At 36.5% G+C, this 111459-nt stretch overlaps 10 protein-coding genes across 23 annotated transcripts; 5 read left to right on the top strand and 5 right to left on the bottom strand.

Moving 5' to 3' along the window:
* Window positions 1-7530: 7530 nt before the first annotated feature.
* On the bottom strand, window positions 7531-47446 carry LOC143354088 (BTB/POZ domain-containing protein 7). Of its 3 annotated transcripts, none has more exons than XM_076787834.1 (12): window positions 46545-47446; window positions 44750-44844; window positions 43914-44171; window positions 43352-43716; window positions 42454-43004; window positions 41973-42136; window positions 41244-41628; window positions 40919-41071; window positions 40448-40604; window positions 40196-40368; window positions 13543-13755; window positions 7531-10790 (listed from the first exon to the last, which is right to left on the bottom strand). In XM_076787834.1, exons 3-12 carry the CDS (start codon window positions 44150-44152, stop codon window positions 10503-10505), a joined length of 2688 nt encoding a protein of 895 aa, XP_076643949.1. In that variant the 5' UTR covers window positions 44153-44171; window positions 44750-44844; window positions 46545-47446; the 3' UTR covers window positions 7531-10502. The 3 variants fall into 3 exon arrangements, with proteins under 3 accessions (XP_076643949.1, XP_076643947.1, XP_076643948.1); XM_076787832.1 differs by having other exon boundaries at window positions 40196-40374; window positions 46545-47443; XM_076787833.1 differs by lacking the exon at window positions 44750-44844 and having other exon boundaries at window positions 40196-40374; window positions 46545-47443.
* LOC143354089 (uncharacterized) lies at window positions 17903-40110 on the top strand. 4 transcript variants are annotated; one of them, XM_076787836.1, is made up of 2 exons: window positions 17903-18058; window positions 37674-40110. In XM_076787836.1, exon 2 carries the CDS (start codon window positions 37681-37683, stop codon window positions 38914-38916), a length of 1236 nt encoding a protein of 411 aa, XP_076643951.1. In that variant the 5' UTR covers window positions 17903-18058; window positions 37674-37680; the 3' UTR covers window positions 38917-40110. The 4 variants fall into 4 exon arrangements, with proteins under 4 accessions (XP_076643951.1, XP_076643950.1, XP_076643952.1 ...); XM_076787835.1 differs by having other exon boundaries at window positions 17944-18182; XM_076787837.1 differs by lacking the exon at window positions 17903-18058 and adding an exon at window positions 27845-28006.
* Window positions 47447-48839: 1393 nt separating the features above from the next.
* LOC143354087 (GTP-binding protein 2) lies at window positions 48840-54904 on the top strand. Of its 3 annotated transcripts, none has more exons than XM_076787831.1 (7): window positions 48840-48967; window positions 50812-51090; window positions 51175-51471; window positions 51604-51864; window positions 52102-52492; window positions 52573-52858; window positions 53021-54904. In XM_076787831.1, the coding sequence occupies exons 2-7, from the start codon at window positions 50814-50816 to the stop codon at window positions 53303-53305; spliced, it is 1797 nt and encodes a 598-aa protein (XP_076643946.1). In that variant the 5' UTR covers window positions 48840-48967; window positions 50812-50813; the 3' UTR covers window positions 53306-54904. The 3 variants fall into 3 exon arrangements, with proteins under 3 accessions (XP_076643946.1, XP_076643944.1, XP_076643945.1); XM_076787829.1 differs by having other exon boundaries at window positions 48852-49065; XM_076787830.1 differs by lacking the exon at window positions 48840-48967 and adding an exon at window positions 49858-50251.
* Window positions 54905-55134: 230 nt separating this feature from the next.
* Window positions 55135-69971, bottom strand: LOC143354086 (serine protease inhibitor 28Dc). Its single transcript, XM_076787828.1, has 6 exons — window positions 69462-69971; window positions 60182-60645; window positions 59099-59434; window positions 58242-58498; window positions 57821-57950; window positions 55135-57201 (listed from the first exon to the last, which is right to left on the bottom strand). Exons 2-6 carry the CDS (start codon window positions 60641-60643, stop codon window positions 56290-56292), a joined length of 2097 nt encoding a protein of 698 aa, XP_076643943.1. The 5' UTR covers window positions 60644-60645; window positions 69462-69971; the 3' UTR covers window positions 55135-56289.
* Window positions 69972-74385: 4414 nt separating this feature from the next.
* Window positions 74386-75729, top strand: LOC143354085 (NADH dehydrogenase [ubiquinone] 1 alpha subcomplex subunit 7). Its single transcript, XM_076787827.1, has 3 exons — window positions 74386-74560; window positions 75203-75381; window positions 75530-75729. The coding sequence occupies exons 1-3, from the start codon at window positions 74492-74494 to the stop codon at window positions 75588-75590; spliced, it is 309 nt and encodes a 102-aa protein (XP_076643942.1). The 5' UTR covers window positions 74386-74491; the 3' UTR covers window positions 75591-75729.
* A 151-nt stretch (window positions 75730-75880) lies between these two features.
* Pi4kiiialpha (phosphatidylinositol 4-kinase III alpha) lies at window positions 75881-86475 on the bottom strand. Of its 2 annotated transcripts, XM_076787825.1 has the most exons (23): window positions 86332-86475; window positions 84985-85378; window positions 84383-84897; window positions 83967-84282; window positions 83756-83818; window positions 83227-83451; window positions 82924-83110; window positions 82504-82714; window positions 82144-82398; window positions 81715-82067; window positions 80863-81283; window positions 80616-80723; window positions 80344-80550; window positions 79997-80273; window positions 79348-79840; window positions 79149-79284; window positions 78603-78932; window positions 78010-78297; window positions 77701-77928; window positions 77280-77626; window positions 76921-77194; window positions 76436-76842; window positions 75881-76296 (listed from the first exon to the last, which is right to left on the bottom strand). In XM_076787825.1, exons 1-23 carry the CDS (start codon window positions 86419-86421, stop codon window positions 76071-76073), a joined length of 6351 nt encoding a protein of 2116 aa, XP_076643940.1. In that variant the 5' UTR covers window positions 86422-86475; the 3' UTR covers window positions 75881-76070. The 2 variants fall into 2 exon arrangements, with proteins under 2 accessions (XP_076643940.1, XP_076643941.1); XM_076787826.1 differs by lacking the exon at window positions 83756-83818.
* A 488-nt stretch (window positions 86476-86963) lies between these two features.
* On the bottom strand, window positions 86964-89477 carry LOC143354082 (zinc finger HIT domain-containing protein 2). 4 transcript variants are annotated; one of them, XM_076787823.1, is made up of 6 exons: window positions 89300-89477; window positions 89042-89123; window positions 88017-88317; window positions 87679-87939; window positions 87396-87599; window positions 86964-87309 (listed from the first exon to the last, which is right to left on the bottom strand). In XM_076787823.1, the coding sequence occupies exons 3-6, from the start codon at window positions 88272-88274 to the stop codon at window positions 86986-86988; spliced, it is 1047 nt and encodes a 348-aa protein (XP_076643938.1). In that variant the 5' UTR covers window positions 88275-88317; window positions 89042-89123; window positions 89300-89477; the 3' UTR covers window positions 86964-86985. The 4 variants fall into 4 exon arrangements, with proteins under 4 accessions (XP_076643938.1, XP_076643937.1, XP_076643939.1 ...); XM_076787822.1 differs by lacking the exon at window positions 89300-89477 and having other exon boundaries at window positions 89042-89181; XM_076787824.1 differs by lacking the exons at window positions 89042-89123; window positions 89300-89477 and adding an exon at window positions 88814-88976.
* Window positions 89172-94551, top strand: LOC143354081 (uncharacterized). Of its 2 annotated transcripts, XM_076787820.1 has the most exons (11): window positions 89172-89354; window positions 89475-89945; window positions 90080-90269; window positions 90561-90716; window positions 90800-90944; window positions 91676-91780; window positions 91850-91932; window positions 91993-92057; window positions 92125-92174; window positions 92253-92373; window positions 92480-94551. In XM_076787820.1, the coding sequence occupies exons 1-11, from the start codon at window positions 89172-89174 to the stop codon at window positions 92552-92554; spliced, it is 1644 nt and encodes a 547-aa protein (XP_076643935.1). In that variant the 3' UTR covers window positions 92555-94551. The 2 variants fall into 2 exon arrangements, with proteins under 2 accessions (XP_076643935.1, XP_076643934.1); XM_076787819.1 differs by lacking the exons at window positions 91676-91780; window positions 91850-91932; window positions 91993-92057; ... (1 more) ...; window positions 92253-92373; window positions 92480-94551 and having other exon boundaries at window positions 90800-91618.
* Oga (O-GlcNAcase) lies at window positions 94420-102478 on the bottom strand. 2 transcript variants are annotated; one of them, XM_076787817.1, is made up of 13 exons: window positions 102105-102478; window positions 101912-101963; window positions 101325-101658; window positions 100812-101250; window positions 100062-100642; window positions 99433-99753; window positions 99172-99346; window positions 97161-97214; window positions 95638-95723; window positions 95383-95552; window positions 95102-95297; window positions 94871-95030; window positions 94420-94800 (listed from the first exon to the last, which is right to left on the bottom strand). In XM_076787817.1, the coding sequence occupies exons 1-13, from the start codon at window positions 102172-102174 to the stop codon at window positions 94664-94666; spliced, it is 2775 nt and encodes a 924-aa protein (XP_076643932.1). In that variant the 5' UTR covers window positions 102175-102478; the 3' UTR covers window positions 94420-94663. The 2 variants fall into 2 exon arrangements, with proteins under 2 accessions (XP_076643932.1, XP_076643933.1); XM_076787818.1 differs by lacking the exon at window positions 97161-97214 and having other exon boundaries at window positions 102105-102477.
* An 871-nt stretch (window positions 102479-103349) lies between these two features.
* On the top strand, window positions 103350-111136 carry LOC143354078 (uncharacterized). The gene is made up of 3 exons (XM_076787816.1): window positions 103350-103667; window positions 103929-107584; window positions 107925-111136. Exons 1-3 carry the CDS (start codon window positions 103536-103538, stop codon window positions 108025-108027), a joined length of 3891 nt encoding a protein of 1296 aa, XP_076643931.1. The 5' UTR covers window positions 103350-103535; the 3' UTR covers window positions 108028-111136.
* The last annotated feature ends 323 nt before the right edge of the window (window positions 111137-111459 follow it).

Genomic DNA, 111459 nt, shown 5'->3' with positions numbered 1-111459 from the left:
GTGTGTTGTCGTATTTAACAACTAGCACTGTTTTATCTCATAGAAATTTTGGGGTCCCATAATCTTCATTGAAATGAGTAAAAATGTTTGATATAGGTTTCTTTTTATATAACTATTTACATTTATCATTGTTCTGTGTCTTGAGAAATAAACAAAATACATATATAAGCTTTGTTTTATCTCGTAGAAATTTCAAGAACATTTTCAACATAAAAAATTATCTAAATGCAAGCCTAACGTGCAGCATTATTTTAGCTTACAGTGATAAATTTTCTATAATTGCTTTTTATACATTTCAATGCATTTATAGATGCCTTCGGTGATTTATTCTTAATGTAGACATAGTTTTATAGGGAGAATATAAATGTGACTACTACGGGTCGAACAGACTATGAAATTTAAATTATAATGGAAATATTAGAATAGAAAATCCAATAAATTTTCTCATGAATAGAAAATGCACAGGAATCGGAAGAAATGTTTGAAAATATGAGTCGATCTATGACTCTGCCGTATGAAAAAGAATGTCTACAAAAAAAAAAGAAATTCTATCTAGTATACCAAAATAAAAGTATAAATTATTATAAAATATGACAGTTACTGATATTTTGAATGGTAAACGGACTTTTGGGGCACTCTGTATTAAATAAATTGAAACATTGAAAAAACAAGCTCTAATATTTGTCTACTGTTACATTTTTCTTTTTTTTTTTTTTTTTGTAAAAAAGACAGTGTCCATTTATTGGTTTTCATAAAAAAAGAGAAAACACAGACTGCGGACTTCATGCATTTATAACAAAAATGATAAGGTGCCATTTAAAACAGTGAAAACATTAAAAGAATTTAAAAAATATCAAATACTATTTTCAACCTACTAAACACATTAGGAAAGAAAATAAATTTACATAAAACATATGTCACACATTTCGCAAATACGTATAATAAATAATCAATTTCTATTTCATTCCAGTTTGTCCCTAAAATAAAATGAATTTCTGTTTCACTCCAGCCTGTCGCACTTGCGACACAAAATTTTCTGTTTCCCATAAATATTGTGAAACGTGTAACTTGTAAAAATATGTCTTCTAATCACGTCGATATCCATCACTATAAATACCCAAAAGAAGTCTGGATCGGTCTGCAGCCGAGCAATGGCCCGAAATAGTGTAGAAAACGAAAAAGAGTTAATCAGCGTGCGCTAATCAATCTAAGTCGACGACAACGGGATCCCAGGGATGAATAATTGCTCGCTCAGGGTCGGGAAAGCATGGTTGCTCGCGTTTCAACGAAATTCGCCCGGCGAAACGACGTGTCGTTTATCATTGATTTTATCTGCTAAACGTAACCCCTTTTTTTACTGAGGAATATACAATTACCGTCACGCCTTTGGTGCTGCTTGGTTCGTTCTTCGAGCACCGTTTGTTATCTCCTTCTTCCTCGCAAAGGAGACCGTTCGCTTTCCCCTTATTTAGCTCCTCTCTCGCAGTAATCGAGGACTACGGTAGTGCTCGCTTAAAGTTGCTAAATCGCTTACCCTTACATTTACACGCTCCATCCCCACGCTTCCCCCACCACCTAGTGCCTCGAGCTGGGTGGGTCCTGAGTAGATAAGGAAACAGAATAGGAATACTACTACAAGAATACAATATATACTAGAAGGTAACTAAACGGCAATAATACAATAAAAAAAATTTCGTCATTTTTGCCCCACCTTACCAAATGTATTACCAATGAATTATTGAGATTTTTCTGATTGAAACGAGTCTAAACACGACATGAATCGGATTAGTTTTGTAAGTAGCATAATTAAGGATACGCGCATGATTACTATATATGCAGTCTGTAAAAGTAGACCGATTCACGTCGTGTTTGGGCTCGTTTTACTCGGGAGAATCTCAACAATCCAGTGGTGCCACATTCGAAAAGGTAAGACAAAAATTACTGAATTTGAAATTTTCTTTTTTGCGCGTTTACTTTTTTCTACTCTCTCGGCATCCTTTTGGCATGTGTTTATCTCGCTTTCGATCACTATATCTACCCCCTTACTTCGTGGAGCTGTGTTCCAGTCGATTCCTAGAATAGAAACTCTGTCCTGTAAAGAAAGAATTTGACTTCCGGATGCCACAGTTTGCAAATTCGACCGGCCACTGGTGTACCTTCACGATCAAGGCTCGATTGGTCGGACAAGGCGTGGTTCGACGATTCTTTTTTAACCGCATTTGCTCACGTGATCGAAGTGTTTTTTTTAAGCATCTCCCCATCGCGATGACGTTAATGCTACGCTAACGTTACGTCGGTCGCGTTAGTGAAGTTTGCATGCACACCGTTTACGCTTGCCAACGCGGTGTATCTGCGGCTCGAATCGAAATTCCTTGCCAGGTTAATGAAGGAGGTTCATCTGATAGCGGGACGCTTATTTTTAAAATGTTTGCCTTCATTATCTCGCAGCTATTCTATCGCTTGCAGCGACGACGATTTCGGACATTTACAAAATATTTGTTTACAAAAGCTTTACCGAAGTGGATTACACGAAGAAATGGTGAAACGAAGTTTCCAGACCAATTGCAATTTTCTCAAAATTTTTTCCAGGTCTTTTAACTTCTCAAAAATGCCCTTTGGTATAATATTTATATAACCAATGAAATAAATGAATTGAATAGTTTCTCATGAATACATTTTTACTAGCATAAAAAAGTTGTCTTTTGCGAACCTTCGTGCAAAAAAATTTTTGGTAGAGCGAACGTGTCTTGATATTTTCACTTGCTATGTCACGCAACAATGTCTTCGATGAAAACGAATGATGAAATTATAGGTAATTGTAAAATGTGAAATCTGCGAGCTCAGGAGTATTGAATCGTGAACAGAAAGCATCAGATTGAAATTTTATCGACGTGAAGAGTTCGTCCACAATGCACGATAAGGCGTATCAGTGAAAATAAGAATTAAATTTGAGAATTGGAGCGTAGCCGCTCTGAGAAATTCAATGCAAGAAACCTTACATTCTGTCGGCTAGGGTAAATTCAATTATTTTCATTTCTTCATTGCATTTTTGCTCAACTGTACCGACCTTTTCATCGAAACTCGTGTATCAAAAAATTAATTCATTATTGGCATTATTACTTACTCCTCATACGGTCCAGGGGAATGAAAATTCGCCCATTTTACGTTTCAGATAGTGTAAAATTTGTTGCTCGTCCATTTTTGAGTTGCAATTAGACGTATTTGTTTAAAATGCGAATAAATGAAACAAAATTGGTGGAATAAAATTAGGAAACAAAAATGGATGAAAATTATACAACTATTTTTTAAATACATATCTAAACATTTGACGAAACTTGTAAATGCAATTTAGTTTTCCCTCGTGAGGGTATCGGTGCAAAATTAATTTCAAAAGCGTTAACTACACGAAAAGCAAGATAAAAATCATCGATTAGTAAAATAAAAATTGTGCAATATACAAGTTCAGTTGAGTTGACTTCCCTCGTTAAAAGTTTAAATGCCTGCAACAATTAAAGGCAATATCCACGAATGGCGCAATCGCAAAAACTTCGCACCAGTTACTACAGAGAATTAGGATGCTTGGTGGGAGCTTCTAGACGAAGCAATTGAAACACTTGGCTACTATTGTCTGCATAATCTGAGGCAGACGGATCTACTTGACTACTCTACTTGACTGACCTACTTGGCTGATGCGAAACTACTTAACCCCTCGGCGATCACTTCTCTCCGTCTTGTGCACAATAAGCGTGTCGCACGTGTCGATGATTTCAATAATAACCAGGTGTACGAGCTCGAAATCATTAATCGCAAGAATTCTCGTCTGGGATAAATTTATAATTACGCTGGGCTTTGAACACGTTTCAAACAAAATTAGAAACGACAGCTTAAAATAATAGATTACATCAACCAATTTATTCGTGGAAAAATAAACTTTACCTCGTATGAAATGCTAATAAACCATTTTTACACAATTTCTTATTTCAGTGAATTAAATCGTTCGAATAAAACAAACAATCTGAGCTTTATTATGATGCACTTAATTTTTTAAATAACGTACATTGTTTAATAGAATTATTAATACAAATTCCATTTTGGAATAAGTATTAGTAAAATCATTTGATATTAGTGAGTCGAATTAAAATTAGTAAAGTTATGTAATAAACGTCTCAAAAATATTACTGTGTCAATATTAAGTTAAATTGTGAGAAACATATTAGTAAAATTATTTAGTCAACGTGTAAAAAATATTGCTGTACCAAAGAGTATAAAAATGTTATTAAAAATCTGTTAAGAAATTCTCTGTAAATCAGAGATCTTTTAATGTTAATGCCATTAACATACTCAAGGAAAACTCGTGAATGTTGTTCGCAAGTTCTCGTAAAATTCTCGTTAAAATTAAAACGGTTCGACACTCTTGCAGAACTATGTGCTCCAAGTTTGCGAAGAAGAAATCCTGGCCAGTCCACCGAACAATGAAACAATTTGTCGTAAAAGGGACCGGCTTTCCAACTATTTTTAACGTCCACTCTTTAGCAACAGTAATTTCCTATCCCATCGTAAAAGTAAATAGAGGGAACTGCAGAGGACTGCGAAGTGTTTGATTGGTTATCAAGATATTCAACTTTGCGTCAACTTTACAGAAGCGAAGAAAGTTCAAGGCGGAGTTCTATCACACCAATTTCATAAAAACTTTCCCGGCAAGCCGGTAATAAACTCCGCGGAGTAATGAGGAAATGTTATTTTTTTTTTTTTCATATTATTATCGTCTATGACGAAATTGGAGCACCTCGTAGCAATAATTGCATAAGTAAATACAGTTATCGCTTTGTGAAACGAAATACAATGATTTCTCTATATATGTCGCCGAGGCTTGAATGATAAATGTCGCGGAATTATCCCCACTACCGCGAAGCTCGAGAGGCCTCGGACGCCGAGGAGTGTAAACATAGCACGGCTCGGGTATGTCTCCTGCACGATGAACGACACTGGCACGACCCGTGTTGTCGACATATATCGACAATTTACTGTAAAGTGTATTCAGTTGCAAAATTTTACCTTCCAAATTTCAAACTTTAAACAAAAATCAATGATATTGCACATTCCATGCACATTGAGTATATTTATTGCTAAAGCTATCTTCACGAAACGAAACAACGTACTTTCACAACAATAAGCTTTCACTTTTCTTTTATTCATTCGTCCAAACAGTTCGTCTTTCACTTTTATATCGGAATATTACTCGTGGCAAAAAGTTAAACGAACTCGTGCATGAATAGTTGATAATACACGAAGAAATAGTGACCAAATAAAATGCATTCAGTGAAGTAGGTATAAACTCCATAGGCAATTTCACCGACGAACATAAATCCTTGGTCTTACAAAGAACGTTTTATTGTCCTTCTTTCGCTGTTTTACGTGTATTACGACTCGTTTTCTTGCGTTTCATTCTTCTGCATGGTCTTCGACACTTTCCCAGTGACACGATCTTACGTAAATTAAGATTTCCCTTTTAAAGCTAAGCGCTCAAGCCATTTACGAGTCGCGCCATATCGAGTAATGGTTTACAAAATTACAAGAAACGTATTCCATTAGCTGAAACTGAAAGCAAATGATTTATATCTTATTGTACAATAAGGAAACAATACTTTGCAAAAACTCATGTAATTGGCGAATTAAATTTATTTATAACTTAGGCGTGGTTAGTCGTACGCAGTAAAATACACCACTCAAAATTCTTATCCTTTGGAAGTAAATTTTGAAACATTTTCTTTTAATTGATAGGTACATGTGATTTCAGAACATGTGTTATTTTTATTTACAATTCTAATAGATTTTTAAATGTTTCTTTTTTCAATTTATAATTCTAGTAGATTCTGAAATGTTTCTTTACTCAATTCATAATTATATTTGATTGTAAAATGTTTCTTTCTTCAATTTCTAATTATATTTGATTTTAAAATATCCCTTTTTTCAATTTATAATTATATTTGATTTAAAAATATATTAGAGTACAGTCTCACTATTTTCAATACTCCTCAAATAAAATATTTTTTAAAACTGCCCCAAGATCTTCTTGCGTCAAATATTTTAATTTTAAATGGGTTTTTAACACGGTTAAATTTAACATCATGAATTTGTTCTGTAGTGTTCGAAATAGTATTTTACTTGTCACTGCCATTGCGTTGCACGTCCGCCATGTTCCATCTTCGGGCTGCTTCTCGGAAGAAATGGGACAGGAAATTTATCACTCTGTCAAGTGACGTTTTGAATCATACAGATGTAAATCTTTCTTAATAAACGTAAGTTTATTTCAACCGTGTGACAGAAACTATGAATATCGTTGTACGGCGGAAGAATTATATTTGAATTATTTACTGCCCGCCATTACCTTCAGTTAAACATCAGCGTTTCCCCTATTCAAGGACACTAGTTATACATCGGAAGTCGAACACAAAACGTGTGGCATTCAATTTGCAAAATTAGCAGAAACTAAACGTTTCGATGGGATTGAACGAAAAATTCGTTCCGTTGTTTGTGTAAAGAATTGCAAATAGACTAATCACTTTGTGCATTATTTTCTTTTTCTATTAAAAAACAGTATCTTTATAGAAATAAAGTTCTGAAGACGATAGCGACGATAAATAATTTTTCAAACTGTACTAAACTAAGGGAAGGATATATTTTTGATATTCTAAGTGGAAGAAACCCTGCCCTAATCTTTTATACACTATATACACTCTGGGAAGACTAAGCAGTTCATCTGTGTACCATTTTTACTGTTAGAAAAACGATATCTATACTGAAATAAATTCCCCAACACATAGGCGACAATAAATAATTTTTTAAAATATCCCAGACGAAAAAGCAATACATTTTTAGTATTCGTTGTTGAAGAAGCTCCTTCCTAATCTTTCACACACTATATACACCCCTGAAACACTAAACAGTTTGCCCGTGTACCATTTCTTCTTTTAGAAAAATAATATCTCTACTAAAATAAAATCCTAAAGACACGAGCGACAATAAATAATTTTTTAATATATCCCAGATGAAAAACAATATAATTCTAGTATTCACCGAGTTGAAACAACCCCTTTTTAATCCTTCCAGGATTACTCTCACTTCAATCGTGCTATCCTAGTACCTATACAACAGCTTGCACCCCATTTATATGGACAGTGCAGAGAAAACTTTGAGGAGTTATTAAAAGTAATCTCTTTTACCAACTTCAAACAATCAATATTCTTTCGTTTCAATCAATAGCAACACACGTAGAGAATCTATCCCTAAAGTTTCAAATAGAAATTTCAAGTAGTTACAATTTTTCACAACTGCTTCACAAGACTAAACAAAAAAATATACGTTGTACATTTTCTAATTGACAAAAAATCAACAATATTGACTAAGAAGAAAAAAAAGTTCTTTCTCAATTTTCTTTACCTTCTGATACCACAAAAACGGAACGACCAAATTCCGTTCAGCCTCATCAAACCAAAAGAGGCACACGGATCAAGGTAGAATTGCATGTGCTAATATTTAAATAATTTTTATTGAATATCATAGGTAATATGAATTAGCAAAGATCATACCCACAGCGGCATTTTGTTTTTTAAATAAAGAACAATACTGCTCACAAAACACTGATCATATATACCTGTACACATTCTGTATGGCCTACGGCTCTCATCCTCATCCTCTTTCAACCCCTACCCCACCCCCTTACACACACACGCACACACGCAAGCACACTCTGCCTCAAACTCTCACTCATTAAACGTCGGCAACATCGTCTAATTAACATTTTATATGGTACCTTAGAGAGCACGCGCATTCGTGTACGTACACCGGCCACGCAATATCCACAAGCACACACAAACAGACACATACATACATACAGACACACGCATTACAAACCACAGCTGCACGCGTATGCACCTAGAAGTTACACCTATAACGTGATTGTACCTAATAAGCATGAACTTTCCGCGAGGTGCGCCCTCGATTCCGATTACGATTATAAATACATCCTGGAAACCATGGGTCCTCTACTTTCGTTAAGCTGCTCCAAAAGGTAATTTACAATTGGGGGCCGAAAACCTTTCCGAAAATAACCGTTTCAAACTGTCGTACACGGTAGTGCTCGCTTAAATTTGCTAAATCTCGTACGCTTAAATTTACACGCTCCAACCCCACTCTTCCCCCACCACTTAGTGCCTCGAGCACGGTGAAACCTAATCTCAGTAGACAAGGGAACAGGATGAAACTACTACAGGAAAGGAGGCAGACGTATTTCAAAGCGGTGCCGCTAAACGGCAATAATACAATAAACAAAATTTCATCATTTTTGTCCTACCTTCCCAGACGTGTTACCAATGAATTGTTGAGATTCTCCCGAGTAAAACGAGTCCAAACACGACGTGAATCGGACTAGTTTTGTAAATAGCATAATTAAGGATACACGCATGATTGCTATATATGCAGTCTGTAAAAGTAGACCGATTCACGTCGTGTTTGGGCTCGTTTTACTCGGAAGAATCTCAGCAATCCAATGGTACCACGTTCGAAAAGGTAAGACAGAAATGACTGAATTTGAAATACTCTTTTTTTCGTGTTTATTTTTCTACGCTGGCGGCATCCGTTCGTAGTGACGAACCTCGGCCGTTCATGCTCGACAGACTGCGTTTGAGCTGTGTTCGACACGATTTCCCCAAAGAGAAACACCACCCTGTAACGCAAGAACTTGACTTTCGGATGCCGAACTTCGCAAATTTAATCGAGCACTGACGCTCGCCGAGTGAGCGCAAGATATAACGGTTCGAAACAGTTACTGTCGGAACCTTTCCACTCCCCGTTCAGAACCCAGGCCCGGGGCTGTCCCCGCGACCTTCAACCCGTGGACAGGTTCCGAACCCGCGGACACTGGTTCCGCCTGACACGCAAGAAGACTCCAGTTTTTTTTCAGTACATCCCCGTGTGCCACGGCAGCCTTCGAGAATGGGAAGAATAGCTGATCATCGTAGAGACAGGCATCGTTGTGCTTTGTCGCACAGAGCCGTCGTCGAATGATCAGTGGCAGTGAAACTCTACAGATCCTACGGAGCAAAACGTTGCCTTCGTAAAACTCTCTTTAACAGACGGGAGGCTTCCCCGACATTTATGTACAAAAACGAAACTCGATTAGCATAATAATATCATGGGGGAGGCTGGACCGCGGACGCTTCTGCACAGCTCTGGAATTAATATGTTCATTGCTAAGTTTCGTTAATTGAGCTAATCAAACGATGAAGATCGAGAACGAAAGGCAGTGGATTTAGCTAGATCATTGTTTTCTAAAGGAGTTGCTACAGTTTCAATTTCTAATTTATCATACAAGTTTTGAGGGTGAAAATGTTGTCTAGGTACATCGTGACCTTCGTATATGTTGTCAAGGTCATCTCCGACCGTTGCTTGTTGTTCGTTGAAAAGTTATTACAGCTTGTTGAATTATGAATGAAATTGCTGTTGCCTTTGAACAATTTATTGAGAAACTCTCGATCGAGCCTCAAAAATTTTCCTGTAAGTAAAGTGTTGGCAATAAAATGTCAATGCCAGTGTGTATAGGTGTGTAGAGGACTATTCCTGCAACTAACCAGTCCCTAACTCTGTAACTCCTTCCCTATCAGATTGCATACAAATTCTATTTTCTTGATAACTTTCCAATAGAGCAATGCGCGAGGATTAAAAGATCTCAAGGGTTTCTCAGCGAAGTGTCCTTGAACGCAACACATGTGAAGATCATGCTGACTAAAAGCGGATGCCCGAAACAGCAAATTCCACATTTCAGCGCTGAAAAATCTTACAAACACATTTGGCACAGAAAAAAGAACATTGTAAAACCGAACAGAGTGAAAGCGACAATGAACACAAATAATTTCGTAGCGAACATGGGAAAATCATGAATCGCTCGACGCGCTGAATAAAATGACCCTTGGTCGGCAACGTGCTACGTCAGCAGAAACAAGACGTTCTGCTAAATTCGATTACAGTTTTGAACCGGAAAGATTTTGCACGAGTCCCGATCGTTGCAAAGCTCCGGCGGCCCAGCAACAACTAATACAAGTGTATAGACCGCGGTTGTCGGTCGGTCTGAACGTTAAAGTATCGTCGCTAAGTATGGGAACCCTAACTGCCGGTATGTAATCAGTCGCTGCAGACAAACGTACTCGCACAAAGTGTGCACCTTGCAGGCAAGTTCTCGGGCAAAGTAACCGAAGCCAAACACTTTACGCAATGGATCGATATAAACGCGGCGTTCGTTTAACACTGCTCCAAAAACCGTGAAACAGCGTTCCTAGAAACCGTGTCAAGTGTCCACAGAGCAACCATGGCAGTACACGAAGAGTACACCTTGGGGGGAAGAGGCGGGGAAGGGGGGGGGGCGAGTCTACTTTCATTCAGGGAAGGAACTCCTATTAGGGGTCCAAGTCGGATTACTATACACTTTGCTTATCCCGTTAGAAATCTTAAATATATCTTGGTAAGGCAGTGCCAGCACGGTGGTACATGTACGGTGGTGGGGGCGGTCCAGAGAAGTGCCTCTGATGCTGATGGGGTAGCGAAGACCTGTGAGAGCCCATGGTACCGCTGGATGGTGACACGTGCTGAAGAAGATGGGACGTCCCGTCACCGAGATCCAGCTCCAGCTCCTGTTCCTCGATCAGCTGCAATGCTCCGAATGACGCTGTCGCCATTGCTACATCCGGCATCACGCCTGACAGCTGTCCGTCGCTGCAGGAGTTGCTCTCCTGTTGCTGGAACAAAAGAGAATCGGAGCGATCAGAAAACAGCATTTTAATCTTCTATTTGACTTTCGAGCCGACTTCGAAAAGGAACTTCCGGAAGTGCCGAATTCGATACAACGCAATCAGGATGAAACCTAATGAGTTCGCAACGCGTCGACCTTGAAATGCGTCCCACTTTCGAAGCGCCAAATTTACAACGCTCCGAATTTGAAACGCGTAGAAATTTCGGCGCATTAAATTTGCAAAGCGCCAAAATTACAACGCGTTGAAGTTTCAAAGCCTCGAATTTGCAACGCGTCGAAATTTCGAAGCGCCACATTTACAACGCGTTGAAATTTCAAAGCCTCGAATTTGCAACGCGTGGAAATTTCGAAGCGTCGAATTTGCAAAGCACCGAATTTGCAAAGCGCCACGATTACAACGCGTAGAAATTTCAGCGCATTAAATTTGCATAGCGCCACAATTACAGCGCGTAGAAATTTCGGCGCATTAAATTTGCAAAGCGCCAGAATCACAACGCGTTGAAATTTCAAAGCCTCGAATTTGCAACGCGTGGAAATTTCGAAGCGTCGAAGTTGCAAAGCGCCAAAATTACAATGCGTAGACATTTTAGCGCATCAAATTTGCAACGGGCCGACGTTTCAAAGCGTCAAAATTACAACGCGTTGAAATTTAAAAAAATCATTAACTAAGAAAATGAAATTACGTTCAATATCAGTATTTCTGCACGTGTCTTGTGAAGAATAAATTGGAATAAATATCCGCGGTCTATTTAGAAGATGGTTCACTTAACCAGGAAATTTATTTATCGAAAGCATGTTCGGTGCGCTCCTTTACAAAGTTGCGTATTATCTTGTCATCCACTAAACGAGAAATCTCATAGCTTGCATCTTACACGATCCCAGCGATAAGGAACTTAAGAGCAAGTATTCTTAATAGAGAAGAAAGGGATTTAATTAAAAGTTATTATACTACGAAACATAAAATCCTGTGTTCTTCCTTAATACGAAAATATAATAAGAGGAGCGATGGAAATAAATTCGATCAACCGTGAAGTTTACTTTCACGTTCGGGCTTTATACACTGAAAATTCATTTCTATAGGGGATAAAGTAAGATCAAATTTTCATTTCGGTTTGTTGTCTAAGTCGTATGAAAGTTTTGTCGGTACTTCGGATGTAACTGTCGAAATAAACGGCGACAATAACATGGTTTTATCGATTCGAAGCAAGGAAAGGAAAATAATGCCAAGAGACGTTCTCTCGAATGTGACGATAAAAATGATGTAAAATGGTAAAATCGCTTTTTACTGATTGTGTAAAATTTTTAAAGTATCGGGGAATGTCTGCAAGATGGAGTCCGATCAGTTCATCGAAAAGAGTCCAAATAAATTCGTCACTCCAGTTAACGTGTTTTATAGGAGCAATTTATTTTATTTCAATTGTTTTTTTATAAAAAAATGTTTCCATTAATTGTGATCAAATTCCTCTATTTGATATGAACATTAAAAGGTGAGATTAGGATGGCTAACTATTTTAATCATTCATGTATAGATCGTTTGAAATTAATTCTTTATACTAATTTATACTAATTCTTTTTAATAATAACTAAACTACGAAAACAATGTGTTCATTGAAAATTTGGATGCGTACAAAAGTTGTTCAAAGAATCGACAACATGAAAAATTAAATAAAATTAGCGTGTCAGAATGCTGTGTCATTTTATTTCCATTTTATTTCGGGAGATGAATGGAGGAAATTTGATCGTTTATACAAAATGTAACATAATAAAATCAATAAATACGTAATCATTCTTCATAATGTTGTATTAAGTCGCTTATATACCTCGTCAATGGTCACAGGCAATTGTTCAAGGATAAAATAATTTCTTTTTTAATATTAGATCTAAAATTGGATCACAGGGGTGCACCCCAACACAATTCTATCGTACTTATATAAATTATGTCAGAAGTGGTCGGTGGAATTGAGATTAGGCCAACGTGTGTCCTCACTGTCATTTCTGAGAACGTTTGATCTCATGTAGAACATTGATACTAGAAACTATATTATGTGTCTATTAAATTGACAAAACAGACATAAACACGGTTAATAAAAATTGATAAAAGCTTTAAGCTACCCGTTTTTGCAAATTAAAATCAGTTATATATTATTTACCAGACATAATAATTTTTCTTCCATTAGTAGATGATCTACAGATTAGGAAACAAGTTGATCAAGCTTTTATCTCATTATTGTACTGCAGATTTTATGCATTTATGACAAAAACGGTGTACTTTAAAACAGTGAAAACATTAGAAGAGTTTAAAAACATTATTACACAATTATCGACATGTTAAATATATTAAGAAAGAAGATTAATTTCAATTTCACTCCAGATTGTTGCAGTTGAAATAGAATATTTTTATTTTGCATACAGATCCGCAGTCCACTCGTTATTTGTATTGTATTAAGATATTCTTCGAAATGGGAGTGGTTCTATTGGAAACAACCTTTAATTAACGCCGTAAAACACGAGCCAGAGAATTTCCTTTTGCGAACAATGATCCAGCATTTATATCTCACGGAAGGTTCTCGCAGAAAAAGGCCAGCCAATCTGCTGGCGAGGCGAAAAGATTTCCGCCGCCGATAATGGAAACGAATGGCCCCTCGCAGTTTTCTCGTAATTTCGAATCAGTTAGGTTTCTTCGCAATCCCGAATTATGGTGTCCAATTAACGGGAACGTTTCCCCGGGTGTTTCTTACCTCGGCGAGGAGCCTGCAGCTTTCACCCTCGGTGACTATAGCTGGAAGCTCGTGTCTGTGCGCGCAGGACGACGCTGGTCGCGGGAATGTCATGTTCCTGCCATAACACAATGGCGGTGCTGTCCTCGCGTTGATTCCCATGCCAGGAGAATCCATATCCTCAATGTCAGTCAGTCTCTCGTTCTGCTCCTTCACGTTGTACGCGGCCGTGTTCTGCGAAACAGAATGGAAACCGACTCCCATTATCGTTTTTCCTTCGTGCGAGGCGCGATAATGATCAACGATCGATCACATGCCGATTGATCACATCCACACCGTCGCAAACCGCTTGAGAGGCCCGGCGTCTTCGTCATCGAGAAATCGTTCTATTTCTGTCTTTGAGAACCATTTTGTTTTTCCAATATTTCTTCGCTAGACTATTGTCAGCATATTCGCGACATTTTTCTGATTAAAATAAGTCCAAACATGATACAGTTCGAAGCATATTTGCTCGTTTTATTCACGATTTAATAGAACCTCTACCATCCGAACCGGTGGTATGCAAATTAGCATTATCGTAAATAGTTTAAAGCGGGCCATATACGATAGGACTCGTTGCACAAGTTAGTAAATGTTTAATCTGACTACGTAGCTGTTCTAATATCCGAACACTCGAATCGAGTAGTTCGGACAATCGAGGTTCTGCTATCTCGTGGATTAAACAAAGAAATATGAATCAAATTGTGTCGTGTTTGGACTCATTTTAACCAGAAAAATATCAAAAATATTTTAGCAAAAATTTCATAAAGAAATAATTAAAAACAAAAGGGTTTTAATTGTTCTAGGCGAATGAAAAATCCGCTTCGTCGATGTGCAACTTTTTCGCAGAACGACGCTAGAACTCGCATCACTACGCAAAAACTGCTTGAATTAAAAGGTCATGCTGTCTGGTCAGATTTATTCAATACATGATCGAGCAACATTCTAAAGTCTAAAGCATAAAAATGGAAGTTCGCAGGAACTGAAGACGCGTACTCTGAAGACAAATAAACAACTCGATATGTCATACACATTCTGACTTTAACAAAAACTTATGCGCTGCACTGCGTAGGCCATCGACAAGAGTGTGCCTCCTGTTAACATTTTGTGCGACCTTTAGCATAGTATACGCACAAATAAAAGCATCATTACGACTCTCGCGAAGAAGCGGAGCACACGAGGAGACTCTACTTCGTTTTAGATTAAACCGTATCAAAGTTATAAGGGATCAACGTTTATTTTCCGAACGTAGGCGTCTTTGAAATAAAAAAAAAAGGGAAAACTAAAAATAAATTAAAAATTGCTTTTAGTTGTAAAAATACTAAAAAAAATTACTTCGTTACAAAAGAAACAAAAAAAATTATTTCTGCTGAAAATTACTTTTAATTTAAAAAGAAACTAAAAAAATTACTTTTAGTTTTAAAAAAAAGCTAGAAAAAATTATTTTTACTAAAAATTACATTCAGTTTAAATAAAATTATGTGTACTGAAAATTACTTTTAGTTTAAGAAGAAACTAAAAAACATTATTTGTACTGAAAATTACTTTTAGTTTTAAAAGAATAAAAAAAAATTATTTTAACTAAAAATTACTTTTAGTTAAAAAAGAATGATTTTACTACGAATTGCTTTAAGTTTAGAAAAAAAGTATTTTTATTAAAAATTGCTTTTAGTTAGAAAAAAATGATTTTACTAAAAATTGGTTTTAGTTTAAAAAAAAATTATTTCCACTAAAAATTACTTTGAGTTTAAAAAAGAAATTATTTTTAGTCTACTAGAAATTAGTTCCCACCGTTAAATATGCAAATAAACAAATTTCCTGTAGGATCCAACTAGAGGAATAATTAAATTGTTGAAAATGTTCGCGCGCAAATTTCCATTGAATTCGAAATTCCAATTTCGGCGAATAATTGAATACTCGCGGTAGATGTCAATTTGAAACTACCTCGAGACTGCTCGTTACTGTTTCTCACTAACAATTGACTATAATGCAAGGTTCCTAAACATAGTTAGCCTCTTTCAACGTAAATGCATCCTTCCCTCGCTGTTCTCTTGCGATTACGGAAATCGTCGACGCGTCGATACACGCGGGAACACAACACCTTCGGCAATATGGCTGCTCCACTGGGGACAAAGCTGGACGCGTTCAGGACAGAACACTGCGACAAACTGTAATCCTAACGAGACAACATGACCCAAAACCCTTCGCGCCGGAAGCTAAACTCTTGGTACTTAACAAACTCCGGTAACTGGACGTTTGCGAGCGAGAAAAGCGGACACCCACCACTGATATTCATTAACCCAAAGGTTCAAGGTATTTAGCGAGACTCGGAATTATATCCAGACCGCGTAATTTACGTATTCGTGGCATCTGCAACGTCATACCGAAGGTGAAATATCTGTGTGGTTTTAATGGACTTACTAATTTGACATTATTATATGCCCCGGCTCGAGCGTTGATTTAATATGCAATTTTGTTGATATACAAAGGAAATTTTTTTTCAGATATTTTTGTTTAAACTTTTCTTCTTGTTAAGTGTAATATCGAACGATACGTATACGTGTACGATGTTGCAGCTAATTTTCTGGCGTTCAAAGGGAAATTACGAGAAAATATTATTTTATTATTTTTCAATTGTTTTCGTACGTTTTAATTTTAATTACACGTGAACGTTTAATGTCGAACGATGCGGACACTTGCTCGAAATTCAAGCATAATTTTAACAGAGAGAAAAGTCGTGCATTTCGTATGATTTAAATATCAATTTTCTTTAAACGTGTTTGTTTAATGTCGAACAATACGCATACCTATTCGAAATTCAAGCTTAATTTTTTCGATCGACAAAAAGAATTGTGAAACAATATTACTCTGTTTCCAAATTGTTTGGAATTATAATTTTTAATGAACAAGAATGGTTTCGATGTTAAAGAATGTTATAAAAATTGCTTTTTCGATATATGAAATTATGAAATTTTTTGAGTTTCTCGTTTCCAATTGTTTCAGATTGTTTATTGTGGAACTTCCGTGGGCGTTGGTTTATATATCGCAAGGTGACCTACACGCCCACGGTATAACAAACCGACTGGTTTACGTGAAATCTTATATTTCTGTTCTCTGCCATGGAATTGAATATAGCAGAATTCTAGATTGCCATTAACCGAATATTCAGTTATCGCGCGCTCTTCTATCTTCGTGTACAACCTTTGAACTTTTTTACATCGAATCGAATACGTCACGAGCTGAACTGTGACGTAAAAGCTCCTGATCAGATTGACGTTCTCATCTTCAATGGTTACGACGACACATTCGAATCTCGCGAATACTTTCACAGAAATAGCAAATGACTTGTGGAATTATAACATAACCTCTCTTTTAAATGGAAAATTTTTTAATATTTGTAGAATATTAACAACTAATCTTTTTTAATGTTGGATAATGTACCATACTTTTTGTTTATCTAATAGCTTCTTTTACTATTTTTTAAGTATATTCAGAAATTTAACAACTTTTAGAAACACATTCAGCTTAGTAAATATATTATTCTTCTAAATTTTTGAAAAATCACTCTTTAAATAAAATTTGGTTTTGTGCCTAAAGTGTTTTTAGTCGTCAAAGAATCCCGACGAAGAACCCGAGGACCTATGCACATAGCCGCAAGGACGCGGGTGACTTTAAACAATAATAACTTGTGATATGGGACGAGATTGGAAATAATTCTTGCATGATTGTGTAGAAGAAAGTATGCTGAAAATACTCCATTTTGTAAAATTCTATGATATCGTATGATACAGAAGATATTCCTCGCGAAGTCTTAAGAATTTTGACAATTTTCTACATTGCATTTGACATAACATGTTCAATACATTGTGAATAGTAATTTTTCCTTTAAAAAAAACCTTTCATTTAAAAAAAAAAAATTGTAAGGAAAATATTAAACAGGATCGTCAGGGCATCTCAAAGAAGAAAAGCAATTTTTTCCATGAGAAAGGCTGTCTTCAAAACTTCCAACTTTGACTGTTTAATACAAGGTTCATGGGACTGTTCATTTTCAAGGTTGATGAATATTTAGAAAGCAACAGGCATTCAACATAAGTCAATATGAGACAGTTAATTTTTTGGCAAAATGTCACTAAATTCCGCGTTTTAGACCACTATGCGGCGCAGGTTGCACGGTAGCCTAACTCGCGAGGGTATCGTTCCCATCTCTACGCGGACAGAGTCGAGTTCCCCAGGGCGGCGTGGGAGTGTGCAAGACGCATCCCTTCGAATCGGGGCCCGCGACGCGTATCGCTCGGTCTGAAATCCGTATCGGAGCTGAAAGATGGAGATACCATCAATGAGCGTCGAAAAGAGGGAGAATAGGGGTCAAAGTCAAACGGTAACGAAGCTCCGCTCAGTTGTCACGGCTTCGCTGCGCCAGCCGGCCGCGTCGAGTGCATTCGACTTCTCTTCCGATCACGTTCGCGATTGTCCGAAACGCTTGCAACCGCCGCAACAGGTATTCCTCGAACGATCCGACCAATTAACGCGGCCACCAACCGCCCCCGTAAACGCTCGACTCCGAAATAATACGCTTGACCCTTTAAAGAGCGGGGGGTCGAGTCTCGTAACAGCTAGTAAACGTAAGTGATCTTCACGAATTTTTTCACAGATAACTGTCCGTAATACGGACACGAAATTTTTTGCAATGCGTAGATACGTCTTTCAGCTACGAGAACATATTTTTTTTACTTCCATTTGTTCGTTTGTTCGTTGCACAGCGGGCAATGACGTTCGCCCAGTGCGGCTCTCTTTTTGATCGAGCATGTCATAAGTCAGGCGAATGCAAAAATTTGTAACATTTGCTTGAAAAATTTACTTTATATTATTAAAAAAAAAAGTATGTTATAAATACAAAATAATCGTTGGTACAGTACCTGGTGGAGCTTTGTTCGAAATTGATAGGACAATTATCTGCTAGATTAGCCGTTACGTTTAAAAATAAGAGAATCAAGTTTGAGGTTTCTTTTTGGAAATTGTTTGTAAATTCGTTATTTTTGCGAACTGGACGACGGAATTTTGGGGGTAAGTTCTCGAAACGCTTTCGATTCGCGAGGGAAGAGGAATCGATGTTTCGGACCTGTTGCACGAAGAGTCCTCTTTCGAAGCAGTTATAGTCTTCGTAGCATTCGCGAGACTGACCGTTCGCATACCACGAACACTATTTCGGACAGTTCCGGCCCACTCTGCTTACAAAACGAGGAAACGAACGAGTCACTCGTGTATTTATTTCTTTTATTATCGCCGCTGGAGTTGTGTCGTTTGCTCGACTATTTACTGTTTTTAGAGTGAGGCTTAAATAGAATTACTGGTGGCTCTTGTAGATAATTATCATTCACGAGATAATAGCAATTCCCTCGCACTGTGAATTTTTATGTTCCTACTGCGGTAATTTGTTTCATAAAATGTCGACTGAGAAGAAATAGGGTTTGCTGATAAACAGAACTGTGATAAAAATAAAATAATGCCACTGATAATTGTCATTTTAAATGCGCTCTTACGCGTTTATTTTATTTTATAATAAGTGCGCGCAGGTTCACAGTCTAATGGTTCTGTTAGAGTGTTTTTAACGAATAATTTTTATTTCATTTTTATTTGTTTTTTAAGCCCATATTTGACTCAAATTAATTTTTTTAATGCCTCACGAGGAATACAATTGGTTAAAAGCTTGTTTATAGAAAGATAAAATAAATGCAACAATGTAATTTATCAAAAGCGATTCTTCTAAATTTATTTATAAGGCTATTCATAAGGCTATTTGAATTTTATTCTCTTCTTCCCATTTTACTTAGCAATTAATGTAACTAGTAGCTACACTAACATATTTTGATTCAAATCCTGTTTATATTAGTCAATAAAAGTCCATATCAATAAAATATATCTAAAAGAATGAGATTCGCACCTGAATTTAAAATTATTTAAAACATGGCGCCTCCTTTCGGACATTTTCATTCGAAAATTCGTAACCGGAAGCCCTGTCAGAGATTTCTTTTTCAATTCGAAAAATAATGCAGAATTTCGACCACTGTTGGAAAGTTTGATCAACGTACCCTACACTCGAAAATGTAGATTGGGGCCGATTTGAATTCATGCAAATTCGATTCCGGGTGTCCGAATACCCCGATATTTTCATCACGATTTTATCGACATTCTGAAGTTTTCGCGAGACCTCGTAGGATCTTTGACATTTCCTAATTAGAAATTTTTCGAATGGGAAAAGTCAATCAGAGGCGAGAACCAATCAGGGAAATGTAGAATATTCTTGTTTCCGAATCTCTTAACGCGGGCTCTTTCGTTTCTTAACCATCTGCCCGAACTCATTATTTTAAAAACATTATTTTCATTATTTTTAATAAATAATCGATTATTTTAATATTTTCAATTCCGAAAAAATATACATAATATAGGGTAAGGGACCAAATTACTGTACCTATATTAATTTCATTTATTCTTAAAGCAGAGTGAATATTAAAAAACAAATATTACATTTTTTTTAATATTCATCATGCTTTAAAAATAGGTATAATTAATATAGGCACAGTAACTGGTTCCCTTGGCATCAAAGCTCTCCTATTTGTGAATTTTTTCCTCCCAAAAATTTCTTAAATTTCTATCAATTACTTTATGAAAAATTAAATTTTTTGAGAAGCTATGTAGTTGTCAAAAATTGTATAATAACCATAAGATTGCAGTACTATCAAAGATTATGGCACGTATCTCTATATTTTGCTCTTGGAATTTATGTGAGGAATTCCACTTTGGCAATGAAGTTACTAAAGTTATACTAAGTTTCCAACATGGTTGTGCTTGCTTAAGAATAAACTTTCGTAACTGACACATTAGGTATTGAAGATTGACAGCTGTGGATGAGGAATGTTGCTCTACTATACAGGGCGTATCATAATAACTGGGCAATATTTAAAACCGAGTAAATGAAAAATGACAAAAATTCACATGAAAGAAACTGCACAGAAGATCTATACAGTGGGATCGATAAAATATTAATCAATTTTTAGGCTGAGGTATATGTGCACACTTTAAACCGCTCAGAGGTTAAACATTGTCCAGTTATTATGGTACATCCGGTACAGACAGATTCATTCCCGAGGGTTACAGTACGTGTCCAGTTGAGAATAGTCCTTGATAGTAATTGTCGAATGTAATTCTCGACAGTGATCATGCTCGAGCCAGAGCACAGTAACTAACACGAGAACTGCAGATCTCATCAAACTCTAATTCCCAGATTACGTTATAATTATAGGAGATTTGTTCTGGAGTCTAGATATTCGCTAGAGAGTTCTACTCTCTATTTTTTTAAACAATGAGTCCTCGTAAATCATGCTCTGGACAGCAGGAACTGTGTTCGGTGTCACACAATAATAATTAAATTATGATCTATGGGGCTTGCAAATAATTGGCGAAAGAATATGTCCTTATCCAGAATCTTCATCCTGTGCTTAATTGAAGAAACATTTTAATTGGTGGAAGAGACATTTCCGTTCATTCTGTTCTAATTAAGATTAGATGTATTCTCATCTCGAACCGGTAATCTAACAATCAAAATGTGATCCATTTCGAGTACACATACGTACATGTATATATGTATACAGTGCACATAAAATTTCCATAAAATTTACTATTAATTTTTTGTTCTCAATATTTTTTAATATTCTTACATAAAAATCCTACTAAAATAAACAAAATAAATATAAATTTATATCAGTCTAGAAGTAATCCCAACCAATTGCAATATTTTCAAAATTTGTTCCTCGCGTCGCGTAGTAATTGTCAAAACTTCTGAAAAAAAATCCGGGTCCACAGTTAAAAAGAGTTACGGCCATTTTAAAAGTGTCCGAACATCATTGTGATTGACTGTGTTCGTGACGGTGATACGTTTCTGAATTTATAATGTACTAGTGTAGTATGACGATATGGATAGTCGACGTCGTAAGCGCGCGTTCATTGACGCAGCAGAATCCATGCTCGGTCGCGTAATAGCATGCACGTTCGCGGTCAGCTAATTGCAAAATGAACGAGATTGGCATCTGATCGATTGGAAAACTACCGGCGGGCCGTATTATGTACACAGTTCTCTGTGTACGCATGTTGCCGGAAAGGTTTCCGCATTTTCGTTGGTGACAATGCGACTACTCTCGCGGAACCTTCGTCTTCTCCCGCGGCGCTTTTCCACATGCAAATGATGATTAATGTTAATTTACAACGCGCGAGCTGTTTGCTGTTTACCGTAGAACCGCCTGCGGCAATAACGAGATACTTTTCCTGTTGGCGCACGTGTTACCGTTCACAGAATTCCCACAGAAGAATGTCCCCGAAGAAACATGCACTGTTCTTTCGAATTGGATTAGACTCCCACGCGACGCGATCAAAAGACTGTTTAAAAAATCGATCTATACGCGTTTTATGTGGCAGTAAATGTACAGTATATGTATAACAAATTGCTTAAACACAGTGGATCCAGAAGGGGCGTAATTTCACCTTGGCAACTTAGAAATTTTTAACTTTTTAAGTTAAAAACGCGTAAAATCGCTCGACTTTAAACACGCATAATTTTTGAACCAGTGAATTCCTCGCCTTGGAACTTTGATTTTTGGCATTTTCTCGTCAAGATCTACAGGATCATATAGTAAAAAGTTAATAATATCTGGGTTGCCAAAGTGAAGTTTAACCCCAAAAAGTACTCGAACGCCTACATTTCTGATTCTCGAGAAATTGTCGATATTTGAACCATGATAATTTCGTTATAAATAACAGTACAATAATAAATTTGAACTCATTTTAAAGCTCGAAGCTTCTACTTTCCCTGACCATTACCCGTTTTTTCCTAGAATACTTGTGCATGATACTACAGTTGAAAAACTGAGGTCCAGTTTTTCGTTGATAATGCTACATTTTGAGTCGTCTGTAAAAGCACCAAAAAATTTGTTTCTTAATGGAATGTATTACAGATTTAAAGATTGAATCTTCCCCTTTACAATGACTGTTTAAAATTTCATCTACGTTTTTCTGGGGCTGATTTGTGGAATAAAAATGTGTGTGAATGTTTTGTACGCGAGTCTGCTGTAGCGTAAATCAAACCAAAAATATTATGTTGTAGTTTTTCTTGCCAATACGATTATGTTGTAAATTTAAGAACGCAGTTGTGACTGATTGTAGATGTTCGTAATTGCTCGTAACTGTGATTAACAAAAAGCCAATTTTAGTCGAATTGGAGACATTATATTGCAGAAATTACATAATTGAGTGGACATAATTCTGCACTTTGTTCATAAATCAAACAATATACGACGTTATGTTACGACAGGATAATATCCCTCTGGGTATTTAAAGTTTGTGTAGAATGTTTAATAATTAACATTTGTTCAATTCACATTCTCAGTTAAACTTGATAATTAATATTTCTAGCCATTCTCATCATTGTAGCCAGTTCATAGTTATTGTATTTTAAAATTTTCTTAGGTAGAACCGAAAATATTATGTTTAAGTATTATAATGATTAAGTATCTCAAGTTTACGTCGGTGTAGAATACTTTTTTTTATATTTTTTATTTAAAAGTGTGGAATACTTAATAATTAACATTCGACTGATTCACGTTCCCGATGAGACTTGATAATTGATATTCCAGCTAATCATTCTCATCATTATTGCCAGGTCATACACGTTCAGTCGTTTTTCAATGCCTGCGGTCAAAGTTATTTATGACTGGACAGAGCGCCTTTATGCATTTATGGTACATGCAAATTTCTAAAATCCTAGAAAATCTTTACTGACATTTTCATCTTATTTTTGCTGCAAAGAATGTTGTAGTTAATGGACAAAGTTGTTCTCTTATTTTAATTTTCATGAAATTAATTATGAAAAGAAAATTTGCACAATGAAAGATTTATAAAAAATTTATAAAAATTTAAACAAAAAATATAAAAATGTTGACTATTGTTCAATCCATCGTAGAACACCCTGTATAATGATTAAACAATTATTTGAGCACCCTGTGCAATGGTTATACAATTATTTGAACATCCTGTATAGCATTAAACACTGCTAAAGGTCATCGCGTTAATAAAATTTTTTTATCTCGATCATCTACTTCAGCGTTAGTCATCGATCACTATCGTGGCGCCACTGTCTTGACTATGACAGCCAACGAGTTAATTAAAGCCATTCGCAGGTTGCATAATTTTACTTTCACTTTTTTCTAATTATTGGCGATACCAACTTTATAATAGGCTTCCAAAATAAGAGTAATTGAATATTAATTTAATAATATCTTTTAGTGGACGCAAGAGAAATTGAATTTTGTGCAGCTGACATCACATTGGCTCGCGATTTGCTTTTTACATATGATTTGCTGCTCCTATTCTGTGTGTTTATTCGATCATTAAAGTATCATTTGATTATTAAAATTATTATGTAAATGACGGGTACAAATATAATTAATAGTAAAGGATGGTACCATTTCTAATCTGCGAATGAATCATTCAGTTTCCAATTAATTATTATACATCTGCAAATACAGTAAATAATGCGAGTTTCAATGAAAAAATTTGAAGTTGAAAATATTTTGTACAGTTATTATTAGAATGCGAATTTTATGCATTTTGTCCAAATTATATGCAATTTATTAAAATGCTTAAAAAAGATATATATTTTTCATTCTAAATAAACCACTTGGTTTAAAGCAATAATAAGTAAATAAATAAATAATTATTATTTTGAATTCCCGTCTATTTTTTAAAATTGATTTAGGAAACATTTATTTTGTATAATTATCCACGGTCTAGTTATTGTGCATTTCCTTACTGTTACCATTAAAATGGCATGCGAATCATTAAATAAACAATTCGGGAATTGCGTTTGTGTGATGACTCAACGTGCAAACAAATTATTGTAAGTTTCATTGTTTGAAGTCTTATATAATGCACACAATAAAACCATTTCGCTGTCTTGAAGCCTAGTTTTCGCAAGAACAAATATTTAATCTCTGATAGCGAATATCTTACGCAAACCGTAAAGAATGGCGTAGGTCTAGCAAAAGGAATTACAATGGAAACAAACATAAGCTGAACGAACCCAGTTTGATTAACTTTCCAATGAAAAGCACCGAAAATAATAATTAGACTGCAAAATTGATGCGTTTATATCATCAAATACGAAATAATGAAAACACCTAAAGAATTTTAAAATATTTTCAATTCATTGAAAATGATTAACAAAGGGAAATTAGTGTAGCTCTAGTTGTAATAATTATCTATTTTTCGGCCGTATGCTAGCTCTTTTTTTATACAGAATAGAAAAAAACATTAGTATCCGTTTAAAAAAATCCCAATGACCTTCATATGACCTGTAACATATTTGGCCTAACTTCAACCAAACCAAAGACATAGCTTGTTACAATTTCGTGAATCACCCTGTACATCGTCTTTGCATATTTTACGACACATTGCCAGTCAATGTCAGTTGACCCAAATAATTAAAAAACAGTACATTAACTCCACAAGAGCATAGTCCAACGAAGTAGGCTGCATTAAAACTCTTTCGACCAAAAATGAGCACAATAGCAACTCTCTCAGACATTTTTCAATCAGGATGCCTTTCAGGCACCGGAAATTCATCTTCGCTCGAACCGTGACCGCAAAGACTATCATCGAACAAGATGGACAGCACCGAATAGCAATAATCCTCTAATTAGAATTCCTCCGAAGCGCAAGAACCGCGCGTTTTACCTCGTTCAAGAGAGCCGCGGCTGCAATCGGGAAAACAACGGCCGCGATAATGAAAGCAATAAACGACCCCAATCGTGGACAATAATAAGGACCCGTGATTAATTAAACCGCTCCGTCACTCGGAAAACAGTGAAGATAACGGGGACTTATTTCGTTCAATCTGAAGAGAGACACTTGACCTGGAATCATCCGTCGCGATAAAACTGCCATTTTCTGCAACACTATAACTGTCGCGAACGGATCCCGGGAACAGAAGACTATCAATCAGACCAACAAAAAGCCCCGGTCGTGCTTCTAGTTTCCAATACTTTCTCTTGATTTAATGGCTTCATAATTGGCGAATCGCGACCGGGGAAAGAAAGTCAGCCTAATCGGTTCTTGCTCCGGTCGGCTATACAGGGTGAGTCACTTTGAGGGGGTCGTCTGGTTTTCCATTCTAAAAAACCGATTTTTTTTTAATTATAAAATAATTTATAATTTTTGCATAATTGCAAAAGTTTTTTAAATCTGTCAATTTTGAATCTCCTCTGATTCGGACCATAGCTGCACTCATGCTGATTGATAAACAATTTTTTGATTTCGTATCAGTAGATTTTCGAAACATACTCTATAAAAATATATGTAACTCGTGTAATTTTGATTATTTTTAATTTGAAAAAATCACAAGTGGGGTTCGGATACCAGTACATATGTGTGCAAAATCCCAATGCAAAAGGTTCGACAGTTTCTCTGGAAAAAATTCCAACGTATAGTCCAAATAATGGAAAATATGTATGCGAAACCTCGATACGAAATAGTAATTTCTCTACGAAAATTTCTAAACTTGCCTGGGTCAATATCAAACATTTTCGAACAAATAGCTCATGAATTTCTGACGGCACAGTTAATTGACTCACCCCGTATACAAAGCACCGGTGGCATTCTACTACTATTTTCTTCCGGTGTGTTTCGTCAGAAACAGTTCGCTTATTACACGATAAATTGGTGCATATCAAATCTGCCTTTTCCTTCACACGAAATTCATTCACACGCTCTAGCGATCAAAGCACCCTGGCGTTTATGCAATTCCATGTTGGCTGTTCGCTAGTTTGCAATTCGGAATCGAGGAACAACAACGTATTTGCTGTAGTGAAATAAAGATTTAAAAAAAAAATGAAAAACAGAAAGGGGAGATCGAAAATGGAAACGAAATTGAGAGAAAGGAAATAGAATGGGAATGGAGGGAAACGGTATAAAACAAGTAGGATAGAACTGTAAGGAAAATAACGAAGGAAATGAAATACAAAAAGATGAATGAAAAAGGAAAGAAAATAGAGATAGTATATCGAACGTGCACGGTTGATAGTGAATGCAAAAAAAAAAACTATTTGCTGCTGCAACTCGCTGGATAAACAGAAAATTATTTGTTCAATTTTATTAACCTTTATCTGTTACTGTATTTAATTTATCAATTCCCAGGGGAAAAAGAAAATGATTTTTATTAACGCTTATCTGTTACTATATCTTATTTGTCATTGTTCAGTATGAATTTAGTAGTCCAGTGGTAATTTTTGTTTAATAGATAGTAGACAAATATAAAACTTGCAAAATTACTGTACGCACGTCATGTAAAACTGTACAATCAATTTACGTGCTAAAAGCAATGTGTTTAAAGTAATGATTCATAAATAGTTCTTAATTACTGAAATGGTTAGCACATAGTTGTTGTGCATACAAACGCATGTAGATTAAGATGGCCCTCTAATGTAGACGTGACGTGCTAATGGTTCATTTTCAAAATGCATTGAATGTAGCGTCCTTCAAAATGGCAAACCTCAATGGTAGACCTCAAATTTCCTTGGTAATGTTACCGTGAGGTTTACAACTTTTTGCTTTTGGAACTTTAAGACAATAACTAAAAAGATTTCATTCTACAATTTTACTTAAAAGATCAGCCTATTTAGAAAATTAGTGGAAAATGGCAGCTTCGATTAAATACCTACAAGTTGAAACAGTAAAGACAGATTCGTAAAAACTAACATTGAATGAATCATTCGAGAGCAAATTTAGATCATATGGTAGACCAGTCTATTTAGGACATTCACGAAAAATGGTACCTCGAATTAAACACCCACGAGTTAGTACAATAAAAACTATTTGGTAAAAATTGACATTGAATGCATTATTCTGAATAAATTATTATACATTATTATTAACAATTGAATCAGCCCATTTAGAAAATTAGTGGAAAATGGCATCTTAAACTGTAACATTGATAACAGTATCAGCCAGAAACTCTTTCCTACACGGAAAGCGAATGCTAAACTATTTCGACCTCGACTCAACGTCGTAGGGTATACATTAAATAGTTAATTTATAACGATAGTAGGTAATATTAATGTTGCAAAAGAGTGTAGAAGCGAACTGTGCATCGGCAGAATTTCCCGCCACGAGTGCGACACTTATCGCGTTACGTTAGATTCCTTGATGCGCTGCACAAACTATAAATAGAGTCCGCTTCGGCGCGGCCTTAATGGCGTCCAAACGACGGCATGTTTAACAGTGTTTTTTCAACATTTGCCGTGGTCGCATTTTGCCGTTTAGTTTCCGTGAGATTCGGGTCATTGAAAGCGTCCAGCGCGCAAAGGTGAATTTTTCAATTTCCCGAAGACGCCGCGAGAAGCAGGTACTTTTTCTGTGCTAAACCGTTCGTGGACATTTTCTAATCGATCCGACATGTTGATTAATGAACCGACTGCCTCTGATAGTCGCGTTAGAACACTCGAAATGACTAGACAATTTCGATTTAGTAGACTAGAGAAAACAACGCAAGAGAGACTTAGACGTCCATAAAAGGGCACATCAAGTGCCATTCTGTTCGAAATTTAGATTTGAAAATTAATATCTGCGCGAAGTTTATTTAAATGTTCATGAATTCGTGTAAAAATTCATTCGTTCATTTGAAAGTTCAATAAATCAATTTAAAAACCAATTTCTGCTCGTTGACTTCTACGACATGGCGCTTTGAGCGCTACTCTCCTATAAATGGGAATTATTCGACCAGATTTGAAATTCAATTTTTGCACAGAGTCAGTTTGAATGTTCATTCACCTAACTGAAAATTTGTTCATTCATTTAAAAGCTCATTAAACAAAATATTAAATTGAAGTGTCACTCATCGACGTTCACAAGCTGAAACTTTGGACACTACCCATAATGGGAATTATTTGGCCAGATTTCAAAATCATGCATTTATTCATTGCACAAATTTACAAGAACTTTTTGCGTATCGACGTCCACAATCTAACACTTTGATGGTCGTGCGTTTCACAAATGGAAGTTATTTTTCCACCGATTTATTCGCAAAAGATTTTAATATTTATTTAACGAAATAATGCAAGTTTAATAATGCAGTTTGGTGGCAACTAGAAATAATGAAATTGTGTTCAATTTAAAGAGAAAGTTAATTCTAAAGCAAAATTGTACAAGTAGAACGATGTGCATAATTTGCATAGTAAATTGTTGGTGAATAGTTATAAAAGTGCCCTAAATCGTGAATTGAAAACATATTGGATGATTTCAAAAGTTCGTGTCCGATTTTCGGAGACTTCGAAACCCTCTTTGAAAATAACAGTTTTTACGAAAAAAAAGTGAACCACCAGCTTGTAAAATGCAACTGTTTTATTTGCAAATCGCACACGATCTTTTGCAATCGTCTAACAGTTCGTCGCTTCCACAGAAGTGTAAGAACAGGAGTATCAAGTATTAATTAAAAAACCATGACGTAACCAACTTTCACAATTGCACCCATGCACTGACCCAAAGAAGTTGAGTAAGCAAGTAATTAGGCAGGAACTGTAGCATGAATGTTCTGTTACGCTCGTGTATTCGGTTGTTTGAATAAGCTGAATAAATTGAATATTTATCCATGCAAATGAGCACCGATAATGGCTGTCAAAGCGAAGAAATTATTATCAACGTTTCTAAAGCTAAAGAACGCTTCGGTTTAAAATTTCGTAGCATTTGTTTGTCGATAGTTCGAGTACACGCGAAAACGTTTCTACGCGAAAATAATAACTCTGTCCGATGTTGAAGCCGTTCTGACAGGAAAAAATTGGCCCACACGACGATCATCGCAGTTCTCTCGAAGAGAAACAAAAAAGATTTTTCAATCTGCGTCAATGTAGCTTTTGGCGTAAACAAAAAATATCTGCAAGTAGAGCGGAAATAATCTAGAAAAACGATCGCCGAACTGCAACCGTTCTCCGAAATGCCAGACAAATTGGACCACCGGATTCTGAGATATTGTTGCCGAAAGTTGGAAAATGTTGTTTTGAAAAATACGCATTTATGGTTTCACCGTATGAGCATGGAATCAGATTTTTAAAAATTGATGATGTCATACTGAACTTTAACTGGTCCTTTAATCTAAAAATGTTTGAATTAATTTTTTCAAAGAAGAAAGATGTCGAAATGTTCTAAAACCTCGTTTCTCAATTTTTGAATTTAATAACTACTGAAATTAAGAGTAGTCACAGTGATTTTAAAAATCCATTCTTCTCTTTTTGGTGTCGGTATAACAAGCTAAATTTTAATTTTTTCTTGACCTAAAAATTTGTGGATATTGTTAAAAAGAGTACCCAAAAGTGTTACAGTAGAAAGTTTTATAGTTATTGTGTAAAAAAATACTAAAGTTAGCCTAAACCAGGGATGGGCATTTTTGTCTCAATTGAGTGAGGACCGCCCCACCACAGCACCCACTCTCCCCTTCCACCTTTGACCAGTGTTGCCAGATCAAGACTCGTTCCCCCACTCTAATTTCCCCCTCTACCGCGGTACTCCCCACGCTACCGCCGCGACCGGGTCACGTGACGCGTTCCGCCTGTGTCGTGCATATTCCGGTGCTGGCAGAGAGGGGGTAACTATTTCCCCTCGATTCGTGCTCCCTCCCCTGATCTGGCGACACCAGAAAACGCGACGAAGGTGCGCGTTGCATGAAAGAGAGGTTGGTGGGAGAAGCAGGGGTTTGAGGAGCCACTACCGTGCCCATGGTTGGCCTAAATCATACTATACAACTCACTTTAACAGTGTTTAAAAAATTTGGGACATTTATACTTTGAAAATTAAATTGGATTGACACTCAATTCTGGGAAAAAATATAATTCTTACGCCGGTTTTCAATATATACAAGCTGCCAATGTTAAATTAATTTTATATACTCCTACAAGAAAAATCTGGTCTACCGAACATTGTACAAGGGTGAAATTCGGTTTTCAATTGATGATAATGATTTCGCATCGCAGAGGGTGAAAGGATGCATGATTCCAGCGTGAGAAGTCTTTGATGGAATATGCGGAGGACAGTAATTGTGACACGTTCCCTCCCGAGCGATAAATTAATTGTTAAAGCAGAACTGAAATGCCAGTCGGTGAATAAATATGTATGAGGGAAATGCAATTAAAACAATAGGAAGCGGGGTATCTGATTTCGATAAGCGGAACGATTGCTTGTCACTCCTGTTCCCGATGTTTTTTCCGATAGAACAATAACATTGTTCCACCATAACGCAACGACGCCCACCAAGGTCGAAAACTGAACCAGTAGAAATCAATTATACCTGAACGTAATCAGCTGGTTGTATCTACAAACCATCTCAGAAAAATGACACAATTATCTCCGAGTGATCAGCACTTGAAACATAACGACGATTTTTCTTTGTCTCGAGAATTATCGTATTAACTGTATTGTTTTCGTTTGTTGTCATTTTCCTGAACTCTCGGTGATCCAGCTAAAGAATCGTAAATCGTCACCGCGTTTGTCATCGCAACTAAGATCGAATCTGAAAATATGGCTCCCTGAAAACAATGAACGCGACACGGCGTTTCGCGTGGGAACATTTTTTTCTATTTTTAAACAATACCAAGGTTGTGAATTCTACAAATTCGCTGACTTGCAAGTGCTCGTTTATGTTATCGTAATTTAGTCGTACGGTAATATGGCACACCTTCGTGGTGGCAAGATAAGATAGAAATATGAACGTGTAGACAAGAAATTTATCATAAAAAATGAAATCTAATTTAATATCTCTAACTCAAGTAGAATTTGCTATCGAAAATTATATACAGAGTATCTGTGGAAACGGATTCACTCTTTTCGGACAGATAGTGGCGGAGGCCACAGAGATACAGTCTGTACTCGATATATGTCCCAAATATCTGGTCGATAAAAGTCCCAGAATTATCCCCACTACCGCGAGGTACAAATGAGGGTCCAAATAGCTTCACTGTCATTTTCTACGTTCGGCAGTGTATCAAAGAATAGTATCTTCTAGCCGACATATATCCCTGGGTAGACCCGCGTTGGGGACATATATCGAGTAAACACTGTATCTTGTATGGACAAAACGATATCCGAAAATTCTCAAATGTTCACAAAATCCGTTTCGCGGATGAATATTCCACTGATTTGAAAAGAGAAAAAAAAACGAAAAAAATTTTTTTTAAATAAAATATGGAGGGTTTTTCGAAAATCGGAGATTTACTGTTCGAGTACCACTGTATCTTCTCGAGACGGTAGTCGTTCAAAACCGACGCCATCCGTAGCAATCGTTTAGCCTTTCTGATAACACTGGTTTATAGTGCACGTAATCGCGCACGCATCGTGCTCGCGTTATGCAACAAATGATCGTTATGCGATCATCTCGACAAATGGCGGGCTGAGAATCATAGCGGTGTAAGAAATTATTATTATATCATGTAAAAAATCTAATTTCTCATGAATATTAGTGCACTCGTTGTCCTTACTTAACAACGCTTAGAAGATTCCTCGGGTGATTTTAAGTAACTTTTTCCTTTATGAAAATCGTCTCCGCGGCTTCGTTAAGGAGGTATCAAGGAAAAACACGGACCAATCGGAGCGCGGCTACAGCGGACGAGTTCCGGCTCAGCCAATGCCAACGCAACGCTCAGCGGGACCTGTCGCCGAACCGCAGTCCGTCCGCGGTAGCCGCGCTCTGATTGGTCCGTGTTTTTCATTGATAACTCCTTAACGAAGCCACGGAGAAGATTTTCGCAAAGGAAAAAGTTGCTTGAAATCACCTCATGAATCAGCCCTTTCATGGAAGTACATTTTTGAGACACCCTGTATATATTGCCAATCTTAATTAGATAATTCGTTTGCAGATTGTATAAAATTCTGCTTGGTGCTTTAGTTTTCCCAGACATTTTTTTATAGTTTTCTGAATCTACAGATGCGTTTTTGCAACCGCAATGTATGGAGCTTTTTTAATAACAACAAATACGAAACAGTTAGAACCGTACTATAGGTAACTATAGCTACAGTTAGAACCGTCTCGTGCCTAGTAATTTATTCAGGCCTTTTGCGATTTCGTCCCACTCGCGTGTGGAAACGCTGTTTAAGGACCATCGCGGAAGTCATTTCGCGATAATGTCGCACGCTGCTCCCCGCCATTATAAATAATCTGTCAGCGTTGTTTCGCATCGGACAGACGACGGGCGAAAATCGTTGATCTCCACGTGCAATTTTCGACCGGAAATATTGCAACGCTTTTATCTCTTCCAGGAAGCTACCTGTATTTCATTGTTGTGCAAATCGCCGCATGCTTGGGCAGATTTCGCACGTGAGTGAGAAGCACGCGAGCGTTGGTGACATTTCTGTCAATTATTTCTATATTTATCCACGGTTCTGAATCAACATTTTTCGGATTCTTTTGATCGATTTTATTTATTCAATCCGGGCGGATTTATTGAAAATTTAAATTTATTTAATCCTTTGATTTTCGCTTTAGACAGATTCCAAATTGTTTCAATTATTATTATCAAAATATGGAAACTCGCCTGTACAGAGAATATAAAAATAAAATTAAGAGAAATAAAAATGATAAAAATTTCCACTTCATTCAAAATTACACTCAAAAACTGCTTCTGCGGTCTCCTAAATTCTATAGTGAATATGATTTCAAAATATAAATTTCCTAATTAGTCGATAGCAGTCAGATTCATAAAATCGGAGCTCTAGCATAAGCTTTCTGCGTTTAGAACGTTTATCTGAATAATTGCCGAGGCATGAAAGCGCGAACACATTTCAATTTGAATGGAAATGCCAACGTTTCAATTAGTATAGCCGTGATATCGAACCGCTTATCGAAAATACAGGTTTCCGCGTGCAATGGAGAAATATTTAAGGTAATTGCATGCTACGTGACGCGCCTAACGAGCACCTATGCGATACAATAAAATCATTTTCATCGTACAATCTCAGTAATAACATTCTCTAAACATATGTGCAAACTAATCGCATGCAATTCTGATCTAAAAATTGGAGGCCAACTGTTCTGGTGCTTTTTCCTCGGCATTAATTAATTAACGTTCGATTACTGCGTGAAATTTATTTCCCGGCCGTAAAATCGATGATGAAGCGTTATCGCGTGAAACATCGCGGCTTGTGACAGACAACTGAATAGACAGCTACTTAGGCTCAATTAGACTAATCAATTACATTATATCGGGAAATATCATTAACATACATTTGTTCCAAAAAAGGTTTCAATCTCAGTATCATTTTTCAATTTATAAAGTTCATTTAACAAGCCATTGAACAATTTGAGATCTTAATAATTTTTTATCCATTTTCGTTTTATTCAATTTTTATTGTTCACCCCCGTAAATATATAAATTCAAAATAAAATTTTTAATTATTATTAGAATTTCTCTTAATTTAGTTCCACCATAATAATTCTTACTTCTTTCATTTATATACTCACAAATATTTTAGATTCTCTATTGTTTGTTATTTACTTGCTCATAAATGCTTCATAGTCTTATTTATTTATTGATCTATTCATAAATACTTCATATTCTTATCTATTCATTTATCTGTGTATCAATACTTCATGTTCTTATTCATCTGTACAGGGTGTTCCAAAAATGGAGTATTTCCTTGAAAAGAGTGATTAATAAGGTCGTTTGAAATAACTGTTTCCTTTGCGAAAATCTTCTCCGCGGCTTTGTCCAGGAGTTATTGACGCAAAACGCGGACCAATCGGAGCGCAGCTATAGCTGGCGCGTTCTGGTTCCAGGTCCCGCTGAGCGTGGCGTTTGATTGGCTGAGCCGGAATCCGTCCGCTGTAGCCGCGCTCCGATTGGTCCGTGTTTTTCGCTAATAACTCTTTAACGAAGCCGCGGGAACATTTTCACAAAGGAAAAAGTAATTTCAAATGACCTTACGAATCACCCTTTTCAAGGAAATACATTTTTGGGACACCCTGTATATCTATCTATTCACATATATACTTCAAATTTTTATTTATTTATTTATCTACTCGTAAATGCTCCATTTTCTCATTTGTTTCTTATTCATTAATAAATACTTCATCCTCTTGTTTATTATTCATAACATAAATACATTGTACTCTCATGTGCTTCTTGCTTAATGATTCAAAAGTACTTCTCGTTTATTTCTAATTAATTTGTCCAGTTCTTTTAGAGTATGTAATTTTAAGTATCCTAGGCGTGTGTATGCAAATATACGCAAATGCAAAAACCAGAGGCTTCCGCGAATCAATTTGTATTCACCATGATCATTCACACGCAGTTTCCTGGAAGACCGTGTCTGTCACAATGGAAACAATTCAAATATCAATTCCATTGTTCCACATAGAGGCGACATTTATCTAATTGAACGCAAAATTAAAGACGATCGAGTCGCCTCTGAGCAGAAAAAAACATCGCTCAAGGTCAGCTCTACTGGCAAACTCAATGAAGCGGCCGGAGGACTCGGCACGTGCTCGCTAATATTTTTGAGTGACTAGGCGATTTCTAATTAACCGCAAATTATTTAAGCATCCTTAAGCGGCGACGTCTCCCGACGCATCTGCTTGTTTTCGTCGTTGCACAATCGACTTTAACGCGGTTAGAAGCATAAACGTCTCTATTGGACGCGGCTTGCGCGCGTGCGGCTTTTATGTGTGTGTGTGTGTTCTCATGGTAATCCGATGATGCAAGTTTTTTCAAAATTACCGATAGACGAGCGCGGATCACGGCTGCGACGCCCCTACCTTTATCTATCTCGATCGCAAAAGTTGAACTATTAATACTGGTTTGCATTAACGCCCATGAACGCTCCGCACTATCGATCGTATAATTCATCGGTATTTAATTGACCGATCGGATTTCTCGGAAGCTGAAAAGACAGCCGACATTCAAAGATCGTCAGACAACTATTCATTGTTTGCGATCATTCGCTTGGTCTCGCAATACTCTTCGAAAATTCTGACTCGACACGGCGGATTTATTGCGACTGGACGGCGAATTTTTATGCAAAACGAAAATAGTCTACTGCAAAAAAAAAGCTGACGCTGAATTATATTATCATTCTTTCCTCAACAGTTTCCTCGATAGAAAATGGAGGAATGGCGTCGTAGGGAGGGTAAGGAAGAGTAGGGGAAAAATCTTAATCTGACGACACTGGGTATCAGCGAGGATAGCCTCGAGTGCAATTTTATTCCGACATAAGACGACGGTTTTTATTTCGAAATAAGAAAATACTCCACTTCATCCGAAATACGACGAAAGCCGGTCCCGAGCCATCGCCTTATATCGAGGGAAAACTGTAGTGAAATATCGGCGTGGGTCAGAAATGACCTCGGCATAGAACTCGCAGGAGGGTTGAGAGGTCGACCCATCAAAGTATCTTGTCAGTGGTCCGTAATCGCAAAATCGTCGGGCGTTCGACGACCGATAAGATCGCAAAGTTGAATACAATACGTCGATATAACCCTAATCAGTAGATGAGCGACCAACGCAAAAGAGGAAATAAATATTGCCGATAAATGTTATCGCCGGTCTGTCGCCTGGCTTCGCTTACAATAACGCATTCTAAACTCGCTCGTCGAGTATAGCGCGCCGGGGATTTAGTGTTTCCGCGTAAAACGTGCACAAAGAGGATTCGGATTGAAAGCTTGGATATTTGCTCTTGCCATTCAACGATTCGAGACTCTCGAGGAAGTAAGTAGCGAAACGAACAGTTCTTGAAACTTTATTCGTGAACATCGGACCGCAAACGCTGTTGTTAGAAACGCTAACTGATAAATCTCAATATCGGGAGGGTAGATAAGATTTCAGAGGGCATCACGATGGACGATGATACTCGGTGACAATCGATATTATGCAATGGCTGGACGCGACATGCCGGTAACAATCAACAAAGCGAATGACTAATGTTGTGTCGCGTTATTTATAAATACAGACATTCGTAACACGGAAAACCGCTTAAACACGCACTCTCCGTTCAAAAAACTAGAGCCTAACTGTGTATACAGAATGCTCAATTTGTACTCTTTAATTGTTCAGATTTCAATTTTTATTACAATTTTTATTTTTACCACTGTGTGGTGCAGGAGTCAGTGTGCTCAGCATGTTCAATTTGTACTGTTGAATTGTTCAGTGCTGTTGTTGGCTAGAATATAATGTTAACTATATGGTGTTAATTACAGTTAATCAAAATATGAACATCTTTCCCATAAATTGAATTTACTTTTGCAGTAGCATTGTATCATTTTTAATCGTATTAGACACAGAATCATTTGGTATGAATTTTTGTTCTAAATTGTCTGCCAAGAAAATAAGAAAACAGCATAATTTGCTTCAATAACGTGCTAATCTTTTTTATTGGCTCTAATCGAACAGAATGCATGCGAAATATTTTTTTGTGTTACACGGATAGAGTTATGGAAAAAAATTCAATTGAATTCTAAACACTTTTAGAGACAAGCACATATTCTACTATAATTCGAATCAGTGTACAATTTGCTTAGTAATGGCAAGATGATTTTCCTTGATGAAGTTATATAAAACATAAAGTGATGTGGCTATTGCTCCTGTAATGAAGGAAAACGTGAAATAAAAATAATCACTGTTTATACTTCGATTACGCTATCGATGTGAATTATCAAAATAATTCTTATGGAAATCCAAAGTCATTATTTTAAACTAAAATGATTCACAATACCAAGTAAATTAATCTATGATCATCCAAGAACATAAAGATCTGCAATAATTTTGCTATTTACCAACAAAAATAAAGAAATTGAAAGTGGGTACCCGGTTTTGACACAAGTATTAAAGAAAGATATTATTTAACTAAAAATCAATAAAGTTGATATTCTCACTTTGGTTTCAGAAAGAGCCACTTGTAGCATTTGTTACCTAGCCCAGTTTGTACAATTTCCAAATATTAAATTGATCCATGAGATGCAAAAATTGCAAATAAAACTCGATAGTATAACAGCCCAAGCCTGAAAGCATCAACATTTTCATCACAAATATTAATTTCAGGTAAACCATGACTCCATCCATTGAATCATCGCCAATCCAGAACCTGGAGGCCCTGCTGGTCCACAGCCTCGGCCCAAACTTTGAAATCAAGAATGTAGAATGGAAGCCCCTAACAGCCCCAGGAGAGAACTTCGGAAGCATCATGCTGGCGATCAACGTGACAGTGACCCGGTCCAACAAGACAGAAACGATGAACCTTGTCGCCAAGCTACCACCCACATCGGAGTACCTACTAGAGCTGTTCAACAGTCCTGTATCCTTTAAAAAGGAGCTGGAGTTCTACAGTACCCTGACGAGAGAGTTCGAGAAGCTTCAATTAGAATGTGGAGTAGAAGACAAAGATCTGAGCATCCTAGCTCCCAAGTATTTTGGAGGAAGATTGGGTCTGCGCAACCCGGACAAGTTCGACGAACAAGCTATCATCATTCTGGAGAACCTGAAGTACAACGGCTACGGGACCGAAGACAGGATATACGGACTTGACGAGAAGCACACCAAGTTTGCGCTGGAAGAGCTGGCCAAATTGCATGCCCTGACCGTGGCGTTGAAGCTGAAGAAGCCCCAGATATTCGAGAAGATAAAGGAGGACGTGTTGATGGACGTTCTCAACGAGACGACCGAGAAATGCGTCCTTGACATGATCAGGAAGGCGCAGGCGGACGTGAAAGACATTGAGGAAGTGAAGCCCTATTTGGATCGCGTCGAGAGAACCATCGAATACGGTTTGGAGGTGAACAAGATCGCTCCGAAGCCTGAAGAACCGTGGGGGACGCTGGTCCACAATGACTTCTGGGTGAACAATATGATGTTCAGGCACGATGCTCGCGGGGAGCTTGTTGGCGTGAAGATTGTAGACTTCCAATTGTGCGTCTACGACTATGGTATCCACGATCTGCTTTTCTTCCTGGTGTCGAGCGCGAGCAAGGACATTCTGGAGCACAAATTGGACGATATGATTGATTACTACTATTGCAGCTTCATAAAGTCCTTGAAGATGCTGGAGGTCGACACAGAGAAGTTCCGGAAGAAGAAATTCGACGACATAGTGAAACACTGTGGACCAATCAAGTTCAACCAGTGCCTGATGATGGTGCAAGTGATTCAAGCGCCCAAGGACAACACCCCGGAGTTGAACAACCTGGACGTCGACCAGTTCTTGAACCGAAAAGTCGATGGCGCGTACAGGCAGAAGTTGTTGCACATCGTGCAGCTGTTCGTCAAACGAGGATGGTTAATCGAATAGCATTCGATCAGATTGTTACTGCGTTGTTAGAAGAGTTGTTGAAGATTATTTTTATACGTGGACATACTTAAAGTACAAATATAATGGCAACAAACGCATGTATTATATTATCGAAATTTGTAAATTGTATTTGTACGAACGTTAGTGTACATATATAGAAGACATTAGGATAAATAATGCAAACGGAATTTGAAATATTCATCAGACCGAAAGACCAAATATAACAATTATTTTTGTAACGCTTTATAAATTGTACGCACATTGATATACATATCTATATATATATACAAGCGAACAAGCGTTTCGCAGAGCGTTTCTCTGTGCTTTTCAATATTTCCAGTGCTTGTAATTAGGAGACGAACATGTAAATAATAAAATCTATTTTTGGAAGAAAACGTTGTATTGGAATGTTATGATTCGACAATCGTCCAAGACATTGTAATTTGTTAAGTGAACAATACTGTTATGAAAATGCACAGGTGTATGTTTTAATGTCTGTTAACTCATACGTGTTACGTGTTTTGAATTCATACCGCAGTCACGTTTTCTAAGTACACACTTGTGGTCACGCGAAATAGAGATGTCGCAAGCAAAGTCTTATTTTGGTTTTCATCGATGCAACCTCTCGCAGAGCATATTTTATGTAACGCGACTGAGAAACATCGATGCTAACTATTTTTCGTTCTTGATTCGAATAATGATACAATAAGCGACATTATAGTTACACAATGTACGTGATGTATCTAGCGTAACGTTGTAATCATTAAGTATGACTAGAGCTTGTATTACATATACGCACGGCGAGTCTCGTGACCACTTCAAATAACTCCTAAGTTATTTGTTATGCAAAGAAATGTTACATTCAAGCGAACATTGTCCGAAATAAAATTTGTTTAACAAATATCTTAGCAACATGATGTTAGAAACCATGCAACATTCGTTTGAAAAATTGTTTCGCACGACAAATAACTTACAAGTCATTTGAAGTCACGAGATTCAACATGTATACTTTATTATACAGCATTATCTAACATTAGTACGTAAGTAACTCTGTTGTTTTCACTGACGCAAGAAAAATCTGTTTTAATATTATACTACGAAGAATTTGGCTTCGAGAACATATGTTACCTAAATGCATTTTTATGGAACACTTCGACGTTCAAAGAAAAATATAATTTTTCTAAGTAAAGTAGTGTAGTAAGTACTTCAATGTACACCATAATATACTTTAATGCACTCCATCTTCCAAGTTGTGTATAGGAAATAAAAGAGCACTCACCTCCAACAGATCCGCCACCGTGTCAGGTAAGTTGAACTCCCTCACAACACGTAGCCGCACCTGCCTGTTGATCTCGTGCCGCGACGACAGCGGTAGATTGATAGCCCTCTGACAACTAGGAGACTGTCTCAACTTCTGCTCGCGTTTCATCATAGCTGCCAGTGTAACCGAATCTGGAACTTGAATAAAACCTAAACTGAACAAGCTCTTTCCAAGGAAGAAACAGCATTATTATATTTGCGGTTAAAGTACCTGGAAAAGCGGCAGCAAGAACATCTACGCCTGCCGTGCCTATTGGTCTGGGTTTCTCGTCAACCATGTACAAGGCATCAGGAATATCGGCAACGTACCGTGGCCTTCGTAATCTCACTAAATCTGCTTCTTGGACCATCTGTTCCTCAACTAAAGACTGCAACAAAATGAAGAATATCAGTGTCTTCATCGTGGTTCCCTAACGTACGCTCTATTGTCCATCAGTGGAGGTTGCGAAAATTTAGGGGATGCTGAATTTCAGTTTCTAATTATTTTCTTTTCTTTATTGTCAATTTAATATTTCTCTAGGTGGACGTGCTTTTGTTTACAACGAAATAATTGGAAAATAATCACGTGCAAAACCTCAAATGGGACATATACTCGATGGGAACGCTGAACGAATACTGAAAACGAGGTTTCGAGCCAAAGGTTGACGAACTATATAATGTGCACTACGAAAATGATAGTTACCTTTATTTCCTCGTAATACGGCATAAACAGTCGTGGCCTTACAAAAAATCCATTCTTCTTCCCTCCCCTTATCCAAGCATTCATTCGAAGATTCTCTCTTTCATCCCCTATCATGTGACTCGGTGGGGTTGATACCAACCCTCTCCTAATAGCCTAAATGCAAAGAATACTTTCGTTAATTTTACTCAACGATTACAACCTTCAGAGGACCGAGGTGGTCACTATAGTGGCCCGGGGCAAGATAATATATGTATAAATTTTTTGTTAAAAAATCCATGTTTTCAATGAAAAAATGCTGGCCCACGAAATATTAAGGGATTCCTACCTGAGTCAGTGCTTCGCTGTTAGGCGGTAATATGTGATCCATCCTGACAAGAGGTAAAAGTTCGCTGAGTATCTCTCGTAATTCTATGTCGCTTAGGTCCCTTTTCTTCAGCCCCTTTCTTGTCACGGAGTGCACTGTATGACTAAGTAAATTAGGCTCTCTGTCTTCCATACGGCGCACCAATTCTTGTTCCCCCCACTTGAGTACTGCCTGCAGTATTTCAAGCTCGCTGGCTTGCAAAAAATGACTTTGCAACACGTTCGCCAAGTGTGCATGATCCAATTGATGGAGGATGGAAGAAGAGGCGACTGGTTGGAATTCCTCTCTCAGGTAATGCAACGCTTGTCTGTGTACCCATGCGGATCCGTGAGGTTGGCTACCCCATCTGAGAAAAAACAACCAAACAATAATCAACAAAATTATTATAACATTGATTATGAATTAGAATTATTACGAATATACTTTTCTTAGCACCATCGTTCATGTTCAAGGATGTTAATACCCATTATATGCATGTCATGGTCGCTAATGAATAAACTGCGGATTTTAACTTAACGTAGTGAAAGGATGAAGCGAATTTAGAAACATCGGTGTATAAAACTAAAATTATTACAGAAAGAAAGAACATTTTACTTTTATTTTGCATAAAAATCCGCAGTCTACTAATGAAACATATTGAATATTTTTCTTTAGTTTTATATTTTATACATTATCTTATGAGAAACTCACTTCAGTACAGCTGGAAGCGATTCCAAGGTAAGGTATTCTAAAATAAGATCTTCACAACCCTGTGACAGTATATCTAACTCCAAAAATCTGCCGATTTGGTACAATTCCATTGCCTCCTCCAAAGGGCTTGGTCGAACACGTCCAGTATGAGTGAGAGCTTGAACCTAGGAGTAGATACATACGAATAAGTTGACGCGGCTTAAAAATAAAAACAAGTTACCCCATTTGAAAATACTGCACAACATAATGCTCGGGATTAGATAACACCGTCCAACGGATTTTCGTGTCTTTGTGTGCTTCACCATGCAATAGGTAATTCTTATACATTTTCCTTAACTAGATGCGAATTTCTTCAGTACAATAAATCTTTTCAAAACTGTGTTCGGAGTACAGAAATATACAAGAATCGTCTATTGGCTCTTGAAGCGTGAAGTATTTGTTAGACAGTGCAAAGGAAGTAGTTTATGTGCAACATATTTACCTCTCCGAGACTACCGGCGCTGTTTCCGCAACCATTACCTCTCATTATTAACGACAAATCAACGGTATCTAAATACACTGCATGTAATAATACTCTGGCATATCGTTTGGGAATTACACTCTCGTCCAAAACTATTCTAGTAGGTATATGAAGCGCCCTTTCTGTGTGATCTTCCCCCGATCTAGTCCGTCTTTGTATTAAGTTCCTGAAGAACGGAGATCTCGCAGAAAGTATCGCTTTATGACATGGCAGTTCTAACTTTGGCCGGAATCCGTATTCTGAACTTCCACTATCTGGTCTCTGATAATCACTGTCCGACGTGAACACTAGTGCGGCGTCCGCATAATCACCGGTGTCCAGCAAATATCTGAGATCGTGTTCCAACGGGTTCGGCGTGCCGAATTCTTCCCCTAAGCGCCGCAGAAGGTTCGCCTCCAGGGCCGCGTCGTGTGGGCAAATGTCACCCGTGTAGAGATATCGCAGTAGAGCCGAAAACATTTGAACCTCGAGATTCGGCGTTCTCAGCTCCAGACATATCCTGGCACCGTACCCTAAAACGCAAAACAAGCACTTAGCTTTACAATCAATTCGCACACGCCACGCTACGCGCTAAAACTTTCCGTTCGAGCCATAAGGAATTTTCGCTATTAGGTGGCCAAACCTGTTAAACCGTGTTACCACTTTTACTGTTTTGTGTTTTGATACGTGTTGAAGTGTTGCCAAATAAAAACATTAGTGTTCACGCATGACCTAGCAGTAGATATTTAATGACTGTATTTATATTTGGTGTGAACACAAATGACAATGTGACGTCCCTTACTTCCAAACATGCTTTCAACGTACAAAGTAATTTACAAAGATGCTATATAAATTAAATGAAAAACAAACACATGTATACCTGGACACCCAGCTAGCAAGTCCCTGAAATACGGACAACGCGCAGACAACAAAGCTCTATGAACGGGAAAACACGCTCCACGGTAAACGAGATCCACATCAGAGCAGTGTTTGTAATCGTATAACATCGACAAGTCTTGCTTATACGTTGCTGCTGGTGGCCTAGCTAATTCCGCTTGAACATGGAGGTCTTTTAATGCTGCCAAGGCCTCGTACTCTTCCAGAAGAGCCGTCGCCTCCAGGTGACTCCACGTTGATACCAAATCTCTGATTATTCTACCATGGTCACAGGCCTTCGAAGACCTGCGTCTTCGAATGAATTTCTTTCTCAACGTCGCGAACCCCGTCATTTTCCTCTTCTTTTCCCTGAAAGTGGAACAGATGGCCTGGCTTTTTCAGTGAATTTTTTTCCAGTATTGTTAGTTCGGTATTAAAAAGTGTTCGTTAAGATTCTGAGAATACCAACAGCCGCGGTTAATTATATGGGACTGTATCAGCAAAGATTGGGGGCTATAAAATGCAAAGTGTAAACAAGATAATGAAGAGAGTAAATGTTTGACTACCTGATAGCAATGCCATGTTGATCGGGATTAGCAGAAGATGAGAGTCTAGCTGCTTGGACTGAATCTCCACCTACACTGGTGATGCTTGACGATGCAGAAGCACCCATTCTATGTATCATATAGGAAGCATCTCCCCGCCGTCTTTTCACAAACCAGCAATCCCTTTTATCGGAATTATGTGCCTCCTTCGGTCGTCTGCGTTGCAATACACATGGAGTCAAAATTCGGAATACATTCATTGCTCACCCAGACAACAGCCTGAAATCATTGATACGCCAGGGTAATATAAACATGTCTCGAGGATTACTTGTTTTATCTGCTATTAACAACATGTGAACCTTGAACCTTGACATTGAAAATTTGTTTGTATCGCTGAAAATCATATAACTTTATCGAGGAACGCATATGAGAAGTTCCTTTATTAATAATAATTTGTCTAAATGTTCCTTAAAAGCCAAAGTGTATATATACTTTAAGATGATAGTCAAACAGATAATTTTCAATGTCAACATTTCAGAGCACCAAAGCCAAATACAATGACTTTCCTTAAGTGTAACCTCTGTTCTTAAACGAACAATAGGTAACTAACGTGCAGTATAAGTAATTCTATATACAATTTAAAATAAAATCAGTAAATTCGTATTATTTTTTTTTTTAATTATAGGATAAATCCTTATTAATTGACTGATTCAATATGACTTGAAACAGTCGTGTTTCGGGAATTTCTTTTTTTTAAAGAAGCTTCGATACGCGCTTCGAGCGGTTTACGTAAAAACAACGAAAGTCGTCGATCGCATCTGAAACTTTCACTTTGTTAGCTAACGTATGATATTTACCTAGAAAGTGTTCTGCATTGATTCGGAAGCGCCTTTTAAACGGATATTTCAATGTCCGACAATTTTTTCACCCATTTCCGACGAAATTATCGAAGCTTGAAAGGAATAAATTTTTGAATGTCATCACATGCTCAAACATTTATTTATAATTTATTTATAACGATTATCTTGTTATATTATCCTAGTGATAAACTATTTCGTCGATGCTTTTAAGGAGTTAATCGGTGCAGAGGCAGCAAATAAATACTATTTTTAAAAATAACTACACGCAAACAAGTGTGGGTAAACAATGTTGAAAACACTAATTATTGTTCAAATAACTTTTCTGTTCGCCGCGTTATGACTAGTTAGATTAAAAAATGAATAATGTGCAATTCAAAAATGTTTCATTTGATACACGAAATATCTAAATGTTTTAATTGAAAACAATGTTGTGTTTGTGCTGAGGTTTTTTCAGAAAAGTTATTATCACTACCAAATTCAATGCTGTAGCTACTAATGATACAGAAGGATGCATAAAAAAAAATTAAAACACTTAAAACTTTAGTATATCGATAAATTATTAATATAAAAATTCTAAAAATATCAATACCAATTTTTATAGTGTTGTTTTTTAAAGAGGCGCTTTTATGCTAAGAGGAACGTATTTGAAACGTAAAATCAACAATGCATTCAAAACTCCGAGAATACTCTCATTATCAGTGTTTATTATTGTACAGATGACCTTTAATATCCAATATACATTGAGAGCAAAGATTAAAGCGTGAGGTAGCAGGAAGTAAACTATAAACGATATTAATATCATTTTCTGCTAAACACTATACAATATACATAAATACTACTGTAACTACTACTACTACAACTAATTAATAATTTTCGCATTACAAAATTTCGTTATTTTATTTTATTTTCATATTGAACACAATTTGTAGTTCTCATAAAAGCATGTGATTCGATCAAATACATACAAAAAAAAATCGTTGAAAATAAATTTGCAAACTACAAATTGAGTTGTTGAAAGCAACAAAAAATAAACCCATGTATATATACATATAATTTCCAATATATTTATTGAATAACTAACAGATCTTTGTACACATAAATATTTCTGCTGCAATACACATTCCACTAATTGAAATAAATCATCAAGAACAACAAAGATTGATAAATATTTGTATATATAAAATAATGATCAACTAACACGGCTTAAATACACACGGCAGGTATGTATACATTACACAGATGGACAGCTTTGGTGTGCACTGCTGCAAAATGCAACACTCACAAATTGAGGACACTCGGATACAACATCACTGGCACACTTATTCAAATCGAATGCAACGCGAAAATGCAGCGCAGCGAGGAAAAAGAAACGATCGTGTATCGTCAGCGATCGGAAGGATCGCGTCGGAAAGCAGAACATAATCGAAGATATATCAACAGCGGTTCGAATTCGAATTCGACTCGATGACAAAACAGCCCTGAAAACTTCCTCTGACAGCAACACACCGATAGGTCAATAGTAGTCAGCTGAGCTATGATTGCGATCGCGTTACGTGTTAACAATGCGTACGAATGACGTACGGCCGACGGAGGTTCAATCACCTTCGGCACGGCCACGCAAAAAGGCGAAAACCATTCGGAAAAGCAGCGGAAAAGCTGAGGAAGATTTAACGTTAGGGGTACACACACGGGCCCTCGAGCAGCAAGATGCACCGAATCGATGTAAGCAAGTGGTAACAACCGAGGGGCGAACGATAGTAACGTCCGGAACATCCGGAAGCGTCTCGTTTACCTGGATATCTCGGGTGCACGGGTTCCGTCCATTATTCCGATCCCGGCTGGACTTGTTCTGTCCCGAGCTGACACCAGTAATCAACACAAAGTGCGACGGCCATGTTTATACTCGTCGACTTGGTCGTCGTCGTCTACATGTAAATAAAAGTTTATCACGACACTGTGCGTTCCTCACCGCGGCCCGGTCCTCCTCCATATCATCGCCGCAAACCGATGTAGGATTTCTTTTTAGAAAATACGAGCGTCCCGCGTCGAACAAACACGATCCTGCAGCCGACGACGCATTGTTGCGAGCACAGAGAACCAAGTCGCACGAAAACAAACCCTGACGACGGTCATGCTAGCACAGAGACAACGACATGAGAATTAATGCGCGAAACCGCACGGGAGTTAGCGTGCCCGGATAGTTTGTTTACGTTTCGCGACGCTTTCGCAGATAACAGTGTATCGTTTAAAGGCATACACACAGCGACAGGATTTTTCTGACACGGAGAGATTCGTTCGCGTCTGATCATGCGCGGGTACGCGATCCCACGATCCCGGACACCGTGACCGATCGTATATAGGTGGCCACGGATTCGAAGGTTAGGTTTATCAGCTCGATTGCAACAACAATATGCTCCGCATCATCGGCAAACGACGCGTTCCGTTTGTTTAAGTGATTCCGATGGCCGGAATGAGGCTGTTAGAAACTGTTATCCTGCGTTTCCATGGAACTAATGAATTCTTTACCCTAAAGGTGGAGACACAATGCAGGCGCCCCACAGTGCCGTCGCTCTCGTTCAAAAATTGAAAAATTCAGTTTCGACATCTGATTTTATTTTGCGGAATCGATTGAAAACAGTACTCTGATATAAGAATGTTATCAGTTAATAATGTAAGTGATTGATTGAGGTATGCAATTACGTTCAAAGCTGATTAGAAATATGCGAACGAGTACGCATACCAGATATTTACTTATGTAGTGGATTTTTCTCGTATATTTTGTGAAGTATGAAATGACGATAATCAATCATTCGGGACTCGGTAAAAAATGCATTCTACATGTTTGTTTGTGTATAGATATATTTAGAAATATATGCATATATATGATTCATTTTTATTATGAACAAAAATGTCAAAAATTAAATTCTTAGTGTATAAATAACATATCGATGACATGTTCCTAAAAGTACTCTTGAATGGAAAATTGATTTTCGATTTTTTCCTATGTTTATATTCGCAGAGAGGAAATGAGAGTGCTCATACTGTAGGTTTGGATGCAACTGCTATATTGCTGCACCAAGCGGCTTGTGCGAAAAGTATCGAGTCGGTAAAACAAACCCGGAACAAAAAAACCTATCAAGTGTTACATCTATCTTTATATCTCGTCTATGGCAAAGCTACATGGCTTTAAAGCTTCTAATCTATGCTAAACTTGAACCACAGACAAGGTATTTATAAAGACTGCCAGCCCTCGTGTTAAACTGCGAGCCTCAAAGTGGGTCCCAGGTGGGTACTGGGAGCGCTTGGTAATGGTCCCATTGTCGAGATACTCTTGTCGGTTGTGGAACTAAGAACATGGAACTATCACTGATCTCAAATGCCAACATCGCTAAACATACCACGAATTACGGAAGAAACGTCATAGCGAAATAAACGTAGAATGCTGGCATAATGCATTCTGTAATTGCTTGGAAAATAATTATTTTTTATTGTATAATTTCATTACACTCTTATTGCCTTCTTATTTTCCTTTATTGTTCACCATTGTAATCATTGTTTTATAATCGATAGTTTATAGGTGTAGGAAATATGAAAGTAACATTTTAAAAAATAATAGAATTTATTATAAATTATAAAAAACAGAAAATTAATTTTTTTACTTATTTATCCGATAATACCACTTCTAATGCTCGACAGCATTGACTGCAATAATTACAGCAGAGGTAGTAACGAGGTAATCGTGGACAATCGATTGGAAAATAATTCTACATGCAAAAGCGAGTTGAAAAGAACGAATAAAATCTCATTTGACGCTTCGTTTTCGACTGACGTACCGATTCTACTTCATGCATAACTAACACGGCGTCGAACAAAAAAATTTCATTCTTTCTTTTCGAGTCGCTTTTGCATAACTACTTCCCAATTGATTGTCTAGCCAGCTGTGGAATTTAGATTGTTTTCATGATACTTTTAAAATTCGCTCCGTCGTTTACCACTGACAATACTCAAGAGTACAAGCGGGAAATGTCTGACGTTGCTAGCCCCCTGTCGATTGATTCAAGAACCATTTGTTGTAAGTTTTAGCGTCATCTAAGATCGCGTCAACTTGAGACTAAGTCTGTTTCGTGCTCAGGATGATACAGCGGGCTGGTAACGGGCTGATCTCGACCGATTTGCGCACGGTCGAGTGTTAAAAAACGGGAGGGAAAGTGAAAGGTGCGTGTGTTATTCAACATCGCCGAACGTGTTGAACGAAATATCATTTTCGGGAGTGCGCAGCAGACGGCAAGGGAAACTACCGTTTGTAAAATGCAGTAAGTCTCGGACATTTTTCTGATTAAATCGTCGTGCGTAAATGCGCGGTCATGTCGAATGTTTTCGCTGTCGTCTAGCTGTCATTTTTCGTTTATTGACGCTCGTAAACGTTGTATTCTTTCGAATCCAAGTTACTATCGATTCTGCGAACGCAATCGCTTTCCATCACAGTTCCATATGCAGTTGGATCTTCGTCTGTGTTCCACGAATATGTACTTTGTTTGCACACAGTTTTGTTGCCACTGTGTTACGCGGTATAGTACATCGGCACTGATGGGACTGATGCAATGTATATATTGACGATGCTGAAAAATTCGATATCTGAATGCTCAATGAAAATTATCCGAGCTCATCGAAATTAATAACAATTAATAGCTATTAGCACTAGCCCTACAGCGATCAAGTATTAAGACCATCTGTACAGAAATAACTATATAAATTTAGAAATTCTGAAATATCTTGAATAAGAATGCGGAATATACATTGCAATCACAGTACCGATTTTATTAAAGGCGCAGTACGGTATATCTATAAAAATAATCGTTCTATTGCGACAAATACAAAACATTTGATAACGCACAATGTGTATGAAGAATTAAAGATAGTACAATGAAAATAGTGGCTTTTCCTAGAAACTGATAACAGAAACAGGAAAATAGTTCGATTAAAAAAAAAAATAAATAATAGAATGAAAAAAATTAAACTTTTATAAAATAACAAATAATTTTTTTTTAATTTAACGATCGCGCTACAATCGTTTTCATTTGTGATGAGGGTCTTTATCATTAAACATTTTTAATTTCGGAACATGGATCACCTTTTGTGGAAAATAGTTATCTTGAGAAGATAATGAAGAAACGATAATTTTTTCTTCGGTTCAATTCAATATTAGATCGATATTTGAAAGCATATATGTGGGATGTCAGTGCCACCACTACATGCGTATGCAGTTGTTGAAGCGTAATGCGATATGTATGTCGGTTTGGCGCGCTCAAGCGTTTTCCACTGTATCTTGTCCTTTTGAATGCGATTCAAGTTCGATTGAACCTTGAATACCGTGTAAAAGAGACCGATCTAAACATGCGATAACGGGAGCTGTTTACCGTCAAATTAAATGCAATATCGCGATTGACAGAGACGCGGATACACGCCGGATATCGAAGCGCGTACTGATGAACTTCTAAAGTAAGTTAAATTTAATATCACCTCGTAAGAAAAAAAAAAGAAAGAAAACGATATGAAACATAAAATAAAAAAGATCGAACTCGTTCTCATTTTCGAAATCGTTGTGTCAACATTGACGCTTTGTGATGCAACAATGGAATGCATTTATACAACGGAAATGTCACAGTAGAATATTACACACTTCGAGATACAATAAAAATTTTGGTTAACAATGAAATTATTCGTAAAATTCTAGTTTACTACAATTGTTATTTACATATGTCAAAATGGCTTTGACAGATTTATAGTATTCCATTAGCGCGTATAACAAATTTACTAAATTAGAAGTATTGTAAAACAATTTGTGAGTTCAGTTTGTTATGTTTAAATAGTAGCTTTTGTATAAATATGTATCATATATTGTAAATGACATAATAGCCAAGTATGATGCAATATTATGTCACAAGCTATAGCCTGTATTTTGACCTTCCCAATAGATCCAATTATGTTTGTTCGTTGCCAGAGAAAGTTATTTTACATTAGAAATGGATATTATAGGAATTATTGTTTTGTTTTTCCAGATATGGACTCGTTCTTGGAACTGTTTGGTCCAGGCAGTCAAAGGGACACGCGGAAGGAAACATGGAACGACTCTGAAAACGAGGAAAATGGAATGTCAGATTGCGAGAATTCCAGCACCGACGATGACCAGGAGGAAAGATTGCCACCAGAGCCGGAACAAGGCAACATTGAGTACAAACTCAAGTTAATCAATCCATCTAGTCAACGGTTTGAGCACCTAGTAACGCAGATGAAGTGGAGGCTTAGGGAGGGTCATGGAGAGGCTATTTATCAAATTGGTGCAAATTAAATCATTCCCATCGATTATACATAAATACGAATGATCCATTCATTGCTTCGTCTTTTGCACTTTTCATGATTAGGTGTGGAGGATAATGGAAGGCTGACGGGTCTAACAAGAGAGGACATGAAAGCTTCCTTGAAGACTTTAAACGACATGGCAGCTAGACTAGGTGCTACTACAACTATATTACGTGAAAGACTTGCCAATTCTAAAAATAAAGATATATCCACACACAGTAACAAGAAGGAGGAAAGGAGTGTGGCAGAAATCTTGGTGAAAAAGTTGAGAAAGGGGGACGGAGAGGATCAGGATAGTATCGTTGATCTGAGACTAGCTGTGACTGGCGCACAGGATGCTGGGAAGTCAACTCTCTTAGGTGAGAGGATTAGCAGAGGACATTTAAGGTAGAGAAATATACTTAGTGTTTACTCTGCCACGCTTGTTGCTCATCTAAGTCGATAACACTGCAACCGAAGCCCAAGTGCTAACACATTCGCAATGTATACAGGTGTACTGACGCAGGGTGAATTAGATAATGGTAGAGGAAGAGCGAGGCTGAATATGCTGCGACACCTTCACGAAATAAAGACGGGTCGTACTTCCTCGATTTCGCATGAAATCATAGGGTTCGATAGCGAAGGACACGTCTTAAATTATGCGGAAATGGCGACTGCCGAAGAAATATGCGAGCACGCTTCGAAAGTGGTGACGTTTATAGATCTCGCTGGGCATCGTAAATATTTAAGGACAACGGTTCTAGGTCTTACCGGTACGATATCTCGGATGTTATTTCTAGACTGCGTTTATGCAAAATACAAAATTGTTTACATCAATTCAAAGACACAGAGAAAAGATAAGTTGACAATAGTATCTACATCAGCATTCTTAAATGTTTTCAATTGCACCACCTCGATTTTCTCATAAATGCATAAAATTCGCAGTCTAGTTATTTCTGTAACGGTCGAGTTCATAATTCATCGAATTGACATCTGCCGTTGTCTTCCAGGATATTCACCTCACCACGTAATGCTAGTCGTAGCACCACCTATGAATGAAGCGTCGCAGGAGCACATGGCTTTGTGTCTTACCCTAGGACTTCCAATCTTCATAGTTGTAAACAAAATTGACCTTGGTCTCTGCAACACCACGGAAACCATAACTCAATTAGAGAACGCGATTAGCGCACAGGGTTATTCGAAACAGTTATTAATGTACAACGACGGCCACATATCGTGGGACTATGAATCGGATGTGATACCAGTGTTTAATGTAAGTTGCGTCACGGGAGAGGGTCTCGAGAATTTGACGAACTTTATTAAGAATCTGTCTCCGCACGACGTGAACTCCACGGATTCCGAATCAGAATCCTGCCTGTTTCAAATCGATGAAACGTTCAGGTACATAGGCATACTTGTATCGAAAGGTTCCCGTTGGTAGATCACAAAAGGAATGCGTTTGTTTGTTTGTTTTATTATAGGGTAGCAGGTTTAAACGAACCTGTTTTAGGCGGATTGCTCGTAAAAGGTGCGATCGCTCCTGGCACTCGACTACTGGTAGGGCCACTGCCAGATGGGGAGTTCAGTCCTGTCAAGGTCGTCAGTCTACATCGCAATAAAGCACCGTGCTGCTTAGTCAGAGCATCACAAAGCGCCAGTCTAACGTTAGCGCCGCCTAATAATTGCAGCCCTCCCCTGCCTCATCTTCGGCCGGGGATGGTTCTGGTATCACTATGGGATCAGCCACATGCGACACTTTTTTTTCAAGTATGTGTGCTACAGCGTACTGATACCATTGCTCTGTAATTTCAAAATTTTGTCCTCACTCCAACTCCTAATTTCTTAATTGATTCTTCAATCGAAATTGAAAATTAGATGCAACCAATCACAAAAGCCTGGGTGATTATTCTGATTAAGGAACTTTTTCAGGCAACTGTATTAATAGTGTACCACGCGACAGCAATATACTCTGGTTTCCAAACGACAGTGCACGTTGGGAACGTGAGGCAGACGTGCATCATCAAGGGGATAATGGATGCGAAGGATAGAGGTCTTCAGACGAACGACAAAGCTTCCGTGCTGTTTAGGTTCGTCAACCATCCGGAATATCTGCACGTTGGTATGCGGCTATTGTTAAGGGAGGGTCGCACCAAGGGGATCGGTAAAATCACGCAGATATTCCCGTTGATAGGTCCACAGAGCAGTATTCAATAAGTCGGAACAAAATTTTTGCGTGTAAAAAGTATTAAATGTTATAGATTGATTACAAAGATATAAAGCGTTCGGCTATTCTAAAGTGATATGCGATTAGAATACCCATTTAATGTAAGTAACATAAAATTACGTGCGATCTCTTTGGAACAATCTTTTTACGTGAACATTTCGACGTGGTATTGTGAACAGAGTACGAGATAGTTTTGTTTTATGGGCGTAGAACGGTTGCGTACCTATCAGGCTTCGATTTTCTTTGTCTAGATGTTATTTTATTGTTTGGCTGTGAAATAAAATAATTTCTTTAATTTATTTCTTGGTTTGTATTTGAATAAATTTTCACTCAAATAATTTTTCAAATACAAAACACTACATATAGCTAGTATCTGTGTCTTGCTAAGAGGCTGTTTTTGTTTTCTACAATGGTAGTTTGAAAAAATTCAAATAAAGTAACAGGTAACCTTATCACAGCCTCTCATGTGAGATTATTTGTCATTTTATTTGAAGTTTATAGAAAATTAAGTCAGTTTCTCTATGTTATTTCTAAAATATAAATAATAAATTATTTATATTGATTTATTATCTATTTTATTCTAAAGAAAATGTGCCTAAGCCTGATACGTATCGTGTAGACACGTTGCGTTCGGTATCGTGTATGGTTTCATTTTGTTTATTCTATCTAGTACAGACGAATGTCCAGGGGAAAATTGTAGCATATTTGGGATTGTTCAAAATAATAGCGCCGCGAAGAAAAAATGATATAATCTAAGCCAAGAAAAAGTGTAATAAATATTTTTTGTTCCAAGTATTTAACAAAGATTCTATTCAGGAATGAAGTTTACGACTACTATTATTTCGGATTACGGAATAAATTGTCTCGATAATACGATGTTCTGCGTATTAACGCCCTAAACGAAAAGTTCTTTTTGAGAACAGTCACAATAATATAAAGTCTCTAAAAAAAAAAACATTGAATATTATACTACTCAAAGTTTATAAAACTTTTAGACTATTGAAACTTGAAATACACAGGACAAATATTTTCATAATCGATTACTGTCATAGGATGATCAGTATCGAATAAAAGAATTTTCAGTTTACAAATTACTAAACCCGATTCTGTGTATTGCAAAAAGATGTTGTTTTCGATAGACAAAGTTACTTAATTGCGAGACGGTTGTACTTATGCATATATATATATAAAATTAATTGCATAACATTTTTTGTATGATTCGAGGCTACATATCCTGTAAAAGTTATATATGTATGTACGTGGAAAATTTTTCTTATAAATTGTTATACAGCCGTCCAGACAAAGATTTTCAATTTATTTCTGTTGCATCGGATTATAGTCTTTGTATTATCAATTGTAAAATATCTTGAATAAAAGAACAAAATTGACGTATCTCAGTCGAATGGATTTGTTATCAAAGATAATCAATCGTTTTATATTGTTAGGGTTAAATTGGTTTTGTTGATACGTTAACTGATATAATAATCACCATTGACGAAGCAACAATTTAATGGAAGTTTAGTTCTTAAACCATGGATTTCCTGAGAAAATATAATTATTAAAAATAAATAAAACTCAGTGTACTGTGACCGTTCAAATACTTTTAATCTCAATAAATTCTACGTCGTTTAATTAAACTCAACCGATGTTTAGATATGAATCGTCGGAACAGTGACTAATGCAGCATGGTATTTTGAAACCGTTTATTCATCACGATTATATAAAACAATCCTTTTAATAACTGAATGTTGACACTACTGAGATTAGCATTCAATGATGCAACATTGAACTGCGCATGGGATAGCATACGGACAGTCTGTAGCGTTTAGAAAATACTGTTTTATTAGGAATACAGACGTGTCTACCATAAACAATTATGGCTAGATTAATAATGTCGTATCGGTACGTGTAGCATCTACGATGGCGACGAATCAAGGAAAATGGTATAAATAAGTCATATAGAAGCATCTCTCCCAATCGTATCGCGCTCTGAATCAGGCAAGCTTTACTCAATCCTCTCACGTAACTCGGTTTCCTAATGGTAATCACCCGCATGCCTAACAGTGTCCATGAAGACAGACGCACACGTAAACATGGTCGAAGTTACCGCGGTAAGCAATGGCAAATAGTATTGATTAAATAGAAAGTAAGATGCGGAGGTCACGATCAGGTTGGTATTCGTAATAGTCGTTCCATACTCAATACTGTCTTCAAGGTACGACGCCTTTGAACTCTCGCTTGAATCGTCATTATTAACGTCCAGCAACTTAAAGAAGGACACCAACTTGCAATCCAACATAATACTATACACTATTCGACATAAAAGAATAAATCAGAACTTTTTTAAATTCAAAAGGTTCCATTTTCAGTCTAGCGACTTTTGGGCCACCCTGTATTTAAAAAAAAAGTAAAATAAAAATTCTATTCTACTTTGTATTCTCGCTACAGTTAAATTTCCATAAATGCTCTCAGTCTACTTATCAGTTATGCGTACAGTTGTGTTTAAGCGTTCTACTACTTACGTAAGTAGAAAAAGCAAGCGATAACCAGACACGTTAGCAGAATCCTATTCAGTGTCGCGTTTACTTGGTAAACGTATTGAGGAACATTCTATCCGCCCCTTTTCAAGGAACTATAACTCCTGCAATTTCAAGTATTTCGACTTCAAAAAATTCTACCGTATAGTTCAAATAATAGAAAACACGTATGCAAAACCTCAATACAAAACGGTCGGCCGATTTCTCTATAAAAATTTCCGAATGCCTGCAAACAAAGGAAGACCTTTCAAGGAAGCACTCACAACTGTTTTTACTAAACCCCCGTTGCCTAACATCTCGTCAGGTTGCAAGTGGGCATGTTCCTGTTCATAGACGTCTGTAAAACGGTTCTTCCCCCCTAATCGTGACCAGGCACGGCGAGATTCGTTCTGGGGCGATCATTTAATCGCAAAAAGTCCCTTAGATCACTGGATCACTCAGTAGCTAGGCGTGGGGGAGTTCACGGTGCCCCAGAAGAGGATGAGTCCCGTGACGTCGTGCCTGATGAAGAAGAAGAACGGTCGGTTCGCCACTAATCTCTTCTGGCTTCCATCACGTTCCAGGATCACGCCGGTCGCGGCAGCAGCCTCTGTGCCTATTTCCGTGATCTCGATTTCCACTTTGTGGAGCACGTCTGACGCGAAGATATGCGGGTTCACCAGGTTCGCGGAGTTCCTGAGTTCATCCACGCCGTACGAAGGGAAATTCCGGTCTTTGATATAGTTGAGAAAGTCCTGGTTGAGCGGCCTGCTCTGTCTCCTCGTCCTTTGTCTCGCCTGGAAACGGTACTTGTTCGCCTCGAGATTTACGACCTTCGCTTCTCCGGCCTCGGACCCCTCCACCTTGTAAGAGTCTTTGCTCTCTTCAGTCTTCCGAGCCTTCCTGACCTCGGAACTGCGAGACTGTCGCTGCTTTTTGATGGAAAACCCGGTCGGCCATTGCTCCACCGTGTAGCCCCACTTCTTGTCAGTGTAGGCGAAGTGATTACTTCTCAACATGTGAGGTGGTATCGTAACTGTTGGACCACCGTCCTGCGGGTCGTTGGACCCTTGCATAAAACGAGACTCAATAGTTGTGTTTACTGACGGTTGTCTACCACCATTCACAGGTTGAGAGATTAGGCTCAGATCAGCGGTTGTAGGGTCGAACAGAGACGTTAGACCCAGGTTTGCTAGAGTTCCACTCAGGCTTAGGGTACTGGAGAGTTTCATTTTAGGAAGAGCGATGATGCAGGTTTCGTTCCTCATGTTTCTTATCAGGCTCTCGATGTTGGTTAGGCTCAGTCGGTTCAGGAAACCGCGCAGGGCTTTAGCTCCCGGCTCGTTCGGTAGAACGACGTACATTGAGGTCTGCAAAGAATGAGAACCGTTGAAGTGGCACGCGGAAGTGATGGCTGCGCGAAGGTCGGAATGTTTGCTCGGAATCTTTGTGCAGATTCTGTGATTATAGGCTGCGGACTGTAGAGCAAGGGGCTCGATGGACAGTGTAGATTGTGAGTTATGGTAACTGTCTACATCGCCGGGTTCAGCAAGTTTGTTGACATTTAACACTAGGCTTACGGGTTCGAATATTTTTAATTTACGATTATTGAGATTGTGAAGATCCATCTACGTGGAATTACACAACAAATTTATTTCTTTAGGTATATATTATTTTAAAAGTGGCTGAAAACTTGGATAGACACATTCTTCTTATTTTTATAAAATAATGGAAAACACTCACTTTTAGTGCTCCGTAAACCTAGTGTTAATACCGACATTTAGGCACTCGAAATGATCATGAGCTGTTGGTATATCTTGCTTCCACTATCTCGGGACTATGGATTATGCTAAAATCGAGTTTTGGGAAGACCGATTTTTCAATTCCAACATTGCCAAAACTCCGGAAATTCTTACACCTGATTTTTGAAATTCGATAAACCTTGACCAGACACAGTGATTTATGTCGTTTAAATAGATAGATATTTACCTGGTGGCCTTTGTAAGGTAAGCCGATGATTTTTGCACCTAATTGTCTGTCTTCGTAGAATGGGAACTGGCCGCCGTTGTACATCATGTCTACGGTGATGGGCGAGTTTGGTTCGACGAAGAATGGCTTCCTGAACAATTAAAAACAAAAATATATATATGGTTCGAAGTAGAATCTTTAATTTTCTTTGTTTGGTAACATATATCTTCTTGGCATTTTCTTTTTTTCTTGTTCATCTTTCTGTTCTTTTTCAGATTTTCTGATAGAGTATGATGTTATCTCTCGTTAACGTTCACGGATTATTTTGATTCATTTAGATTCGGAGATACTACAGTTATTTATTGAAATGACAATTATGATACGAAATTAAATTTTCGACAAATGTCTCGAACGATTGTGTTCTGAAAATGGAAGAACGAACCTCTTAGTTGCGCCTTGCAAAAAGTGCTGATTCCACTCCCCATTGAAATAAAGTGCTGACAAAAGGATCAATGTGGTGTCCGGTGATGGCGCATCGTTTAGGATACTGTCGATCTTGCCCCTAGTCTTCTGTTTTACCCACATATTGATCAACTGCTGGATCGCTCTTCCTCTTCTTGCGAAGTCTACGTTGATCACTTCGTTCCCGTACACTTTTTGGCTGATTGTTTTGAATTGCGGGAGAATCGGATACTGGTCCTAATGCACAGACATGAATTTATTGTTTATAATATTTTGAACAATTAACTATAGCCGCTCTTCTTATTTTAACTCTCGATTTGGGATTTTATATTCCGAAACATTCGCTCGTTACAATTCCGATCGTTAAAAATCGACAACATCGAACGATTTTTTAAAAAACATAATTTCTTTTTAACACAATTCAATCGTATCAATCATAACAAAAGCAATGGTCATCCGTCCTAGGGGTGAATCTAAACCTCTGGATCGATGGACATTTGTAAAAGAAACTTGCCGCAATCTAGCATTGCAGCTCGGTAACTGTTTCGTCGATTAGTTCGGATAATAGAGATTCTACTATATCGCGAATTATGCAAGTAAATGCGATCAGAATTGTGTCGTGTTTGTACTCATTTTAAACGGAAAAGTGTCAGGAATATGATAGTAAAAATTGCATGAAAAAATCATTAGTATCAAAAGAGTTTTATCATTTCGTTCCTAGTTTTTGAGGGAATTCGATGAAGTTCCAAGAAAAAATTCTGCAAAATTTAGTCGAGGATCGTCTCCTACCATTTTTTAATTTTGACGGGAGAAACGACAGTATCAGAAGGGTCATACCTGCACAAACGCGGCCGTAGCAAAGTCCAGACGAGGTCCTGCGACGTTTGCCAAATTGCTATGAAGTTGAGCCAACATTATGCCGAACATCTGATGAACAATCTCCGAGTTCCTAGAGATGTCAATTCCGGACTCAAGTCCAAGGACCCTGGCAACCTCGTCGAAGGTTCTGCCCGCAGAACCCGCAAGGACGAGCGAGAGTGCTACCGCAACACTGATCGGCGAGAAGACTACGTTGCTTGGTGGCACGGTCGACGAAGTACCCTGGGTCCTAGAGATTTCTCGGTCGACATCCAGACTGAACTTTATCAGTCCTTTCACGATGATATCGTTTACCTGAAATTCAAACAGAATTATAATTTAGAATTTATCTAAATAGTTAGTACTTGTCTAAATAGTTAATATTTATCTAAATTTATTAACTATCACCGATTGTCGTACTCGTACCGATCATTACCCAGATAGCACCGTACGTCCATAGGACGTCCGTTTTATGTCCAGTTTACGTCCACACGTCCTACGTCCGAGGGACTTAAATTTCGGACGTCCAATGGGACCTAACTTTCGGACGTCTCAGGGACGTCCATGTTTTAAGTAAATGAATTTCGGACGTCCTAAGGACGTCCGTTTTTATGTCCCAAGGCCATCCACAGGATCTAAGTTTTGGACGTCCATAGGACATCCGCACGATACCTCCTATGGACGTCCTGCGTTCGAACTGAGACCTTTGTACGGACGTTATTTGGACGTATCTGGGACGTACAGAAGGTCCGGTACGAACGTCCGAGTGCTATCTGGATATAATGCTACGAACTGTATCTAGAAGAGAGTATTCCGTATTTAAATGATACATAACTTGTTGGCACAGAGAGTAAAATTTTATTTCAAAAAATTGTGACTATCTAATTCTCTTCTTCGTGAAGATAAAGTTGAGTAAAAAGTTGTAAAGTACAATTGCAATCAGACAAAGAGAGACTTTTATGAATATCATTTTTCCATGCTTCTTTCCACCTTCTTCGTGTATGCATGCACTAAAAAGTGCTCGGAGCACCCATGCAACTGTGCAACTATGAATTTGCTTACATGATCGTCCCACTCTTGCAGTACGCTGTTATCAGGTGCGCTTACAGCAGCTGCTGGAGCACCAATAGGCTGTTGCTGCGGAGCAGCTTGTTGAACACTGCCAAAGTATTGCTGCGGAGCAGCTTGTTGAACACCGCCAGAGTATTGCTGCGGAGCAGCTGCTGCAGCACTGCTAGAGTATTGCTGCGGTATTCGTGTTTTGGTGGCAAAATCATGCACTATTATTTGCGACGGTGGTGTTGGTGCAGGTCTTCTGGGAAGTCCTTGAACTATTATTTGAGGTGGGGTTTGATATGACAAATTTATTGGAGTAGAGGAACTCTGTACCGGAGGACTTGGACGATTAGCAGAATACGATAATGGAGTTTGCATCGAGGTCTTCAACTTCTCGTACTCATCTGGATTGACCCACTGACCGGAAGTGCAGGCCAGAAGGCCAAGAAACATCAGTTTGAACATCATGTCTGTAACGACAGAAGAACAATTAAATAATTAGTAACAATTAGACTGCGAATTTCATGCATTTATGGAAAAATTAGTGGGTGTAATTTGAAACAGAAAAATTAAAAGAATTTAATTGATTATTTAATTTATTTAGAATTTATCAACACTCAAGAGACTATCAAGACGCTCTTTAATATTTACAGGAATTTAAAAAATACGAAAAAGAGGATTGTAAATTCTTTTTTTGGTCTTTGGTATTTACTTAGAATTTCTGTGCTTTTGCAACGCCCTCCTTTTATAATTAGCATCGGCCGCTTGGCGAATTTAAAGGAAAGTTATGTTCTCGCAACCTTTACAGAAAACCGACTCAACGCATCAAGGTCGTCGCGAAGCAGCCTCGTCATAATTTTTATGCAAAGCTGTTAAGAAAATTGGCCTTGAACGACTAATTGAGTACAATTCTATTGTACTTCGACTTTTTAGGAAGCTGGTAATTGTCCGAACTGTTTTTATTATTCGTATGCAAGATTTATGCGACAGTTTGGTATTACAGTCCGTCCGTGTAGTTATCAATGTAATTATCGTTTATGAAGGTAATTTCTACCGGATATTATGGCAACTGGGTTCGATTGCATTAAGATTTTCAGATAACGTTATTGCGAAATCAGCGATTTTATTCTATTTTGGTGAACAATTCGGAACTGAGACGGGAAAATTATTTTAAGACGCAATTATTCTATATCAGTACTTTCAATGTAAACGTTGGGGTAAACTATTGAACTTTTCCACTGAATATCATTCTTTTAAATTAATTCTGTCCCATTGAGAGAATTCGTACTTCCAAAAAATTTCAAAAATTTTACGGATATTTTTAATATTTATATTTGTATTATACCATTATATATTAATAAAAAGAATAACGTGGATTTCAAGAGGTACGTTTAAATTAAAGATACAGAAGATTTTGTAGTCTTGTAGGGTCTGGTGGAAAGACTCTAAGGTCTGATGTAAATAACTTAGGCAGATTTGTGAATTCAACAAACCGGTTTGCCATCTTACCGCTACTAGCTGGTTGGGTTCTTTTATTACGCTATCATCAAATATAGAACGTTGATTTTTATTCGCGTCTCTCTCGGACGGTATTAACAATTCAAGAATATTCCGATAAATGGACTAAACATTGACGAGTATTTAAATAACCACATTTCAGAACGTGCGAATCGAAACTACTTCTACGTGATTGTAATTTAAACATCTTTCTTTAAAAACGCGAAGAATTTCCGAATATTGTCACACTGAAAGGAGAAATACATTCTCAATGAATTTTAATTTCTGACAATTTCTGACTATTAATTTTTTAGTTGTTTAAGTGTCACTCATAATTAAATATATAAGCTACTAGTAAACATAAAAATTGCTACAAGAAATATAAAATTGTATAAACGTCTCATTTTTTTATTTTTATGTAAAATAACAGTTGTCTATATAAATTACAAGAAATGTTAGACAAATCAAATTCTTATCCTTCCTTTAGTAATTTCAAGACAATGAAAATAATAGACATTATTATTGGTTTTATATATTTTTGAGAAAAATGAGTGGATGCTATTTGAAACAGTGAAAAGATTAAAAGACTTCAGAAGTATTAATATATTATTTCGACTACATTAAAATTATTAATGAAAAATATAATCTTTAGCTCCCGCGTTTTGCAGTTGTTGCGCAAACTGTTTATTTTGCATAGAGATCCAGAGTTCACTTATAACAAATGTATAAAATCCGCAGTCTAACAATAAATTTATGTTATTTTCCGAGTTTCTATGTTGAGGAAATAACAGAAGTGCATCTGCGTTCCAGTTGTCAAGTAGGTATAAAAAATGCGATCAGAACCGAGCCATCGGAACCAATATCATCGACACACATTGATTTTTCCATAGATAAAATCATGAAACTCGTTTACCGCCATGGACTCGAATAATAATTCTTGTTTTCTCATGGACAAGATGGCTAGCGTTCGAATCAGTGTCGCCAGATCAAGACTTGTTCTCCCACTCTAATTTCCCCTTCTACCGCGCTATTCCCCCATACTTCTTCCTCGGCCCAGTCACGTGACGCGTTTCGGCACTGTCGCGTAAACGCCGGTGCTGGCAGAGAGGGGGTAACTTTTTCCCCTCGATTCGTGCTACCTCCCCTCATCTGGCGACACTGGTTCGAATGTTGGATCGCCCTCCTAACTAATTACAATTTTATTCCGATATAAGACGATGGTTTTTATTTCGAAATAAGAAAATACTCTTCTTCTTCATCGGAAATACGAGCAAAGCCGGTCCCGAGCCATCGTCTTATATCGAATGAAAACTGTAGTGAAATATCGGCGTGGGTCAGAAATGACTCCGGCATAGGTTTAGAATTCGTAGGAGTCCGAGGGTTAACGAGGTAACACGATTTACATACTGTATCTTAGTTACACTATTGTATCGATGTTTCTCAGATCACTATCCTTTGGAAGACGTTCGTCGTCACTTGCGAAACGAAGATCTTATTGTTCAGCGAAAATAGAGTCAGAGGTAGCGATCGGAAACCGGAAGTGTTAATTGCAGAACGTATCTGTCGATAAGAGCGGCCGATGCAAATTACAACAAAGCTTTCAATTAACCACTTTCCTGTGACGCCATCTCGAGGCCTTATAAATTTCCTTCTTCGCTCGCGTTATCGCGGTTTTTTTGTTTTGTTTGATTGCGGTCTGCAATCTCCGCTAATTTTTCAACGACAAACGACACGAAAACCGCAAATAGCTGACCGTGAAGGCACGGAGGAATGTTATTGAGTGCACTGTGACGTGCGGAGTTCCTGGTTCGTTGAACATAAACAATTACGCACGAGGAAAACGTGCACGGCTTCCTGCCATTAATTTTTGAAACCTGTCCAGAGCGCTTTCCGATAATTGTATTGTATCGACGAGGAAATCGTGTTCTCTTAAATAATAACAATTCCAAAAGAAAATGTTAAATTGTTCTAAGTGATTTGTTGAAACCCTTAACTGTTAATGAACGGATTTTAAAAGCGTTTGTAAATACAGCGAATTCTCGATATATGTCCGAGGCCTCTCGGAGCTTCGTGGCCCCTCACGGGGTATATTCCGCGGTAGTGGGGATAATTCCGCGACGTTTATCATCCAGGTCTTGGCGACATATATAGAGAAATCACTGTATTGCTGGATATATGTATGTTATTCACTTCTCTTAAGTTGAAAGCAAATTTTTCTGTTATAAATATTTATTCTAACTAAAAATCAATACCTATAAAATAAATTTTCTATAGCTTTTAGAAAATTGTCCGACAAGAGGTCGATTCGGTTCGTTATGTCTTCGACACTTTCAGAACGAACGCCGCCATATTGTAGGGATCAGGCTGCCGTGCCTGGGCTTCCAAGTTGCAAATAAATAATTGGATTATGCAAATGGTAGAGGATTACTGTTCACCTCTCGTTTTTCCCGGTATTTAATAGTATAGTGGTATTTACTCTACAGTTTAGGTTTCTGTGAGAAGCATCATTAATATGTTAAAGAATCCTCACGTTGAGATGATCGATGGCACGCTATACAAGGTTTTTATACAAATTGCAATTTGCATTTATTGGGACTCCGATTGGTTTTCATTGTAGGCATAATAGATTTCATAAACGAATGTCGTACAGAAGTTTTATGCTTTCAGCTCTTAAGAAACGAGGAATCAAATATGCAGAAATGCAAGAAAAAAATTTAAACGAACGATTTTTGTATTTATAATCATTTCCATTCCGGCGGTATTCCTTTTTTATCAGTTGAAAGAATTTATTCCGATCGTTTATGGCATGGATAAATCAGTATCTTGCTGAAGCGCTTTACGCATTTTTTTAGAGAATATGAAAGTCCATTTAATGATCCATTCGATACAAATTTTTTTGTGTTACTAAAGTCCGAACTAGAATTAATTAAAAATCCTTCTCTTTTATACTTAATGTTTCAACCGTGTGAATTACGTTTAGACTAAAATTGTTAATGCGAAATAACGAGTACCCTTAATGCCAATAATTTTTCATAGTTTACAAATTCTGTAACCATATAGGGACCTAAATAGAATTCCAATATCAATTTCCAATAAATTTCAATCTATAGAATTTCTATAGAACAGGAATCCATGTTGCGTCATTCATTTTATTTCTTGAGGATCGCCTCAGGGCTAAAAGAACTAATGAATTTCTTTTGTTCGTTGGCCAGAACAATCGGTCCATTATTGTCTAGACTTATGTCCAGTAATTTCGCGACAATGCGAGAGACGCCACGGATACGTCACCGGTCCTTGTAGGCAATGTAAGAGATAATGTCGCGGTTGTATGAGAGTATCCACTGGGAAAACCCACGTCGGATGTAAACCGGGCCTTGACTCCTCATGGGCTCCGGAGGAACAGGTTGAGAAGCGTTTAGGCGATTAGTATACTCAGTCGAAATTTCTGCGTCTGATACCAGCATTTGTTTCGACAATAACTTTGATAATTTTACAATATTCTGTTCCTGTTCGTTGCTTTCCAATTGAAATAAAATTGGATTCCTAGAATCCTAGTGGTAAATAAGATTTTAAATATTTTTACTTAGATATATTAAATAGTTTTATTTAAACAAAAATTTTAGGATAAAAAAATATTTTTTTAATTCCATTCATGCGAACTCTAAACTGAAAATATTTTCGATAATATTGCTATAATATTGCTATAACAAAATGCAGTTTGTTTCTTATTTGCAACGATATTAAGAACCTTAAAATATTAACAATGAATACTGAACGCACCATAGTGCATGTCAGAGAAACGCTCGTAGATACAATCGCGATAAGCATATCTGAACTCTACGGATCTAGAATCGTAGTCACGATTCCTATTCTTGCAGAAACTGCGTTTTCATTTGCATAGAAACAAAAACCTGCGAACGACAGTTGAGATTCTTTCGTGTTTCGATGTTTTTCATTTTTTTTAAAGCTTACTGTATCTTGATCTTGACTTTTCGTAGGGATGTGCGAGAACCTGAAATAACAGGTCGGGTCGAGTAGGGAACACGAAATTTTTTCGGGATCAGGACTTTACAGCACTGCAGAGTAGTTCGAGAAATAGTAGCCGGATTCTCGAAATTTTCGGAATCTCAACATTTTCAGGAAACCCGATTCCTTCGAAAATCTTGAAATTTTTGGGAGTACGATTACTTCGGGAATCTCGAAATTTTTGGGAAACCCGGGTCCTTCGGGAATCTCAAAATTTTCAGGGAACCTGATCCCTTCGGGAATCTCAAAATTTTTGGGAAACCCGATACCTTCGGGAGTCTCAATATTTTCGGGAAACCCAATTCCTTCGGGAATCTCAAAATTTTCGGGAGCCCAACCCAACTCGACCCGACCATCGGGTTCCCGAAACTCTCTATTAATTGTCAAACCTACAAAGATACCATTGCAGAAAATCATTGAATAAATTAATTGACTCGTGGTCAAATGATAAAACAAGTCAGCTAAAAACTCTGGAGACCTTGTATAATGGTGATAAAATATCTTGGAGAGCTAAGGTATTTTTTCCAGTGAAAATCCATAATGTGCATTGCATTTACTCCGCAGAAACGAATATTCGCGAGAATGTATGTACAATCGATGCCAATGAGTAACAACCAATCTCCGTACTTCAATTATCCAAGGCCTCTCACGCGCTTTCATGTCCAACTGTATCTACACTGTTGGTGTCGCATCTCCGTATTGCATTGGCATAATGCGCAGCTTTGCAATAACCGCGAGCGGAATTCCCTGAAGATCGCAAGCTCGATGACCCCAGCGGCGTTAGTCATCATTTCACGGATGGAGGATCATTATGGAATGGAAGTATCATCGCGGAGGAATCAACGTTTATTTCGCATCGCGGTAGAATGTGATCGAAGATAATACTTTTGATGCATGATTAATGGCGTTGTAATCTGTTGACGTTGACTTTGCTGGCCTGTAGAGGATGCGCATCAGCATTAATTTTTATTGTTGGTTGCGCATCGAGAGATTCAGGGTGGTTTGTTTGTCTTCGACACTGTAACGACTCCTGGTTTTTCCGATCGCGTTAACGCAAGCTGCAGTACGACCATAATTGTTTTATCTTTGTTCCTTTCTGCGAAGTGTTTAAACAGATTGTCGATATCTATACAAATTTGAATACGCAGCAATTGACTGTAATCGTGCATGAATAGATGGCTACAAATAGACTAGATACGTATGCAAATGTGACTAGAGAACTATAAATAGACTGTGATTATTTATGCAAATTTAGGGACCCCTGTTTTCAAATTTAGGTCGGTGCAAAATATTCTAAAATTGTTACATCACTGTACATTTGAGATTATCAGACTTAATAATCGCTGTTACATTTAACCATTCTCATGATTATTACCATGATAATTGGCCTGTGCCTGTGGCGAAAGTCATTCATCACTCGACTTGATAGAAACATTGTCTATTAATCATGCTGAAGATTGATTTTATCATACGTTCATACTTCAATGGTAAATAGGATTTGCACATATATTGTCTATACGTTTAAAATTATGTGATTGAATTCTTTCAAATGAATTCAATTTATTAGAAATGAAATGCTGATAAGGTCACGAAAAAACTGCATTTTAGATTAAACTTATACGTATAAATGTACACATTAATATTTATACCTAAACGAGTAGGTATAAATATACACATTGTTGAAACAAAAATTACAAAAATATAGCCAATTTTGTAACTTCAACTTGTAAAATTATATATTTTAAAACGTTTATGCTCCTCTCAAACACATTAAATATTAATGGAGGAAAAACTAATCAATGTGAAGCAACAATGAACACTCTAAGATAGTATTCATTCATAAAAAAATTTAAAAATTATTGCCACAACTTCACTACCTCGTAAAATTGCATTATTTGCAGGAAAATCTCATTAAGTACTAATAAACACGTGAAAACAATACCGATGCCGTAACTTTCAAATTAGTCGAGACGAATAATTAATACTATGCACCGCAGACATTATCAACGCAATTACGTAGTTGTTGCTTCTAAGTAATCGAACGTTGATAATTTCGAAGCATATTTATTTGTGCCGCAAATACAATCGTACGCGGCGACAATGAATGAGCGGGTTCGCGCAGATTCTCTTAATCGTGTTCAGGGAAGGAATCATGGTCAAGAAAATAATAAACCAATTGTTCCGAATTGTATTGTCGTTAGCGAACGGTATGTGTAACCCGTCATTAACGCGCTGTCCTAGAAAAATTGATAATCACCAACGTTGTCATCGTGGACATTGTTATTCATGTCTTTATGGAACCAGTTCATAGTACACGTTGCAAATTCGTCATACATTTTGCATATACGTGTTGAGACATGCGTTTGATGACGAAGTTTCGAAGAAACGAATGTACAGGGTGTCCCAAATATTTGTATCTGTATTTTCTTGGAAAGGCTGATTCCTAAGGTCATTTGAAATAACTTTTTCCTTTACGAAAATGTTCTCCGCGGCTTCGTTAAGGAGTTATTGACGAAAAACATGGACCAATCAGAGCGCGGCTATAGCGGACGGGTTTCGGTTCGACGACAGGTCCCGGTGAGCGCGGCGTTGGCATTGGCCGAGCCAGAATCCGTCCGCTGTAGCCACGCTCCGATTGGTCCGAGTTTTTCGTTAACAACTTGTTAACGGAGCCGCGGAGAACATTTCCACAAAGGGAAAAGTTACTTGAAATGATCTCAGGAATCACCCCATTCAAGGAAGTACGACATTTTTTGGACAACCTGTAGATGATCGATAGTCAATTTTCATGTATTGCGTTACTTGAAGTGACTTTTATTAGCATCGAAGCATAAACGCTTCTGCAATCGCTAGTAACAATTATCACCCTAATTCACCCGGTCGTCAGTATCCTTGCTGACATTAACAAATGACAGAAAATTACCGAGACTGTTTTTAGATATTACACGGTCATCAGTATCCTCGCTGACATAGTTTAATAATTTCTCTTGGAGTAGTGAATTGACAGAAAATTATTGAGCCTCTTTTTACGTATAATATAGTCATCACTGTCCTTGCTGACATAGTTTAACAAATTCTTTTGTAGTAGTGAATTGACAGAAAATTATTGAGCTTTCTCTTCTTAGATATAATATAATTATCATTATCCTTGCTGACATAGTTTAACAAATTCTTTTGTAATAGTAAATAGTCAGAAAATTATTGAGCCTCTTTTTACATATAATATAATCATCACTATCCTTGCTGACATAGTTTAAAAATTTCTTTTGTAGTAGTAAATTGACAGAAACTTATTGAGTCTCTTTTTAGATAGAATATAGTCATCACTGTCCGTGCTGACATAGTTCAAAAATTTCTTTTGTAACAGTAAATTGTCAGAAAATTATTGAGCCTCTTTTTACGTATAATATAGTCATTATCGTCCTCGCTGACATAGCCTAGCAATTTCTTTCAGAGTGCTTAATTAAAAAAGAAATGATTGAGCCTCTTTTTAGACGTAACACAGTCGTCTATGTATATCCCCGTTAACGCAATCGACTAATATTTCTGGCGGCCGCTAATTGCAAGAAACCAATCAAGCTCCTGTCACCCACGTCGTCATTAAAAATCTATTAATACCCCCGGCGGTAGACAAAACGTTCGCAACAGCACGATCAATCTTCAGCTACTTTGAGAAGAAACAAAAAAGCAGTAACGGGACGTTGAAGTTCCGACAAATTCGCACCTGTCGCGGCGCCGCGAGCAGATGTAGCAGCTAGTTTACCTTTGCAGCTTCCTCTGCCGCGTGGCTGTCGATGGTCCTCCTGTCAAGTGCAGCTTCTCTTCAAACACGAGAGCTCTGGCTGTCACGATGTTTCACTAAGAGGGACGCCGTCGAGCACCGAAAAAGTAGAAAACAGCTTCGCCGGTCCAGCGACCACAGGATCCTCTTGGCGCGTCTTCGAGCGGGAACGACGGTACAAAAATCGATACAAGTCAGCAGGAAAGATCGCAACGTGTGGATCGATCAAGAGCCACGAGACGACTGAGTCACTCTCCCGGTTGTACTCTACTCCTATTTACGGCATTTCTCCGCCGCTTCTCCGGTGCGACGGTCATAGGGGTCGCGGGCACCAAAGCAAACCCGCCTACTGGACGTTCCACTGGTCGCCTCTCGTCACACAGATAACAGTTCATTTCGCCAACGATTCGGCTACGATTCGGTTTTCCCCAGCGATTATGGTTTCCGCAATGATCCCCTATGCTTGCTAATTCCGGGCCCACCGACCCTGCAACAATAACGCCGTTTTGATAAGGGTAAACGCCACCGGGACGGGTTTCCCAGGCGTGGGATCTTCTCCGCGTTCACAATGGAATCAGTAGCGGGCTACCAATCAAGCAGATCGACGTTGTCTGGAAATCCGGGATTCATTGACACCTTCCGGGATTCACGTTCCGATCGTTCACGCGGACGGATCATGACGAGGTCTCGGAAAACTCCTGTGACTTGCTACTTTTCAATATGCCAGCCCGATCTGCAAAATTAACACGTTAACACCTTGTAGTACAATTTATTTTATGGTTGCAGTGATTAACACGTCTTTGTCGTTCATATGCGAAGAGTGACATTTTTTTCGAAAATTGGAGACCTCCGGGTGGTAGGAATATATTATGGTCTGCATTTGTGAATTAAGAACATTAAAGAAGTAAAAATTATGTGCATCGATTGTCAAAAACAGGAACCAAGAAGAACACTCGAGGGACTCTCTTCCCCTGATGATTTGAAGCAATTGAAATACTGACATTGTTAGATTCCTTTAATTTCCCTGCCATTTTAAATTTCGCGAACCCAAAAAGGGGGTTAAGGGGTGGGTGGTTACTGATTATCATATTGCCTCATTTTGTCGTTTGCAATCAGCAGAAGGAGTGTTTCGTTCAGCCTAATTTCCATAAAGTTAAATAGAAAAATGAACGATAACGATCCGCAGTCTACTACTTATCACATCGCCACTGCAAAAAGTAGACCATTGCCATAATTCATTGATAGTTTGAAGTCATGTACAAAGTAAGCCCTACGGGAAAACCCAACCAGCTTAGTCCAACTGCAGGGGTTCTAGATGCGTCAACTGTCGGAACAGACAACACCCTATTCTTCGGAATCAAGCTCTGGGTATGTGTGTTGAATCGAAGTGCGCACTCATGATTCCAAATATTCAATCGAGCGGAAAACCCATTCGCGAGTGTCGCGAATTAATAGAAAACGTTGTACAAACGTGTTACTATCGCTAAGCATACAGGTGACATACAAGAACGTGACTTATCACTGTACAAACACCGCTGCGCCGTAAAAGACATCTATACACCTATGGTGACTGCAGAGTTATACGATTTTTAAGACGTTTGTTTGCAAGGAGATTTCGCATTTCAGTAGTTCGTAGTATCAAAAATATCGCTTGTTAGATAATAATTCAAGCATCGAATTTATTGTCAAAAATTATTCGGTGCTCAATACAAAGCGATAAAGTATGAAAGTATTTAACGTTTGACTGAATGACGTGGATAAATTAGATTTGCAGTGAACTGTGCGCGGTATGTTATAAAATTCGCAACTTTTCTTTAGAACTTTCCTGTTTCTCAATAAATTACAATTTTGTTTACATTTTTGGCACCAACATGATTCAATGTAAACCAAAACATATCCGCCACGGGAAAATCCGATCTACCATGAGTACAATCCTTTCCTATTCGCGTCAAACAAATGCAGCTTACAAGGACTCCAACCAGTATCAATGAAATCCCGCTATGCGTTGACATAATTCTTGATAAGACCTGCGGGTAGTTCCGCACCTTTGATAAGATCTGCGTAATAAGACTTCCGTAATAAATAAAATGTGCCCAGGCTTGAAACAAGCCTCCAGCAAAAATTGTAATTATTCATATTTTTAATATTGGAAATATTACCGTTAGCATTTCATATGTAGGGAAAATATTAATGTCACAACGAATATGTTTGTTTTTTAAGGGGGGGTTCAATTGTTCTCAAACATTAAAAAATGTTCTATTACTTTGTTATACTATTGAATTGCTCCTATCATTTTCTCACAGAAATGTGTGTCTGGCTCCTATCTTTCGCAATAGCTGCAAAGCAATTTTACTCTGCTCATTAATATTCGATGATCATCCAAAATGTCCGCCTTCGGGGATTTCGAAATCCCCGTCGAAATTTTGCTCTGTCCCGTTTTGGTATCGTCATTCGTCTGCGTCAGTAACGATCATCACCGATCGATCGTAAGGTTATTCCCGTACAGCAAGTATCAATGAATCCCCAATCAACAAGCAATCGAGCGTTTTGAACTTCTTCATTGATCGACTGATAATAGGACTACCGTAAACACGGAAAAGATTCTTTGCTCGGGGAATCCGTTCTCCCCTAATGGACAATATTCATCGACTCGCTATCAATAGCTTTATGATTTATAAGTAGACTGTGGATTTTATGCATTTATGATAGAAATGAGAATATGAAATTGACAGTGGACAATTAAAATTATTAAAATTATTAAAAGCGAAAGACATTTTTATTTGGTCCTTGGATGCTGCAATTAACGAACAAAATTCTGCATGAAGCAGCATAATAATTGCAGTGGGTGATGAAATTGAAGCTGACGACTCTCTTGTTAATCTATAAAATTTTGTTTGTTCGTCAGCAGTTTTATGCGACTGGCTGTAGGCGATTAAAAGTGATATCATCGCAGGTACTAATATATCGACACGAAATACCTCTAGGAACACTGAGAGGTACTGGGTGGTTAAAAGATAGCGGTCGAAGGATGCGTTGCGTGCTTGCTTGCACGTTCCCAAAAAATGATTACCTGGAATCAGACGCAAGTGAAATTCGTGTGACTAATTGTGCACGCACGCGGAACTTTTGTGTAAATGATTGATCGCGTCGGCCGTCGCCGGAACCATGGGACACTTATCTTGAATGGGTACATGTCCATTTTAATTCGCCACGTAACACGCTATGTATTGTTTGCCGCTGAATCGGCTCATGGCGTTTAGTAAAAGTGATAAGGATCACCAGATCGAGGAAAAGATATCGCTGGTAATTCATGCGGTGTACGTCCCTGGAAAATCGATTGGCTCCGCGAAGTAGTTGATCCGCTAAATCATCGCAACGAGTTTCCCTATTCTATTTCCTTTCCGAGTTTTAATAGCAATTTCGCGAGATAGCGGCCCGCATCCGTACAAATTGAATTTAATTAGCTTGATGCAATACGAGGAAAAAAGCATGAATGGATGGCGTTACACGATCATTAGACCTTTTAATTGAACCGTTTAGCTCAGAGCTACTCAACATGCCTATTAGCGGGAAAGCTACGGGGGGAATTGAGGGGAAAACGTTACCCCCTCTCTGCCAGTACCGTGGATGCGTGGGGAATAGCGCGGTAGAAGGGGAAGTTAGAGTGGGGGAACAAGTCTTGATCTGACGAAAGGGCGGGCACAGCTACGGGCAAGTGACTTAGCGGAGTGGGGGTAGGCACAACCGTAGCTTGCCACGTAGCTGTGACAATGCGTGTGACAAACATATGCAGTCTTCCCCGCAGGGGCGTGGCTTCCCGAAAATCGCTGCCCGTACGGGCAGACGCTGAACAGCTCTGGTTTAGTCTCTTTGTCTTAGTCCGGGAAAATTAATTTAAAATGAAAATGAACCCGCAAAAATTTCAAGTATATATATATTTATTTATTTATTTATTTATTTATTTATTTGTTTAATTATATAAAAAAATTAGTTTTCCATTATTTTGGACTTAAATCGTTGTTAATTGGATTCCAGTGTTTTTGTAAATGTAGTATTATTTTAAATTATTATTACTTAATTATTTTATATATTTTGTTTGGTCTAATTAAATATTCATACATTTGTTAAATAATACAATTATCGAAAATAATACGAATCATTCGTATGACAGTCCATTTTTGTTTCCAATAACGTTATAAACGGAAATGATTAAATAGACAGACTCGATTATGCATATGTATAAAGTCTCGCATGATCCATAATTTCTACGCTGTTACAAATCGAGCGGTCTTCAAAGATATGCATCATGTTCCTTTATTTCCATTCAGGGACAACGTTTAATATTTAACCAACCTAGTTCTATTTTTTTCAATGAACTACTAGGCTATTTAAATTAGATGCGTTATTACTGCAACGTATATACAGTGAAATAATTATAGCATACAGTAAGCACTATTATTGATATCCGAGATACATCTCACATGCGATCATTCAAAACAATAGGTTACATACAGACATTTAAATTCTTCTTTCCAACTTGCCAAGACCTCCGTATTTAAACATTCCATAATTTACCGTTTTATTTCCGAAGCGCATTATTCAAATCGAAAAGATTTCGAAGAGACAAACTATAAAGTTTAATTAAAAATTGATTTTATTTATTGTACGGTATATCTTAATCATATAATATAGGAAGGATTCATAATTTGATCAAATACCTTGTAAATTAATTTCCTCCTCAAGGATATAAACTTTCTTGAAAGCGTACCTCGCAAATTAATTGTACACTATTACATTTTATTAAAAACTTCGAATGCACACTGATCAATTAAGTTTCGATGAACACTTGTTTTAATATCGAACTGCAATCGACTATCGATCATTCAGTTATCGAATATCGCAGCTGCGATTTAATAACATTGACAGTGTTCGATTTCGGTCCTTAAACTTGAGTGCCTATGTTTAGAAGGGAATCTGTTTACTGTTAAACAATTAATTGAATAATTAAAGAAATGCCGCGAGTTATTGAACATCGATCTGTAACGCCTATAGTGAAAGTATTTCGAAATGTTATGCGAGGTGTAAGTCCATTATTCCTTTCATGTTCAATCTGTAACCAATATTCTATACGTTGCTCATTTTTCTAGAAATTACGTAACCTTTGGTTTTTTTTTGGTACATTGTTATATTGACAACACTTCTTAGATGTTTATTTTGTCAAATGTCATTTGTAAGAACCGTTTAACGAAATTCAATAGGTTTCATTGATGTCAGATTAAATCTTATAATATTATAGGTTATGTGTACTTTCAAATCAATCTCAACATTTTTTATGTAAAACAATATATAAATATTATATAAGCTATTTCTTTTGAATTTAATTTGACATATACGTATCGGGTTGATTAATTACACTTCCAAGTTCTTTCTTTGTTGATTACTTCCAGAATATTTTTTCGTAGCTTATACTATTTTTGTATTTTTGCAGCAATAATAAAACAAAACTTAAGAAAAGCCAAACGAATATGTTTACTTTCTTTTTTACCTTAAAATTAATACTATACAAATATGAATCACCAACATATATGAATATATATGAACGTATATGAACACCGATATATACAAATATAAATCACCTGCTAAAATTTTTACATTTTTCGTAATCGAATCAATATTAGCAAAGAAATGAGAACAACTAACTTGTGAAAGCATTCGTATTTCAGAAACCTGTTGTAGATGGAATAAGGTTCGCAGATTGTCTTGCTGCACGCACACAACCTCAACCCGACATACCTGGAGGGCCATACCATAAGACTTCCAAAGTATATTATTTCTCACGTGATGCCAGAAGGCTTGTTAAACCACCCATTGAGCTGACTGGGCAAAAACAATTAGATACAGGGTAATTATATTCATATCTGTATAATCTAAACAATACTTTCTAGTCTCGGTTGTAATATGTGGACAGCAGCTCGAATTTAAATAATTTAGTACGTATTTAAAATAATCTATAGCACTTCGTTAATTAATAATACCTAAACTGATTTTAGGAAGGAACCTGTCACTGAACCTAAAGCAATTACACCAGGTAAAGCCATTAAGATCCATTAAGAATGAGCGAATACGGCAAAGTATTCATTGAATGATAGTTGTGGTATAGCAGTATGTAATAAACAATTATTAAATAATAATCGTGTATATGAAGGTATCACACTGTTGTAAATAAAGCAGACATTCTTTTTTAAAGTAATTCTCCCGTTTAATGTTTAATCGATAACAGTGCATAAATAATAAACAGAGGAATGTTTTTCATATACACATCTCCTGCGACCGGCAGGCGTATACAATAATTCTTGGGTTTATAATACATTATTACATACATACAGAGCACAATGCTTCCATAAAATTTCTGTGAGTTTAGGTAGTAACATTGACACTGAGAGGTTTGTACAAATAGCAGATTAGATACTGCTATTATCTAACAATATAATACATGGCGTACTCGTTCAACAATTCTTTCGCAGAAACAATGAATTTCTCCGTTGCGAACGAACAATCGACACAACGGAAGCCTCTCGAATAACATATAATTTAATAAGGAATTTGATTCTGATAATACTGTATCATGTCGTAAGTTTTCGTACGGAAATTGAGGTAGCTGCTACGTATTACATTGAGCATAAAGGCCGCAGCTTCGCGATCAATGGCCGTCGGCACGAATCTGCTACGCAATAACTTTATCGTTTGTCCACGGAAACAGGGCAGGCCCGTGTCAAGCATAAGAGAAACTAAAGAAATTATTGCCTCTTGGTAGGGTCTGCAAAGAACAAACAACATTATACATATATCATACTGTTTAAAAATTCAGATAAAATTACAAAAGCGTACAGTCGGATAAGGTAATGACCTCTTGCCAAATAATTGCGTGTTCATTGATATATTATGAAAATGATTACCTCACTGCTAGAAAGGCCTGCACGCAGAGCTCCATAAACCACCGGAAGGGCGCGGCCTCCATTTTTCCTCCCATAACGAGCACCATTTCGTCAGTTAACTTAATATCGGGCTCGAAGCCCAGATTACCACCGGGTGAACTTTCGAACATAAACCCAAAATCGATATGTATAATATGCCCTTCTGTATCCAGCATAATGTTACCATTATGCCGGTCCTTGATTTGCAAGAGGTACGTGATAACGCTGTAAGCAGCCATCGACTTCACGAAGTTGCGACGCACGTTCTGAAATTCCTTTGTTGTTTCGTCCCCGTAACGTTTAATAAAATATTGGTACATATCGATGTCCGTAGTACGACCTAATTGATCGCGCGATGTCGCATTCGGTACACATTCTATGACGCCGCACTGAAACATGAGACAATGTTTTTGATTAGGATACTGTTGAGCGACGATGTAGAATGACATTTGGAGATATGAAATTACCCCGGGTGCTGTGGCCACTACTCTATACGGGAACAAAAATAGATTCAGTCCAACTTTCTGGAATATATTCTTGAAAATACTGATCACTTGCAGAGCTAACATGTCCTGTCTAACATCGTCGCCAACTTTGAAGATGGCTGCTTGCCATGCCTCCTTCTCTGGTTCTTTCTTCATGTCTGCTTTCCCGTTTGACACTGCTAACGCTATGTTTTCTAATTCGTTAATTCCATATTTTTGTACTTTGAAACGTGCCAAGAATGGTGCTTTTGCGGCGCTACGGGTTGCAATAATAACATTAGAGAATGGTTACAATTAAAGAAGTGCCAGAACCCGAAAATGTCAGGTCTACCTTTACTCACCTCTGCATAGGAGTTCCACTTTGATAATCAATGTCAAGAACCATGGCTTCAGGATTAGAAGGTAAATAGCAACCAGGTTGGACTTTGATCTTGGACAGAGCTGTTAAGCAGGCCGCCTTTCGTTCAGGACCCTTGGGGTACGGCCTTATATCACCGGAGATATTCGTAATCTTCTCGAAGAAGTCGAATTCTCTTTCATAAAACTGTTTTGCTTGTCCAGACAGCGAGCCCAAAATACTCTTCACTAGAGAATCTAGCACGTCAAAGAGAACTGGATCTTTAATCTGTTTATCCTCGTCCATATACATATTTGTATGCATATTCCAAATTAACTGGTGCGCCACCACCTACACAAGATTAATAAAAGCAATAGTTCAAATCAAACATCAAATTAGTGTAAATACAATGTTTGATCACTGACCTGTGAACGTTTCGAAATCTTTTTAATGAACTCTATCACGTAACCCATGGAATCGTGGCGCACCGCTTGCACAAGTTGAGGTATATAGAAAAGTACAGCATCAGCTGGATAACTGCTTAGCACCTCTACCGCATACTGTGCCGAAATCGGATGATGAGGGAATTGACGAGAGAAGTATGCCAGTGCTTGAATGGGTGATACTCTTTCCCATGTCAGCATATATACCAACTGAAATATGATCGTGTATTTCTAATAACTTTGAACAATTTAAAGAATAAGAAAATTTATCAAATTTGAATGACGTCTCACTTCAGGTACGTCGTTGAGTAATGTATCCGTGGTCACGAGATACTGCAAAGCTTCTGGGACATGCATGACTGGCACTGGCTTCGAACGAACCAATCCGCACACTTCTTTGATAATGATCTCCGAGTATTTCAATCGGACCGGTAAAAATACTACAAGAACAGGACTGATCTCCCACGCAAGACGCGTGTATTCACGCCATTTATCGTTCATTCCCTTAGCACGCCATTCTGCAATACTTGATTCACCTGGTAACGTAAGCTCCTGTCTTCCACCAGGATTTCTCCAAACCTGCATATTAATATATATGTACATACATATAAAAAGAAATTTAATATTTTAATCACTGAAGGTCCATTGATAAAATTTTCAAGATTTTAAATAATAGTCCTAAAAGAAATTATTAGATATTGGGGATAGCTTGTTACGTCAGTGGTTTCCAAACTTTATGTTACATCTCCCTTTAAAAAAGTCATTCTTAAAATACCCCTCCTTTAAAATTTAATGTTATCTTAGTTCCCAGTTTGGAAATCGCTGTGTTCGATCTTTAAAAATTATTAAATAACCACCAGTAGATTGTGTAAAACGAAATTTACCAGTAACATTTCTATTTCAACTGCTAGCAATTCCAGGATCAAGTTCCTTTTCTTAATGTAGTCCTTCACGAAAACATTGGCATTCATGACACGCTTACTGCGGTTACTACGTTTTCCAAGAGTATTAGTACTGGTTGACATAGGGACTGTACTAATCCACACACTTGACGACGTTTTCGAGTAATCGGTATTCGTTGCACCTAAACCTGTACTCAAAGAGGCCATTGTCTCACTATGCACGAAGCCGCTACTTGTATACTGAGGCGTTAACATCTCGAATTCGCCTTCGTTTCCAGTCATTACCAAATACTTTTTATCACTGTGCATAACCTGCAGAAAATAAATTGAGTTGTAATAAGTGATCCTAAAAATACAGTCGAAGGCAAAAAGACAATATTAGAATCAGCATTTTAGAATAAACCAATTCAAGGAACCTTACTGCAATCCCCTGGTAATTAGATTCACTATATTTCATTAAGGAAGAGTTCCTTTAAGAGATGTGAGTTCGTGAATCTAACGTAAGATTTTTAATAATTATTGAATTACCTGCCAAAAACGTATAAGCGTGACCAAGTCTTCTCTAAGCTGTTCGAGTTCTTGAGTAGGCACTTGACGCTCTCGACAGAAATAGTCCAAACAATTACAATAAACGCGTTCGCGTAATACATTTTTGCTTAAAGTCCTGCGAACGAAACTCGTTATCCTTCTGTTCATTCATCACACGGTACTACATCCTTCATGATACCTTTGTAAAATATCTCCTTGGAGGAGAAGCAGTCCGCAAGAGAGCAACTTAAAGCGCACGCCAACTGCAGCAACGTGACGACTCATTCCAGGTTCTTCGCCATAAGCGCCCACGGTCATTGGCAGCGACCGGTGTAGCAGAGTAACAATCATGTCAACCGTTTCTTGACAACAATACTTAGCAGTCTCGATTAGTTCCACAACGAAGGTAACCCAAATCTCGTGAGGCTTTATTTGAGGAGGATTCGGCCCTACTTTGCAGCCTTCGTACATTGCCAATGGACTGACCTCTTCTTCGTCTGGTGCGAATAGGCCCATTCTCTTGTCCACGGTGTATTGCCATGCGACAAGCATTTCTTGCAAGAAGCGCAGCTTCAAATCCGGACGGATAGTGAGTATCCACTGCCAACATTCGACAGCTGTCGTCATGGCTGTTGGGGTAAATAATTCTATCTGCGAAGAAGCTACTGTATGCAATAAACGTCTGTGTATTCCTGAAAATACAAATCGATTTCCTACGTCAGTTAAAAGAGGAACACTAATCCACAGACAGAGTTGGGCAAAAGTTATTTCGAATGACGAATAAACCCATTTATTTATTATTCGTGAATAATGCCAATCTCTGTCCGCAGGGATTTATTGTAGATTACCTGGCATAGAGATTAATAGTGCAGTAGCACGCCAAAGTGCACTACGATGCTTGACGTCGTTACGAGAACGACAGGCCATCCAAACAGCATCGATCAACAGATCGATTACTTTGTTTCTACTCTCTTCTAGAGGTATCTCTCCAGTAGAAAATTCCGTTTCCGCTAAAGAAAGCATTCCCGCTATTTCGCCAGCGTATCGTGACCGTGTGGACATCATTGACAAGAGCCACGTGCTGGCTCCTTTCGTGCCACGTGGCCGTTTGTCTAACGAATTAGTCTATGCAACAAAAAAGTTTTTTAATATCGAAACGTTTGAAAAAGTTTGATACTGCAGGAAACAATGTTACATTTGGCATAGCCGATTGCGGTACAGCGAGATCCACAAATTCAAGGACCGAATCTGTGGACAAGCATAGGCCAGAATGGTGCTTCAGTCCGGAGGATGGTATTTGGTTAACGTATTCTTGTAAATGCGACCTGGTGGCCTGAGGTGCCCATTTCATAGCTTCTTGCACTATGCCTTTACATCTTGCGGTAAAATCTTTCACAATAATCTACGTTACAAAAATTAGCATTAATCCCTGATTGACTTGTATGTATGGCAATAATGCGTATATACCTCTCTCGCTTCGAGCGTGTCCATAAGTTGTATACTGTACGGTGTACCAGGTATCCTCAAAATTGGTGTTTCTTCGTTGGGGTCAATTTGTAAGGAAAATGATAAAATCTGGAAAAAATAGTAATAACTAGACTGCGAATCTTCATGCAAAATAAAAATTGTCTGCATCGATTGCAAGAAATAGAAACCAAATAGAATGTTATTTTCATTCCCGTAATCATTTTTACAATTACAATGAGATACACACCTGTAATATATCTAACATACTCCAAAGCACCTTGCAGTTCCACAGAAGATGCGGGAACGCATCTACCAAAGCGCTGAGATATTTGTCAGCTATTCGCCTAATCTGTTTATGTACATGATTAAAATGCACCAGAAGAAATTGAGCATGAGTTTCGAGTTCCTTCTCCCGTCTTTCATCTTTCGGCTTACGCTGCATTACATCTTTGAATTTCGAAAATACGGAATCAGCAACGCAGCATATGCACTGCCACATACCACTCTTTTCTTTCTGTAAATCGGTATCGCACAAGTATTCCATGATTGGCTGCAAACTCGGCTCGGGACTGTTTGCCACCCTTAATGTCTCCAGCCAATAAACGGATAATAGGTACGTGCACTGAGCAAATTGTAATTTCGTTACATACTGGGATATGTCGTTGGTTCTGCAAGAATCATTCTCATTCTACAATCCACCAATATAACACAAAAGACTATAACTAGACAACGGATCCTCATGCAAAATAAAAATTGTTTGCACTGATTGTGATGAACAAAAGCCGAACAGACATGTCTCGCTTGCTTTAATGATTTCAATAAGCTAAAACTAATAAATTGAAGCTCTTTAATTCTTTTAATCGGTCTACTGCTCTAACCGCTTGCATTACGAGTTGTTTTACGGTTACGACAACGAGAAAGTAGAATAGGAAATTACTAACAAACATATTTAGCAGGCTCTGCTCGAAATCTTCATCACGAGTTTGATTCGATGTTACAATGCAAGGGGTTAAATCGCGTACGCCCATTTTTTATCATAAATGCATCAAACCCGCTGCCTAATTATAATTCACCTACTAACCGAGAATGATAGGCCCACCTATTAGTCAACTTTAATATTTGACTTCTCAATTCTTGCAATTCATTCAACGAGACGCTGTCGTTGCGCACAGCTGAAGTGTATTGCAGTTCTCTCATCTCGAGGCGAGCGCTCGTCTGCGAGATGAGGTAAGGTGATTTCACAGCAATTTCCTTGACCCCTTCATACCACTCTGCAGGCCATAATCTCGATGCTTGGTCACCAGCAAATCCCATTACAACGCAATAAAGCCAGAAATCTTTGAAGAGCTTCAGAAGCCTCTTCTGCGGATGTCTGATCGGCGGTAATCGACGTACCAATATGGCAATCACTGGGATGAGTACACCCAAATTTCCTGCGCTACTTGCTGCTTTCTGATGGGGAAACGTACGGATTAAAACTGAGCTGTAAGAGTCCGCATTCATGATTGTAATTGGTAAATTCAATTACCGTTGCAGTAACATTGCTCGACACTTTGTCACTGGCACGTTTACCCTCTAGTCCAAGCTGAACGAAAAGCTCAAGCAAATGGAGCAACAAGTCGTCCAGGTCTGTTTCACCTTGCAAATTAGCTGCTATATTCGCGAGGGCGTTCGTGACCGCTTTAGCTACGTGACAATACTGTTTTCGATCGTCGTTTGCGGCGTACGTAGCGGTACTCGAGCCTAGTGACATAGAGAACATTTGCATTATCCCTTCGTAAATCTGCAAAAAAAACAAAAGGAATGCATTCGCTTGTTGTACAGTGATCATATAGGAGCATAGCATCAATTGTGCAGTCGTCTTTTGTTATTATTATCGGAACTCAACCTTTGACTCGCATTTTGCGATTATCATGCATCCTAACTGATCGACGATTAGAAAATCAAGATCGCTCGGTGTACGGCAAAATAATTGCTGAAAAAATGGAAATATCGTGCGCATAGTCTTTGGGGTGTCTTTCAACGCAACGGCAACGTGTCCCAACATGATTACTATGTTTTTGGAAATTAACTCGCTATTCGATCGCTCATCAGAATCGCTAAAAATATTGAAAATAAATCAGAAATCATAAAACCTAATACACAAACCTTTAGCGGAATTAATTAACACGTTGGCTGCTGCAATGCAAAACTATTCAATCTTCGTTTGGTTAAATAAATGATTTCGATTGTCAAAAATTTGTATTGGTTGCTGGGTCGGCAGGCAACGTGTTAAAACTCATAAGTTAAGCGGTATAAAATATTGTACCCATCACATTTGTCAGCAGCGAATAATCTATTTGAGACACTGGCAACTAATGCCGGCACACAATCTGGATTTACAGAGTGTGCAGCCTCCAAAGCAATGCAGAGATTACCAATAGCTGCGTCACGTAACTTCTCAAAAGCCGTTTGTATAGATGACGTTGTCTGCTTCGAATCGTGCATATCTTTTCCTTCAATAACAATATTAATATTTGTTGGTATTGTACAGGAAATAGTGTCAGATTGTTGAATCAGACACTTCATATGCGACAACCTAATATTTCGCAATAAGTGTAATTTGAGCTACCTTTCCCATTATGCTGTCGATGGAGTTTGAGAAGAATTGGTGATGGCACAACCAAAAAATCCCGAAGGTAATAAATAGAAGTACTCGCTATATTGGGAAACTTCTGCGCCAACTTTCCCAATCCTTCGAGGCATACCATTAATAAAGGCATATGCGCTAGCACCAGTTTCGGTCCATGATTCGAGTTAATCTTTTCAACTAGGCGACCACATAAACTATCAGCACCTGTAAACAGTGGCATTAGCACAGACTGTATTTGAAAATCTACAATACGCACGCAGTACTACGTAAATCGGATAACTGTTAATTCGAAGTGTTTCGGAGGGATGATATGCACAAAAATTAAATGACATTTTATTATTTGTTTCTATATTAACGAATCGAGAGAATGGTTAAGGTGAAATTAAGAAACTTGCAGCCAATGAAATGAAAGTTAAGCCAATGGGTATATTCGTTAGTTAAAACTATTGAAAGTTATTTCAGACACAGGGTAGTCAATCGAAATACAACACAAGCTAAATTCTAATACCCTCGCCGATCAGCATTGAACTGATATCTGCGAATAGCGCAGACAAATCATACTGGTCTCTCACTGTAAAAATAACGTAACAGTCCTATACTTCCCAGTAACATATACAAATTTCAATGAAACTGTCTTACTATGCTACACAAAACTACTAAAATGAATTAGGCTTTTGCGTATATACAAGTCTCGATTTTGGAATTTTGTTACCGCTTACCAGTTTCGTCGCCGATTGCCCACACTAGGAGATCGACGCACGCGGAATTAGCCATCACGTTCACTTTAAATCTATTTACAGTTCGAAAATTAGTGTCCATGTCTTCCCTCTCACTCGCGTCATGTTGACGTGATTGCAATTCTGTCTGGCCCGATAAGAAAAGACCTTTCACAAACTCCTGCACATCCCTTGTGAAAGGGGTAGGCAAATCACGTTGATTTTGCAACAATTCTCGTAAAAGTGCAACCATCACGAGGTTCATCGTTTCGTTGAACGTGCGATAGGGAAAGATTTGCAACTGGCCAGAATTATATATCTGAAGGGGACATAAATATATTAGTAAAAAAATGACCAAAAACGTATAAATTTTACATACAAAACCGCAGTCTAGTTTCAATACAAGAAGTGACCCTAACTTGTTGAGCTTCTTCATCCAGGAACGTTAGAATTTCTTTAGTAAGTAATTTCTTCGCTAACGCTAAGACACTTTGAAGATGCACCACACTGAACTGCATCCCAGCTCTCCTCTCAGGACTTTCGTTACATCGCATCTGGGGGAACTGGTTGAAACTTGATCCATATCGACTAAAGAAGTACACGGCCGGATCGTAGGGTACTGACGAATATGATTGCAATGAAGGTCGTTTGGCATTGGGTAATTCGTGATCACCGGTTAATAGATTTGGTGTGTTATCTATGGCTGGATGAGGATTTAGATTACCACTTAGGGATCGAGGAATAATTGGCCGAAAATTCGAGAAACTGTGTTGTTTCTTGTCAGATGTTAAACGGGTTTCTGAGCTTGATACTGTAAGAGGTGCTTCTGGTCGAGGAAAAATACGACAGAGGAGCGGCGGATCTGTACAGGCGAAGCGGCCCATTGAACGTGCCAAACCAATTAATACTGGGACTATACTTTTACATAATGACACTGGAAAAAAAATAATATATTTTCAAACGTATCTAAATCATAAATCTATATGATAAACAAATCTATTTCTTTTGTAAGTATACTTACATTTGGCTTGCATTCCTCGGCTCCCATTTTGATCTTTGTATCCCCTTATTAAATTTGTTAAAACTGCTAATATTTCTACTTGAGTAGCTATGATCTCTTCACGCGCTGGTTCACATCTAGCTGCGATATCGCTGAACAATGTATTCAAACAAAAACTAAAACGTTCAGCGACAGGGACACGCTCAGTAGAAGAACATCTGATCTCATCCAACCAAACAGCTTTAGGAAGACCACGCAGTAACCGCAGGAGATAAGTTAGTATGCGGTCCCGATGTTGTAGACCAGATTCCAAAAAATATATTCCCAATGCGATAGTTGCATCCTGACCCCTTTGATCCAACCGATATATACCTTGACCAGTTTCTTGTGGGCATAATTTAAACAATTGCATTACCTGCACAAAAATTGGATAGTTTAGTTTAATTTGTTCAAGCTAAAATAGAATTTGTTTATGAGAAAATATTTTAAATATCTCATTTAATGAACTTTGTCATTTAGCAATTGATTTTATCGTAGGAGTTAATAAATTACATGAATATATTATCTTAATGCTATTAGTAGCTTGCAAATTGTATAAACATCTGCAATGTTTGTAGACAAATTTTGAGAAAGTGAAATCAAGTAAAATTTTATTTTCAATAGTAGTAGCCTTTGTGGAGCTGAAATGAATAAACATCGTACTAAATTCTGTAGAATTTTATATTTTAGCATTTTTTGAAAATTTTCAGAAGTTATAAATGCATAAAAATCCGCAGTCTATCTATTAGCCATTTTAAGTAAAATATGTTCTACACTTCGTCTAATTAGTCTATGAGAGTGAAGTCTCCCATGCACGATAAATATAAATGTTTCTCGTTTAATTAAACTTTGATAACATTATCCTTTTTCTGTTATTGTACAATTCCATGATTTTATCTTGTCTATTAATTGTCTATTAATTAAAATCCTCCAGATAATAATTGATTTTTCGAAAATAATAACATTGTTTCGAAAGCATTATCATTTTTTTATTTTATCTATTATCATTCATAATTTATTCTCTTAATCGTAAAATCACAGTTGTAAATCTAGTTTTACATGTAAGTCAATTACATCTGTGAAGCATGACAAATCCTTTTCTTTTCGATTAAAGTGATATTAATTAATAGCCACTGACATATAATTATCGTAGAAGGAAGTTAATAAGCAGTCCTTCCTATTATATCACAAGATGACATGTCAGGATATCAGCTGACAGGTCCTTAGAAATAACCTAATCATCATTGATGAAATGTCAAATTTTGATACACGTATAAACACAATCAGCAGTTCGTTAATTGGTAATATGTGATATAGATATTCGCATACCTTTTCCCATGGTGTAGGTTTGATCGCAGCTAAACATCTAGCCAAATGTTGGACGGCTTTCGAGAAAAACAATTTCTCGTCCGCCACCATCTTGCCCACCGTCCTTTTGCTTACGATCTGTGTAAATATCGTCTGCTTGTCCCACTGACAGACCGTTTCGTTGCTCGAGATATCGATTCTCGAAGACAAAATTTAAATTTAAAATCACCGGCTGCAATCAATAACTAACCAGGACTTTCTTCAGGCCTATCAGTATACTATAAAATACTTCGTTTGAAGAGAATCTTTATTATAAAATATACTAAACTAAATGATAAAAATTGTTGAAATGTTTTGAAATGAATACAGTATGAATACAGATTGGCAAAAGCACAGACATGGTACAGGAGTAGACCAATCACCCAATGTATGTTTTTGTCTCACGTCCGCGTGGCTCTAGAGCCCCCTTATCATGTTGTGTCACATCCTACCGTATCGGTCGGAACTAATATTGTGGAACCAATATCACAGACGAGATGTAGGAGTACGCCAGTCACCTTATTATACTGTTTCGTGTCGCACGATATGAAATACCGTTGATTTTGTCGAATGCTTGGTAAAGGAAAAGATTTGAATTCCGATATTTAAAAATCATTTGAAAAATTTTATTTATACCTAATTATCCATGTTTACATAGCAACTTTTAATCCACGACAGATAGTATTCTAACTTTTTACAGCATAAGAAAAGAGATTTTTTTGACAAATTTATATTATTTTTGTTATATCTCTGCACAAACGTTTTCGAGAATCCATTACTCCCAGCTTGATTTTTCAGCTTGGATACTTCCTCCTTTGCTGCTGCTAGTAGCCTGTGCAATTCAGAAAGTGCAGTCGCAACGTAGAAATATTTATTTTTCTCCTCTGGTCCTTGTATTATCGAATTTGCTGCTTCTTTGAAACCTAGCAGAGTTTGTTCATCTTGAGGCAACCAATTACACTGCAAAAAATGGTAATTCTCAATGTTTTAACAACAAATATAACAGAATTGCACAAAATGATTGTATAAAATCCAATAATACATACATTAACAATATTGTGTACAACAGCAGCTATTGCTGACTCTGTACTTTCATATATTTTATTCAGTTTCATGTTATCACAAAGATCAAGAAACACAACTGTAGCTTCTACTGGACAATTTGAATAGTCGCCATTGTAATAATTCGCCATGTATGCATACGCATATACCACATTTATTAAATTGAAATAAACATTTGGGGAAGCTTTCTGTAGATAAGGAAATAGTATTTAACATTGATTGTAATTGTAGAACTACCTAAATGTAGTAAATTATATAATCTGTCACCTGCAATTCGTTAAATATAGGAACATCAATCAGAGGAGGATATTCCATTATTTGCTCATTATCTTCTTCATCCATGTCTTGTACCAGTTTCTTCATAATATGATAAGTCCACCATGGAACCCATTGTGGCAATAATTTCTCTATTTCACCATTTTTCACTAGAGCTTCAAATTCCTGTCTCTCAGAATCTGTTAATACTGACCATAACTCGTCTGCATTATCCAAGTTCACATCGTGTAATCGTCTCTCTAAATCTGGGATCTATAATTAATAAATAAAATCAGTAAAGTTAATCAACAATGAACAAGAACACTTTCAGAGATATAAACTGTATTTACATCTTCCTCATCGTCCGAATCCAACTGCCCTTCTAATTCTTCATCATCTTCTTCATTCTCGCTCGCATTATTATTTCCTGGATCAAAATGGTTGACATCCGTTTCATGCACCCTCTTGAGAATTTCAACCATCTTTTTCTTGAGTTCTGGATCTTTCTCTTGAGATTTCAATTCATCTTCTATGCACTGTTTATAAAAACTCTCTGAACATTCCAAGTGTGCTTCAGACTTATAACAATCAACGTTGCAATAGCCCATACCACATCTCGGACAAGTGTATACTCTAGGATTTGAGCTGCAACTGCAATTAAAAACAGAATTTAAACAGAATTCGAAATTTTCTACATATACATAATTCAATATTATTTATAAGGTAAATTTGAGGTTATTGTCATGACCCTTACAATTTGCAGAGGTTATCTGTAATTACTTCGCTTGTTCCTGGATCGTTCATAATTTTATTTAAAATTTAAATAAAATAATTTATGTTTGTAACGATAACTAATTTTATGAAATTTGTTGACAGAAGACCTTTTTGATTGTTGTAACGTAAACTGTTTTTCAAACGCACTCCGTGTGATTACAAGTATTATTCAAAGCATTCATTCTATTTTATTTGATTGACGACTCAAGTGTATTCAAGTATAAAAAGCGAAGTTTTACAATACTACACATATTATTTCAAACGTGTCGGCTCTTTCATATTTTTGCAGTTTTTTCAAAATATGTGCCACCGTACGGCAACAATTAAACCTTTTATTAAACATACATTTATACGTGTATATGATACCTGATACCTGTCAATTTACCATGGATCTCCAATAAGGTATTAAAATGTTCGATTTAAGACCATTGTAATAAGTCTGCTGTAAGCTCGTTTTCAAAAATAATTCATAACTATGCGTACGTTTCAAATGAAAAGAAGCAGTCACTTGAATTACTTCGCGCGGCATTTTTAAATGAAATCGAAACTATCTTTTCGTGGTAATAACAATAATGTATTATACCACTGTGATTATACGTACCATCTGTGTAACCTAGGCAATGAAGAAACAAGAATTGTTATCGATGTAACTTACAACTGTCAAAAGTATTGTTCCCGAATGTCTAGAAGCAGATATTATTAGCGTAAATATTTAGTGATTTATTTCTGTCATGTCTGATCTAGCGAAGAATTTATTAACACAGTATTATGGACTTAATTCCGAAACAACTGGTAGAAAGTTTTTATCTATTCACAGATCTATTGAAAATGTCAAAAGTGAAGAAGTGAAACAGGTTACCGAACAAACGTCAGTCACCACTAATGAAGAGAATATATCCGAAGATGAGTGTCAGGTACTCTAATTATTTTTTTAATTTTAATACTTTGTGTACATTTAGAAACACTATATCCTAAACAATGATTCGAAGAAGTCGGAAGCTACTATATACGGTGAAAATAATTCGTTATCGTAGAAGGATACTGATGACGACCGGAAGCTGAATATCGAGAGCGAAATATACCGACGGTCATCAAGAGCTTTCAATGACATAGAAGATGTATACGACTCGGATGAGAGTTCGATTATTTACGAAATTGATTCAAGTCAAAATGTTAAACACAACATTCATAAAAATACAGAGTCTGGAACAGAGCGCGCGGAATTTTCGAAAACTATTCCCATCATCGCTACAAAAGATGATGGTTTCAAAGACACAAACGAAAGTGACTCGAGTTTAACATTTGCGGAGGACACATTTCCAGATAATGCTTCCATTGTATCCAGCATTACGTTAAAGAAATCAGTAAAGTCTTTGAAAATTAGTTCACCTTTGCCATCAGTAACAAAGAAAGAGCCTGTCTGCAACGAAACGTTTGCAGATTTCTCCAACACTGGTCTGAAACAATTCCCGAAAGAAATATTAAATGAAATTTCGCAATTAAGGGTATTGTTCTCTTTAAATGACATCACTAAATTATTTTAATCTTTATGTAAAACTTTTTAATTAATCATGTATGGGTCATAGTATTATTAAACTGATTTATATCGTATTAAATATATAGTTTTGTTTGCTTTTAGATGCTGTATCTGGGTGACAATGATTTAATTGAACTTCCCGGTGAAATGTTCACTTGTTTGAAACATCTTAAATGGTTAGATATCAGAAATAACCAAATTTCATCATTGCCAAATAGTATTGAATCACACAAGTGTATAGAAACTCTTCTTCTACAGGCAAATTGTATAAAGGAATTACCACTAGAATTGTGTAAGCTTCATATGCATATTATAGTAATTATAGTGTATAGTGTTAAATTTTTAAAGTTCTTCCATGTAGAGGAAGATAGGGAGATTAGGATCAAGGTCATTCCAAGGTCAAAGTACTTGCAGTATTTTATGCAACTGCGTATTGTTATCTAATAAAGTAGAAAAATGCATAAATATTTATTTTATGTTCCCTTTTTGTTTGAATTTATCTTCTTTTGAGTAAAGTGTATTTCACAATAACGCTAACAGTGAATATTTAGTCTGACAAGTATATGGTCTTATTATATTTCAGGTACTTTACCAAAATTAAAAACACTTCAGGTAGCACAAAACCCACTCGTTACACCACCAAAAGACATTGTAGCCTTAGGGATCACATCAATTTTGGAATTTTTAAGAATAGAATGGAACAAAATACATCCTGAACATCAAATAGAATTCAAGGAATGTAAGTGATTCAGTGAAGTATATATATATATATTTCCTTTCCTGGATGTTTAACAAGACATCAACTTTTATTTCACGTTTCAGACAAAATTGAGCCGAAGTTGTCGACTATTCTCTGTTACCAATCTCCGCGGAATTCCAAAAAGAAGATTGTACCTATTAAATTACAAGGGTACAATAGAAATTCATCTATCAAAGAAAAATGCAAGACTTACAAACCCAGTAATAGGTACTCTAGTGATGAATCTACTACTTTAATAAACAGTTGTTTGTTTAAAAAGAATTTAACCATCCTTTGTGACTCCTGCTTGCAAAAAGAAGTTGGTACAAAAATAGATGAAAAATCAGAAAACACGTACAAACAGGCAAAGAATACGTGCTTGAGAACCATGAATGATCACAGAAGTAAAATAGACAGTTGTATTGATACTAAAACTGATAAAGTTGACAATAAAATTTTACGATTAATGGGTCCATCACCAAGGTCTCTTTATGTTAGGCAGAATGTAAAGGTGTTGAAAACATATTATAAATGTATTCAGAAGGATTGTAGAGTTAATTTAGTTACCAATAAACCTGAATGCTTTGTTCCTTTAAAGACAGAAAAATCTTATTCTTTGGAGGAAAATTGTACGAAACATGTTAGCATTGGAAATGTTGAGCATTGTTTTGACATTATTACAAATGATAGAAAAAGATTTAAGCTGTACCCAATGAGATTGAATAATCCAGATTGGATGTTATCATGTTTAAAAAATTATATAGGAATAAACGAGTAGTGAATTTATTTATGAATATAATTGAAAAATTATGTATGAATAGGATATAGTTATGTATATACGTAGAATTAGACAATTTAAGAGAAATAAAAGGTTTGCCAACCATGAATCTTTTATACCATTAACACCATTCACTTTATAACATTAAAATCACTTTCTATCTTTTATTATTATAATTTAGGTGTGAAAGCAAAGGTGCAAACGCTTCAAAGGATCGTCGCATACTATGGTATTCCAAAGCAAGAGATTTATTGGCAAAACAAGCTTTAATACTTCAAAAATCAAAGTACGAATTCTAATACTGTTAATATTTTACGCAATCGACAGTTATTGCAATAATTCAATTGTTTCTTAGGGATGAAAATGTTTTAAAAAAATGGAGGCAGGATAGAAGAAGTTTTAACATAGCTATAGAAAAGGCAATGAGAAGAAGCGGAGGTACCATTTTGTTTTACATTATTGTTAGGTAATAAATTGTATAAAATTTTTAATTTGTAGATGATATTCCTTTTGGATTTGATTTAGAAGATTATAATTCCATATTCAAGCAAGGACCCAAATCGGTAAGTTAAATGTATAACTTTTGTTTACGAATTTGTCAAAATTGATATTCATTTATTTAAATATTAGAAAACTCCAACATTAAAAGGGAAAGATAAACAGAAATTCAATCCACCAAAGTAAGTAAAAAATTCTACCTAATAGCAAACAATAAAGTATTTCATTAGAAATTAATTTTAAATGTACTTTTGTTGCAGAGATATTAATATAACAATTAATAAATTGTTGGAATCTTTGAATCATTTGGATATAAAAACCACCATGGATGTGGTAAGCCCGAGAACTAAACAAAGTCTACTGAAAAAGGACATAGAAAAGGTATTTATTCAATATGATTTTCATAAATGTTTTTTTTTATGATCATTATAGAGGAAAAGTAGATTTTACGAATCTTCTAATTCGACATATTTCCTTAAAATTCCAGATATTACAATTTCAAAATGAAATCAAAAAGTTACAAAACTATAACGACGTTGCAACAACGTCTCTGAAGATTTAAAATATTCGTATTGAAATCATTATCCCATTGCAATCTTGATTGCTTTTCAATTTTGACTACGCCACGAGTATCAGTCTTCATATTTTTATTTAAATAAAACGGTAGTAATCACATGTTGTTCCATAGTGTTAACTAAACATTATATTACTTATGAATACGTGACGAGACAACTGGAAATATTGTTGTAAGATTTGATATTCAAGTAATGTCAAAGTTAAAAACATATGTATTAAAAAAAATTCTTTTGCAACAGTAGTGTTATAAAATTAATTTCTATTCATTTTTCTGTAGATAATAAATACATAGATATGCTTAGTACACGAGAAACATGATGATAAGAAGTACTTAAGAATCGTGTAAATGTGACGGTAAATGTAAAGAAGAAAATAGTTTTCCAGTCTTCCCGTCAGTGTAACATATTTCTCTTCATGTGATCATCGTGAAAATTCTGCGAGTATCAAATGGTTACAAAACGGGGACCGAATTTAAATAGATTCGAACGATTTAAATCATTTTCACAATGATCCAATGCCCCCTTTGTACATGGCACTACTTCAAATTCTAGTACAATTCAATACGATTGTATTTATAGTAGTGTTATGTAGTTTAGTAGTTATAAGGCAAATATCTAAGATCTTCATTTTTTATTTTATTTCTCCCATTTTCATGTGTGCGCATATCTTCTTTCAAATCTGTGGTTACTTTCTATCTTTTGGTTCTGTACATCCGATACATTGATGCATTCAAAACAGTACAGATAACTAATTTTTGTTAGTTTTCTAATCAGTGATGCAACAATCTAAGTGCTCATTAATTTCTTGATATTTCAATGTTTATTGATTTTGTTTCACGTTTCAGGATTCCGTTACTACTGATGGTAACGAACTTAATATTAAAACAAATGATTATATAAAATGTATAACTCCCGTTCATTCAGTTTATAAATAGTTAACTGTATTGTTACATTTGGGTGGTAATGAAATAATTACTATTTTCCTAGAGAATCCTACATATCACATTCTGTGGCAATATGTACACATATGTATATATACATATTGCAAGCATAGAGCCAATTAGGAAGTCGTTGGTAATACCGATGTCTCCGCGATTAAAAAACAATACTATCAGAATAATAATGTTGAAAATATAAAGGCCTCATAGCGGGCGTTTTAAGGACCAACTATGTACACGTCGCAGTAAAATGTTTAATTATGAGACAGTAAAATACCTATGGGATTAGGTAGCCTTTTTTTAAGAAACTCGAACCAGATGTTAAAACTACATTTTGTGCCTTGCATTCTTGTAACAAATAAGTATTTCGAAAAACTAAATTTCCATTCATTCTGTTCACAGTTATCCGCGCGCGTGATCGATTTCAATAAGAAAATATCCTTCAATGAGTTAAAAAGCTTCGATAATTTATCACTCGAATAGACACACACACACACGCATACACGCACACACACATGTACAGACACACTGGCATTTGTTTTCACCGTAGACAGTTCAACACGCGTTATATACATTCTTTTTAAGAAATCTAATCTATTTAATACACAAGCATACCAGATACACTAAAGTTCCATAGCAATCTAACACACAAATGCAAATTTTTATAAAATCAACATACTCTCCTTTTTTCTATTCCATTTCGCCTTCCTCCAGTAATCCATACTATTGCACGTTTCACACTTTTGTCCCCGCGATCTCTTTCGTTACTCCTATTCTTTTTGTACGGTATATACACCATATGTACGCGTATATTGTTAAACACATTTAGGTGATTTTCTAATTCAAGAAGGCAGATGTTCTGGGACAGTTCTCAGAAAGCGAGTACGATTTATCAATGGGCGTGTGATGCGGAACCTCTCCCGTGATTTTTCTTTTTTTTTTTTTCTCTTTCTCTCAGAAAAACGATAGCAATTTCTTTTGACGGATAATATTCTATCTTTGTAAAATAGGACAAACACAGAAATGTCCACGGATTGTTCTAGAGATTATCGTATTTCTATACCATCTCGAATACTTCTAAACATTAGAAGTTTTCTTCGATGATGACCCGAGCAAGTAAACCTTATTCACAAATATCACTGGTGTGCTCACTCTCTGTTAGAAACTTCGACACATAGTTTTGATTCCGGACTGTTCCTCATGCGCTGGATTCAAATCGACAAAGCCCAATTTGCTATAAAACTCCTGCGTCTCTTTCTCCGTACTTGACATAGTGGTATGTACACCGAATGAACCTGCAAGAAGTAATAAAGTTAGATCGACTGTTTGTACAATAACTAAACAATAACTTCATAGAGTATTTACCATTTGCTCTCAGAGCAGCGAGAATGCATGTAATTAGTCTTTTAGGGACAGACTGGTCTGTCAAACATGGCAACACTGTGCACAAAAGTGTTGACGGATGTTGCCTGCACAATTGTTCAGACACGTCCGGGACGAATGAATGAAAGTATCGTATGGCATCCTAAAGACATATTTCCGGTATTAATAAATTAGCAAAATTAATTTCGAAAACGTTATTTGAATATTAAGTACCTGAACATTTTGTGGCATATCATTTATACTGTCATCTAGTGGGTACTTCAAACGTAACTCGGGTATCCAAGAAACCGCTAACTTTTGGTAGTAAGTCTTCACGTTCAAGGCAGCCAATGCATAACCCACTATACCGCTCTCATCTTCAACAACCATACACAGTTCTGTACTTAAAGTTAGGAAACCACCGACCAACCTGCAGTGAAAATGGGTAGCGATACATAGTTGTTGATTAATAATAATTAACAGAGGTTATTTAAACTTTAAAACGTTTCAAGTACCTATCTGCTAATGCAGATGACATTGTAGAACCATAAAGTTTATTGCATACAGCATAAACTCCTTCTTCGTCGCTAGATAAGTAAGGCCTAATCGTATAGATCTTACTACTGGGCACTTCTGGTGCTTTGTAAACGAATAGATCATTTCCACTATCCACTGGAATTAATCTCTGCAAAGTATAAGCATGTTTTAATATTTCTCGAGGTAGAATTTGATAAAAACCAAGCACAATGTAAAAGGACATATTAAAATACCTGCAGATCAGCTGTAAGACCTCCTCGGAAGACCCATGGCTCTTGGTCTCCGCTCATAAAAGTTTCTTTCCAGCCATTCGAGAACCCTATCCCAAAGATACAGTATTTAAACTTAATAAACGGTGAAATGTGTGGCTTATGTACGCGCGATTATGCAGTTTATTAAATGTATGATACGGCTTCCACTGCTCTGAGCACTAACTTTAATTAAATTTGTACATGCATAAGTATACTTTCGATCGACGGCGCCGCGTTTTTCTTTATCTCACTCGCTATATCAAGTCCTTCGCAATATTCATGAAATAGGAAGAATAATATCGCGAGATAAAGAAATTCATCAGATCGAATAACTATGGTGCAACATTTTAATACATCAAATATTTACTGTATATGTGTGTGTGAAACAATTAGTCGTCCACATAACAAGGAATTTTAGAACGAAGATAAATGAGGCAGACTTATGATACTGTATTTCATATCTACCTCATTCCTACGTATATCATATTTAAATATATACATATAAATCTGTAAGTATTAAATAATCATATGCTGTCATTAAATTTTAACGAATTAATATCAATATGATACAACAACAAAATAATGGTTTCTAAAGAATATTGCACCAGAGTTCGCGCAGTGATAAATTTTTAGGATAGTGGAAAGGAGAATGGGATTAGTGGAATGGTAATCCAGTTTGCCAAAATGCGCCTGAAATAAAAGTACTATTACTCCTGAAAAGAATATAGATTCTGGAACTAAAAGAAATTAGTACAGGCAAGTTGGCAAAAGGAAGATGTTTCCTAGTCATCTTCAACCTACATAAGATGTTCTCACAAAACCAATAAAAACATCAATTCTGAAAAATATTATCCATCATGGTAAATAAAAAAAAACCTTTGCAGATTTTGAGATGTAATTAAAAAAAATATATATCGACACAACTTTTGCAGGCTGTACGTGACTAGTAAAATAATTAGGGAAAGCTCGTACTAGTTCACAAAGTTTTGTCTTAACTTTGCCAATATCAGAGAAGTTGCAGATAGACCCACTTTATATGCAAAAATTCGTCCTAAATTTTAATTTCGCTATACACACGATTGAGAAAAATTATTTGTCTGAAAAATGTAAAAATGTATATATATATATACATATAAATCTTGTACCGTAGCAAAGTGAATGTATTACAACATATTATTGTCATAAGTGAATCGTATAAAATAGAACAAAAATCAAAGTGCATTTATAAACATTCCGTGCACTAGAGATTTTAATAATTTTTGCAGAATGAGAAAGTGTGTCTACTTTATTAAACTTAGGTACAAAAGGTATTTGTGTTGAGTACACATAGATCCTTCTAGACATCAGAACGCTGCTTCTACGCGCAAATCTCTTGTTTACATTAATTGCAATGATCTTTACAAAGCTTCAAACACGAACTAATAATATGCAATCGTTTTCGTCGGGATGAAGCTTTGTTAGACGCGCGCTTTTTGTTGGATTACTCAGACTGGTGAATCGCATACATGTGTAGCTTCCCTGGGTAAATGATGTCATCGTTGACGGGAATCTGCCAAACGCTATCAACAAGACAGAAAACACAGAAATGCACGTTAGTCAGTGAATTGAAGCTGTACTGTTCCTCATACACTTATATTGTTGGCAAAAGTTATTCGCTACAGATTACTTCCCTCTTTCACACATTCTTAATTATAGAAAAAAATTTCCAAAGTGTGCAATGTTAATGTAACGAATAAATTCCTGCCAAACATTATCTGTGAAAGAAAGTCGGCCAATATGTTAATAGCTGGCATGAGGTTATTTGAAACACAGTATTTGTTCAGGTCCACATTGATGCTGTTAAATAGTTTTCCAGAAAGTGTTTGCTACGGAAAATTGTTTCGCCAAGTACCGCGCCAACAAGTCGCATCAATTCTCTTCATTTTTAGGAAACAAATAGGTATGCGATCGTTAATAATATTCACATATACAAATTTTAGGTAACATTAAAAAAAAGTATGAGAACTGCTGTGACCTGATTTCATACCAACAGAATTATATGTAGGAAGCCGTCAGTCGAGAAAGAAAAAAATTATCTCATGAAAAGATCTCTGTACAATGAAACTTAAAAGAATATTATCAAGTTAGTTTCAAGTGTAGAATGAATTATTCAGTTGCTGTTTTTAGTTTTGTACAAAAGATTACGTATTCAGCAATTGTGTACACAGTCTGTGCGTGTATTAGGTAATATGGATATGTTGAGAAATAAGAAGAGCAAATTCGAGTTACGCTTAAAAAGCTAATTTCGATTTTGACTTACGGCAACCGTGCTTGTCCGTTTTCGCGCGCCACGCGGTACATTTGGTTCTAAAGCGCAGAAACAAATGTACAAATGCAATTTCACAGATAAGCGATCCATGAAATGTTTTAATTCCAACTATTAGTGACGTCTGTTTACTTCTTCGATGCTTAGAAGATAATCTATTGCATCGAACAATGGAATTGATTACATTCTTTAGGATCTTTTAGAATTTTTTCTGTAGTCCAACAATATTCATTTACGTACCGCGAATTAGAACAAGTATTTGGAGAGTAATGCTGGTAAAATACACATTTTACATGTGATAAAAAAAAACTTACTTTTTACTGTCCAATTATTACGTCTACAAAGCGAATACGAAAGAATAGAAGAGGTTGAGTTGAAATTAAGTTAACAAGACATCAGTAACTTTCGGAGTTAGTAGTTCATGTTTTTATGTGTTTTACGATTGTATAATGATGTCATTTTACAAGGATGTCTAGCGTGATCATACTATAAATCACTGTAACATTTTAAATAAATATTTCTTCTATAGGAAGCAGAAAGAAATGTTCTAAAACATTATATGTATATTTAAGATATTTTAACATTATTAACATTTTTCTAAACTGTAATTATTATAAATGTTTTGTTGCTGTAGTTTTCGTTATTTAGGGTATAATAACATCCTCCTCGTAAAAAGACAAATTAAGTGAGATAAAAAAGAATAGAACAGTACACTTACCAATACTCGAGACACTTTTGTTCTGAAATATAAGTATAGGTAATAAATTATAATACTTTTGAGAAAAATTGATAACAGCACTCATCTGTAGCACAACAAATACATCACTCTTCTAGTTAAGACAATGCAAAAATTGTGGAAAAGATAAAAATTGGTAACATGTTATACATTTTATAATTTTCTAGCAAAATGTTGTGAATAACTACTTTCACATTATTGTACCAGCGTATTACCATTTTGAACAAACTTTCTTTATATACTTTATCACTGCTATTTTTTATATATTTTACAGGATTACGAAATGCTTAATTGACATCGAAAATTATGTTGTAAACATAATGTGGACCATTACTAGTACTAATTTTGACTTAATTTGGAATACTCTTCTTAATTCACTTCTAAACATATATCTACCACTTTACTATATACTATTATTTAAACATATATTTAGTTTGTTATAATAATATTATGCACAAATGATATTGCAACTTACCCAACCATTTCACATAACTGTTTAAAAGGGACACGACTCCTCTCATATCCCAAACATACGAATAGAGATCGTATAGCAATTCACGATTATTACAGAATGTAAGCCGCTGAAACAGTCTGTTCACGGCATTGCACATATCGTTCATTTTTGCCGCTCTCGAGTGCCACTCTTCAACCTGAAATTTTATTTCATTAAATACACACACACACGTACACAAGAACTTCGAAAATACTTGCCGAATAAGAAAGCTGTGTTACTCACATCTGATTGAGATACACTCTCATCCTCTTTTGCCTTTTTCATGACGACGTGAGCATTGCTTTTTAGCCAATTAAATTCTTGTAATAACTGAATACCTTGACCACCGTGTTCAAATGGCAAATAAAATAGATCACATAGTAATGAAAGGTCTTCTGTTGTTAACCTTTTATCAGCGTCGATAGAATCTTGAGATTCTTGATCTGTATTGTCAGTAGTATCGTGATTTTCACTATCATTTTCCACAATCATCTGTGTACCATTCACTATGGGGGAAGTGCTGTCTACTTCAACTTGCATACTGCCGGAAGCTTCGCTGCAAGTCTACCAAAAAATATTAATGAATTATGTCATTTTTTTTTTAAATTGTTGCTAAACAGCAGGGACTTAAAACCGGCATTAGGCCAGCAAAGCTATACCGAAATTGATATCGTACCGAAATGCCTGAATACCAAAACCATTATATTACCGAAAACCGAAAAAAGTATTGGTAAATATAGGCAAACATATCGGTATTTCGGTTTCTATAAGGGTTTCAAAGTATAACCCAAAAAGAGTGGTATAACACCAGTATTTTACATTTCGGTAATGTTCCTGCTAAGAAGTGGTCTTTGAAATGTGGATAGACTTACAGATGTGTTCTCTATCATAACATCGTCTTCTGCTTGAATCTTAGCTGCATGTGCTGGAGAATTATTAGGTGTTGTATTACAATCCATAGGTTCTATGGATGATAGAACATTCGTAGTCGACACGTTTTCTGTATTAGTAGAAATCGATGAAATTATAGGCTCACTGATAACAGTTGTTTCTGATACTAATGAATTCATGACTGGACCAGGAGGTGGTATGAAATTCTCTGTTGATGTTACGGTTGAACAAACTTCAGCCAATGCTTGAAGATGGCTGGAATTGGTCACTGCTGCAGGTGTCGAAGAGACAGTGGTCGTTGTAGTTGATGTAAGACTCATACATGTATTTACAGATGGAATGATTGGTATTGGTATCGTTGGAGCCACACATGGCTGTGGTTTTGCTATAACACCCCATGCTGCTCGTTTTTTGTTAAATTCCAGTAACCAGTCGTTTATGGCGATTCTTAAAGCATGCCGGGGATGATACATATTTGGCGACATTGTCGAGGGAACATCTTCGCCAAGCACACCATCCTCCGTTTCTGTTTCTAACCTTATATCAGCTGACACAGAATCATCTATAGAACATGAAATAATTAGTGGAAAGAGCATGCGAGAACCTGAAAATGTTGGGAAGGCATCGGGCCGAGACAAGTCCCGGTTTCGAATAAAATTCTCGACCCGTCCCGACCCAACATTTTCGGGTTCTCGCACACCTCTAAGAATTGCATATAATTAAATACATACTCAAGTCTCTCTTTCCATCTATATTACACCTACTCCATTGAGCCAAAGTATGAATTGCTACAAAGTTTGCTCCATACTCGCAATTGGGGTTTGTTAAAACACCCCTCAATTTGGGGATTAAATCAGGAGATCTACCAGAATATGGACCCAAAAATACTCTTTTTTGGTCGTAATCGTTAGCATGCAAATTATCCCATATAACTGGTGGTCTCCTCAAAACTTCGGTTATTTCCTCTATAGACTCAACAGTTAGAAGTCTTGATATTACTTTAGGACCAGTCCACATTATATCAATTTCTTGAGCTAACTTATTACCGAGTGTATTAAGATACTCTGAAGATGTTACATTTGGCATCGCACGAGTCGCACAATATTGTGTTGGGCATAAAAGAAATTTTGGTTGACCAAGATGTTGAAATATGTCGTTTGTAACAGAAACCTATTGGGAGAAAAAAATACCACAGTCAGGAATGAATAAAATATATCATACTAAATAGACCATATAATACATACTTGTGCATGAGCAAAGGATTGAAACACTTCTTTATCTGCTTCACTCATTTCTGGCTCTATATCATCGAATAATAATGCAAACGCAATACAACCAAACTGGCTGACTTGCTCTAGTTTCCTTTTCAATATAGTAACTTCCTTTGTACTTGAATAAGTGATATCTAATCCCGGCGACAGGGCATAATAAAAAGTAATACCGCAGTCTTTAGCTGCTGTTATCAAACCAGTCAAATGTTCTGCTTCTTCTACAGTGTACAAATCTCTCCAATACGCGCGATGCTTGTAATCGTCTTTTGGGGCATACAGATACGAATCCATTCCCCATTTTTTTAATCTGAAAATTGTTTAACTCATTAGATGTCAAGTCTATTTTATCATCAAGTAGGGAATGCTACATGCATAAACCAAAGCTAGAGCAGCGGTATAGCATAAACATAAAAGTATGTCTTAGGAACCAACGCTGCATAAATGAAAAGTTTACGACCGGTCTCTAAGTACCGGTGTGGCATTTGATGTGTTAAAATGATAGCTTGATATAGTAGATTTGATTCTTTGTGTGCGAATCAGTGTAAGTGAAAGATACTTGCTTTTGAAACAGATCTTTTCTCTGTTCAGTGGTCCAAGGCCGACCATAGAAACCTGTAATAAAAAATTGTATTTTTTGTAGAATGTAGCATGGTAGCGGTAGCGTATTCTAATGGTTTCCCCCTCCTATGTGAGAGCATCGCAAACGATGACCAAATACGTCGATTTCGAACCGGTTAATAGCGGGTTTTATACCTTCGACGACGCCGCAGATAAAGTTCCCATTTTTCGTGTTCAAATTCGCGTCCCCATTTGTTTCCGCCATTGCGGATCACACGTCTGCGTAGTTTCGGACAACGTAAATGACCAAAGGAGTTGGTGCATACAAAATATTGCCGTTCCTAGGGGAGGATCGCAGAGAGTGCAAGAAACCAAATTGCTGTCTTACGCGCGATACAATTTTTTCGAGTGAGCGTTACGACAGCATTACTTGCAAACCTGGCAAGAAATTCACTTGTATATATATATATAGGACTAATGCAATCCCGAAGGAACAAAAATCCCGTATCCTATGTTTGTGACAGACTGAACCGATATCCTAGTCGATACCACAGACTATATATATATAGTTACTCGATTAGATGCGAACAGAGAGGATAGGAGAGTGCTCACGCCCGGGTTTTCGGCGTTCCCGACATAGTGCTGACATCTGCTCAGCCTTAGCATTGCACAGAACCAAGCAGCTTTTCCTGGAACAGAACCGAGCAGCTTTTAGCATGGAAAAGAACCGAGCAGCTTGGCATGGAACAGAACCGAGCCATCGGGTGGTAGAGAGCGTAAGAAATCTAGTTGTTGTTAACGATGTCGGTATTTCAGATCGTGAGGCATGAAACTCCATACGGTGATTGGTTTACCCCTATACTTCGTCTGTGTCGAAACCCCAGGCATGAGCACTCTCTGTTCCCCTCTGATCAGGACAAGCCACTCTCGATTGTTTATTGGAGTTCCCTCTGACGTTTATGAAAGTCTCTACTTACCTATGTACCTACCTTTACTTTAACAAAATATACAAATTTATACGAACAATAGAATTATGTTACTGTATATAATAATAAATAGTAAATATAAAATATTTATTCATATTCGGATATTACATCACGATTTTTATTACATATACGAAAACTAAAATTTTATGAAGTCATTTATACATAGAAACAAGAGTTATATAGAAATTGATTTCTCGTTTCGACAAATTTAAAAAGTTTAAAATAAAACGATAATATTTCTAAATTGTTCTAAATATTGTTCTAAATTGTTACATAGGAATATCTAAAAATTTACATTTTAAATAACAAATACTATAGTTTTCTCTAGTGATTTTAATTCTTTTTTATTTTATTACAATACGTATGTGTCAATATAAATACGCAGTTGCAAAACGTTTCACTGAACGAAATATCACTTCTATGTTTTCGTATATACTTAATGTTGTAAATAAAAAAAGCAGAAGGATTGGTATCACTGATTATTATTCATTTACGCATACAGCTGCGTACAGTGTTTAACCTAGATGTAAAGCCAGAAGAGTATGGCTGCATACTGTTTCAGAAGGTGTCCCGAGCAATGAAAATGTATAATTGTTTAGTGTTCAAGTAAATTATCATTGTTTTACATAGCCTTGTTAATATGGAGTTGGGCTTATCCAACACGTTGTTGGCGGGTGATCTACGATTAGTTGATCACATCGTTGGAGAAGTGAAATCCCAAGGGATTTTCGATCAGTTTCGTAAAGAATGTATTGCTGATGTTGATACGAAGGTATAAAATACATTTTTTAACATTCATCCTTTATAATGTACAATTGTTGCAAAATCACTTACGCATTTCTGGTGAAATAATTTCGGCTTAAATATTACGTGCTTACTAAAGAGTTTAATATCATTCTATCTATTGCATAAAGTGGATTTGTATTGCCGCATTTAATGTCTTAATATTTTAAATGAAAATCAAAGAATTTGCTTTCAGTGATTGATCTTGTAAAATTACTTTTCATTACAATCCCTGTTGCTTTGATTGCAGCCAGCATATCAGAATTTACGTACGAGAGTCGAAGGATCTGTAAATTCCTTCCTTAGTAAACAATCATGGAAGCCAGATTTAAACAAAAACCAACTACGGGAGACTTTACGCAAACACATCCACGAAGCTCCTTATTTGGATGCCGGTGTAGAGCGTATAGTAGATCAAGTAGTACATCCAAAGGTCTATTCGGTTTTTATGCATCACATTGAAGACGTAGTGTACAAGTATCTGGGCATAGAGAGACCTAAAACAAAAGAAAAAAATGGTGCTTGTGGCCTTAAAGACTTACTACCCAAAGATTTGGATCCTGTGTCACCGGAGTCCGATAAAAATAGTTTGAAAGATGTATCCTTAGAGTCTGTGGATGCGATGGAAGGTTTGGAGGTAACAAAGGAAGAGAAATTGTTTCATGATGAGAAATTACAGGACGAAGAAGTTTCTAATGAGAATAATAAAGATAATGCTTCAGAAAATGGACAAATCTCGTTCGAGGAAAAATCATTGTTCGAAAGTGATAAAAATCTTCATAAGACTGATAGCAATTTAAATTTAAATACATCTGGCAAATCAGATGATAAGACGGAAGAGGAGGAAGAAGATAGTCCTACCTTCGAACCAATAGATATTATGAATTTGAATGAATATAATATTTCCAACGATTCACACTTATCTGGAATATCAGAATTAACTAGTCATAGATCTAGAAGTCCTGATTTTTGTAATGAACTGTCACGAGATCATTTTGATTATAGCAATCAAGATTCACAATTAAGCAAAGTTTCTTCCGACTCTCGATTGTCGATCGTAACAGACTTTGGATCTTCGAACCATGCATCGACGCCCATACACGACGCGTTGAAGGATGAAGTCAATAGAGACAAATGTGATGTTAAAAATGTTAAAGACAATTTTAAAGCTGTCAGAGACTATGAATCTAATAAGAATAAAAGTAAAAATATTTTTGAATTAAATAAAAGTAAAGATATACAAGATGTTAAAGATTCTAAAAATAATAAATACAGTTTATCTTCTAAAGAGAATTCTCGTGATGCTACAGATAGTAGCGTAAAAGATAAGTACGAACACAAACACAGAGACAGAAGTAGAGACAGCGAATCTAAATCAAAATCAAGAGACAAGAATCATGTGAAAGATGGAAAACATCATAGGGACAGAAGTAGCGACAAAAAAAAGCAAAGAAGTCATAGCAGTACAAAATATGATAAGAATGAGAAAAGTAAGTCTAAAGAAAAAAGTGATCAACCAAAGGACAGCGTTGACAAAACTAGAGACTTGGAGAAGGATAATTACACGAAGGTAAAAGAAGACAAGATCAAGGAAACAGATAAAAAGGATAGTGTTAGTAAGGAAGGAAAAGATCTGAAAGATCTCTATAAAGAAAAAATTCGGGAACTGAGAGAGAAAAAGGAATTAACAGAGAAGGAAAAGTTAAACAAAGATAACAGAGAAACAAAACCGAATAAGGAGAATAAAGACAAGAAAGATTCACCTAAAGATAAAAAATCTTATAAAAAAGATCGTAAAAGTTCTTTTTCCAAAAGTTCGACATTAAGCTCCAATGAAACTAAAGTTACTAAATCGTCGGAGAAGGTCGACGGAAAGGAAAAAAGAAACGAATCAAAAGATAAAAGTAAACGGGATGAAAAACGTAGTTCGAAAGATGTAAAGTCGAGAAATCATGTAAGTACTAAATCAGATTTAACTGAAAAATCTGACAAACAGGATATAAAAAAGATTATTAAAACCGAGAAGGATGAGAAAACGGAGAAATCTGAAGTTAAGAAAGATGTCAAGACAAGCACTGAGAAGATAAATGGCAAAAAAGATACAAAGAATCAGATACAAAATAAAAATTCTATTCGAAATGAAAAACTAGATAACAAAAAGGATAGTAAAAGTGAATCGCAAGGTAAGGACAAAAAGCGAAGGGAAGAGAAAAAATCCAAGTCAAAAGATGATCACTCTAGTTTAAGAAAGAATTCGAACGATCGACGCTCGACAGACAGAGATGGTTCAAACGGGTCTAGCAGTAAAAGCTCACAGTCTAGTAATTCTAGTACTAATATCGGCAGTAATAAGTCAGGTTCGTCGACCTCGTCCAAAGAATCAAATCATATTAGCAATTCTAGTAGCGAAACATCGGATAATATGGAAGAAACACATACAAATGATTTAAGATTATCATTAGAACAGCCAGATTATAAGTTTGACAATGCAGAGTACAAAACAGATGATAGCAGTAATTATGAAACTCATATTAAGCAAGAATCAGAATTGAACGATGTTAATTTACCTTTGAAGAAACGAGCATTACATAGTAAAGACAATGACGCTTCAGAAGAAGTGAAACTGAAGAAACCAAAATTTGCTAAGAATATACATGAAGCTAAGAAGTTAATGAAAATTAGAAAACAAATAGAAAAGCAGAAGCTCAAAGAAAATAAAAAGATAGAAAAGAAACTTCAACATAAAGTAGAACCTCTAACGCAACCCACCTCTGCGAATAATGACAATTTTGAAAGTGTACCAGATGAAGAACGTGTTCAAATAATAGAAATTCCCGATGAAGAATATGAAGAGCCGTATCCTGAAAATCACACTAATTTAACATTAGAAGAAAGATCAATAATGATGTTACAAAGTGAAGCAGGCGCAAAGAATCTACTAGAAGTGCACTCTGACTTGAAGCTGAAATTATCAGACATGGAACTATGCATACAAAAATCATTGTGCGAAACACTTCCCAATAAGAGATTAGAACAAACAACGTATAGCAGCGATAAAAAGGGTGAAGACTTGGAAAATGAAGAACTTTCGCCGTCTAAGAAGGATGATCATCGAAATGTAGATTCCAAGAAGATAAGAATGTCGCAAGAAGCTGGTACATCTAAAATAGAGAAAAGTGTAAAATGTCGAGAAGTAAATTCTTCTTGTACTACTCCCGAGGAGACTAACAAAGACAAAGCAATGGACCAGGCAAATACACCAAGTCCTGAAGAAGATTGTACGAGTCATTTGAAACAGAAAAAAGATATAGAAACGTCCAGAGACGAACGTATTTTTCAAAATGCTGAAAACGGTAAACATGTATGTAGAGATATAGCTGAAGAATATCATCTGGTACATGCTAACAATGAATCTCAGGCTATAGAATCTACCTCGATGACGGCCGAAGACAATGAAGACTGTCGTTATTTCAAAGCAGACAATGAGAAATCCGAAAAATTCTCTAATTTCTTAGAATCACTGGAATTAGTAGAAAATAGTTCCTTAGAAGACATAATAGAAAGTTTAGGTGGCCAAGTTGTATCTTCGATACCGAAAGCTATGGCTCCTCCTTTGCCAAAACGTAAACTTTCGACTAGTCCATTGTCAGATATATTATTAAATAACACGAATAATAACAACGATGGCCATAAAAAAGCGCTGAACTTACCGAGCGAGGATGTTTTGAACACTATAAAGAAAAGGAAACTTATTGGACCGAAAAAGCAAAGATTACAAGCAAATATATGTGCTCCACAAGGACTACTAAATGGAGAAAATTTTGTTATGCCCCTAAGCCCAGAAAGCGATGTATCTGCAACTAGTGAAAAAATACCATCATCAAATTTAATTAAAGAAGACAAGGGGTATGTAGAATAATAATCTTTGACGTTAATATTTCCCTCTGTTTTCACATTCTTGTATCCTAAAATAATCTGGATTTCTTCATACAGAATCCTAGGAGCATTTATTTTTGTACATATAATAAATTAAAAATATTCTATGACTTAAATCTTTTCTTTTCATTTACGAGCAACTATTTTATCAAACAATTAGGAACCTATCTAAAGAAAATTAAAAGTATGTACAGTATACAGTGTAAAGAGTTGTACATACTTCCTTTTTAGGAATAGAAGTATTACTTCCTTTGAAATACGAATCTTGCTTTACTCTTCATGATGTAACTAGTTTGTTATGTAATTGCAGCCGGCATAGAAGCAGTCAACGTTATTCAAGCGATGACTTATACAAACCACGTCCATTATTTGCAAGTTCTTCTCGCAGAAGTAGGAGATCTAACCAGGCATAGCTATTAGTACGTAGTTTCAGGTGGTAAATTATCTTTTACTTTATGTAATATAAAAAGGAGTTCTAGTTATTGATTCTAATTATATACAACATGCTATATTTGAAACAAATATTTTTAAACTCATTAGTACATACGATATTGAAGTGACCAAACGAAGTGTACAGATTATTACTTACATTATAACAGTATGAAACATTATTTTATATGCAAAACATTTGAATCAATATTTTTAAACGTATTTTAAACATATGTTGCATTCAAAAAGATCAATGAATTCCTGAGTTGACATGCTCTTTAAACCAATTAAAAATTCTAGAAGGAAATTGGCATTGCACTTAATTGAAAAAAAATGTAAAATATTTTACGAAACCGTTTATTCGAATACAGTGTTATAACTTTAGTAACCACTATTTATGTAGGTATATTCAATCCAGTTCAGTATTAAAAATAGGTACTTCCATGTATTCTTCTATGTCGGTGTTGTGTAAAATAAGCTCAGCCTAATACTTAAAACAAAGTGGTGCATATCGATAAAAATATATTTTGTTTGTGTTATAATTTTTCTTATTTTCTGAGATAACATTCTAACATTTTCTCTTATTAATTTTTGCACATTGATAACAATAATAATCTTCCAGCTAATAATCTTTGAAGCCAATGTAAGCTTTTGTACTTTTACAGTTATAAAATTGTCTCCTATGGCTAGGGTTACCAGACGTCCAAAATTCTTAATTACATCCAGATCTAGAGTTTTTTTAAACAAATAGTTTTAAAAGTTGAAAGAGAATAATTGTTATTGTATACAAACAAACAAAAAAAGAAGAGGTACACGAAAGCTAATTAATGTTATCACTGGAGAGATGATAAGGAAGTGGATATTTTCAAATAAAATAGACTCTCCAAATATTAAAATTAGTATTTCACAAAATGTCCTGAATTATCTTTTCTAAAATATGATAACCCTATCTATGAGCATTATCTTACTCCTTTTCTTTTTTGCTATATTGTGTAATTTATTATAATGTTGCTTTTTTCATTGGAGTACTTAAAATAATAATGGGTATCGCTCTTATCATGCAGAATATTATTTCTTTGTTGTGTGTTTCATTATACCTCTTCATAGGTTTCTGTATAATTGGATCTACAATGATGTGTACCACTTCTTTGTTATAATTTAAAAACCGGTATATCCGCCATTGTTCACTAATTGATACTTGCTACATGTTGGTGAACATGCACAAAACATCTTGATGTATCTTTCTAAACAGAATACGCACTTAACATATATATTTTGAATTAGACATTTATTTAAAACAGTTACTTCAGAAATAACGTACTATATATGTATATGATACTATGGAAGTTCAAGGAAATTAGTTATGAGGTATGTAAATACATATATCGAATTGAAATGTATTTTTCAATTTCATTGAAATTCATTGTAAAATTTTATTTTTTCAACAAAGCAAATGTATAAATTGCCATGGGTAATGTACATTTAATTTCAATTTTAATCTGTATTGTACACTATAAGTTCGTGTGGTTGTTGTTCGTTAAGAGAAAAGTTGAAATCATTCATATTTTTTCAAACTACATAAATTAAACTTTTTGTATAAAGCTCAATTTATTATAAATAACACACAGAGACTTACAATTAACATTGTGCAATTTTCATTAACATATGTATACAAAACATTAACACAATAATTATACTTTAAAGTAAGAGTTTTGTATGTGATTGCAGAATATGATATTTTATGAGATTGCACTTTTTCTTTTTAAATTGTTATTTCTTACTGTTCATATGTTGATAGAACATATCCGAGGATATAAGTTTGATACGTTAAAAAATACGGGGAATCGCTGTAAACAAAACATGACTATTGTTTAGACTACCTAATGCGTTGCGTTGGAAAATTTTTTACAACTAAATTTAGCAATGAGAATAAAAATAATAAAACTAGTTATTCTGTGATCTTAAAATAAAAAAAAAAAAGAGCAATAGCTTCCATAATTTTTTTAAAACAATGAAATACCAACGAGTAAATTGTAACGCAAGAGAACCGTTCATTTTTGCCAGACTAATAAATGTATGTATATCACATCACTTTTTCACTAAATATCGAAAACTGTACTATTAAATTTTTACAAAAATGTTACATTTATTAATAAGCAGGTTTTTAATTCTGTATAAGCATAAGTTTGTATAAATGTATATACATAAACGAAAAAGTACATTACACTGTAGTACTGTGAAGATAATTGTAGAATATTTTTTCCAACTTTTTAAAATATTTATTGCCATATGTAATATAGTAGCGAAAAAAATTTATAAAGCCCATTACTATTATGATTATCTTAAAATAAAACGATTTTTTGTATACATGTTAAACAAGTTCGTAAATATTAAGACCTTCCTCTATTTGTAACTGTCAAACAGGATGTTACATTGTATTACACAACAGATACTACTTAAGAATTTGCTCGATTAAAAGTATAGTTTTAGATAGAGATGAGAGAACCGTTCGCTTTATCTTGCGAATGATAAAGACGAAACAGAATTGTAATCGCATACGTGTAACGATAATACGATACGTGACCGCAAATGAAAAGAATTACACGCGTGCGTATATCGCACAATAATGTACGAAGCTGTCTATTAGCTAATTAATTGAATTATATGTTTGATATTCCTCTGTTATCTGTCGGCTCATTCAATTCTAACTCATATGGAATTACGTCGATCGACCTTGCCATTTAACCGGGCCTCATAAATCCATACGCAGTGCGATCAAAGACCCTCGTGTATTATTCAAAATGTTACACATTGAATTCTTATGCGTCAACAGCAAAATTCATGTCAATGTTTCGATCCGTTCGTTAGAATTGGAAATTACAACGTCGTACACGTGGACGCGCTTTAATAATAGCAAATTTCTTTTATGAACAAAACGACGATTTATGAACAATTCATTGTGTGCTACGTATTTCCTACGTGTTTATAAAACAAGTGTATTATCTGTGGTATTGTTGAATTATCTAGAGAATGGTGTAAAACAATGAACTCTGATCACGTTGTGTAAATATTGAATAAAATCTTTTGGTTTCATTGTTTCGCTCATGTTTCCAATATTCAACGTACATATTATTGCAACCTTCTTATATGGGTCAAACTTTTCTAAAGCAACTGTTTTCTAAAGCCAATGTTGAAATATTTGGTTTTCATCATTGGTACCCTAAAGTAAACAAAGATACATATACAATTCCAATGCGTAAAAATTGCATAATTTATTCTTACTATTGCTTGGGTACTTATACTAACACAGAGTTGTGCAGTTTGCAAAAAAATATAACGTACTGTTTGACTACCTTGTTAGACTCTCATACTATTTCAGTCTTAAGTGTCGTTACTTCGCAACATTGTTGTTTAAA

Source organism: Halictus rubicundus, chromosome 5 (genome assembly GCF_050948215.1).
Source record: "Halictus rubicundus isolate RS-2024b chromosome 5, iyHalRubi1_principal, whole genome shotgun sequence".
Lineage (NCBI taxonomy): Eukaryota > Metazoa > Arthropoda > Insecta > Hymenoptera > Halictidae > Halictus > Halictus rubicundus.
Note: the sequence above shows the minus strand (reverse complement) of the source record. Positions and strands in the feature narration are given on the sequence as shown.

Excerpts from the sequence above, each read along its gene's own strand:
- LOC143354089 (XM_076787836.1), top strand. The coding sequence starts at position 37,681 with ATGACTCCATCCATTGAATCATCGCCAATCCAGAACCTGGAGGCCCTG.
- LOC143354088 (XM_076787832.1), bottom strand. The coding sequence starts at position 44,152 with ATGAATGTATTCCGAATTTTGACTCCATGTGTATTGCAACGCAGACGA. Across the intron at positions 43,717-43,913 it reads CAACATGGCATTGCTATCAG|GGAAAAGAAGAGGAAAATGA; the intron begins GTAGTCAAACAT and ends TTCCACTTTCAG. Across the intron at positions 10,791-13,542 it reads GCTGCAGGCTCCTCGCCGAG|CAACAGGAGAGCAACTCCTG; the intron begins GTAAGAAACACC and ends CTTTTGTTCCAG.
- LOC143354087 (XM_076787831.1), top strand. The coding sequence starts at position 50,814 with ATGGACTCGTTCTTGGAACTGTTTGGTCCAGGCAGTCAAAGGGACACG. Across the intron at positions 52,493-52,572 it reads CAAATCGATGAAACGTTCAG|GGTAGCAGGTTTAAACGAAC; the intron begins GTACATAGGCAT and ends GTTTTATTATAG. Across the intron at positions 52,859-53,020 it reads ATGCGACACTTTTTTTTCAA|GCAACTGTATTAATAGTGTA; the intron begins GTATGTGTGCTA and ends GAACTTTTTCAG.
- LOC143354086 (XM_076787828.1), bottom strand. The coding sequence starts at position 60,643 with ATGATGTTCAAACTGATGTTTCTTGGCCTTCTGGCCTGCACTTCCGGT. Across the intron at positions 59,435-60,181 it reads TGCAAGAGTGGGACGATCAT|GTAAACGATATCATCGTGAA; the intron begins GTAAGCAAATTC and ends TTTGAATTTCAG. Across the intron at positions 58,499-59,098 it reads CTACGGCCGCGTTTGTGCAG|GACCAGTATCCGATTCTCCC; the intron begins GTATGACCCTTC and ends TCTGTGCATTAG.
- LOC143354085 (XM_076787827.1), top strand. The coding sequence starts at position 74,492 with ATGCCGCGAGTTATTGAACATCGATCTGTAACGCCTATAGTGAAAGTA. Across the intron at positions 74,561-75,202 it reads TTCGAAATGTTATGCGAGGT|AAACCTGTTGTAGATGGAAT; the intron begins GTAAGTCCATTA and ends TTCGTATTTCAG. Across the intron at positions 75,382-75,529 it reads CAAAAACAATTAGATACAGG|GAAGGAACCTGTCACTGAAC; the intron begins GTAATTATATTC and ends AACTGATTTTAG.
- Pi4kiiialpha (XM_076787825.1), bottom strand. The coding sequence starts at position 86,421 with ATGGTGGCGGACGAGAAATTGTTTTTCTCGAAAGCCGTCCAACATTTG. Across the intron at positions 85,379-86,331 it reads AACCTACACCATGGGAAAAG|GTAATGCAATTGTTTAAATT; the intron begins GTATGCGAATAT and ends ATTTTTGTGCAG. Across the intron at positions 77,195-77,279 it reads AGTGGAACTCCTATGCAGAG|CGCCGCAAAAGCACCATTCT; the intron begins GTGAGTAAAGGT and ends TGCAACCCGTAG.
- LOC143354082 (XM_076787821.1), bottom strand. The coding sequence starts at position 88,470 with ATGAACGATCCAGGAACAAGCGAAGTAATTACAGATAACCTCTGCAAA. Across the intron at positions 88,318-88,420 it reads ACAGATAACCTCTGCAAATT|TTGCAGCTCAAATCCTAGAG; the intron begins GTAAGGGTCATG and ends TTTTAATTGCAG. Across the intron at positions 87,940-88,016 it reads ATTCGGACGATGAGGAAGAT|ATCCCAGATTTAGAGAGACG; the intron begins GTAAATACAGTT and ends TATTAATTATAG.
- LOC143354081 (XM_076787819.1), top strand. The coding sequence starts at position 89,172 with ATGTCTGATCTAGCGAAGAATTTATTAACACAGTATTATGGACTTAAT. Across the intron at positions 89,946-90,079 it reads ATGAAATTTCGCAATTAAGG|ATGCTGTATCTGGGTGACAA; the intron begins GTATTGTTCTCT and ends GTTTGCTTTTAG. Across the intron at positions 90,717-90,799 it reads TCAAATAGAATTCAAGGAAT|ACAAAATTGAGCCGAAGTTG; the intron begins GTAAGTGATTCA and ends TTCACGTTTCAG.
- Oga (XM_076787817.1), bottom strand. The coding sequence starts at position 102,174 with ATGGCGGAAACAAATGGGGACGCGAATTTGAACACGAAAAATGGGAAC. Across the intron at positions 101,659-101,911 it reads AGAAAAGATCTGTTTCAAAA|ATTAAAAAAATGGGGAATGG; the intron begins GCAAGTATCTTT and ends AACAATTTTCAG. Across the intron at positions 95,724-97,160 it reads TACCCAGGGAAGCTACACAT|GGTTCTCGAATGGCTGGAAA; the intron begins GTATGCGATTCA and ends TCTTTGGGATAG.
- LOC143354078 (XM_076787816.1), top strand. The coding sequence starts at position 103,536 with ATGGAGTTGGGCTTATCCAACACGTTGTTGGCGGGTGATCTACGATTA. Across the intron at positions 103,668-103,928 it reads TTGCTGATGTTGATACGAAG|CCAGCATATCAGAATTTACG; the intron begins GTATAAAATACA and ends CTTTGATTGCAG. Across the intron at positions 107,585-107,924 it reads TTAATTAAAGAAGACAAGGG|CCGGCATAGAAGCAGTCAAC; the intron begins GTATGTAGAATA and ends ATGTAATTGCAG.